The sequence below is a fragment of the Neolamprologus brichardi genome, chromosome 3, assembly GCF_056152115.1.
Source record: "Neolamprologus brichardi isolate AB-2024 chromosome 3, ASM5615211v1, whole genome shotgun sequence".
In the NCBI taxonomy this organism is placed as follows: domain Eukaryota; kingdom Metazoa; phylum Chordata; class Actinopteri; order Cichliformes; family Cichlidae; genus Neolamprologus; species Neolamprologus brichardi.
Genome location: NC_142106.1, coordinates 21,528,205 through 21,670,425, shown reverse-complemented (window position 1 = coordinate 21,670,425; position 142,221 = coordinate 21,528,205). Strand labels below are relative to the sequence as shown.

Genomic DNA, 142,221 nt, shown 5'->3' with positions numbered 1-142,221 from the left:
AAGAACACATGAAAGAGCACACTGAGCTAACAAAGCGAGGATGTAAAACAACACCACAACCAGTAAACCAAGAACTAACTGAGAACATCTTTACAAAGAACCACAACAACAGATGACCTAAAATACAAAACTCCAGAATCACATTTACAGAGGACACAAAAAAACTATAAAAAATAACAAATAACAAAAAGTATTTAAAAGTAAAAATTTAAATGCCAGGATACACTTGATAAACTTTTTGTTTCAATCATCAGTTGAAGCTGGTAGTTCGTGTAGTTTTGTGTGATCAGTGAAATAATCATCATTTAATGATTAACACCCACACAGCAACAGGCTAACAGTCCAGTTTAACATTTATAGACCTGCTGCTTTTGGTCATACTGACAGTTTGATCTATATGTCAGACTGTTTTTACTGATTATGAAAGATGAACAATAAAGTTAAAGACCCAAAACAACACTGATGAGCTGCAGACTGTCTTACAGACCATCCACCTCACTTCACCCATATTTAGACACTAAACCTTGACTTGGCCCATCCTGTCTCACCACGTGTTCCTGGGATCTGTACTATGAAGATACCCAGGACATCTTTGTGCTTTGTGCCTTTACTTCTCGAGCACTGACGACAACATTTGTTCTAATTTTGTCCCGGTTGCCACCAAAATCAAATCAGCTGCAACTGTGTTTTTTATGCACCATCACGCAAAGTTTAAAAACAACATCTTTCAAAAATGTGGAACCAGAGGATCCAGCATGTAAAGCACAAAAGTGACTGCACTGAAGATTTTCCACACTCAGTTTTATTTTTAAATTCAGCACACAGCGAAAGCGCTCCCTCAGCAGGGTCATAGCGAAACAACACCTGGGAAGGTGAGTGTTGGGTGTGTCTTATATAACCTAACAGCACTCTTCTCTCCAGCTCAGTGAGTGAAATCTGTCCGTGGATGTTGATGTGTGTGGAATGTGAGTGGAAAGAAGAGCAGACAGCAACAGTAAGTATTTTATCTGTAACTCTGTTTTTATGTCAAACGTCTCTGAGAGTGTTTAAAGTGAAATATCTGCTCTCATTATCATTAAATATAATGTTATTATTTTACCAGCTGATGTTACAGTGAAATAGAGACGCTGTCTCTGTCTGATGTCATTTCTGATTTTTTTTTCTGCCTCGAGGGATTTAAGAGGAAACCCTCTAAAATCAGGTTTGTCTGTATTCTCAAAACTGAAAAATTCCATTTTTTTCTCAAGTTCCCAGAGTCCAGATGAATATCTCACACCCCATGTCAGCTCTTTATGCATTTTTTCCTGATTTGTTTTCTTTTTAAGGACTTTTACTTCTTTTGTTCTCCATGTATCCAGTTTCTTCTTTTAAGGACACACTACACACCAACGTTCTAGCCAATAGCTCTTTGTGAAACCTTCTTGCTGTCGGTCAGAATATTTAAGCTTTTGGCAAATTAAACTACAGAAATAAGACGGGTTGACAAGGTTCTAAAAACAAAGTACCTAAAGATAGATTTTAAAACTGGTTCCTTGACAAGTTTCAGTCAGGTGCGTTTGTTTGAATTATTGAAAAAATTCTCCTTCCGTCAAAGATAAATTTAAAGAAGTAAGAGCTGGCTCAAGACTTTTGCACACTACTGTAGCTACCAACAAACATCCATCCATCCATCCATTCGCTTCCACTTATCCTTTTTAGGGTCGCGGGGGACGCTGGAGCCTATCCCAGCTGTCATAGGGCGAGAGGCGGGGTACACCCTGGACAGGTCGCCAGTCTGTCGCAGGGCCAACACACAGGGACAGACAACCATTCGCACTCACTTTCATTCGCACATTCACACCTAGTGACAATTTGATTATCCAATTAACCTATCCCCACAAGCTGCATGTCTTTGGACGGTGGGAGGAAGCCGGAGTACCCGGAGGGAACCCACGCAAACACGGGGAGAACATGGAAACTCCTCACAGAAAGACCCCGGCCTGATGTTGGAATTGAACTCAGGACCTTCTTGCTGTGCGGCAACAGTGCTAACCACCGTGCCACCGTGCTGCCTTACCAACAAACATGTGTTGGATAATATTTGATATATTCTAAAACACAGAACACAAAGTTTTTATACTTTCTTTTAAAGAGCTGTTTGATCAGCTTAAAGCTGAGAGCACATCCAAAACCTGATTTTTTTTTGTCTGTCTACTGATGGTGAAGATGCCAGTGAGATTATAGAGAGATAAATCAGTTATAGCAAAAAACAAAAAACAATTGTGATCCCCAAATGTGGGGGCTTATCTCCCCACCACCACACTCCCTGCCATTGGCTGATGCCCTCTGACGTCAGTGCGTAGGTGGTTCTCGGTGTCCGAGGCTGGGTGCTCAGGTACGTACTGACACACTCCCAGTGGCTGCTCGGTGGGGCCTGGCTCCCATGGCACGGCCAGGCCCCTTGCAGAGAGTCGAGGGTCCCCGGCTCTCAGGTCTCTGAATCCGGGGAGTCAGTCTGTTCTGGCCGGCTGCTGGTGGAGCCTGTGGGCATGTCTCCCCAGCCCCCTGTGGATTCTGCACCATGGCTGGGTGCCCCCCCCCACTCCCCACGCTGTCAGGGGCTCTCCTCAGCTCTTTTCTAGGAGGGTGGTGAGGCTGCCTCTCCAGTGCTCCTCCTTTGGCTCTCATCATTTCTGATTTCACTGTAATGTGAGAACTCCCAGAAGCACATTTTATGACCTACTCTTTTGCTGTCACCTTGGATAAACCTCTGCACACTTCATCCACAATAGAAAATGCTGCTCTACAGTAGAGGATATATTGAACACTGTAGATTTTCCTTCTTCTAGCTGTGCTGACTGACCTATGACCTCATGTGTTGAGGACTCTTCACCTCTGTCTCCTCTCTCATGGAGAAGATGATCTGCAGGATCCTGCTGCTCATCATCCTCACCTCATGTGTCTCTGGTTAGTTTACAGCTTCACCTTATGAACTCCAAATAAAGCTGAACAACACATTTGTTCCAGTTCTCAGTGTGTCTGCTCCTCTCTTTCCCTCTCTGTCTCCTCAACAGGATCATTTGTAGTCAATGTGACACAGACCTCCTATCAGGCAGAGGAGAACCACAACATCACACTGGAGTGGACGTTCACCACCAAACATGACAGATCCAACAAAACTCTCAACATCCTCTGTGAACTTTTTATCAGTCGTATATCCTCAGTCCTGTATCAGGTTCATGAAGGTGTTGAGGTGTCAGAGTCTCAAGATGAAGAGTTTTCAGGACGAGTCCAGAGTGACAAAGACGCCCTCAGAGAAGGACGAATCAGACTTCAACTGTCCAGACTCAGGACTGATGACTCGGGTCTGTACCTGTGTGAGGTGAACACTGATGATGGCTTCGGCTCTGCCAGCTGTCGACTCAACGTCACTGGTATGTTGATTTAGCTGAAGTTAATCTAGTTTCTTTTATTACGATGGTGTTCAATGTTCGATCCACTGAGCTGTTAAAACAGACCATAGACTGTGTATGAAAGATGTCCATACCTTCTGGGTCTGAACAATGAAGTCAACGTCAAAAGACTTCAATTCTTTTTTTAGTGAATAGCAGGGTGTGGTTGCAAAAGCACCACCATTAATCTGTGATCTCAGTAACCACTCTCCCCTTTCATTTTTCTTTTTTTTCCCTTTTTAACTGAAATGAGACCAAAACTGAGGCCATGATACTTAAACCCAGTAGTTCTAATGGTTTTCCAAAATGGGACCTGTGTCCACTGGTTCCTTGTGTCAAAAACCTCAACATGATACGATGGACTTTAACTTAAAATTGGATAAAAAGATTAATTTTGTTATAAAATTGGGTTTTTACTAACCAATACTTCTTAGTAAGGTCAATTCCTTCTTATGTTTTACTCATTATATATAGAGTTCTACATGTTTTTATTACGTTATGACTTGACTGTCATACTGCCGTATATTTTGGTGTGAATCATCTTTCCCTTTCATGCCATCAGTTGGTCCAAAATTTGAAAGCTGGCCTTGAAACTGGAGCCTTCTGTCTCCTGTTTCCTGGCCTCCATTCACTGGCTTTCTGTGACTTTTAGGACTGATTTTAAAATGTTTTCTCTTTTTAAAAATCCGTTAATCTCCTAACATCACGTGTTCCTTCAAGCTCTCTGATATCTGCTCACCAGTTACTCCTCAGTGTCCTATTTGTCAACCATTTAGTTATATTTATTGATGTGAGGCTCAGCTTACACAAACTAAAAGCAAAGAAGAACATTAGTATAAAAGGCAGCACAGAAAACACAATTCCAATGATTAAAGTGTGATTGAGTGGACAGGCTACAGCCCACCTCCACAGTGTCCCACTGCCCACAGTCTTCATGTGATCAGAGGTGCAATCACTAAAAGGAAGAAACAGACAGCTGTTTCTCTCAGAGTTCAAATATCTTCAAGACACCTAAAAGCCCCGAAACCTTTTGTTAAATATTTGATCCATAGTTGAGTTGTTTATGTTTATTTATATCTGGGATAATGAGAACAGTCGTCTCAAAGATGTCAACATCTGATCAGGGACTCAAACCAGAAACCTGCAGACTATCAGTTGGCTGCTCTAACCTCAGACTTCTCACCAGTTAAACACAATTTTTTATCTGTTAGTCTAAACACAGCAGCAACTGAATAAAACAAGAGGTTCATTTCATTCATGTTCAGGTTTCCTCAGTTTCTCACTCAGATTCACCTCCTGCTCATCACGTGCAAACATCAAGATGACCATAACAAAACAATACTAATCATGGCTTCATTAAACAATGTAGGACGTTATGGTGACTGGCTCCATCTTTTATATACAGTCTATGAAGTAGCCCTGATGTAGTTTACCTGCTAAGAGTCATGTTGATCTATACGTAAAATTATGACCTGAGTAACTCTGTGTAACCAACATTTTACTTCAATCAATCAATCAATGATACATATTTTCATATCATTTACAGCAGCTGATCAGCTCCACCCTCAGAGACCGACAACAGCAGAAAGTGGAGGCATGACCAGTCTCTATAGTTTAATGGGAGTGCTGGCAGCTCTGCTGGGACTGCTTGTAATATTTTTAGTTGTTTTCAGAAATAAAGCCAGGAGACAAAACCCTGTAGCAGAAATATGATGAGCTTCAGAAAGACTCATCACGAAACATAAAGCTAAAGCCGCAAAGTTACTCTGCTGTAAACTCATTATCACCAGATGACAGTGTTGGATTACATTCATCCATGTGGTGATGTAACAGCTGTGGAGTTAGGAGTTGGTTTAACACAGAAATTAGTTAAATAGTTTCAACAGATTGTTTTATAAACCCACATAATCTTTAACATTAATGTAAAAGTTGTTTATTGTTGTTTATTTTTTCACACACAGCATACAAAGTGTGTAAAACCTGAGGCTACAGTTCATTCCTGTGCTGTGTGAATACCTGCAGTATGTAAAGCAATGATTGGACTCATCTGATCGACTGCTGTGTGTCCTCAGAGTAGTCACTGCTCAGCATAATCCCAACTTCAGCTCCATCAGCTCACAGAAATAGTCCAACCACAGTAAAGAGGACTTGTTGTTTACCGTGTTTAATAAATGTCAACACCAGATTCAGTGTCTGCAGCTTTATTTTCATGCTGCTCTGAAAGTCTGAAGGAAAGTTTACAGTCTAGATCTCCATGATGTAACAGGACTGTTTAACCTGAGTTGCTCATCGTTCTTCAAAGCTCTCTGAGCTTCTACAAGATGGCAGGAAAAATAAACAGTAACTATGTTGATGAAGCAATGAGGGGCTGAAACCACACACTCAGGAACTGATGCTGAAAATAAAGTCTGACTACAGAAAGTAAAAACATGTTTGTCTTTTTAATAAAGGTGGAATAAACCCAGACAGGACTGAGCCCTGGTGTTAATAAAGTTGTTTTGTGTGTTGATTATAAACTCTTTTTTGTTTTTCCACTTGTTTAAAAATAAATAAATGAAAACACAAAAATAAGAACTTCTCTAATACAAATGATTTTATTCGTAAACATGTAAACATTATTACAGCAGTGATATGTCTGCATAAACATTTTCCTTGTACTCATCACATATCTTACTTATTTTAATGATAAAAAGTTAAACGGCAACCCTCTCAATCAGCTGTTACAGTCTTTAGTATTCATGGAGGTGAGAGATGAAGCTGAAACTTGTAATGCAGCAACAGGATGGGACACAGAAGACAAAGTCTGTTCAAAGATTTCTCATTTTTTAGTAAAACAAGAATCATTGTTTACACTAATGTTATTTATCACTCCTGTAAAAGCTTCAATAAATAGGAACTTAATTAATACAGATTATATTTTTTTCATAATTTGCTTTCTGGAACTTAAACACATGTTGAAGAGTTTGTGGGTTAAATTTGTGACTCGGGTCTTTATTTAAAGCTCAAATAATTTGGGCTCAAATTGATCCTCCAAAAAAAGTCCTCTAAGTGGTGATTGGTTTAATTTCTGAAACACTCGTCAATGTTTGTTTCCTTTTTTTTTTTATGCCAACTAAACAGAGCAGAGCGCAGATGACCACTAGAGCTAGTAGTGGTAATACCAGTGACAGTCCGACACCACGCTGGCTTTCTGTGCTCTCTGGTTGTGGACTCACAGTCTGAAGGTTGGACGAATGAAAAACTGCTAAAAACAAACAGACCAAGCCCAAAATAGAAGGTTTTGTTTTAACTTGAATTGAATAATGTTTGCAAAGTGTTAAAAAAATATCTCACCAGTGACGTTGAGTTGACATCTTCCAACACTGAAGCCATAATCAGTGTTCACCTCACACAGGTACAGACCCGAGTCATCAGTCCTGAGTCTGGACAGTTGAAGTCTGATTCGTCCTTCTCTGAGGGCGTCTTTGTCACTCTGGACTCGTCCTGAAAACTTTTCATCCTGAGACTCTGACACCTCAACACCTTCATGAACCTGATACAGGACTGAGAGTTTATCACTGATGAAGAGTTCACAGAGGATGTTGAGAGTTTGGGTGGATCTGTCAGGTTTGGTGGTGAACGTCCACTCCAGTGTGATGTTGTGGTTCTCCTCTGCCTGATAGCAGCTCTGTGTCACATTGACTACAAATGATCCTGTTGAGGAGACAGAGAGGGAAAGAGAGGAGCAGACACACTGAGAACTGGAACAAATCTGTTGTTGAGCTTTATTTGGAGTTCATAAAGTGAAGCTGTAAACTAACCAGAGACACATGAGGTGAGGATGATGAGCAGCAGGATCCTGCAGATCATCTTCTCCATGTGAGAGGAGACAGAGGTGAAGAGTCATCAACACATGAGGTCACAGGTCAGTCAATACAGCTAGAAGAAGGAAAATCTACAGTCTGACTTCATTCATTCATCACAACATCTGACCAAAACAACTAGAACTACAAACACTCCAATGGAAGCAAAAAGAAAAAAAAACCTGCACTTTGATTTCTATATTAAGGTTTTCAGAGCTGCAGAATTTGTTTTCTGTCAGAAGGTGGCGCCATGCTACAACTGAAATAAATAATTAAAATCATTTTCTCAGAAGTTCTCTCAAAACTTCCAGCCCACCCAGAATAAATATAATAAATGATTCATGAGTATCACTGATACAAAAGCATTTAATTTACTATTTACACAGAATGTTTCTGTTTATACCTCCAGTTTAGTCTTAACTTTTCTACGATTGATACAAACAAAGTGTCCATAAAATAATAAAATAATGTTTTATTTTAATACTTAAAACAAACAAACATCAAATAAGACAGCTTCCTGTTACGAGAAAATAAAACTTTAACTGCAGTTTAATGGTTGGTGTCAGTGTTTGAGCTCTTCTAAAACCAAATGCAATCTACTGACCTATAAATAAACTGCATCAACACCACTATTTTACCACAAAGATGACCTCACACCTGACTCCGATGCTAATAATAACAATAGAACATTATTACATTAACAGCCTTCAGCGCAGCGTATATTTTATGCACACAGAGTGTCTATAAGAAAAGCACAAACTGAGTTCTCACACAGTTACAATAAAGTGAAAGTGTGCTACAGGTTATCACTCATGAACAGTTGTAATCACATATTATTTTACTCTAACACAGAAACGTTTCCATATTAAATTCAGTCATTATATTACTTTTATGATGTAGTTACATTGTTACAATAAAACACAGATCATATTGGTTCTGTCATCCTCATAGAGATTTGTGTCTCTGTGTGAGAGTGCAGTCTAATGCTCATATTGTTAACTGTTAATCAATGCACAAGTAGTCAAGTGTATGTATGGATGAGCCCAGTGCTTTTAAATGCACTGAATGTTAACAGACAGCAAACTGCTGGTGAACCACAGGTCAAAGTGTGCTGCAGAGACCTGAGTCTGGGTCCATCTCAGGCCTGCTCATTCCTCTTCACTCTGTCCCTGCTTTCCTGTCTTATTTGTGCACTGTTCAATGAAATAAAGGCTAAAATGTTTAAAAAAAAATCAATATTTAACAGACAAAATAAAAATAAATGATGCCCAGAAACACGGTAAAGTTTAACAAAGATAAAGTACATGCTAACGTTGTCTCCTCTTCTTTCAGCTGGGCTCTGTTTCTTACCTTCAACCACTTGATTTATCTCTGAAGTGCACAATGACTCCGTCCTGCTGCAGTTGTGTGGTTCAGCTTAAGTGTATATATGCGAGCACGTCTCTGTCTTTGGGACTGAGTATGAGTATGAGTAATAGCTGCCGCTATTTAAATGCTGACCTAAAATTAAAAATATATTTTGGTCATCATTATTTCCTGTTCCTCAGTGCATTACTGTGTGCATGTTTACCAGAAAGACAGTGACCTCTTTACACACTGACTACAGGTGTTCTGTCAAATATAAAGGGCTACATCTCACTCTGGTGTATGTAAAGGACCAGTTCATCAAATTTACCAAAGATAAAGTTAGATTGGATGCTAATTGGTTTTGAAAAAAAGTGGAGATGTCATGAGCTAACGTTGAATGAGACAATCCAAGTTGATGAGCACTTAATATTAAGATTGAATCAAATCCAGGAAAAACTGTATAAAAACAGAAAACAGGATCTGAGTAAAGGACAGAACCGCGACTTGCTTTCACTGTTTCTCTGCCTGACGTCATCACTTTGGCCGCACAGGGACTGGTCTCTTGGTGCCACTCGCTCGTGTATGAAGCTCGAGGAGATCGATGAACAAACTTCCGATCGCTCGTTTATGTTCTCCAGGGTGAGACGTCTGGGTTTCTTTGAGGGGAAACGTGCACCAACTGGGCAGATCTCTGTGTATTTCCTTGAGCATAACGAGACACCAAAGCTGCACTCGCTCACGTCTACCAACTAACAAACTTCATATGATCGGTGTCACAGAAGCTGCAGACGATCACTGCTCGGCACAACGGCCACGATGCGGAGCCGTTTCCCAGAAAAAAATACTCAGCGTGCACAGCTTACCTGTCCCCACTTGCAGCAGGTAGCGAGCTGCCGTGTACCTGTGACTTTTCCACTCAGCACCCTGAAAATGTCTGTGTGAAAAATGAGAATCCAGCTGCTCACTGAGCCTGTTAACTGCTGTGTGTTTCTACTTTAGTGTTATACACACTGAACTTATTTTCACGTCTTTTTCTAAATCTATTTTTCTTTTCTGTGCTGCTGTTTCTTTCACACTCTCAGTCTTTAAAATCCGTTTGGCTCAAACACAACAATAAACTGACGACTCCAGTTTCTCTGCACTGACTGTGGAGGAAACGTGAGAAGTTTCCATTTTTTTCATCAGCTAAAACATGGCGCCACCGTGTGTCAGAAAAACACTTCTGCAGCTGGAAAGACTTAACGTTAACTAGTGATGAATTCTTGTACTTCTTCATGAATAAAATTTTAACCATTAGAGAAAAAATTACCAATAATCATCTCACAGATGCAATATTATCTACAGCTACTCTTAGTACCATTGATATTAATTTAGACTCTTTTTCTCCAATTGATCTTTCTGAGTTAACTTCAATAATTACTTCCTCCAAACCATCAACGTGTCTTTTAGACCCCATTAAACTGCTCAAAGAAGTCCTACCACTAATTAATGCTTCAATCTCTGATAACCTATCTTTAATAATCGGCTACGTACCACAGGCCTTCAAGCTGGCTGTAGTTAAACCATTAAGCATTTTTTCTTTCTCAGATAATAATTCTGATTGCTACACTGCCAGACAGGACAAGCAAAAAAAAAAAAAAAGAATCATTGAAGTGCGAATAGCTTGGTCCCTAATTTATAAACATAAATTTAGTCCACATAAATGTTTTATATGAAATAACAGCTTTACTATTTTTTTCCAGAATTGATTTTATAATAACATTCTTACAATAAGCCAACTATTTAATAAAGACATATGTTTACTTATGCTGAATTTTTACACTTTAAAACTCTGGTTTTTGACTCTATTTCCTCAGGACTGTTTTCACTTCTTGGACATGTGACAGGAAATAGAGCCCAGCTTGTGCCTCCTCAGGTCTCTGGAACTGAAACCAGCAAAGCTTGTTTTCTTACAGCCATTAAAAAGAAGGATAGGACAACTTGGGTCCCATTTCTTCAAGACTGGACATGCCCCCCTTCTTCTCCATCATACTGGTCCAGCTTGGTTGGAAATATGTGTTGGGACAAAGTCTGGCTGTTACCACCAATTTTTTTGACCAACAAAGTAAAGGAAGTTTCCTTTAAAATGCTTCATAGGTTCTACCCAGCTAACCACTTGCAGAGTGTCAAAGGTGATATTAATTATAAACTGCACTTTTTCGGTGTTTCTCGTTTACAAACCAACTCTGGAGAAACCTGCTACTTACGCTGTCCAAATTCTAAATTCATTAATCCACTTTTGCATATATAGATTTATATTTTATCAATAATCGACAGTAAGAATAAAAACGCCTTAGAGACGTGTCACTATTTAAACATTTAGCTTTAAACATAAAGCTAAATGAAAAAAAAACAAACAAAAATAGGATTTCTCTAGGAGCACAGAGAGCTGCCCACGGGAGGGTACAACTGCAGCAGATGCAAACAATTTCTCACGTCTTCTGAGTTTACATGTGAGGAAGGTTACTGCTCCTGTGAAATGAAATTTGCTCAGATCATGTTTTACTCGCACATTTGTTATGATATAAAATAAGTCCATAGGAGACTTTCATTTAAGTACCATGTAAAAGAAGTAAACACAAGCTGCATCCTGCAGCATGTTTGGTGATGATGAAATGATGAATAAACCCTCGTCCTTCCTTTGATGCACCTTGTGGAGTCATAGTATCAATACAGTTTATTAGATTACACTTGGTGTTGCTCTCATAGATTGTCTAGCTCTCTGATAAAGACGCACACACAGAAGAGTCATAACTTCTATCATATAAATAAAGATTTATTTACAATATGTACGCTTTATAAACAATAAAATTAGAAAAAGCAGAACAATGCACATTGTAACTATGAGCATCCACAGTTCTTTGCTTTTACTCAGTGTGATGAGCAGAGCTGCAGCAGCTGCTGTTAGTATGAGTGCAGCATAGAGGCCGATCTGTCGGGTAGCAAATTTTGAAGCCAACATGATAACTTTATCCCATGATGTGGAGATGTAGCTTTTTCAGATCCACTTACTCACTCAAAAAGATCCTCTGGAACAAAGTAGAATTCTTGGAACAGAGTTTAATACACTGAGTCATATGAACAGCAAGAAAGTACATACACAGAACAGCAAGACAACTCATAGCCCCGGGGTGTAGAGCTGTAAGCACAGACAGCAGAGCCACACAGAGACAGACAGAAAGAGAAGAGCCCTGGTCTCCTCTGACCCCTCTTTATAGGGGACAACAACCCCTCCCCCTGCTGCTGGGTAACCTCCTACTTGTCCTCCAGCCATAAACAGCAGGTGCAGGGTCAGGCACCGGCCAAGGACTGGCCAGGGGCCAGTCAGGACTCTGGCTGAGGGCCATCTGTAGATGGGCAACCTTTGATTAACCCTTTGCTTTGCCTCATCACAAAAGGTGACAACACAGCCAAACGTCGTACATTAATCCTAATTATTAAATTTTAAAACAAGCAGTACACATCAACAGGTGCTCATAGAGTATGTGGCATTATCTTATGATATACATGTGAATAATACTTGACCTAACTACATAGGTTACACGCTTAACATGGGGATTCTCATATATAAAAAACATTTCAGTGTAGGTTTATAGTGTATGGTAAATGGACTGATTCTTATATAGCGCTTTTCTACTCTCTCGGAGTACTCAAAGCGCTCTATACAACACGCCACATTCACCCAATCACACCCATTCTCACAAGCACTTTATCTATATTTAGTGCTATCTAACTACATTCACACACATTCATACTCCGATGGATGCATCGGAGAGCAACTTGGGGTTAGTATCTTGCCCAAGGATACTTGACATGCAGACTGGAGGAGCCAAGGATCGAACCACCAACCTTCCGATCAGTAGGTTACCTGCTCTACCTCCTGAGCTACAGCCACCCCAGCCAGCCAGTATGTGTGTATATATGATTATATAGTATTTTAATGATACTTAAGGTGATTTTATTGTGATGTGTTCACTTTTCTGTTGCAGTGTTACTGTTTTTAAATAAACATGTTTTTGTTGTTCTACATGAAAGTTGTTGAGTGTGTACTGTGGGGGAGTTAGTTAACGGAGCAAGAGAGTGAGTTATTCAGGAGAACTCTCCCCTTACATTAACTGCCCTGTTACTGTACCACCTTAATAAACCATGTGCTTAAGACTCTACGTGAGAGTTAAAATATATATGTTCAGTGCAGATAGATATATATAGTGCATGTAGTTATATATGTATACATGCAGTGTTGGGGAGTAACGGAATACATGTACCGCCGTTACGTATTTCAAATACAAAATATGAGTAACTGTATTCCGTTACAGTTACCGTTTAAAAAGGTGGTATTTAGAATACAGTTACTTTGTTGAAATAAATGGATTACACGGCGGTACTTCCCTGTTTCATATTGTGGCGGGTCAGGACTGTTTGGGTTTTGTTTGACAGCTACGTTCTGTTGTTCCAGACGGCAGCGTTACGGTTGCCATGGTTACAGGGTGCCGCTCTCTCTCTGCATGTTTCCTGGGTGAGAGAGCGCCTGTTGTTGTTGTGCTAAGCTAATAGGCAGAATGCTACAGGTATAGCTCTAAAGAATGTAGCATCATAGACAGTGTAGTCCGTGTTGCAGGGAGAATGGACTGCCATACCCGTTATGTGTCTGTGAGCGAGGGAGGGAGAAAAAGGAAAAGTACGAGCTGTCATCGAGCAAAAACGGGAGCTGGAAGCATGTAAATATAATAATAACCACTGCAGCCAAGAAGAGTGCCTGACGAGCTCAGTTGTAAGTAAGCTATTAAGACTCGACTGTACACCGTGTTCGTGTTTTCCTCCAAAAACAATAAGTCCCGTTGGAGCAGCCTTTCAACGCCTCTCTCTGTCTCTGCTAGCAAAGTTGACCCAGACAACAAAGTAAAGCTAGTTTTCAGCTATGAGCCTGACACAGAACCCACCGTATTAGTCAGAGGTCCCTTTACTACGGTTCGGAGCCGCGGACCTTCAGTAACAGTAATAAATCACAGCAATAGTACATTCATGTAGTTGTAAACAGCATGATAATATATTAAGTAATCCAAAGTATTCAGAATACGTTACTCTCATTGAGTAACGTAACGGAATACGTTACAGAATACATTTTGGGGCATGTATTCTGTAATCTGTAATGGAATACATTTGAAAAGTAACCTTCCCAACACTGTATACATGTCACCCAAAAATCCACAACAGGTGCTTCCTCGACTCTCTGTCTATGGGTTCACTGTTGGAGTTTGATGTTTGGGCTCATCAGCAGCTGCTGGAAGGACAGAAAATATTATTTTGTCCTGAAAGTTCATAAAATGTATTCACCAAAGTTTATTATCCTAAAGTTCCACTAAAATATGACACTCATTTTTACTAACTTTACAAGTTTCACTAAATCATCTTACCAGTGACGTTTAGTCGACATCTTCCAACACCGAAGCCATAATCAGTGTTGACCTCACACAGGTACAGACCCGAGTCATCAGTCCTGAGTCTGGACAGTTGAAGTCTGATTCGTCCTTCTCTGAGGGTGTCTTTGTCACTCTGGACTCGTCCTGAAAACTTTTCATCCTGAGACTCTGACACCTCAACACCTTCATGAACCTGATACAGGACTGACGATTTATCACTGATGAAGAGTTCACAGAGTATAAAAAGTGTTTCTGAGGATCTGTCAGGTTTGGTGGTGAACGTCCACTCCAGTGTGATGTTGTGGTTCTCCTCTGCCTGATAGCAGGTCTGTGTCACATTGACTACAAATGATCCTGTTGAGGAGACAGAGAGGGAAAGAGAGGAGCAGACACACTGAGAACTGGAACAAATCTGTTGTTGAGCTTTATTTGGAGTTCATAAGGTGAAGCTGTAAACTAACCAGAGACACATGAGGTGAGGATGATGAGCAGCAGGATCCTGCAGATCATCTTCTCCCTGTGAGAGGAGACAGAGGTGAAGAGTCATCAACACATGAGGTCAAAGGTCAGTCAGTACAGCTAGAAGAAGGAAAATCTACAGTCTGACTTCATTCATTCATTACAACATTTGATCCTGTTCATGGTCCTGATTATTACACTGACTGACCAAAACTACATGGGTATCTGTTACCTTCTATGTATCTAAAGGTGTCGTGGTACTCCGTCTATGACCCAATGTTTTTGTTTCTCATGTTCTCATTTGGTATTGTTTAGTTTTCTTGTTCTTCTTCTTGTTAAATTATTTGTTGTTTTTTGTTTTTTCACCTGATAAGAATCTGTTTTACTGTTTTATCTTAAAACATTATTGATGTAAACGCCACAACAGAACAAAATAAGCGTCAGTTTCTGTGCTAAGTAAAAATGATGTAATCTGTGAAAACGAAAGCAAACATAAGTAAAATGCAGAGGCGTCACTAGGTTTTAAGGACGGGGGGGCTTAGCCCCCAAGAGATGCACATGATATGAACGAATGTAGTGAATGAGCACAACATTTTACAAACAGAAAACAAAGACTGAGAAATTGTTTTCCTACTTTTTTGGACAGATAAAACATCCTAGGCCACTTTCAATAGACATGACTGCAAGACTGTGAATCTTTTCTGACCCATTGTTTGACGCAGCCAGGAGTACAGCCAATGCAGTGCACTAAAGGACCTTTCGCACGAGCAGCTGCTGACAGGCACTGTTAGGGCAACTTGGATGGTTGCCTTCAGAGAGGGAAACATGTCTGAATTAGGGCTGGGACAACACGTCGACATAATCGATTACGTCGACGCGTAAAATACGTCGACGTAAAAAAATCTGCGTCGATGCGTCGTCACTTTCAAAAAAAGACATGGCGGCAGCGAGTAGCGGCAACATGAGTGAGGCAATCGCAGTCGACTTAAACCACTCCACCCGAACACGCAGTTTTACAGTATGGGGATATTTTAACCGAAAAAGAAGTGATTCAGTCGTTTGCCGGCTTTGTGAGGTGGAAATGGCCAATCATGGAAGCACGACGGCATCCAGGAGCAGCTTCTGCAAAGGACAAACCACGTAAGTTTTCAACTTTTTTACTAACGCTAGTTTTTACCCGTTAATTCATGCAAAATGAGTCGGAATGCGCGCAGGCTGATTATCAGAATCGGCGAAAGACGAAAATGTGAGACAGCGAATTGGCCGCAGGAAAAATGTTAACAAAGATAACGCACCACCTGCTAAACGTAGCCGTGGTGGACACTGTTACAACATTGTTAAAGTGCTTGCAAAAGCAAAATGACAACGAACTCTTGATTTGTCAAATTTAATGTGTTTCATCCTACTTGAACGCTGTTTTTATACGTAATGCTTCTCCAGCTTGATCTTATAGGACAAAGTTATGCCATCTAATGACTAGAAAGCAGTGCACCAGTAAAGGTGCCACCAGCTATGGCTGTTTAAACGTTATTTTTTGCAGCCATCACGATTACTGCATATCATATGTTCAACATTGGGGATTATCATTAACCTTTTACTGTTATGCTATGAAAGCACATGGCATAACTCATCTCATCTCAACTCATCTCAACCAGATCCTTATCAAATTATTTTGATATTATGCTTTCCATATAATTATTTTGTAATTATTCGACTTCATCTGTGTGCTGTGTGTGATTTATGATTTCAGGAACAAACAGTCTGGAGGACTACTGTCAGAGAAGAAGTACACCATGCACCCCCCAGGAGGTGGCTGTACTTACCGAGAGCGTCTTATCTATGATTTTAAAAGACAAGAGACCACTTGCTGTGGGTGAGGGATTCACCACTTTCCAACAGGTTACACTCTGCTGTCTAGGCATCATTTTACAAGCATGATGGAGAGAAAGTATGAAACTTCAGTGGAGAAACTAAGAAATGAACTAAAAAAAAGCCACATCCAAAATCTCCCTTACCACTGATGCTTGGACGGGTCACAGAGTCCTACTTAGGGGTAACTTGTCATTTCATTATTTGTTCAAAGACGCCATTGCTGCTGTTTGTATATTATTAATTTTTTGCTATGATTTCCTTTGTTATATTTGTTTTGCAAAACATTAAATTTTTTGTTAAAAACAGAAGATTGTACTACAATGTTATTGTGGATTTTGTTTTGTGAATGAAGAGCACTTTTTGGCAGAATGCAAAGTGAATGTTACATTTTGTTTGTTTAAAGACACCATTGTTGCTGTTTATTTGAAATGTTTTGTTAACTTTTCCTTTTATATATATTTGCACATTTCATTTCTTGTTAAATGCTATCTCTATTGTATTGATTGTACGACCTCTACAACTTTATTTTGCAATTTTTTTTATTAAAAGGTCTTCAAATGAATACATTTGTGTTTTTCATTTATATACATAAATTAGTAAATGTGAAATTGCTATACAAGTCAAATAATGGGAAAAAAATCGTTAATCGAATCGAATCGAAATCGAATCGGATTAAAAAATGAATCGTTAGATTAATCGATGCATCGAAAAATTAATCGCTAGATTCATCGATTAGGAAAATAATCGTTTTGCCCAGCCCTAGTCTGAATCAAGGAGGTTGTACACAGACAACATATTTTTGGGTGGACATCCAGCCTCTGTTTTCCGGGTAAGAAAGTTTCTGTTCACCAGAACCTCCTCTTTTTTCAGGTCATGTCTGTAGTGCTTTGCAAGTTCATTCAAGTGTGGTTCACTCAAGAAGTTCTCAGATTTAGGACTGCATGCCTGGATGCCTTTTAGCAACCCTGCATCTACACTGCAAAATCTTTGATCAAGCTCGCCAACCATCCGATCCACACAAGGGAAAAGTAACTCTCTTTTCAATGTGTCTGAGTTGTTCAATTCAGTGCGTGAACCCACAGTTGCCTCCAGGACAAAATCCTCCATTTTCCTCTGTTTGTGCCTTGTCTTGGCACCTGGTTCAGGGATACTGTGGGTGTTACACAGGGCCTTGGTTTTCTCATACAACTCTGTAGCAAATGCATCTGAGTGTTTACCCTTAAGTGTGTCATACACAGCTTGTTTGCAGATAAAAGCTTCTGCCAGGTCTAAAGTCTCTTTCTGTAGGAATTTGTGGAGTCCTTCGGTTACAGACAGAATCGACTGAAACATCAGTAGTGCATAGACTGCTGAGAATTTGTAGAGCTTTGCTCTGAGACCAACAGCTATGGGGGATCCAATTGCAGATAGGCACTCCAAAATGGCAGGCAATGTCTCAAGAACTGCACTGATTGATCGCAACTGACATGCCCAGCGAGTGTTTGAAAATTGCACAATCTCAGTTTTTGTCAATCCAAGCTTTGCCTGAGTCTCCATGAACTTATGATGATTGCCTAGGGAGGTGCTGAAGAAAGAATACACACACTCCAACAAGCTGAAAAGCTCCACAGCCTCTGGGACAGCCTTGCAAGTATTGCACAAAACCAGGTTGAGTTGATGAGCATAACAATGCACATAGATAGCCTCAGGATGGAGCCTTCTCAAATGTGCTTGTACACCTCCGGTGGAGCCACTCATAACGGCTGCACCATCACATGTTTGTGCTACACACTTAAGCTCTGCAAGACCATTGTTTTGGATCTGCTGCTGAATCTCATTTGCAATGGACGGGGCATCAAATGATTTTATCTCTGCAAGTGCAAGGAAACCTTCACTGCCCCCTCTGACACGTACCTGACACAAACAGCTAACTGCTCTGCCTTTTCATCCCTTGCCTCATCTGCCATGATGGCATAGACTGTGTCATTTCAGATACAATGACACTAGTAACTTCCTGGGCACAACAGTCAATCATGTCATTCTGGGATGTTGGTGAGATATACTGTGCATTTGATGGGGGATTATGTTTTAAACTTTGGAAATTTAGAGGAAATGTTTTTTGGACAACAAATGAGTCACGTTTTAAAAACAGTTTGAATAATCTGCGCTGCCAAACAGACATTTATGAAGCGCTGGCTATAACACACATGCTTACTGTGTGAAAGGACCCGCGATGTCTTGGAGCAGAGAACCGCTTTGTATTGTGGCTTTTCTCTTACGCATAAGCAACGCCAGCCTGTCAGAAATGCTCTGTGTGGGTAGAAAATAGTCTGCACCGGCGCTGGTCCTGACGTGAAATGGTGAGGGTCTCACGCTCTGAGGAACGCTTCATATAGGACCGGGTGCTTCCAAAAACAATAGATGGGGGGCCGATAAGTCTGGGGGCGATACACCTGCTGGGCATGTTGCTGGCTACTTCAGAAAATAGGCGAGACCCTGCTCGACTGGTACATCTGCGGGGCTTTTACCTTCTCGAGGAATTACAAAAAGAGCTGATACCGGCCACTTTAAACAATAGGTTGGGCCCTTGTTCGCATGGTACTCTCAACAACTAAGTGATACACCTATCTTTTGTCTTCCTATGGAATCACAACAGTTAAATGATACCCGCGGTGGGCTTTTGCAATCCTGAACAATTTCAAACAATTAACCAGCTGTTGAAAAGACGGAGCGGGTCTGTGCGACTGGTTTTAGAAGTATCACTGCAGCGTTTATTTTCTAAAGGGTTGAATGTTATTTGCGACCATCTGTTGTGTTAAAAACTACTCTACAACTATGAAACCCCTTACGGAAGAAATTCCCGTTTGATCCATTTTTAAATAAATAAAATGTTTGCATCACTGCATGCTGTGACATCAGAATCACAAAATGAGTGTGATTAAAACACTATTAGTTTGAAAGAGCGATACTGGCTGCTTTGGGGGAAAAGGTGACATCGTGTGCAACGTGTTTTAGAAGTAGCCCAATAGCGTTTATTTTCTAAAGGGCTGAATGTTATTTGTGACCATTTACTGTGTTAAAAAACTAGCTGGCTCTGTCTCCCTCTTAGTTCAACATTCCGAAATCCCGATTTTTAAATAAAATGATCGCATCAACCCGTGAAAGAAACCCCAGTAGATGCGTAAAAAGTAGTTAGATTAAAAATTAGGGGTTTGATTAAATTAAACGCTTGTGAACAGGCTGACATTGCCCATTTAGAAGAAATTCCCATTTGTGCCGTTTTTAAAATAAAATGCTTGCATCGCTGCATGCTGAGATATTGTCAGAATCACAAAATTAGTGTGATTAAAACACTGTTACCAACACTTTTGACTAGATGTAAATAAAAAGCATTCCAGCTTTGTTGATGCGCACTGTGAAGCAAAACGGCTTCCACCCCTCCACGCAAAAACAAAGAATTGCTCTTAAGAACACATATGTCTGCATAACTGAATGTTGAGACATGCCAAAGCGATAAAATAGTTTAATTAAAAACCCTATGGTTTGTTTAAATTAAAACCCAGTTAAAAACACATAAACTCATAAAATCTCTCTGACGCCCTGTGTGTTTCCACACATGAACTCGCATACCCCGAGCACACCTGAACGCGCATGCACACACGAACGAAACCTGTCAAACAGGTTGTCAATCGGGTATTGTGCCAAAAACTGATTTCCGGTATTTGCCAAAAACTGATTGCTCGTATTTAAACTGCTATAACTTGTTGGGCTATAATATGTGAAACATGTCAAATGCATCCCTCATGGATGACATAAAGTCATCTTGAACCACAAACAACATTCGTGTAACAAGGTAGAAGCTGCAATCAGTTTTTGGCAGGGACTTTTATATAACCTTTATTTATGCAGTTAAAAAAATCTCATTAACATGAAAAATGTCTTTTGTAAGAGTAAGTTGGCCAAGAGGACAGCAGAAATGGCAGCAAATATTACAATAGTTCTGTAAAAATATTTTAAGTGGGGATAAAGGACCGGATTGGTTATAATTTAAGTACAATAACACAGAGTTATAAAGATACTTTAAAAACAGATAATTTTTTAATTCTCTATATAACCCCTTTGTAAACCCTGTTCACCGAAGTCTATTTACGAACATACGTAAAGATATTACGCATAAAAAATACACAGAAACATTGGAAATCAGTTTTTGGCAGACTATCACTTTTTGGCATAACACCGGTTTGGTTGGCCGCCATATTGGACTAGTGCCATCGTATTACTACTCATATGTGTGACTAATCGCATCCGGTGGGAAAAAAAATTATGTTTTCTCCCTTAGAGGGAGGGGGGTCTGTGGAGGGAGAAGAATAAAAACAGAGGGGCCGGCACACACTTTTCTATGCACAGACAAGATGGAACCTTTCACTCTGCAACCCTGCGTTCCTCTGTACTTGGACGGGGAAGAGATCTGCTCTCCCGACGCCACAAGCATGGGAGGCAGCGGCGACTGGTCCTCATCGGTGATCAGCGACACCCCCGTCACTGTCTACGGTAACAGATGCAATGTGGCCGATGCTCCGCGGAGAGAAGAGAAAAATAAGAGCTTGCGTGTTTTTGCCACTGCCACTTTGTAAATAAACGCCACACACTTCATCAGTCTGCTGCCTGCATTTTGGGTCCTCATTCTCACAACACCTCACGGCTCGCCCCGGCAGCCGTGACATTCATCTTCATTTTTAATGAAATTCACACAGTTGGATGTATTATTTTGACTTCATACCCATTTTTTCAATAAAATGAAAATTGTGAGTCATTAAACAATCCAAGATATTTTTATTTGTTCATGGTGGAAGCAGGTGTTGCAAGTATTTTCCATATTCTCTTCTTAAATCAAATAGTTTTTCACTGTTTCCAGTTAAAGTTGTGGAACAATGAAATCGGCCAGTGGTCTCTGCAAGGCAGAGTCAGCAGATGTGAGCCAGCAGTTCATCATGAGAGGAGAGGCAATGCTATAGTCATTGGCATCGCCGCTACAAAAGAAAGGGAGGGGAAAATTTCATTTATGTTTACATAATAAAATATGGTAAATATCATAAACAACAACAAAAAACAATATGTACCTAGTAACATTGATCTCCTGGTTTTTAATCTTTAGTTTTGTAGCCGCAACTTGTTGTACCTCCTCATAAACTGCTGACTTTAGAGCTGGAAAAAGAACGTGAGAACAAACAAACATTGAATATCCACACAACAAAGTCTTTTTACAGAAAGCACCACCTTTGGGTGCAAACTTTTGTAATAATAATATGATGCAAGCAAATGCTGCACACACTTCACAAGTAATGGTATGCAACATTTGAAAAAGAAATGAACTTTTCACTCACCTAAAAGTCCATCAGTGTTGTTGGCTGAAGGATGCTGTCTTAAAACTGGCCAAAGGAATTTAATGCTGTTCTTCTTATGAACTAAAATAACCAGGCGCATGTCTCCTGCTGCAATGTCTATTTCATTGTTGCGCATAATCATTGTGGCACTGGAAAAATATATAAATATTTGACTTATATACACACACATATATATATATACACACACACACACACACACCTACACACACACACACACACACACACACCTACACACACACACACACACACATATACACACACACACACATATATATATTAAAAGTTTCAAGTATATTTTGGCAGATTTTAGCCCTGCTGATGTTGCCCTGTATTAGAAAGGTAAGTATAACATACAGTAGGAAATATGTTAATCAAATTCCAATATTCTAATACTATGATTCGTGAGTTGAGTCACTGAAAGTAATTCAAGCCATTAAATACCATGCAAGTCTCATTTAACCACATGTGAATACGGACACACATCTGTACACAATGCTGAGAGTATTGTAGTATTGAGTAGCCTTGATCATTATACTGTAAAATCACCTTCCAGCAGTGACCAGATCCTGTCCAGTGTGATGTGTTTCTGTCTGTCCATCTCGTACAGTGACCCCTTTGGTGTCAATCTCAAAATGCTTGTTAGTTTGGAAGTGTATGAAAATTCTCTTGAAACCTCCGGTTGCAACTGAATCAAGCTCACCATTCACAAACAGCTCTAGCACAAAAGAGAAGTGCAACTCAAAACCACACCACAAGTTGGAGGATTGTTATAACAACGGAGATGAGGTAGAACCAATAATGAAATTTTATTTCACAGGAAATACAGCTGAGCTAATTAACAAGAGTTCATTAGCTCAGCGAAACTGAAGACTACTGACCCCTGCTGGGATGATGAAGAAGTTTAAGGCTGAGAGCACCACTGACATCAAAGCACAGCGGAACAGTCTGATTCTCTGCTTTTAACAAAAACCTGTGGAGAAGAGGAGCTAGAGATACATAGATACAGAGTTAGAATGGAGATATAAATTTGACTTTTCTCTTAGCCAAAAATCAAGCACTTGCATACTCGTTTTTAGTTTCATTAACATGTACAATTTTGAAGGTTTTTGAAAGAGGGATTTGTTATTACATATAAAATATAGAGCCTGACTTATGGAGTATTTCATTCCTAAAAAATTGTTTGTTTTTTCCTAGCTGTTTTTCTCATGTATTATGTGATTGTTAAAACAAAACAAAAACAACAAAGTAATTGAAAATATTTTTTTACTCTAATATGTCAAAGAAAACTAAATAAATGAATTAAATATGAGTTTTGAGCCTGGCACATCAGATGTTATTGTAGGTTCAGATTTCTGTTAAAGTGGGTAATGCCTAATGCGGATGTTTAAAAATTTCAGAAAATTATTATTAAAAATAATTATATATATATATTTAACTCCAACTATATGTATTTAATACAGTACCATCAGTTGGTTGCAGAGGATTGCCATGAGGTGAATAATGATGTATGAATATATCAAGTAAGGTTTCTGTAAACAGATTTACAAAATTCTAGTTACATACATTAATATTGCAAAGCCAAAAGAAAAAAAAGTTAAAGTTTATTGTATGGCTGTGGAATATATTTGTGTAGTAAACATCAACATTTTCTGATGCATTACAGCAAAATACTCAACAGATATGTTAAGTTTTAACTGTTACCCAACCTACGATGTAAATGTAGATAATTCAATTATTAGAATGACTGAAGAGGCTTATCCAGTTCCTTATTAGTTGAACACTGGTTGGTGTTACATATATAGAAATAGAAAATAACAGCTGTGAACTACAGTACACTACAAAAAAAGACATTTACCTCTTAAATTAGGTTGTTTTTTGTGGGATTGAGATCCAGAGGGCGAGGCTGAATGTTAGAATTAAATACATTAGTTTCTTTAAAAAAATACCATAGAAAATCTTTAAAGAAACAACTCTAAAATATAGCATTTAATACTCTTTTTTCCAGCAAAAAACTGAAGCAGAGACACATCCACACAATTTCATAAACCTGATTTCAATGGAAAACCAAATAGTATTATGAAAACGGGTGAGGTAGAAGAACAATTAATAAGCAATTTTTCAGTTATGTAATTTAAACTTATCCACCTTCACTACATCTGTTCCTGGCAGCTTCACTGTTACACCTCTTTACCTTTCATTTATACAAATGTATTCTGTTGTTTACTGAATTTTCTCCAGAGAATACCTCCACTGCTCTCGGTTCTCTTCCTCCTTTCCCTATTGTCACTACATACTACTTTTGAATTCATATGACTTTTTTTTCATGTTACTTTGGAATATTCTGGGGTTTTTTTTAGTCTAAGCATTTGATATTTTACCGGTGTAATAAATTTAAGCAGGAAATCTCTTAATGGTAGTGTAGTATTTGAATTACAAGGATCACTATTCCCTATTATTACTATACTCACTAAAAAAAAAACTCTCTAAAATAAACCACAACAATCCTTTAAATGTTGTGTCAAATAAGGATTTATATCATCTTGCCACAAAAAAACTAAACTTACTTTTTATGCATTTTCAAATGATAGAAACATGTTTTACTCAAAAACGCAAAGTAAAAACAAATCAAAACAAAATGTAGCAAAAACATGCAGCACAATGTTTAAGTGACACAAAATACATAATTTAAATCTGGATTAAAAAAGAAAATAAAGTCAGATAAATTTTAAATTAAAAAAAAAATATGTAACTCCATACTGTCAACAATAGATTGCAAAGGTATGAGAGTTTTCTTATAAGGTTATTTTTTTAAAATCACAAAAGACTGAAAAGCATATAAATCCCAAATACTCACAAAAGTAAAATCCTCTATCTGAAAAAAGATTAAACAAACAGCGATTAATTTACTTTGCAATTTCAAATTAGTCGTAGTAATTTAAAAAAAAAGAAAAACTCACATTAGACTAATACTAAAATTCTGCAAAAATGTTTAGCATTTCTGTGATGTATAAAAAAATTAACTGACATTTACAGTGTTTTTTCCGGTCTTACTGGCCACATTCATGTAGTACTTTATCTGCTTCCCACTATAGAATCACACTGTAGAATTACCAGTTAACAAGTGTGTTAACTCCTATCTCCACGAATTACTGCTGCACTGAAATATTGTGACACACACAGACACACACACACACACACACACACACACACACACTACCAGCTCCATTAAAAAAAATGTTTTTCACTTCATTTAGTTACTTTCCTAGCTGTACTTGCTCATTTCAGTGTAGCTTTAGTTCAAATGTTTATTTGTACTTCAGTTAGTTTAATATTCAGTATAAATCTTTTCAGTAGTTACATCAGAATATAGTATGCAGCATGTGTCATATCATACCTCCATTAACAAATTGTAAAATATCTATCATTTCTCCTGTAACAAGAACAGCAAAAAGATCACATGAAAGTAAGAAATAAGCATCACATTTACATTTATAGTCAAATCAATTTAATTTAATGTATTTAACACCAAATCACATCAACATCTGGGCACTTTGTATTGTAAGGTGAAGACACTGCAATAATTCATAGAAAACCTGAACAATCAGATAACCAGCTATGTATATAATAATGAACTACTCAAATGGCCTAACGGTTTCATGAATGAATCAAGTCATAAACTAAATGTCTTCCTCTTATAAATCCAAACATTTTTTTTGAAAAACAAATTAAAGCAGGAATTGCTTCTATGGAGCAAACTGACGATGATGATAGAAGCTATCATTATTATTATTATTATTATTATTATTATTATTATTATTTGAAGAAATTTGGATTGGAAAATTTAAAATAAATGAAAATTAAAAATTAAACTAATGTAGCTCCAAGAAATACTTTCAACAAAGGCAGGCATAAGAGAGGGTTTGCATGGAAGGTTTGAACACAAAAAATTGTAAGGCTTACAAAACCCTACAGAAATCATGTTACATATACATGGTCACTGCCAGTACAAGTAATAATCATAGTCATAGTCATAATATTATATCTGTATTTATAAATGGCATACTAAGGAGGAGTAATGCTGCAAACTACGAAACATTTTTGTAATATTTATTGAGAAGGTTCAGATAAATTTATGGGAAACGTTTGAAATTTAACTGATGAGTCAGATAATGAAAATGTGTTTAATCCTATTTGAATTAATTAAGCATTAAGTATTAACTGTAGGGTATTGCTGTTTAATGCTATACCATCAAATTGTGTAATATATTCAGTAGTACAAGATGGTAGCTATGTATCCATTTTTTTCCCATTGCTTTAAAAAATGTACTTAAAACTAAGTTAAGGGTTCTCATATTATACTAAACTACATTTTTAGGGAAATAAAATGTCTTAATATTTAAATTAGAAAACACCATATTAAAAAGTAGAGGTTGAAAATGTGCATGTAGGTACAGTATGTAAGAGTCAGTTGTTAAACTGTTGTATTCTGTCAAAGTGAATACTTAACTATGGTAATGTGTTGTGGTTTTTTTTTTGACATTTTTATCTCCATAAAAAGAAAAATGCATTTTATTTAATTCTATCCTAACAGAGTACCTGGATCAAGTGAGGAGAACCAGCCCTCAAAGGCTCTCTCAACAGCAGTTGTTGCTGAAAAGAAAAAAAGAATTAATTGATGTGGAAAAAAACATGACAGTATTTCAATCAAATGTAAAACAATTTTACAAATGCGCACTAACCTAAATACCAAACCTGAATAAATATTGATCATTTACATATATTTTTTTAACTGTTAACTTTTTAACTATTCTGATCATTTTCTCTTATTAGAAAAACCTTCCTGTGCACAAAATGTCTAAAAGTACACGTACAATCGCTTTTACTCACTTAAACCTTAACAGCAGGCTGACATTATTGTTAGCTTACAGAACTATCCTGAATATTTCTGCTCTCAGCTAATATCACATTAGATAACCCTTGAGATGGTCAAAAGTGCTTAGACTGACAAAAAAAACGTAAGAATTTAAGTGCAATAAAATTATGCTTTTATAATTATAAAAAATTGAATAATCAGAATAACTTGACTTCTTGCTACTGGTGGACTTGGTCTGTAGCTTGCCTCTTGTGCAGCTAAAAAGTTGAAGGGAAAGAGGCTGGCTGACAAAGTTGAAGTGAGATGGCTCATAAACAAATGGGCATCTTCTTTAATAGGCCACGATGTACTGTATCTGAGATAGCAGCTGCTCTGTATCTAATGCAATTGCTCCGAGTGGTCGTAATAATTTCTGACATCCAAATTTGTGTCATCAAAGTGTAGTCACCCTCACTGTTTCTTTATCTTGATGTAGTAAAGCTGTCCCTGTGCAGTATGGAATCATTTTATACAGGACAATGTTTATAGTTTTCTGAGACTATAAGGAGAAATTTTTTTTTGTTTGTGTGTGTCAATGTGTCACACACAATATAGACAAAGAAAATGTCATTGTGTTTATGCTTGTGGATCATATTATACACATTTGTAACACTTTGAGACGTATTTCTGTGCATAAACAAAAATATGAAATATAGAAAAAAAAAGTCTTAAACAGTTAAAGTGTTTTTGTTAAACCTCTAGAATTAAAGCTAAAACTTTCGGTGGTGTACAGAGTCATAATTACCAAAAAAGCAAACTCATACTATATTTAATGTCATTTTGGTGTAAAGTTCTTTTAAGTATTTAATTTTTTCAGTGAGAAATGTAAATATCTGCATTTAGGAAGAGAAAATAATGAAATAATAATGAAAATAATTTTTAACAATTAAAAGAAAACGTCATGATGAATACTACTCTTTTGCATTGTCTTTGTTTGTGCTGCTCACCAACATTATCACTCCTGTGACCAGTAGAAGTACCACGGTGTCTTGAAATGGATTGACGTCCAGGGGGCTTCCTTCTCTGTGGTGCTTCACTTTCCTTGGGTTTATGAAGCACATGTATGGTCTCTCCCAGAGGCTTTGTGACAACCATAGATGTGAGCGGCGTCACAAAGCTGTACTTCAGTGAGAGACTCAAAGCCTCCTTCTTCACTTGCTCTTTCTCAGGTCCAGATAACTGGAGCCTGTGTCATAAAGCATTAAGTAAATATAATGATTGATTTAGTAGTAATATATGATAAAGTAATTTACACATATTTACGTATCTTTAATTCTTCCATGTCCCCAGGTATTCCCTGGCAATTTAAAATTACAGTTTGAGTCCCAACTTTGGAAAATTAAAGAACATTTTAGTGGAATCTAATATGGACATAGAAACATGGGAAAAAATAGATAAACTCATTGTTATGTAAACATCCTTCCTTCTTTTTATTTGACATATTTGTGGGAGAGTTGACTTTAGAGCCAAGATGCTGAATTTTAACTGTATTCTGCTGCTGTAGTAAACATAATTTCCTGTCTTTGTTGTAGCTGTAGATTTTTAACTTGTTTTGTAAATTGCAGCTTAGTTGTTGAGACCGTGGGATGCCATCTATGTCATGAATAAGCACACAACTTCGGAAGCTGATTCAAAACTCTATAGTGGACAAATTGTTTCTTGCCAGGGAAAACATTTTAAAATGGTCGCTGAGTTCTTCAAACATGATCAATCTTGGATGGAAAGAAAGGAAACTATGACTCTCCTTCTCCTTGCCCATAAATTCATGCTACATTGTAACTATTAATGTTACTTTTGACCAAACGAACTTTTGCCTTTTGGACTGCAAGTCACATTAAATGATCTAAAGACGTTACCTTGGGTTTCAGGGAAATATATGATGGGCCTTATCCAATATCACAGATTAGTTATGCACTCGACAGTTAATGAAGAGAAAAATTTGTGTTCCTGCCCTTTAAAAAGTAGCTGATTAGGAAATAACACAAGAAGTGGGACAGCAGCCGTGTGATGTGTGGAAACGGAGGACTCGAATGCAGCACTTACTTGGGATGCAGGGTGATTTATTTACAGAAAACAGAACACAAAGTGGGGATGGCAAAACAGAACTAAGGATAAACTAAACCTGATTAACCTGACGAGACAGGGGAACACTAACACCAGGGACCAACAGAGGGAGCACAAACCCAGAAACCCAGTATCCAAAACACAAACCATCCCAAAACAGCCCACAAATAATAATAATAATAACATCAATAAATACACTAAACACAAAATCACTGAGTCACGGACTCAGGACCATGACAAAAGATGGCATATATGGTACTTACTCTTTGTCCAGAAGCTGTTTAACTGTGAGGTAGGCCCAAACTCTTTGGATAAGGTCATCAGACACACTTCCACCAGATTCCACAATGGCATTTGGGTCAGAAAATACTAACCTTCTATTACTCTGTCATAATTAAAATATATTGTAATGTCAATATGCAGGGAAAAAAACTTTCACAAGATTACAGCTGATAAATATCTTAGATCAAACATTACCGAAATAGCCACAACTTGAGGTGTGAAGGTTTCAATGCCATTGTCTGTGATCTGTCCGGCCACCACAATCTCAGAACCATTATAATACTGACTGAAGTTAGTCTGGGTTAGATTGGTCCCACCCACATAGATCATTGTCACATCTGTCAGCAGAGGAGTTGCCACCTCTTCATAGAAACCCTGTTGACATACAGTGTGGACATGATACAAATCATGCTAATTTCTTCCTAAATTTGTAGTGATTTCAAATCATGTGGTAGGAAGAATACAAAATACCTTCAGCTGTAAATCAGCATCAGAGTCTACATAAATCCGTCGTGCCACACCGTTATTTTGCAGCGACATTTTCTTAAGGAACTCAAAATCAACATCAAAACCAAAACCCAGACAGTAAACTGGGAATTTGCCTGCAACAGCCTCTCTGACATTTGACTGTATTTTCTCCAGATTTGTCACCCCTGAAAATACATAAGACGCAGTCAGTTCAGCTCAAAAACAATGGAATCCCACACTTGATAAAACAAAAAGCTAAAACGAAAAATATTGAATAACTGATCTGTACTCATTAATCTCCCTGCATTCTTGAGTGTTGTGCTGCAAATTCTTTACATCACACATGCTGTCCAAACTCCATGCTGTCATCATCACTCCAGCCTTGCCTGCCTTCTACAAGTGCTAAAGCTCTCAGTGCTCTTCTATCAGCCTGCCTTTCAGACTCATTTGTTGTACCTCCTCATTTGTACCTAGTTGGAGATCCTACACCTCTACCTCTGCATCTAGACTCTGAGAAGTCCTGTCCTACCGTTACTAGACTCCACTCTGCCATGTTGATTTGTCAAAGTCTTATCGCCAACTCTCAAACTGTTCTTCATTAAACCATGTTCAAGTCTTTCAAATGAGCTCTCCTTATTGAAATCACAATAAAATCATTGACTAAAATCATTAAGTCCGGAAGTATTTGTGCACATTTTTGTACAGGTGTTATCTGTTACAACCTTTGGTTGGCTGTCCATCTGTGAGGAGTATAAGGATTGATGCTGAACCTTCTCTGTCATGTGTGTTCAGCATATTTGCTCCTTGCAGCAGTGCTTGATTGATGTCTGTGTCTGAAAGTCAACAACAGAGTTTCAGTACTATAATTCTTCTGTTAACTGTTTGATATTAAAAGATATATACTGATTTCTGCAACTCCTCACATCCTCCAGCTTGAATGTTGCATGCAAAGTTTTTGGCGCTTTCCACATTTTTACTGTTGGCCTGAACAAGTTCCAATTTCCAGGGAAAAATGTTGCCATCAAAAGTGATCAAACCAAAATGGTCATCTTCTGCCAGGTCATTCAAAATATGGATTAACGCAATCCTAGTCTGGGCAAAAACAGCATTTACACCTTACAGACTTTTATAAAAGATTTAAAAAAGACATTAAAAGAAATAGTGTTTTCGTAAATGATAGACATATCAGACCCTTTAAACCATTTACCTGCTCTATTTTTCTGCCTTGCATTGAGCCACTTTTGTCAATAACAAAGACGACATTTTTGGAAATTCGGGGAAGATTGGATGGAGCAAAGTGATGAACAAAGTACCCAGCAGATTTCTAAAGAGCAGGAAAAAAGATTGCTTTAGTCAAATTTTTATTTAATAGCCAGACAAAGGATATGGTACTTATTTGCAAAACCTTTTCTGGCCCATGCAGTTTTATGTTGTGTGCAAATTGCTAATTGATCAGGGTTTACCTTGATGTCTCCCAATCCATTGTTCCTGTTGACATCATAAACAATAACCAGATCTCCATTCATACCCTGCTCTCCACAGTTGTCACACATTGTCTGTTGATCCACTGTTGGATAGAAATACACCCATGCCTAGAAACAGAAAGAATTGCATTCTTTAGACTCTTCATCGAGTGAGAGGTCAGTGATTTTAATTTCTGTCAAAACACTGTCCTGTACTTCTCATTGCTTTGGCTTGATAAATCTAAAAGGTGCATATACAAGTCATTGTTACCAAAAGGTTTGGACACTGTAGATTAGAAATAAAGAGAAAATGCTGTGATTTTTAAACAATTTAAACTCCCCATTGAAAAAAAAAAACAACTCGGGAGTTTTTTGTTTGAGGTTCAATAAAAGTCTCGTAATGCGTTTAATGCATAAAATATTAAAGGAAATTTAGAATTCATTATTATGAGTAAAAGTGGGGAATTGCTCAACATTCTGACATATATAGCGCAGGAAGACTTCAATAGTTCCAGCCTAACATGACCCAAAACAACAATGCAAATACTGTAGGATTCGATTACATTATGTCACTTAATCCCAGAGATATGATACAGCACACAGGGACAGTTGAAGTCAGTATATAACAGATGTGATCATTGGGCATTCAGTTGGTACTGCATTAACAAAATTTGTAGTTGTAATCAATTTGTGGGCGGCTGTGGCTCAGGGGGTTGGGAAGCATATCTGTAACCGGAAGGTCGCCGGTTTGATCCCTGGCCTCTCTGTCCTGGTCGTTGTGTCCTTGGGCAAGACACTTTACTACTTTACCACTTTACTGGCGCAATATGGCAGCCTCGCTTCTGTCAGTCTGCCCCAGGGCAGCCGTGGCTACAAATGTAGCTTGCCTCCACCAGTGTGTGAATGTGAGAGTGAATGAATAGTGGCATTGTAAAGCGCTTTGGGTGTCTTGAAAAGCGCTATATAAATCCAATCCATTATTATTATTATTAATCACTATCTTCTTCTATCTCTCATTCACACACATGCATTCTGTCATGTTTCTTGTTTCTACCGACGTTCATTCCTCTTCTCTCTAGAGCATACCTCCACCTTTCCTCACTACAAATCTGTCACTTCAGCGACACACATCACCACTGTTTCTCATGCAGTCCCACAGTTCTACTTGGCAATCTATCATACGTCATGTAAATCAACTGACTTTTTACTCTTTATCCTCTTCGTAGCTGCCCTAACTTCCTCCTTAATAATCCTCTGCACTTCATGATTCACTGTCATTCCTCCATCTGTCCTCCTTTCTGTCTCATTTTCTTCAGTTCCTCAAATTATTTATTCAATTTTTCAACAAACTCTCTTCATTTGTTAATACATTACCATTACCTATTACGCTAACCTGCTGCATATTCTCTCCAGTTTGATCTCTCAATCTCAAAGTCCTTTTCTCCTTTCTTAGTGTCCAGCCTCACATACAACCCACTAAGAGCCTTTTCCTTTGCCACATCTCTTTGCTGTATGCATAGATTTTTTTCTAGGCTTCCTCTTATTGCAAACTGCTGTGACTCTTAGTGTTTATAAAACTGACTTTTGTGTTATAACTGTACCTGTTTATTAACATGTGTTTTGGTGATGGCATTAGCGAGGGCTTTGGTGCTCAGGCCTCCTTTCACATCGATGAAATTGATGCCGGCTTCCTCGTGAATGTACACATCCACCTGGGAACAAGTATAATAAAATAAAACAGAAGATCTAATCATGTGTGGTCTTATCTCAGCATTGTTTTCCTAAACAATCACTGAACAGATACCAAGATGGAAGTCACCTTGAAGTCTCTGACAGGCTGCATGGGTCGAGCATGAATTTGCAGCTCATACTTGCCATGTTTGCGTTTCATCAGTTCCTCATATGTGAGTTCAAAAGTGACCTTTTTGTGAGCAGCCACAGTTACAGAGGTCTTAAATTCCTCCAGAGTCCTCCCTACAGAACTGTAGCAGAAACAATAATTACTTCATATAAATGCATTTAAAAATCAGTTATTCCTGAAGAACAAACTTGATTTTTGAGTAAACTGACTAAAAGGCAAGGATTAAAGTGATATTTGGCAGGTGGGAGGACCCCTAAGATCAGGTAGTATGCAGTGTAGTGTGGGGAAAAGAATTACTTTGTAATAAGTCACATACTAATCCCTTTTGTGAGCTTTTTTTAATTTTATTTTTCTTTGTGTAAAGAGTGTGCTCAGCTAACCTGCTAACCTCCAGTTTTCACTGCTCTTTGTGGATTTGGACAACTGCATTCAAAAGTGTACAAACTTATGTAAGCTATAGCCTGTGGCTAATTTAGTACACTTAAATTGTTTTGTACACTCCTTCAGAAAAACAGAATTCAGCAAAACATCATGAATTGGTTCAATATCTGATTTAAAATATCTACAATAAATGAGGATATGACATGTAAGATTTAACTTTCTAATCTAACCTACTGAGCTGTGCAACCCGGGATGTCATTGTTTCACTTTAATCCCTGCTAAAAGGTTTTTTCCTCCTCACACAGTTAAACAAAATTAATTTTAGAGAACTGAAGATACAGAAGAAGACATTAAAAAAATGTTACTGAGAATTTTTTCACATAAACCTTTAAGTTAATTAATGAATTTAAATACCTGACAAGCCCAGCACTTTCACCACGGGACACAGCTTCAGTGTACTGCTGCTGAGCTTGCTCCTTAGCTTTCACAACACCATCATAAACTTGGCCATCGATAAACCTGAAGAGGACCAAGAAAGCCCTTGTTTACACACTACTAAATATCAGGCAATTTGTTCTTCAGTGTAGAATTTACAAATGTCTCTGGATGGTTACAGATCACTTTAACTTCACACACATTTGGAATTTACTGATGAAGGCATTCTTGGGAATCCGAACATGGAATTCAATTTCCTTTGACTCATCCATACGATTGGCCACATGGCTTGTGATGACAGTGGTGGCATAACGACTGGTCACTGTGGAGTTGATGTGAAAGCTGTAGACGTCCCAGTCATCCTGAGAAAAAACGACAGGGTTAACCGATCTCATTGGCTGGTTTCAGTGGAATTTTATTGGTCTCCCTGCAAAAACCCTAAAATTAGTTTTCATCTAGTGTTCAGTGCACACACTCAAAAGAACATGACACTCACTTACATTTATACTTTTACTTTTTATGCATCACAATGGGAGTTGTTAGAAATATCCAACACATGTTTCCATAGTTCAAACAACTAAACAAGCCAAATTTACCTTAACCAATCAACACCATCATCAAATAACAAGCTCAAACAATTAAAATGAGATCTGTGATTGTGGATGCACAGAAAGGATAAGGTAGACATACAAACACATACAGTTAGAATTCTTTCACTTCATGGGACATTACATGATGTTATATTGCTTAGCAGAACACTTCATCTTACCCAAATCCTTCTTTTTGTCTCCAAAGTAATGCGCAACTGCCAGTGTTAATGTGTCAGCTGACTTGTACACACACACAGCACATGAACAAAAATGAATGAAAAAATCCTGAGGATTGTCACAAGAACCTTCAACCCACCGAGTTTGGTGTTGAACTGACAGAAAGATGCTGAGACACAAAATATTCAATCGCACACCTCAGATATCTCATTATCTGTGAAATATTAATTGCAGAGGTACATAAAAAGTTTGTTTTCTTTAGCTTTTGGTTTTTAAACTATTTATTTAACCGTGTATATTTAATTTTAAATTTATGGATCTTTAAAGTGGTGCTATGGCCGTTTATGTATTTTGACCCTACCTTGTTTAGCAGTGTGGAAGTCAAAGCCAGCTGCAGCCCAATGAGGGTGAGCTGCACCACAGTTCTCTCCATGATGCCTCCTAGCAGAGCACAAACACAGCTGAAACTGTCTTTTTAAGTCAAACATGGACAACATTATTGTGTACATATATTTTTTTAAAAGGGCAAACTTCACTTTCTCTCCCTCCTCTTTCACCTTCCACCCACACAAAATACTCCCCCAAAGCAGTAATTTACCAGAAATCCGGCAGTTTCTGTAAACTTTAATGTTGACATTGAGGGTCAAACCAGTGCACATCACAAGGACTTTGTCACAACAAGAATCTTTTCTGTGATAGGTAATACTGTTTTGGTCAATTTAAATGAAAGAGACAAATTGACTCCACTCTATTGATGAAACAAGTATGTGAATAATATTGTTTGGTGTCAAGCAAAAATGTATATACTTCAAGTATTTCTAACTTTTTAAAGAAGAAAAAAATCTTTCAAGGTGAGGAAAGTGCTGAGAAAACTCAAGACAGTGATAGCAAATTTAGAAGTCACATGGCAGTTAGTCCAGAATTACATTTATTTGTGTATGTATTTACTTATTTTTCCAGAGTGGATTTCATATGATTGGATTTGTAATATTCTGACTTTCAAACCAGCAAGTCCTTTTTTAAAAATAAAATACTGACAAGACTGACTAGCCTGTGCACTGCCTGGATTGATTACAAGAAGGCCTATGACTCAATGATCCACATATGGATCCTGGAATGCCTAGAACTGAGGGGATTGAACTACCAGAAGGCAACATTGCAGACATAGAGGACAGCTACAAGTACCTGGGCATCCCACAGGCAAATGGAAACAATGAAGACACTGCTAGGCAAGCAGCAACCACCAATTACCTTCAGAGGGTCAGGCAAGTCCTGAGGAGTCAACCAGATCCAGGCTATCAACACCTACGCCCTGCCTGTGATCAGGTACCTGGCTGGGATAGTAAGCTGGCCAAAGCAGGAGATAGAAGCCACTGACATCAAGACAAGAAAGCTCCTGACCATGCATGGAGGGTTTCAACCCAAGTCCAGCACCCTGAGGCTGTACGCTAAGCAGAAGGAAGGAGGCCAAGGTGAGTGTCAGCACCACAGTCCAGGATGAGACAATGTACATCAACGAAAACCCTAATAACAATTAGAGGGGTTGTTGACTCCTTCTTGATGTGCGTAAAACAAGACCGTTTTCTTTTAGGGTTTCTGTTTTTCTGTCTATTGAGCGTTTCTGCTAATGCTCTCCTGTTGTAAAAGAGATGCTAAAAAAAGAAAACTCTTTCCCACACAATACCTGTTCCGAGGGTGTTTTAATAAAATTATTTAGGCCTGATTTCTGAATATGGGCGCACTAAGGGTTATTTTTACACATACGAGGTGGACAGCCTGTAGGTTACAAGCAGATAGAAACTTCTTCTTTTCATTACAAGCGCTGGTGTAGCTTGCCTCCACCCAGCACTATATAAATGCATTCCGTTACTAGTCGGATAATCTTAAAGGTTTTTATTTTATTGCGTCTGTAATAAGATTAAAATAAGAAAGCAAAATAAAACTGCTGTTGGAAAAAATAAATAGATCTTTACCGAGAAAATGGTTATCACGATCATTGTTATGATACTGGAACATTTGAACGGAATTCAAACTATGAGTTTGTCTGTGGAAAAATTAATATAAATATATATATATATATATATATATACACATACATTGGGTGAATGTGCAGTAGTAGCAGCAAGCAGGTGAATTCTGTACATTAATATGAATAGACATCTGACTATTTTACAGAATACACAATATAAACATATTTAAAATAATAATAATATTTAAAGGAATTTGGAATGTACATTGTGCCTGGGTTAAGAGTGTTTGGAAGAGTACTCACATACCAGTATTTAGCCACGTCCCTGCTCAAGATGATTGAAGAAGTTGTGATCATCTCCACCACAATAACAGAAAAAAAACTTTTAAAGAAGGATCAGAGTTTCTTTTTATTATTTCTGACAAACATTTATCACATTTTTGTGGAGCTGAATGTGTTTGAAAAACCTTCAATTTGTTTACTGCCTCATATACCAACTACTACACCTGTTGCACCCTCTCACCTTTGATGGTGTTTGAGGGACAGAAACAATTGAAATGAACACAAACTTAAATGCAACATAAGCATCATGTAAGTGGCTGCCTTATCTCTATGTTTAGGATCATTGTCCTCCTGTTGAGACTGAAACTGAAGGACTGTTTGTTAACTTCAGCTCTGACATTTCTAAACTGAAGTTTATTTATATAGAAGAAAGTGTTAACAAGCTTAAAAGTTGATGTGAGCAGTAAATAAAAGGGTTAAACACACAGTATCGCTCTCAAACTGCTCCTCCTCCTGGAGTGAAGCACAGCCTGATAACCCTCCCTCTTCTTCCTGCTCTTAAACACAGCACCTCCTCTCTGCCCACGTGTTTCCTCGTTCCCTCCCCTTCAGATCTGAACTTTGAAGATGGGTGTAACCAACATGTGGTGACGTGTAAGAGCTGACAGGCTCCATTCACTGCAGAAACATGTTGTTGAGATCAGAGCTCAGACTAGTTTCAGTTTTAAGGAAGAGAAACTCACACAGTCACTGACACTGAGAGGAGAAATGGCACAGAAAGGAGTTCAGCTGGACCGAGAAACCTTCTCTTGTTCCATCTGTTTGGATCTACTGAAAGATCCGGTGACTACAAACTGTGGACACAGCTACTGCATGAACTGTATTAAAAGTTTCTGGGATGAAGAGGACAGGAAGGGAATCCACAGCTGCCCTCAGTGCAGGAAGACTTTCATACCGAGGCCTGTCCTGGAGAAAAACACCATGTTAGCAGCTTTAGTGGAGCAGCTGAAGAAGACTGGACTCCAAGCTGCTCCAGCTGATCACTGCTATGCTGGACCTGAAGATGTGGCCTGTGATGTCTGCACTGGGAGGAAACTGAAAGCCATCAAGTCCTGTTTAGTCTGTCTGGCCTCTTACTGTGAGAAACACCTCCAACCTCACTATGATGTAGCGCCATTAAAGAAACACAAGCTGGTGGCCCCCTCCAAGAAGCTCCAGGAGAACATCTGCTCTCGTCATGATGAGGTGATGAAGATTTTCTGTCGTACTGATCAGCAGAGTATCTGTTACCTCTGCTTGATGGATGAACATAAAGGACATGAAACAGTCCCAGCTGCAGCAGAAAGGACTGAGAAGCAGAAGAAGCTCGAGGTAAGACGACTAAACATCCAGCAGAGAATACAGGAGCGAGAGAAAGATGTGAAGCTGCTTCAACAGGAGGTGGAGGCCATCAATGGCTCTGCTGATAAAGCAGTGGAGGACAGTGAGAAGATGTTCACTGAGCTGATCCGTCTCATCCAGAAAAGAAGCTCTGATGTGAAGCAGCAGGTCAGATCCCAGCAGGAAACTGAAGTGAGTCGAATCAAAGAGCTTCAGGAGAAGCTGGAGCAGGAGATCGCTGAGCTGAAGAGGAAAGACGGCGAGCTGGAGCAGCTCTCACACACAGAGGATCACAACCAGTTTCTACACAACTACCCCTCACTGTCAGCACTCAGTGAGTCTACACACTCATCCAGCATCAATATTCGTCCTCTGAGGTACTTTGAGGATGTGACAGCAGCTGTGTCAGAGACCAGAGATAAACTACAGGACATTCTGAAAGAGGAATGGACAAACATCTCACTGACAGTCACTGAAGAGGATGTTTTACTGTCACCACCAGAGCCAAAGACCAGAGCTGGATTCTTAAAATATTCACATGAAATCACACTGGATCCAAACACAGCAAACACACATTTGTTATTATCTGAGGGGAACAGAAAAGTAACATTTATGGAACAACAACAGTCTTATTCTGATCATCCAGACAGATTCACCGTATGGCCTCAGGTCCTGAGTAGAGAGAGTCTGACTGGACGTTGTTACTGGGAGGTGGAGTGGAGAGGTGAAAGAGTCTGTGTAGCAGTCGCATACAAGAATATCAGCAGAGCAGGGAAGGGCGGTGAATGTTTATTTGGAAAAAATGACAAATCTTGGGCATTATATTGTAACACAAACAGATGTACATTTTGGCACAACAAAGTCCAAACTGTCCTCTCAGGTCCTCGGTCCTCCAGAGTAGGAGTGTACCTGGATCACAGAGCAGGTATTCTGTCTTTCTACAGCGTCTCTCAAACCATGACTCTCCTCCACAGAGTCCAGACCACATTCACTCAGCCGCTCTGTGCTGGACTTTTGCTTTATTACTCTGGTGGAGACACTGCAGAGTTGATTAAAGTCAAATAGAGAAGACAGGTTCATGTTGATCCCTGACCATTATATGTACTTGTGTAGTTTCTAAATGAGGCTTTACATTTTAGAAGCTGAGAAGTTCAGTGGTCCATTGATGTGTGAAAATAATATTGCACTGATTCAAACTGTACTTACATTTATATACCTTACATCAATATAAATCTGAATTTGTTCTTATGGCTGATAATCATGTGAGTTTAAATGATACTACTCTTCATATTCAGCATGTTTGAAATCTGTCATCAGTCTGGTTAGTGGTTTTATTCTGTAGTTGCTGTAGTGGGTTGTCAAATGCAACAATATATTGGAGCTGCAGTGATTCATCAGTTAGTCAATGATTAGAGAACTGATTGTTTTATCATTATTTTAGTCACATTTAAAGCTGGTTCCAGTTTCTGAGATGTGAAGATTGTTGATTTTCTTGATCATATATGACTGTAAACTTAATGTGTTTGAGGTTTGAACTTTTAAAATGTAACAAAAATTAAACACTTAATGTTTGACATTTAATATTATTTTTCATATGAAAAGTTTGATCACACTTGATCATTTATACATTTAAATACAGACACTAAATGATACAGGCCTGTATATTGTGGAGGATAGACATGTTTAATCGCCCTGAGCTGTGTCTGGCAGGCAGAACGTCTCCACAAATCTGATGCTTCTGATTTTGAGAAAATGAACTGAGGGAGACACCTGGAATCTCAGCCTGGACACAAAGGGAATAAAATCAGCAGAGTTATACACAAGTGGTGATGTTGAATGATCAGTGTCTGACCTCACATATATGTGTCTGGAAGAATGTCCAAAAAGTCCCATAAACTCTCCTAAACCTTGTGGAAAGCCGTCCCAGAAGAGTTAGCTACAAAGGGTGGACTGACATCATATTAAACCTTGTGGATTAAGAATGGGATGTCCCTCAGTTTTATATGTGTGTGAAGACAGTTGAGCAAATACGTTTGGTAATATAGAGTATGTATCAACATACACAGTTTAAGTGCTGACTCATGTCAGGTTAGTATGACTGTAGTACTCTAACTTGCATTACTCATCAAAATTACACCTGATAATAATTACACATGTGATCAAGCACTTGTCACACACAGTTTGAATAAGACTGATGACTCAGGTTTGATTTGGTAGAAGCTGAACTGAACGGGTGTTCAAAAGGACCTATTTTGTGAACTATAGGGTTGTTTTGATTGCACGAGGAAACTCTGTGACTACTTTCTGGAAGTCTGAGAAAAGTCACTTGGATAGAAAGAGTTCCACCTGAAAGGGTCCAAGAGGAAGCCGTGATCTACAAGAAAACATAGAAAATGTTTTTTTCCACTTGCAAAAGTTCAGGGTCAGGTGAAATTAATGGCTGATTCATTTTTGTTGAAAGCAAGCATTAAATAAACTATTTAATTTGTAATTAAAGTGAAAGTAAAGCGTTTCATAGGTATTTGTACTGTTGGTGAAGTGCTCATGAGAGCAGAGAAGGTTTGGGGAAAAGATACTCAGAAACTCCTTTGACTCGGCCTTTTGTGAACTGATTAGAAGTTTTCACTGTTCACAAATCAGCCAAGTCAGTCACACCACTTTAAAGTGAGATTGTCTGAAGGAAAAAAATAAAAAAATAAAAAAAAAATAAAAAAAATAAAGTGAGATTGTCTGTTGGGTTGTGACGTTGTCTCATTCAAAATTAAACTGTGAGGTGAAAGTAGGTTTAAACACTTCCTGTGTTCATCTCAGAGGAAGTCCCACACAGTACCGAGAGCTTTGTAATCAGAAACAACTTCACATTCAACTAACGAACCACTAAGAGCATCGTGGTGCTTATATGGAAGAAGGTGATGTGTTTGTACCTTTTGGTTTTTGTGTTCCTGTTTCTACAATGAAAGTTTGCTGGTATTTGCTGATATACGCAGGGTCTTACAATATTCTGCACACGATGAAGAGATTTTAGGAGAATACAAAAAGCTGCCATTGCTTAGTTTTTACTGAGTTTATTTAAACCAACTAGTGAGGACCAACAAATTTCAGTCAGTTTGTGTTGTTTGTGTTGACTGAGGTTTGTGTAGCTGTTGTGACATTGATGTCTTGGAAGGAAACTACTTAGTTTTTGTGGTCTGGAGTCTATGGGGAATATTTTCAGTAGACTGTCTTCTTGGAGATGACTTAATATGTCCTGTGACTTATTAAAATGGAACCAGTTTCAGCACCAACACAAACACAGAAATCTGAATCTCTTATTTGATCTAGAAGAACTTACAATACTGTTTTTTAAACTTGCTGTGAGTCTAAAAACTCTTAAACAATGCAGGAAACAGTTTATATGAAGAAATTAATCCCTGAATTTTTAAACCCAGCTTCCCCATGTTTTAACAAAACCACATTACTCCATCTTCATTACACAACACTAGCCCTCTGTGAGATACGCAGTCAGTTTAAAACTTTCATTGATTAGATTTGAAGCCTCGCTCGGTCTCCTACTTTAGGACCCTAACTCAAGGGTTCAGGTCATGAGTTTGAGGGTCTGAACTAACCTGGATAAAGTCAGTCACTTTGTTTAAGTCATGTCTTAAAAAATAAATTCATGTGACTGTTCTCCCCAAGTTTATTTGAAGTTTGTTTCCTATAAAGCATGCCACACCAACAATCCCACACCAGCCATCTGAACTCAAAAATCGGTGTCTCAGGTTGAAGTAGATGTGCAAAGAAAAAAGAAATAAAACCACAGACACTTGTATGTTCAAAGTTTAATCGAGAACAGTTCACTGAATCCAGAGTAGTATTTGCAGTAGTATAAAGAAATGTCACAAGGTGGCGCTATTTTAACAAATGAAAAGGGAAACACTAAAGTCTGTTAACTCTCAGACTCTTCCGCTGACCTTCAGTCAGTAAATACAAAAACCCATCTTTGAGTAAGAGCTGACAATGTTAATACTATAAACATGTTGTGTATATCACAGTGTAAGTTTTAAACATCATAAGTCAGCAGGTTATTATAATATAAAAAAAAGCAACATTATAAATGAGTTCACTTCAAGTTCACAGCCATCATTCAGTAGTTGCTTAAATTAAATTAAATTTCTTATTCTGTTTTTATGCAGACTTTGCCATCAGTCTATATAATAAACAGCTCAGAGCTCCAAATTATACAAGAACAACTCAAGAGCGTTATCCATTTGAACTTGTTATTATTACCATTATCACCTTGGCGTCTTTTGAACCAGTGAGTCGTTCCCATCCCACAGGACAGCTCAAATATGTTTGGTGGGAGGAGTCTCTTGTTTGCTGCACGAGTCTCAACCACTTCACAAGCTTTTTCATCTCTTTCCTGATGTAACTGGTGCGTCTCCTCCAGCCCCATGCCGTGCAGCCAATTATTTTTGTTTACGTCATTATTTCCTGCATCTACACCTGTGATGAATATTCAAGAGTTTGGAGAGCTCTGCTATGCAAATTAACCCCATGCAAAATGGAGGTGAGTGCAGTCACCTCCATTTATTTTATCTGTTTTAAATGTTTTTATATTTCACATTCACTGGGCATTTTATTATAACTCAGAGTTCCAAGTTTCTGTATTAAAATTCCTCAGAGATTTTGATCCATATTGACATGACAGTGTCACACAGATGCTGCATATTTGTCAGGTGCACATCCATGATGGGAGTCTCTATTCCACCACATCTGAAAGCTGCTCAGTGAATAAACAATGGAGAGAAAACTGAAACTGTGTGAAAATGTCTACAATCAGCTTCCCGGCTTGTTTTGATTGCTTCATTTAACTCAGTCACTACTTGTTGAAAACCGGTTATGTAAATTCAGGTTGTCCTACACTGAAACATCAGTAACTGCTCATGGCAACTGTCAGCAAACCAGTAAGCCCGTTCCTGATTATATCATTAACCTGGATCACACCCTCTGACTCATCATCTAAACAGATTTATTTGTTGATTGTGTTAAATTTCACTGTCAGTAAGGAATTTTATAATTATATCTAATTAAAATGAATAATTCACAGAAATCATTGAAATAAATATTTGAAATTATGTTGTTTTCTCCCAAACAGCATTAAACTTTAGCTTAGGCTGTCCTAAAGAGACACCACACAATCCAGACTGCTACATTGTGTAATATATGATGCATGCTATATTTTCGGTAAATGTCTTTTATTTATTGGGTTGCTAATGCAATGATTTATTTATTATTTATTTTGAATTCCTTCCCTGTTACTCTTATGGAAATCCCGCTCACTGTTCCTCTAACACAGGGGTGGGGAACCCCAGGCCTCAGGGCCGCCGTCCTGCAGGTTTGAGATGTGTCCTTGATCCAACACAGCTCATTTAAATAGCTTACCTAATTCCTCTATGTGCCTTGAAGTTCTCCAGAGGTGTGTTGAACAAGGGTGAGATCTAAAACCTGCAGGACACCAGCCCTTCAGGCCTGGAGTTTCCCACTCCTGCTCTAATTTAGATCCAAAATCAACATGTAAAATCAATGCAGAGCAGAAAGACTGAATATAACCATGCTGAGAGTGGCAAACTTCAATTAACTAGACTGTTGTCTTGTTTTTAGTTACTGTATATGATTAACTGAGTGATCAGACTTTCTGTCCTGAACCATTTGTGTGAGATTATAAAAGTAACTCTCCTGTCACGTGAGCCATGCTTTGAATTTAATTAAAAGTGACCCTGAATGTAAAAATGTCATGAATATCATACCACCTGAGATCATACACTACAGCTGTTGTTTCTACTGGAATAAGCTAATAAATGCACAGCACGGTGCACCTATGTGACACACATTCAGTTCAGTTCTATTTTATTTCTACAGCAACATAACATAAAAACAGTCTGCTCAAGATGCTTTAGATTGTAAGACAAAGAACCTACAATAACATAGAGAATGCACCAACAATCACATGACCAGGTAACAGTGGGGAGGAAAAATTCCTTTTTAAGTTTCTGCTGCAACTTGTTGGGGAAGAGAGCCAGAGATTAATCATCTCTAATGATTAAATGCATAGAAGTGTGCAAACACATAGTGAGGGAAAAATTCAAGTAAAGAAGAAACACTTCATGCATCATGGGAAGCCCCCAGCAGTCTAGACCTATGGCAGCATAATTAAAAAGGATTCAGGGTCACCTGATCACAGCAAGGAAAAACTTAAGCTTAGAACCTTCCTCTTTTTCCACCTTCAAGCACCTGGAGTAATTACGCACCTATTCCCGATGTCCTCGTTTGTGGATGCTTAAGATAGTGGCAGACTTTTAGTATGTGTGGGACTGAGGACCCTGTCCTACTTGCCTTTGTGAGAAATACTTAGCTCCAGTTTCCCTGTATGCTGATTCTGTTGGGGAGACTGGAAAGCAATGAGCTGATTGTGTTTTTGGGAGAGAAGTTCTGGATCTGAGTTGATTTGTCAAATTGTGTGGAGGCCCAGGACCTTCACTTGTTGATCTGTTTGAATTGTGTGTCACTGTAAATAAATACACTGAACTCTTTGAGCAAGTCTTGCATTTGAGTCCTTTGTGACCTGTAATCCATGACAAAAAGAGTGAAAGCAAATCCTGTCTGCTGCTACCAGTATTGAGGCCCAATGCCATCTTAGCTTTGGACTTTATGCTCTCTCATCAGCACTTTGGACTTGAGTGAAGGTATTTTTAAGGTAGGATTCACAGTGGTTTCCTCGTCCTATGTGTTACTGAGACTGCTCCCCTGAGCTACTGTGCTGTCACTCTGTCTCCAGTTCCTGTAGTCCCTGCTGTCACTGTTTTAGTCAAAAACCAGTTTACTGTTGGTGTCTCTGACCTTAAAGCTGAGTACACAGGTATCTTAGAACCCAGTCGTTGCTTGGCTGTGGTCTGTGGCTCCACTGCAGAGAACTGTGGTGAATGAAACCACAACAGTTATAGAGCAAGATATTGTTTCTCCACCTCACCCACTCTCTGACTATTTAAAAAGATGTTGGCTTGGCACTGTCACCGCAGCTATAAAACTGTCATACTGTGGAGGGAGCAGGTTAGGAGCCAAATGCAAATCTGCAGAGTTCACAAAGAAAGCACGAGCCATGTCTTTGGTTGATAAAAATCTAAATCAGAGTCCAAATTATAAAATTAACAAAAATGCAGGAAGTAAAGCAAGCATACAGGCAGGTAAACAGTACAACACAACAAAGAACACATGAAAGAGCACACTGAACTAACAAAGCGAGGATGTGAAACAATCCCACAACCAGTAAACCAAGAACTGAGAACATCTTTACAAAGAACCACAACAACAGATGACCTAAAATACAAAACTCCAGAATCACATCTACAGAGGACACAAAAAAAACAACTATGAAAAATGTCAAATAACAAAAAGTATTTAAAAATAAAAATTAAAATGCCAGGATACACTTAATAAACTTTTTTCTTTTTAATTATCAGTTGAAGCTGGTAGTTCATGTAGTTTTGTGTAGTCAGTGTAATAATCAGCATTTAATGATTAACACCCACACAGCAACAGGCTAACAGTCCAGTTTAACATCTACAGACCTGCTGCTTTTGGTCACACTGCACCTGCTTTGGATGTTATCAGTCCATACAACGGCCTTTATAAGTCAGACTGTTTTCACTGATGACGAGAGACGAACAAGAAAGTTAAAGATCCAGAACAACAACGATGAGCTGCAGTTTAGTTTGTATCAGTGTCACAGTCTCCATTTGGTGATTAATTACTTGGTTATTATTGTGATATGTAGGCTGACAGGCAGAGACAAATGCAGACGAGTCAGTGGTGTAAAATAACACGGATGCATATTTTATTAGACTTTAAACACAGTTATACAGAGTGTCTCCACCTCACTTCACTCTTATTTAGACACAATAACAAAACCTTGACTTGGATCATCATGTCTCATCACGTGTTCCTGGGATCTGTACTATGAAGCTCGTTCCTCATACCTGGGACATCTTTCTGCTTTGTGCCTTCACTTCTCCAGCACTGACGACAACATTTGTTCCAATTTTGCCCCAATTTCCACCACAGTTAATTCAGCTCCAGCTTTGCTTTTTATCCACCAAACTTTGACATCTTTCAAAAATGTGGACACAACAGGATGCAGCATGTAAAGAACAAAAGTGACAGAAGCTTTTTCACGCTCAGTTTCACTTTTGTTTGGTATTATTTCTTTAAATGTCTTAAAGCTACATCAGAGTTTAATATGGAACAAGTGGTTGATGAAACAGAGATATGAAAAAGTTAAGGATGTGGATCTTAGTGCAAGCAGAGAAACAGAGCAGCTGACTTTGGGAGTCTATGTTGTCAGACATGAAGGAGCAGACTCTGCAGATTCACCTGAAGACAAAGGTGTCATCACTGAAGAATGCACTGTGCTACAAGCTCCTAGTGATGTGGCAAAGGGGTGTGCCCTCCTGCTGATGGAGGTGAATGGGGACAGCCTATCAGTGAAGGTGTAGTTTCTGAAAAACAAACTGAGTGGCACAACCTGCAATGAACTATAGAGGAACTGGTTTCAAGGCTCTTGAACTCTTCTCCTTGCACTTTAGAAACGGTTCAATTTGAACTTCCACACAAACTTCAGCAAAGATTTTCACTTTTCTGCCTTCTTTGTTCCTGTTGAACTTTTACCACCATCCAGCTACACTGAACAAGACTGCTCCTAACTTTGGACTTTAAGTTTTGAAGAAAATGTTTCCTCTAAATATGGACAAAAATTGCCAGACCGTGATTTCTACCTGTTGTTTATAGGGCTGGATTGTGAGCTTTTCATTGTAACCCAAGCAAGTCTACATTACTTAAGCCAAGTTAATGTTAAAAATGTTGGAATTACAACACTTTCCAGTTTTAATAATTTCAGTTTAACATTAAATTCTGTATCTTAATTGTCCTCCTGCACTTAAAATGCACTTGCATACATGTAAAGGCATTGATCTAGAAGCATTTGAACAGCTCAAAGTTTGCTTCAACATGTTTTACACTAAGTGTTATTAAAGTTAGGTTAACTAAACAAACTGGATTTATTTAATTTACAAACTTATATACAGTAAGTTGCAATTCTGTTAAAATGATTTGATCCTACAGTTTCAGTAGAGCTTGTTTTGGTTGAGTAGGTTTATCAGATCTACTTAAAATTTATTGTTCAAATTAAAAGTATCATACATTTTATATTTCACTAGCCCAGTTGTGTGGAACCAGTTGACATAACTGGGGGGAGTAAATACAACATTTTATTTCTTAGAAAGTATTTAAAAGTGACTGTTTGGATTCATTTAACCAAAATCATTAAAAATTGGTAAATAAATGAAAAAATGCATCTTTGAAAATGAGAGTAGGATAAAAAAATAATCTGAAATGTTAAGAATTGAAGAAAGAGGAAAGTACACAGGAGTATTTTAATCTGTTTGATTTGGTCCAGTGAGCTCACAGCGCCTCCAGCAGGTGGATTCCAGTACTGTTTGTTTTCTCTGCTGTCAGTGTTACTAAAGAGGTCTTTTATTTGAGCCAGTTTAAATGGTTTAAATTTGATATATCTGTTTGTCTCCTAATTAACGGGACATAAAATACAACTCAGCTGAGAAGAAAACACAAAAGAGCACCACCTGGTGGCCAGAGGTGGAAACACAAATGAAAGCAAAACACACATACATAGCTCCTTCAAGTTTGGTGAAGTGTGCCGCTCTCTGAACACATGAGGCAGAGTTCATGTCACAGCCACTGCTGCAGCAACAAAGTGAGCCACAAAAGACAAGAGCTGTTACTCAATATCAAGTACTCCAAGTTTGTTTCTTCCTGTTTCTTCCTTAGTTGCTAATTCAAACTTGGCAAATTAACTTAACCGCCCAGACTTCTAAGCATGGGAGGACACACACACACTTTCACTGTGATTAATATATAAAACGGAAATTATTAGAGGCCACATAAATAAAAACATATATTACTGATTTATATATTTTTTTGAAGTGGAAATGTGGAGTTAACAATTGTTTGTAGACAAAACTCTTATGGCTTATATACAGTCTACTAAATGACTTGTGTAGATGAGTTAGTGAAATTCTACTTCAGAATTGGTATTTATTAAAATTATTTCTCTTTTAGCACATAAACAGTGTGGTGAGAGTTATAAGACCAATGTGGTGGTGCAGAAAGCTGCATCAGATCAGAAGGGAACAAACACACAAAGTTGTTGGATGGATTAATAAAAACTGTATAAACTGAAATGTCTGGCAATGGACAGAAGCAAGGATATTGATTTTTATACCCTTGTGCAATGAAGAGGATGCATGTTGTATCACAAGACACGGTAAGCCAGCTGATTGATTTGTTTCTCTGTGAGGGTATAGCTGCTGTGGCATTTGTCTGGCTGGAAACAACAACTGTAATCTCCACATTTCGACTTCTCTCAAAATACTATTTTGAGGTAAATCTCCTTCCTTTCATTAATGTGACCTTAGTACTCTACTGTACCACTAATTACCCAAATTGTTTTGGAATATTTCTCCAAAACATGTATTGATCGAAGATATTGATAGTCTGATATAATAAGTGGTTTTGTTTGAAGTTGTGCAGAACTTGTCTGTGTCACTGTTTCAAAGAATATGATCAAGACGTGACAATAGCCAAATTGTCCAGCAGGTGCCACTGTGGAGATGGTTTCAGATTGTTTGGAATCATCAATACAAGCACAAAGACTTCAAATGTTTCACGAAGTCTCGCTTTGCTCATCACTAGTATGGTGACAACTTCACAGGAGGTCCGTATCTCAGCACTGTCATAGTTAAAGGTGACCTTCATAAACCGAGAAACTGACATTCATGTTTGCCACAGGAAATCCACATTTACTCCTAACTAAGGGTTTAAATGCACAAAGGGCAAAAATAAGACAGGAAACAGACACTGAGGCAGAGACTAAGATGCATAAACTTGACAGGGACAAAAGGAAAACAAACATGAAAATGAAACATTTGAGACACAGGGTTCATAAGAACAACAGGCACATTTTTACTCAAAGTCCCCAGATACATTCATTAGACACTATTATGTCTAACATTTTGTCAGGTTGAAGAAACCTTGTTGTATTTTCCATCAATTTCAGTGCAAAGTGTTTCACATGTAAAACCCAACATGGGAAATAGACTATGTGCACGTTAGCATATGCTACTTCCAGTGTGGAAACTCCTGCGGGGAGCTTTGTTTCCGGTGTCCTATTCGCACCTTGTTTACGTCCAAAACAAGTTAAGCAAATGAATGAATCAAGCGGCGATTTACATTTCTATAGATGTCTTGGGCATTTACCCAATATATCTGTAAATGATGTTCATCGACTTGTTGATATTTTTTCCCCTGCGCCTCAGAGCAAAAGAGAAAAGGGATTCAAATGTTATATTTCTCAGCTGTCCCTCGTTTATTGCAGGTGTTATGTTCTAAAAATAACCAGCGATAGGTGAAATCAAGTAGCCAATTTTATTGTTTGACGGTGCAAAATGTTTTGTGGACATCGTGGACATACAGCACTGCACTTCAGAGTCACACTGCTAGTGATCGATGCAGCGATTCTGTACTGTACAGGAGAGACGTCACAGAGGAGATCGTCTGCAGCGATCAAGATGCAGGACACAATGTGACATAAAAAAAAATACATTTTTGTGTGGCTTTTTTTCACAGTTTGTTAACATGCTGTGTAGGTGTGTACTTGACTAGCTGATATCAACAAAATGGGGGAAACATCTGGTTTGACTATTCTTCACCTTTAGTTTGAATGCTGAACATTTGCCTGTTTAAATCATAAGACCAGTCACTATACAGAGAGGCAGCACGGTGGCACGGTGGTTAGCACTGTTGCCGCACAGCAAGAAGGTCCTGAGTTCAATTCCAACATCAGGCCGGGGTCTTTCTGTGTGGAGTTTGCATGTTCTCCCCGTGTTTGCGTGGGTTCCCTCCGGGTACTCCGGCTTCCTCCCACCGTCCAAAGACATGCAGCTTGTGGGGATAGGTTAATTGGATAATCCAAATTGTCACTAGGTGTGAATGTGCGAATGAATGTGAGTGCGAATGGTTGTCTGTCCCTGTGTGTTGGCCCTGCGACAGACTGGCGACCTGTCCAGGGTGTACCCCGCCTCTCGCCCTATGACAGCTGGGATAGGCTCCAGCGCCCCCCGCGACCCTGAAAAGGATAAGCGGAAGCGAATGGATGGATGGACTATACAGAGATGTGCTTCTGAATGTGGACGATGTGTCTTCTGCTGCAGTAATGCAGTTCTGCTTGTGCTGAGTGATGTAAACAACTGATCGATCTAAACTCTTTAAACGTCAAAGTTGATCATTAGATTTTTATGACACAACAGTGGTGAGAGACTTCTCCTCTTTGTAACTTAACGCAATCTTTCCGTTTTCGAGTTTTGGACATGATTTTGGAGTATATCTTTGCAGTAGCGATTGACTGCAAAGTAAAGCAACCGGAAATGTACAACCTCACATCCGGTCTCAAACCAGGAAGTTAGCATTTTCTCATACACAGGGTCTATTCTGTAATTCTCCAGTCGAGGTGCTTGATCAGATTACTGGAATGCAAAACAAACAACAAACAACACAAACAAACAACAAATCTCAAGAAGCAAAGTTAGATAATTATCTGCTAGCAGATATTTATCACAGATGACTGGTGTTTGACTCTGACCACACTGGAAGATGTTATTGTTATTCAACAAAGCATTTAGACATCCCTTAATCAGGCTTCTGGTGCAAGTATCGATTGTATTTCTACTGTTTGTTTTATTGTTTCTTGTTTTCCTGAACAGCACAGACTCATTATTGTAGAACACTCTGTATTTGTCTAATTTATTTAAGGAACCATCACACCATTTTGCATCGTCAACACCTGTTTAATTTTGTTGTATCTTGTAATAAACACCGGTAATTTCAAATATATGGCATAAGTAAGCACATAGATGTATAAATCGTACAGTAGACAACAATGAATGAAATAAAACCAAATGTTTACAACATTTTTCAGTTACAGTTGGGAAATAGCAATCGATTTGTGAAATCTCAAATCTCAAAATTCATTTTTACTTGTTAGATTTTGGTCTTTAATAATGAAGAGTGGGTTTTGTCCTGTTGCTTTTGGACTCTATGTGTTTGATGGTTGGATCCCAGTTCTCATGTGTTACAGATAACTGAAAATGAAAAAAAAGACAATAACCTCATGCAACATCACAGTTTAATGCAAATTGAACTTTAAAAAAAACAGAAGCACAAAGTTTATTCCAGCAAAACAAACAAACCAAAAAAAGTAACATTATAAATATCATAAGAAGTTAAACAGGTTTGCTTCAGAGCAGCATACATGTACTACAGTGTCAGGAAACAGAACTAAAGGGGCTTTCACACTTTTAGATTTGACATCCTGAAATTATGATGCTGTGGAATAACCTCAAAGGACCAAAAAAAATATGTTGTATGTAACTTCTGTTAACATATATCTGTCCCACTGCGCAAGTGTCCAATGAAGGGGGGCATGGCTATGCGCAGGCGGAAAGGGGGACTAGAAGTTTTGGAGGGTCGGTTTTTGTTGTGTGGTTGAACGAAAGAAGGCGACCATCAAAGTTGGCGTTAAAATACCAGTTGTGTGATTATTGGAATAACACTACAAGGATATTATTGAAGAAACCGTAATAACAGGTAACATCACCTCTTTTCACTAGATTTCACTGAGAAAGTCCCACTGATAGCATGAATCAACAACACTCACTGAAACCTGCAACAACAGACAGAAAACAAGTGACACAAACTCACCTCCATATTTGTGTCATTTTCTCTGGTGTTCAGTCCAAAGTCCCTCCTTGTCTTACTAATGTAGAAGAGCATGAGGAAAACAGCCATCAGCAAAACACCATCCAAGGACGCACGCACAACCAGAAGCCAGGAGGAGTCAGGACAATGTGTAGAGACTCCTGGAGTGACACTTTCACTCTGTGTTGTTGCTGTCTGCTCAGTGGAAGCAGGTGGGTTTGAATCTGTGAACAACAAACACAAAAAATATAAATACTAAATCAATAACGATACAGACAAATGCAGTAAAACTAATCATATTATCATACAGGTAAATACAAACATGTAGTGTGGGACTCATGTAATGGGTGGACACAGATGGAAGTATTGTAATAGATATTGCCCCCCCCCCTCCATAATTTCATGCATTCTTATCATTGTTACATTATGCGTTCAGTTCTTTATTACTATTTCTGACACATACTGTGATAACTGGCAATCCAGCTAGGATATTCTGATCAATGATGATTCCCAAGTGTGGCGCTCACGCAGGCACTGAATCGGGCAGCTTTGGGGTCCTGTGTGTTCTACTGCACAGATAGCCTGCAGAGTGCAGCTACGCTGAACTGAAGTGCTTGTGTTTTGTATTTGCAGGTGAGCACAAGTAATGTGTTGATAAACAGAATGATGTTGACGTATGAGAAATGTATTAGAGTAAGGTACTGTCATTAATGGAACACAACGCTAATGTGGGAGTTTGTGATTTACATGATGTACCTGAACTGGTGTTAAACGGGATGTCACATCGCAAATGATTAATATGGGGATCGAGAGGGTAGTCTCCATGCGCAACAATACTAGTTGGAGGAGCATACGAGTGTGCAGAATATTGTAATATGAACATTGGTAGGAAAATACTGAGTAAATGAGTACTTTGTTAACACGTGTTCAGTAGTTATGTGTAAAAGGGGTCCTGTGTGTTCTACTGCACAGATAGCCTGCAGAGTGCAGCTACGCTGAACTGAAGTGCTTGTGTTTTGTATTTGCAGTCGCAAATGAGCAAGTAAAGAGAACGATTCTGAACTCATGCACGCCTGGAAGTGTCATTTGTCCAAGTGTGCAACAAATATTGGAGGCACCGCTGGGATTATTAACGTCGTGTCCCGCGTGATGAAAATAAGGAAGGGGTGTGGCTACAGCAACCACGATGGACCTCGAGGAGCTGGCAGAGACTGTGTCCCAGACACTCTGGAACCTACAACTCGACCAACTCAAAGGGGTATGTGCTGAAGCTAAAATCCCTAGTGGAAATGTCACAACAAGACGAGCGTTAATAAAATTAATTACAGAATCTATGGACAAGGTTATTAATGATGAAGAGCAGGATGTTGCACTCTACTATCTAAAGAAAATGTTAGAAAGTGTCGACCCAGCGATAGGGAGCTCCAGAAACACAGAAAGTGGAGGAGATACAACGAGCTCGCCACAGGGAACTCAGGAAACAAGGGAAGAAGTTGATTTAGCAGAGAGATACGCACAGCTCCAGAGAAACAGCGAAGCACTGCAGGAAGAAATTAGGAGGCTGAGTGAAAGGGTGGAGAGGACACCACCAAGTCATCCAACCACTCCCCAAAATGTGTTTCCTGTCGCAGCCAACCGCCTTTCGGAAGTGACGATAAGGAGGGAATTCAAGATCTGTGGTCAAATTGGGGAGAAGGGCCAAAAGGACAGACTCTCATACACCAACCTGATGCATCAGATTGACAGAGGTCTGAACAAAGGACACAGTGAAGCAGAGGATATAGAGGCTGTGGTGAAGTCTGTCAGCCCAGGTTTGAGTCTTAGAGACATGCTTGAGATAAAACGTGACCTCACCCTCCCCCAATTGAAGGCCATATTAAAGGGGAATTTTAAAGAAGACAGCACCACAGATTTGTATCACAGACTAGTGAACGTCACACAAGACAGCCGTGAGTCTCCCCAAAACTTCCTCTTCAGAGCAATTGAGTTAAAAGAGAGGCTGCTGCTCGCATCGGAAGACACGGGGTCCGATGAACAATACAGCCCTGAGCTCATCCAGAAGAAATTCTTGAGGTCGGTTAGTACTGGGCTACTGAGTGACCCTATCAAGTTTCAGCTCAAGCCCTATCTGGATGACCCTCGGGTGACAGATGAAACCCTCATTGATAAGATGAATGAAGCAGCTAGTGTAGAATCAGAAAGGCAATTGAAGCAAAAGAAAACTACAGGCAGCAAATCTGTAAAAGTAAATGAACTCCAGACAGAAAGGCAAACCAGTCAATTGGGTCTGGGTGTAGCCGAAACTAGGTTGGGGACTCAAGAGCAATCAGCTGAAGTGGTGAAACCCAAGAGCCGCAGAACACCTGTTGTAGCTGCTTCCCGAGAGTCAGAGCTGCATGAAGCGGTCAGGCTGCTGAGAGAGGAGATGGCTGAATTAAGGAGGAGCATCACCACCCCTCAAGGCCCCACTCACCCACTAAGAACCAGTGGGAGGAGGGGATGTAAGGCATGCCAGGAGCAGGGAACCAATGATGGGTGTGAACACTGCTTCAAGTGTGGCCAGCCAGGACACCTTTCCAGAGGCTGTAGAGGGCGAAGGGGGGCAACAGAAAGATCGGAGGGCACTCAAGCGGCAATCCAGACCATTGCCCCTCCTAAATCATTAGTTCCCATCCATGCTGAAGCAGATGACAAGTTGCATGAACTGCTTTGGAATCGAATAAGACAGCTGGAGGCAGAATTAGAGCAGAGTGGCAAGGCTAAAGAGACTGTGGGTGCCACGTATGCCAGTCATCTCTCACTACGCTGTCAGGCTAAGCTAAGAGCCCTGATCGGGAAGAAGTGTATGGTGGATTGTTTCTTTGAAGGGGTAGAAACACAAGCATTGTGGGATACAGGTTCACAGGTGACTATCATTAATGAGAACTGGAGGAAGTCCTGCTTTCCACATATCCAACTGAGAAGCACAAGTGAACTCCTAGGTGAGGATGAGGCTCTGGTGGGTAAAGCAGCGAACCAAACACCCATACCCTTCGCAGGTTGGGTTGAGCTAAAATTTAGACTGGGGTCAACTAGAGATCCACAGCCAGAGTTAGTTGTCCCCGTTCTTGTCTCAAAAGAGCCAGGAGTAGCAGAGCCACCTATCATTGGCTATAATGTGATTGAGCATTTTGTAAAGGATGGAATGGAGCAGCATCCAGACGTTACACCTGCTGTGGTAAAGGAAGCCTTCTCGATTGATTGTAAGAAAGCGGAAGTGCTAATTAACATCGTGCAGCGCTGCTACAAAAATGATGAGGAGGGTGTGGTGAAAGTTGGGAGACAAAAGATAGTAATTCCAGCTGGACAAAGCAGGGAGGTTAAGTGCAGTGTGAATACAGGTCCCCTCCCCCTGAAACAGGAGGTTCTTTTTCAACCAGAGGACATTTCAAAACTACCAGAGGGGGTTAACCTGAATAAAACTGTCATTGGCCTGCAGAGGGGAACCCGGTCCAGGGCGGTTATTCCAGTCACGAATGGTGGCAGCCATGACATCACCCTCCTCCCTCATGTAGTGTTGGGACAACTACAGCAAGTGAAGGCTATTTACCCAGTAGACGTAAGACCAGTAAGTGCTGAAAACATGGGCAAGTTGACGCGTGCTAGTGAAAACACAGGGAGCACCGTCAGCGCCCCAGAACAGCACAAAGGGGAGTATAAAGAGGTGGGCAGTTGCAGCCAAGATTTATGGGACCCACCTGTGTCAGTTGATCACCTGACCCCAGATCAGCAGGAGCAGGTGAGAAAAGTCCTGCGTGAAGAGTGTGCTGCATTTTCAAAAGATGAGAGCGATGTGGGATGCATCCCCTCCCTGAAGTTAAAGATCAGATTGAATGACACAACCCCAGTAAGACGCACATACATCTCAGTCCCCAAGCCACTCCACAAGGAGGTGAAGGAGTATTTAGAGGACCTGTTGAACAGAGGATGGATTCAGAAATCCCGATCCCCCTACTCATCACCCATCGTCTGCGTGCGCAAGAAGGATGGAAGTCTGCGTCTCTGCGTGGATTACCGTGAGTTAAACCGGAAATCCATCCCTGACCGTCACCCCATCCCTCGTGTTCAAGACATGTTAAACAGCCTGACTGGGAGTGCATGGTTCTCAGTGTTGGACCAGGGCAAGGCGTACCACCAGGGTTTCCTGGAGGAAAGTAGCAGACCCCTCACAGCCTTTATCACACCTTGGGGCTTATATGAGTGGGTAAGGATTCCCTTTGGTTTGTCCTCGGCTCCAGCAGAGTTCCAGCGCAGCATGGAAGAGTGCCTTGCAGGCTTGAGGGATGAAATATCTCAGCCATATCTGGATGACAATTTGGTCCACAGCAGATCATTTGAGGACCACCTGCATGATCTGAGGGAGGTCCTGCGCCGCTATCAAGAGCACGGGGTGAAGCTAACCCCCAAAAAGTGTGAAGTGTTCAAGGACAAGGTGAAATTCTTGGGAAAGATTGTATCCAAAGATGGCTACTGCATGGACCCTGCTGAATTGGCACCAGTGCAAGCACTAAAAAACCGCAAACCTGAGACTGTGGGAGACCTAAGGAAAATGCTAGGTTTCCTGTCATACTACCGCCCCTACATTCCAAACTTCTCACGCACTGCCAAGCCACTATACCAGCTGCTATCGACCGGAAAGATTCAAGTGATTACTGACAGAAGATCAACGGTAATCAGGCACAAAGGACAGCGGAAAAAATCAGACCAACTCCACTCAAGCCAGCCAATCACATGGACGGAACAACACCAGGCAGTGCTATGCCAGCTTATAGAACACCTGCTGAGTCCACCACTCCTGGCATACCCTGACTTCGAAAGGCCATTTGTGCTGCACTGCGATGCCTCTCAAGAAGGACTTGGTGCAGTCCTGTACCAGAGACAGCAGGGCCAACTGGTTGTTATTGGGTATGGGTCGAGAACTCTAACAGCTCCAGAAACCAACTACCACCTCCACTCTGGAAAGCTAGAGTTTCTAGCAATGAAGTGGGCAATCTGTGAGAGGTTTCGGGAGTATCTGTATTACGCACCTTCTTTCACAGTGTATACAGATAACAATCCGTTGACCTACGTCCTGACTACAGCGAAGCTAAATGCTACAACACACCGGTGGGTTGCTGAGCTAGCCGATTTTAACTTCTCAATCAAGAATCGGCCGGGAAGGGCTAATGGCGATGCTGATGGTTTATCACGGATGCCACTAGACATGGAGGAGTACATGCGCACATGCTCGCAGGAAATGAAACCAGAGGTAATCACACCTGCGACACAGGTGCTTCAGCTGAAACTCCATGAACATGAGCCATGGATGTGTCCAGCTACCATAACCACAGCATGTGCTGATGTAGAGCATGAACGAGTAATGGCCCCAGTGACACACATCTCCAAAGAGACACTAAAGAAAGCACAGGAGGATGATCCAGTCATTGGCAGGGTGCGAGAATATGTTATGACAGGACAATGGCCTCCTTGGAGAGGAAGAGACAGGGGTGAAGACACTTCAGTTCTAAGCCGGGAAAAGAGTAAGCTGTACCTCGACAAAGACGACATCCTGTACAGGAAATCAGCTGCTCGAGCTCAGCTAGTGTTACCCACAAAATTCCATCAGCTGGTGTACAAGGAGCTCCATGAGGAAATGGGACATCTCGGAGTGGAGCGGACACTCGCCTTGGTCCGTGATCGATTCTATTGGCCACATATGCAAAGACATGTGGAACATTATGTGACTAAGGTGTGCAGTTGCTTGAAACGGAAACGTCCAGGCAAACCAACCAGAGCACCGTTGGTCAACATTGTCACCACATACCCTTTTGAGATGGTCTCAATAGACTTCCTGCATCTGGAGAGTTGTAAAGGAGGATATGAGTACATTCTAGTCGTGATGGATCATTTCACCCGGTTTGCACAGGCATATGCATGCACCAACAAGTCAGCAAGAACAGGAGCAGAAAAGATCTTTGGAGATTTTGTGCTCAAATTTGGATTCCCTGCCCAGTTACATCATGATCAGGGAAGGGAGTTTGAGAACCAGCTGTTTGCCACCCTGGAAAGGTACTGTGGAATCCAGGGGTCACGCACAACACCTTACCATGCAGCGGGGAACGGTCAGGTGGAGAGATTTAATCGGACACTCCTTTCCATGCTGAGGAGCCTGGCAGAGGAAGCCAAGGCAGACTGGAAAAACTCCTTGAGCAAAGTGGTGCATGCGTATAACTGCACACGCAGTGAAGCAACAGGATATGCCCCATATTATCTTCTCTATGGCAGAAACCCCCGCCTACCAGTGGACATCATGTTTGGCCTGGTTCCAGGTGACCAGAGTACTTCTCACAGTGATTATGTCCGTAAGTGGAGAAGTAGGATGCAAGAGGCATACAGATTGGCATCAGAAACAGCTCAGAAAGAGAGGAACAGAGCGAAAAGGCAGTACGATCGGAAGGCTCATGGAGTGGAACTGCAACCGGGATGTCGAGTGCTAGTACGGAACTTCAGAGACCGGGGTGGGCCCGGAAAGCTAAGGTCTTACTGGGAGGAGCGAGTACATGTTGTGTTAGAAAGAAAGCACAACGATAGCCCTGTCTATGCCGTACAGCCAGAGAGAGGACCAGGGAAAGTGAGAGTTCTGCACAGGAACCTCCTACTGCCCTGTGACTTTCTCCCCATTCAGGAGGAGAAGCTGGAGAAAAACAAGAATGGGAAGGAGGATGCCAAACAACAAAGAAAAGGAAAGACCCAAGAAAAGCAGCAGGAGAGTGACCACGACAGCAGTTCAGAGGATGAGGGTGACTGGGGAATTATCACCACACCAGCTGCGGAATCAACCACCCAGATTAGGAGCCAGCTTGGGGCAGAGGCAGAGGAGTTCCAGCCAGAAGAAGCTAACGGAGAACTGTCAAGTGGTGGTGTCAGCAGCGAGTGCCTAGACGAGGGTGGAAAAGGTGGACTGGAGTCAAGTGCATAGGAGGAGGAGGCAGGGCGAAGTGAGCTGTCTGGGGAGGAGGACAGAAGAAGTCAAGAACAGGTGTCGTCATCTGATGAAGAAGACGAGGGAGAGCCCAACTCACAGCCAGTTCCCACAAGAAAGTATCCTTTTCGATGCAGAAATCCACCCAAGACACTCACATATGACACCTTAGGTCAGCCATCAGTCATAAACAGACACAAATGATGTCCACAGCTAAGAAAAAAAACTAAGTTCATTGTCACATGTTGAGTTTACTGTGGTGACAGTTTAAACAGAAGGGAAGTGTTCACAGTAGCAAATGTTAAAAAGAGCAAATTTGACAGAGCAACAACTACATGTATTAGTTTAATAGTTCACATGAGTTAAACAGGGAGTACCAGAACCAGACTAGCTACACATAGAGAGATACTGGCTTGTATGTGAGATATACAACAGTAAATGTGTGTCTGTGTAAAAGGTTACATGGTAGAGTGATAGGTCTACACCTTCAGTCTGATACAGAACACGCCTGAGTGGCGGAGAGACTTTACAGACATTGCCTGGCCAGTAGTGTCTGTTGCTGGTACATGACATAAAGGGGGAGATGTATGTCATGCCAAAGACTGTTACCGGACAGAAAGTATCTTTAGAGGCTGACTCCCAGGGAAGCTAATGCTGTAACCTTCTGTTGAAGACGTGTATTCTGGGAAATCTCTAATGTCGGGATGACATTCATTTTTGGAGGGGAGAGTGTGGGACTCATGTAATGGGTGGACACAGATGGAAGTTTTGTAATAGATATTGCCCCCCCCCCTCCATAATTTCATGCATTCTTATCATTGTTACATTATGCGTTCAGTTCTTTATTACTATTTCTGACACATACTGTGATAACTGGCAATCCAGCTAGGATATTCTGATCAATGATGATTCCCACGGGTGGCGCTCACGCAGGCACTGAATCGGGCAGCTTTGGGGTCCTGTGTGTTCTACTGCACAGATAGCCTGCAGAGTGCAGCTACGCTGAACTGAAGTGCTTGTGTTTTGTATTTGCAGGTGAGCACAAGTAATGTGTTGATAAACAGAATGATGTTGACGTATGAGAAATGTATTAGAGTAAGGTACTGTCATTAATGGAACACAACGCTAATGTGGGAGTTTGTGATTTACATGATGTACCTGAACTGGTGTTAAACGGGATGTCACATCGCAAATGATTAATATGGGGATCGAGAGGGTAGTCTCCATGCGCAACAATACTAGTTGGAGGAGCATACGAGTGTGCAGAATATTGTAATATGAACATTGGTAGGAAAATACTGAGTAAATGAGTACCTTGTTAACACGTGTTCAGTAGTTATGTGTAAAAGGGTCCTGTGTGTTCTACTGCACAGATAGCCTGCAGAGTGCAGCTACGCTGAACTGAAGTGCTTGTGTTTTGTATTTGCAGTCGCAAATGAGCAAGTAAAGAGAACGATTCTGAACTCATGCACGCCTGGAAGTGTCATTTGTCCAAGTGTGCAACAGTATGAAGCACTAAATGCAGCATTAACATGAAGCTTATGTGTAAGTTCAATAGGGAAGATCTGTAATCACTCAGCTGCCTGCTTTCCTGTTCTTTACATCATTATTACTTTTTCAGATAAACCACAAAGTCACGTTCAGTGTCAGTCTCATCACATCAGCTGATGAGACTGACACTGAACGTTGATACTCTTTTACACATTAGACTAGGAAATCTCATATAAAGCGCACTACATATGTTTTCACCTGCATGAGTAGAAACACTCAGCTTTAGTGAAAGATGATGATGATAATGATGATGATGATGATGATGATGATGTTTTCCCCTCAATTTTAGCTCCACCATCACAACTTTAAAAAAATGGTTCACACTTCTTAAACACACATAACCTTAGATTTCAAATAGTTAAAAAACTTTTAATAATATAAAAATGATGTTTTGTATATAATATGTGCTCTGATTAAAAATTATCAGTGCACATTAGGACTGTGAAACTTACTATATTTAAATATCTGCATGTTTTTTAAAGCTTCATAAGAAATATGGTTTATATTTGTGAATGAACAGAGGAATAAATTTATCAGCACAACAGGAAATTAATACTCTGAGATTGGACATCCAGACTTAAACAAAAAACATGGACATTATTTGTCCTGTATTTGATGTTAGAAAGGTATAATGATGTCTCAACCATCAGCTGATCTCTGGCAGTAACAACAATCTCACCTCAAAATCACCAAAAGTTAAAAGTTTTTTTACTATTTTGAAAAGAAACTTACCATCAATGACAAGAACATATTCATTCTCATATGAATCTGGAGACAGAGGGTTTCCATAACCACAGATGTACTTTCCGGTGTCTGACTTGGACGACTGTGTGATGGTTGCATACAGTCCGTACACAGATCCTGGTCTGTGTTCAATGCTGTATCTGCCACTCTCAGATTTGTTATTAGTTGTGTCAATGAGGATCTCCCCTTCATTCTTACAGTCATTCTTACAAAAGAACTTCCTGTGTCCATATGTGTTGTTGGAACAGACCAATGTCATCTTTTCTCCCTCAGTTTGTGTGCGATAAAAACCAACGTTTTTATCCAGATCTGTGAAAAAGAAGAACATTAATTAGTCTGAACTGAACCAGTTTGTGGGGGATGTGTGGCCCCTGGCTCAGCTGCAGGGGAGGAGTGGGGCAGTGAGCTCAAGGGGGCAGTGCCAAGAAGGCTGGAGGGACAGGTGGTGGTGATTTAACCATTGAGGTTTCTCCCTATATATATATTGAAGGCGGAGACCTGAGAGAGAGAGTTTGTGTGCTTATGACTTAATGAGAAGTTGGTGAACTATGTGCCGAAACGCACAGCCACATGTGTGTGGCACTTCTATAAACACCCCACAAGCATACAAGTATGTTGGGTCATTTTTTACACTGTTATATTATGATTATATTTCATGGATCAAATAAGCACAGTAATCATTTCATAATAAATCAGAAAAGTCTGAAAAACACATTCTTACCTGATCCTCTGAGAATCAAAACTTTTTGTTGCATATTTAATGAAGCCATGCAAAATGTTACCTTCATACTATGAACTTAAAGGGCAGCGTTATAGACACTTGAAGTTCACCGGTGTGACTGCAAATGTTTTTTTTGTTTTTTTTCATTTGTCTTATTTTTTGAGGCATTTCTCAGGACTCACAGCTAGAAGATGAGCCTGTATATAAAAAAAGGTGACTAACTTATTTTTAGCATGATGACACTCTTGGAAGATCATCAACTTTTTAGGTCAAACATTTCTTCTGTTGCTCTCCATCATAGGAATTAAATGAGTAGATTTTATCTATTTAAATCATGATATAAACCATGATACTGATGCTCAAAATCAGTTATAGAGAAAAGAAAATCTGAACAAAAGCAATATTTTGCTTTAGACTTTGCGTGTCATTAAAAATCATCGTTTGATCGGTCCAGCTTCCTCCTGTGAAACCTGTACTAGTGAGCTGCTGCTACAGACCACCAAGTTCTAATATCCAGTATCTCCAGGTCACATGTACAAAGCTGCAGTCAGTCACTGGAGACCTTAATATTGACTGGTTCTCACATACCTGTATTTAGCCACGTCCCTGCTCAAGAAGATTTTGTGTGATCAACTCGACAATAATAATGATGAATGTGATGTGTTTGAAAACTCTTTCATTTGTTTACTGCCTCATATACCAACTGCTACACCTGCTGCACCCTCTCACCTCTGGTGGTGTTTGAGGGAGAGAAAAAATTGAAATGAACATAAACTTAAATGCAACATAAGCATCATGTCAGTGGCTGCCTTATCTGTATGTTTAGGATCATTGTCCTCCTGCATTGACTGAAACTGAAGGACTGTTTGTTAACTTCAGTGAGAACTCTGACATTTCTAAACTGAAGTTTATTTATATAGAAGAAAGTGTTAACAAGCTCAAAAGTTGATGTGAGCAGTAAATAAAAAGGGTTAAACACACAGTATCGCTCTCAAACTGCTCCTCTTCCTGGAGTGAAGCACAGCCTGATAACCCTCCCTCTTCTTCCTGCTCTTAAACACAGCACCTCCTCTCTGTCCACGTGTTTCCTCATTCCCTCCCCTTCAGATCTGCACTTTGAAGATGGGTGTAACCAAAATGTGGTGACGTGTAAGAGCTGACAGGCTCCATTCACTGCAGAAACATATTGTTGAGATCAGAGATCACAATAGTTTCAGTTATAAGGAAGAGAAACTCACACAGTCACTGACACTGAGAGGAGAAATGGCGCAGAAAGGAGTTCAGCTGGACCGAGAAACCTTCTCTTGTTCCATCTGTTTGGATCTACTGAAGGATCCGGTGACTACAGCCTGTGGACACAGCTACTGCAGGAACTGTATTAAAAGTTTCTGGGATGAAGAGGACAGGAAGGGAATCCACAGCTGCCCTCAGTGCAGGAAGACTTTCATACTGAGGCCTGTCCTGGAGGAAAACACCATGTTAGCAGCTTTAGTGGAGCAGCTGAAGAAGACTGGACTCCAAGCTGCTCCAGCTGATCACTGCTATGCTGGACCTGAAGATGTGGCCTGTGATGTCTGCACTGGGAGGAAGCTGAAAGCCATCAAGTCCTGTTTAATCTGTCTGGCCTCTTACTGTGAGAAACACCTCCAACCTCACTATGATGCAGCTCCATTAAAGAAACACAAGCTGGTGGCCCCCTCCAAGAAGCTCCAGGAGAACATCTGCTCTCGTCATGATGAGGTGATGAAGATTTTCTGTCGTACTGATCAGCAGAGTATCTGTTATCTCTGCTTGATGGATGAACATAAAGGCCATGAAACAGTCCCAGCTGCAGCAGAAAGGACTGAGAAGCAGAAGGAGCTCGAGGTGAGACGACTAAACATCCAGCAGAGAATCCAGGAGCGAGAGAAAGATGTGAAGCTGCTTCAACAGGAGGTGGAGGCCATCAATGGCTCTGCTGATAAAGCAGTGGAGGACAGTGAGAAGATGTTCACTGAGCTGATCCGTCTCATGCAGAAAAGAAGCTCTGATGTGAAGCAGCAGGTCAGATCCCAGCAGGAAACTGAAGTGAGTCGAGTCAAAGAGCTTCAGGAGAAGCTGGAGCAGGAGATCGCTGAGCTGAAGAGGAAAGACGGCGAGCTGGAGCAGCTCTCACACACAGAGGATCACAACCAGTTTCTACACAACTACCCCTCACTGTCAGCACTCAGTGAGTCTACACACTCATCCAGCATCAATATTCGTCCTCTGAGGTACTTTGAGGATGTGACAGCAGCTGTGTCAGAGACCAGAGATAAACTACAGGACATTCTGAGAGAGGAATGGACAAACATCTCACTGACAGTCACTGAAGAGGATGTTTTACTGTCACCACCAGAGCCAAAGACCAGAGCTGAATTCTTAAAATATTCACGTGAAATCACACTGGATCCAAACACAGCAAACAGATATCTGTTATTATCTGAGGGGAACAGAAAAGCAACTTTAATGGAACAACAACAGTCTTATTCTGATCATCCAGACAGATTCACTGAATATTGTCAGGTCTTGAGTAGAGAGAGTCTGACTGGACGTTGTTACTGGGAGGTGGAGTTTAGAGGGGGAACAGTTTCAGTAGCAGTCGCATACAAGAATATCAGCAGAGCAGGGGGGGGTATTAAATGTAGATTTGGAAACAATGACAAATCTTGGGAATTACATTGTGAAACAAGCAGTTTTCAATTTTGGCACAATAGTTTCCTCAATGTCCTCTCAGATCCTCGGTCCTCCAGAGTAGGAGTGTACCTGGATCACAGAGCAGGTATTCTGTCTTTCTACAGCGTCTCTGAAACCATGACTCTCCTCCACAGAGTCCAGACCACATTCACTCAGCCGCTCTATGCTGGATTTTGTGTTTGGGATGATGGAGACACTGCAGAGTTGATCAAAGTCAAATAGAGAAGACAGGTTCATGTTGATCCCTGACCATTATATGTACTTGTGTAGTTTCTAAATGAGGCTTTACATTTTAGAAGCTGAGAAGTTCAGTGGTCCATTGATGTGTGAAAATAATATTGCACTGATTCAAACTGTACTTACATTTATATACCTTACATCAATATAAATCTGAATTTGTTCTTATGGCTGATAATCATGTGAGTTTAAATGATACTACTCTTCATATTCAGCATGTTTGAAATCTGTCATCAGTCTGGTTAGTGGTTTTATTCTGTAGTTGCTGTAGTGGGTTGTCAAATGCAACAATATATCGGAGCTGCAGTGATTCATCATTTAGTCAGTGATTAGAGAATTGATTGTTTTATCATTGTTTTAGTCACATTTAAAGCTGGTTCCAGTTTCTGAAATGTGAAGATTGTTGATTTTCTTGATCATATATGACTGTAAACTTAATGTCTTTGAGGTTTGAACTTTTAAAATGTAACAAAAATTTAATACTTAATGTTTGACATTTAATATTATTTTTCATATGAAAAGATTGATCACACTCGATCATTTATACATTTAAATACAGACACTAAATAACACAGGCCTGTATATTGTGGAGGTCAAACTTTTGTCTTTGCCCTGAGCTGTGTCTGGCAGGCAGAGCGTCTCCACAAATCTGACGCTTCTGATTTGGAGAAAATGAGCTGAGGGAGACACCTGGTGGACAAACACAGACATGACAGGAAGAAAGACTAAAGTGCAGAGTGGAGACAAACAGCTAGAAATACTTGTTGGAAAGGATTGTCATGCTTCAGAAAAACACACAGCACACACTCTAACAGTCCTTTATTTGCACTGAAGGAGACACGTGAAGAAACCAAATCACACAATAATGACGTGAACACATTTATAGTCAGTGTTCAAGATTATGGATAGAAATGAAAATCATGGAGCATTTATGCATTGTTACGTCTGTGTCACAGAAACTGTTCAGCTATTCTCTGTTTATTAGTCTATTTATCAGGAACCTCTGTTGATTTTATATGTAAAGGATTTTTCTTCTATCACTGAACCTTTTAAGGGTTTTCTCATAGTAGTTTTGGGGAGTTTTTAATTAGATTTACAGCTTCAGAATAACTTTGTGATGTCAGATTAGAAAGTCTGTGTCCAACCCAGGTGTTTGATCAGATGTTTGATCCCTGCAAGGTTGGATTTTTTTCTATGAATGTTGAATTTGTTGTATTTGATTTGAGTTAGATTTTTACTGATGAATGATTCGTTGTAAAAAGTTGATCTACCAACAGCTTATTTCCTTGTTATTGTGATTAAAATGTCAAACAAATATATTTTCCACTTTTTGTGTGACAGATGCAGGAATTTCTCTGTCCTGCATGTGGAGAAATCTGCTGTTAAATCAGAACATTAACAGGTTTCAGGTTGTATTCAAACACATATTACTGTGTATCATGTGTCAGCAGGCATGTGTTAACAGGGACTATAAGACACTTTAGTGGCTTTAATGCATATTTATATGTTTAACACAGTAAGGTGCACAGGTTCATTATACTAAAAAGAGGGAGGAGATGTGCTTCCAAGATTTATTATCCAGACAGGGAAAGCAACTTCACATTCAACCATACAGGAAAGAGGAGTTCAGGACTGAGGCTTACCAGCAGGTGAGAATGGACAACACAAGGGGAAAGCGGATTCATCAAATAAATAAATAAATAAATAAGTAAAAATAGATCAACAGTAACACTGTTTCGTCTTCCGTGGACTCTGTATCGCCTGAATCAGATAACTCCGCTACTGTGTGTTTGAACTCTAAAGACATTATTCAGAGTGACACCTCGGTGTCAAGTTGAAACTGTCTTTGGCACCATTAACCTAGTTTGCCCAGTGACTGTTCCTGCTCCTGAGCTCCGCTCTGCACTTCCAGTTCCTGTTTCCAGGGCAGCTCGGGCCCAGCTTCCCCTTGCACCTTTACCGGTTCCTCGGGTGGGGGTGGCTGAGGTCCAGCTGGTCCCTGCTTCAGTTGCCAGGCTAACTGAGGCTGTATTCATCCCTGCACCCGTACCTGCTCCTTGGGTGAGGATGGCGGACACCCAGTTATTGCCAATGCCTGTCCAGGTCCTCGAGTGAAGGCAACTGTGACCCGTTTCAGTTCCCTGGGTGGGAGCAGAAGAGGTCCAGCTAGCTGCTGCGCCTACACGGGCTCCCAGGGTAAAGACAGGAAGAATCCAGCTCGTCCCTGCGCCCGTATCTGTTCCTCGGGTGGGGATGGCTGGTGTTCGGCCAGGCCCAGTGCTTTTTGACAAAGCTCAGACAGACTGTTGTGCAGCTACAGTTAGCTTCGCCTCAGCTGGACTTTTCTGCACCTGCTGGCTCTGCATTCGACTCTGCTGGGGGTTCAGGAGAACTGCTCCGGCACCTCCTCGTCTCTCCGCTGGCGGCTCTGGTGAACTGGTTCATCCGCCACCTGCTCCATCATCTGTGGCTGCCACGTTACCATCTGGTCCAGTCTCGTCGGCTGTGGTTACCACACCATCGTCTGGTTCTGCACCCACCAAGCCTCCACCAGTACGCCCGGTGCCCGAGAATCATCGGCCACGCCCACTTCCAGAAAACAACATGGATGTGCAGTTTTTCACTAAAACATGTTTTTATCTCAGATGTAAATTTATCCAGTGAATCGTTGAAACTGTGAAAAATTAGCTTGTTTGTGTTTTGTGACATAAAACACTCAGTGTTCACAACACTCATGTGTGGAAATGTTCTGATAATGTGTGTTTGGAGCTGATAACGAGTTAAGACAGCCAGCAAATGTGTGCCCTCGATAATTGTTCTTTTAACAATGCTGGTTAATTCTGTCGTGTTCATGTTGATTCTTAGTAGCAGTGTGTGGTCAGTGTGGTTTGTGCTCGGCTGCAGGGGAGGAGTGGAGCAGTGGGCTCAGGGTGTGGTGTCAGGGGATACTGGTTGTTACAACCAGCAAGCATCATCTAAACACACCTTCCCTACTTTAAACAGCGAAATAAATGAGATTCATGGTACGATCCAGAGGATTTCTGAAACAGGTTTCCAGCCTTACATTTCCAGTTTGAATTAACGACACATTAGTGAATGCTCTTTATCAGCTTCCAGGCTCAAGCTGAATAAAGTGCACTTTGTTCTGCGTAACGCAAATGATGATGTGGTGCACAATTCCCTGGATCACAGCAAGTCTGTTGCACAAGAGGAGAAACTGTTGATGTGGGAAGCATAAAACAGGCGTGCACTGCTGAGTGTTTTTGTGTGATGGGGATGAAATAAGATGTGTTAACACTCACAGTCTGACCACTTGTGTCTCATAGCGATCATGGAAAACACATGACATAAATGATATCATGACCCTGCTCACTTGGTGGGTTTGGGCAGTGTGAATAACCCTCTCAAATCTGCAGGGGAATTAGCAGGTGTAACGTTGTCACTACTGGAGGTGAAACATTGTCATTGTTTAAAGAGGGAGGATACTTACACACTTCATAAACCAGCGAGAAGACCTTTTCCCAGAAATAGAGTTTTGATTAGTGGAACTGACAAACAGTTTGAGGCTGATTTGGCTGATATGGGTGAATATTGTGCAGATAATGATAATGTGAGACACTTACTGACATGTACAGATGGATTTTCTAAGTATGCATGCAGGTGTCTTCAAACCAAGGCAGGAGCATCTGTTGCATCTGCTTTTGAGGATGAGTGAGGGACGTGTACCTGTTAAACTTCCAACAGATGAAGGCGAGGAGTTTAATAATAAACATTTCCATCAACTGATGGTTCAGTTTAACATCACACATTTCTCTGCATAAAGCCAGATTGAACCAAGTGTTGTGGAGCATTTTAACAAAAGTTTTAAGGGCCGTATGTGAAAATACTTCACATCTGTTAACTTATGAAGACATGTAAATGTGGTCCAGGACCTTGTGCTGTCAAGGCCAAGCGGTACAGAGAGGGGGTTTCTCCAGGTGTGTGGTGGAGTGAGGAGAAGAACAACATGTTTAACCTTTCCTTTCCTTTTTCAGAGCAGAGGTGCAGACAGGAGGGCAGGCGGGTGAGTTTTCAGACTTACTCCGGGAAGCTGAGAGGAAGAGCAGCGGCAGCAAGCAGGTAAGTTTCCAGCAGGCAGTGAACAGACAAAGAGGACCAGCATCAAAATTTCCCCTCAGAGGTGAAACAAGATCAAGATAAAGAAGACTTTAACACATTGTAAAGGCGGCACCACAGAAGAGGGAGACTTTAATGTGGCTGATACGCAGAGGTGGCAAAAGTACACACATGTTGTACTTAAGTAGAAGTACAGATACCTGTGTTAAAAAATGCTCCAGTAAAAGTTAAAGTACTGATTCAATGTCTTTACTTAAGTAAAAGTGAAAAAGTACAGGCTCTGAAATGTACTCAGAGTAAGAAAGTAAAAAGTAGCTGAGCTCTGCCTCATGAGCAGAGAAAAAGAAGGAAAATAAAAAGTGGCTCTATTTTCTGTTGCCTACATTGTAGAGGGGACTTTGTCTCTAAACAGGAAAATGAGGAGTCAGGGGTTAAAGTGGATTCAGCAGGTGGAGGAACCCTAAAATCAGTTGCAATGGCTCAGTGTTGGAAAACATTCACGACTCAGTATAATTACTGCTGAGAGCTTCAGTAGATTTTCTGAATGTACAGGCTGTGATCAGCTGACCTGCTGCTCTTTGTGGATTTACACAAGTGAATTCAACCAGATGTCAGCAGATGTTTCATTAGTTGAACTGATTTCCATCCTCTACACTGACAGTAAATTATTTATGCTGTCTTTATATTAGACACTATTCAGCTGGTATGAAGGTGGAATTCAGTGAATCTAAGCATCATCAGCTTAACTTCAAATTCATCTCTGCTACACTTGATGTAACCAAACTCCGAGCATGAAACCACAGCCACTGTGCAGCAGTCACACACTGTTCTGTACTTAAATCCATCACAGTGCAGCAAACTAACCTGTTTATCCTGCACTAACCTGCAACTTTCAAATAAACCAGTGAGTCTGAAAGGAACTTTTAAAGAACACCGATCACATGACCTGTTTAGTTTTGCCTCATTTATTTTCTGATGAGAAACGCCCCCTGTTGGCTAATGCTCAACTTATCTGTGAGGTCTGATGAAATGAAAATCTATTACACTGATATTTAGTTTTTATCTTGCAGGTCAGTGAGTGAAATGCACCCGGTAAAATCAACAGAAAAAACTTCACATGTTCTTCCACGTTCGTAGAGAGGAGCTCATGGTTCGTAGAGACAGCTGCCAGAGACGGAGAAACGCAAGGACAGGTACAGATAAACTCAGCCTGAAAACATCTAAACATGTTACTGGAGTAACAAAACAACACACTTCACTCTGATGTCAACAGACAATTTTACATCTTGTAGCTGAAAGTGTGCACAGAATAATGATCATGATTTGGATCACAGACGACCATTATCTCTTCATGTGCTGGTGAGCTGCACTGAAACTGTGGCTGGGTAGACTCTGTCAAGGGTCAAGTGTCTGTTATTGTCATTACCATGTGCAGTCGTACAGTACAGAGTGAAATGACAGCTTTCCTCCAAGGGCCTGGTGCTACATATGACATATAATAGAAAAACATGGGACTACGTAAAGTGCAATGTGCAAAAAATTGGAAAGAAAACAAGACAAGACAGTGCAACACTAGAAAGAACAGGACACAGACACAAGACAGTGCGTGTGTGTGTGTGTGTGTGTGTGTGTGTGTCAGTCCAGTCACTGAGTGTTCAGGAGTCTGACGGCTTGGGGGAAGAAACTGTTCCATAGTCTGGCAGTGAGGGCCCGAATGCTCCGGTACCTCTTTCCAGAAGGCAGCAGGGTGAAAAGTGTGTGTGAGGTCCTCCATAGTGCTGGTGGCGTTGCAGATGGAGCGGGTGCTGAAAGTGTCCTTGGTGGAGGGAAGAGAGGCTCCAATGATCTTCTCAGCTGCTCTCACTATCCATTGTAGGGTATTGCAATCCGATATGGTGCAGTTACCACACCAGGCAGTGATGCAGCTGCTCAGGATGCTCTCGACAGTCCCTCTGTAGAAGATGGTAAGAATGGAGGATGGCAGATGGGCCTTCCTCTTCTTCTGCAGGAAGTAGACACGCTGCTGGGCTTTTTGGTTATGGAGCTGGTGTTGAGGAACCAGGAGAGGTTCTCCACCAGATAGAGACCAAGGAATCTGGTGCTCTTGACAACCTCCACAGAGGATCTATTGATGTTAAGTGGGCAGTGATCTCTCTGTGCTCTCCTGAAGTCAACAATCATCTCTTTTGTTTTGTCCACATTCAGAGACAGGTTGTCAGCTCTGAGATGAGTTTGAATCCCTGTGATCTTGACCTCAAGTTCAGAGTCAACTTTTCTGAGATCACCTGTGATTTTCACATTTACCAGAAGTGCAGCTGCTGAGAGGCTGAGGGGTAGCCGCCAAAATGTTTCAGAAGATGAAAAAGTTCATGTGAGACTAAATTCAGCTCTGTTAATTTTTTTATACTTTTATTTAAAACATATACATGTGTGTGAAAAGGTTCTTCCTCAAATCAAATTTTATCGTCACAGGGAGAAGATGATCTGCAGGATCCTGCTGCTCAACATCCTCTGTGAACTCTTCATCAGTAATAACGTCTCGGTCTTGTATCAGGTTCATGAAGGTGTTGAGGTGTCAGAGTCTCAGGATGAAAAGTTTTCAGGACGAGTCCAGAGTGACAAAGACGCCCTCAGAGAAGGACAAATCAGACTTCAACTGTCCAGACTCAGGACTGATGACTCGGGTCTGTACCTGTGTGAGGTGGAGACAGGTCATTGGTCCAGATCTGCCAGCTGTCCACTCAACATCACTGGTATAATATGATGCTATGATAACTATTTTAAAAATATAGTTATTCGTGTTACTGAATGAATTATCAAAATAGAATTATCTGCTAAGAACTCAGTTAGTATTTACTGTGATTATGTACAAATGCATGATGTGCTGTGGAAATCAAACATCCAGATTGTCCTCATTTTAATGCCTAACGTGAGCAAGTGTCAACAAACCTTTTTTCATCCTTTCCAGCAGCTGCTGATCAGCACCAACCTCAGAAACTAAAGAAAAAAAACAGAAGAAGAGAAGTGCAGGATGAAAGGTTTCTACATTTCACTTGTGCTATCAGTAGTTATAAGACTGGTGTGTGCTTTACTTTGTTGTGTTTTCAGATAGAAACCAAAAAGACAAAGCGCTTTAGAAGCAGAAAAGACATTTAGCTTCTTAAATAAAATAAATGAAGATCCATCCATTCATCCCTGCTTTTTTAGTTCAGGGTCACAGGAGGGCTGGAGCCAATCCCACCTAAATGGGCAAGAAACGGGATCCACAGGGAACAGCTAGCATAGACTTATAGAAACAACTCACTGTGAATAATGATGTTATAATGTTTCACTTACTTCACTTACTTCTTTTTCAGTCACGCCAAATGACTTAATTACAGTAACAGGTAAAATGAAATCCTTGTCATGCTCCTTCGATATTACCTCCCTCTTTCCTGTCTGGGACTTTCACAGCATTGGTCCCACATTGATTGGATACTATGGAGATTTTTGACTCTTTTCAGTCTGGCATTCAAAGCAGCACTCCACTGAGACCGCTCTCTTAAGGGTCTATATTATAGACCCTTAAGAGAGCGGTCTTCTCTGTGTCAGAAGCCATTAAAAGATCATTATAGACTCTATAATGATCTTTTAATGGCTTCTGACACAGAGAATTGTTCTAAAAGCTTTTTGCTTGATCTCAGCACAGCTTTCGATACCATTGACCACAAAATCCTATGTAATGTGCTATTTGGCTGGTACATCTGGCTCTGCCTTAGACGGGTATTCTTCCTATTTTTTAGATAGGACCTTCTCTGTTAGGACAGACAGGTTCTCCTCTGACATTGCCCCCCTAAACTACGGGATCCCACAAGGTTCAGTTTTGGGTCCACTAAAATTTTCCTTTAGCTGGCATTATTCAGTCTTTTAGTGACCTTTCTTCCTTTAGGCCCCATCAGCTGGATAGGTTGTCCACCCTAATCCAGTGCTCAACTCAGGTTTCTGATTAGCTCTCTAGCAATGACCTTGTTTTAAACATGAACACGACTGAGGCCGTGATCATAGCACCTCTTTAACTACATTCTAAAATCAGTCAGGTTCTTGCTTATAAGATAAGATAAGATAAGACTTTATTGATCCCACGACGGGGAAATTTTTGCTTTACCTCAGCTCAGGTACAGATATCAGAAGGAAAACACAAAAAATACAAATAAGTACAAACAATAAAAATAAGGAAGATAATACACTATATATAACGGTAGCATACACAGCATGTGATTGTGGATATGGTTGTGGAAATGTGCAATACATAAACTATCTAGCTTAAAATAACTATTGTACCACTACTATTCCTATGTATAGGCATGTACACACACACATGTACACACTAAATATACATATGTATACATATACATACAATTATACCTGCACACGTCCATACACATAGAAGGTCCATTATGCATGAAGTGGTGACCGTGGATGTTCTCAGTGTCCAGTGACTTATGACATCGTGATTGAGGAGTTATAGAGTCTAACTGTTGTTGGGATGAATGGTCTGCGAAAGCGCTCCTTCCTGCAGCGATGGTGTTTCAGTCTCTGACTAAAGGAGCTGCTCAGCACACTCACAGACTCATGCAGTTGGTGATGTGGGTTGTTCATGATGGATGTCAGCTTTACTAACATCATCCTTTGAGGCCTTCTGGTAAGTCAAAGAGTAATGTTTGATTCTTCTCTGGGCCTTGACTCACATGTAAAATCTTTGTCTAGTTCCTGATTCTTTGCTTTAAGGAATATTTCTAAACTGCATTCATTGTAACAGGATTTAAAGCTTTAAAAGATTTGAGAGCAGTTTTAGAAAAAAAGCATTTACCTCCCACTATTGCATCAAATATCTTTGCTCTAGTTTTGGGAGTGAAATTCAAATTTTGTTTTTATTAGTCTGTTATTTAGCATTGATCAACAAGTATAAAATTACAGTTCTTCACGATTTTAGCTCAATACGCCCTTTTTCTCATTACTCTCTTTGGACATCAGCTTGTCTCCTCACCTTTGTCCTGTCCTGATGTATGAAATTACACGTGTGTCAAAGCCCCGAGCAGATCGTGTCATTTTATGGGCACAGGTTTTCTTTGCCCTGTAAGAAGTCAGCTGATTCATGCAAATTGTAGCTTTAAGAGCACATTTGCCTGTGAGATTGTGAATCTGCTGCAGCACTCGCCAAACTGACTCTTGTGAGCATGGTAGCTGCTTTGTGTGATTCACTTCTGGGTTCTGTGAGCATGGGTTGTTCAACTTATTCCTGAGGAACTGAATTTCATGAGTGGGCATTGAACACCTGCACCCATAAAAGTACAGTACATCATTTCATCGTTATGATGTTTTAAGTTGCAGGGGAATGTTGACATAAATATAATTTCATGTTAGTCCCTCCTACAAAAGAGCCCAGCTCCTGCAGCCTCCTCTCTTCTCCATGTGAGCTCCTGGAGCATGTTAGGGAAGGAGTAATCGTTCACTATTTATTTAATTATCAACTCAGTTTAATTTCTGGCACAAAGGCAGGAAGATGGAGGACAGTGGACACTTCTGGTCCAAAAACCTTACACAATGGCAGCATGAAGCTAAAACTGAGGATTCACAAACTACTGTGTGACATTATGTTGGCTACAGTCATATTTTACATAGACACCCCCCCCCCCCCCCCCCCACACACACACACACACACACACACACACACTCTGAGATGTTATCTGAACATGGACATAAATAGCGATTTTAGTGAATATGTGCTTGTTTGTTGTTGTTTTTCATGAAGCACAATGTAACAATATCCATGACTGTAAAGAAACATACTTATTGGGTACAATCCATTTATTGAGTCTTAATCACTGATTACTACTAAGATATTGCAGTGCATAACGACAGAGGAGCCAGTGATTTGTTTTACTAGTAACGGTGACATCACATTCTTGAGAGCTACTTTTTGCTGTAAACGATGCACCGATATTTACCCGTGTCGCTGACCCTCAGATCAGTTAGGAGACATTTGAGTCGTCCTTTCGTGGCGAGCTGTGGATCACACTGCAGTCGTCCCCTGTAGATCTCATGTACATAAGGTTCAGTGTCAAATCCAATTCTGTAAGAGTAAATGCTAGTCTTGCCTCGTGGCAAGAAGGTTTTGGATTTAAACCCAAACAAAGACGCCATCAACATAAAATAGATGCTAAATAGACGATCTTAGCATGCAGCCTTCTCAAGAGTTTGACTTGCTGGTTAAATAAAGATTAAAACACAGCTCTAAACTATGAGTGCTTCCTCCATGTGGACAGAGGAAGCACACAATAAGAAGAACTACCAGCCTGAGATACAACATCAAGGCCAGAAGAAGATAAATAAAGATCATTTCTAAGAGTGAATTATGCAAAACTACTCTAGTCCAATAATAGTCAAAGGGAGCTGGAAATGAGCCAAATATGTGCACATGAACCAATCAGCGACTCTTATTCAGAAACACTACACAGAAACTTACTGTGCAACACTGAACAAGGAATAATTCTCTGTTCATGAATAAATCATTGTATCAAGTATTAGTTGACCAGAAATGTAATTTCAATCCAGATATTTACTTAATATCTCATATAACATGTCAAATGAATTAAAATATTTTAAATTATTGAATGTTTCAATTATTCCAATATTTTCTGTTTATGTTTCTGTGCTTTCTGAATGAGAGCTTCAATCATGGGGAACTCTTCATACCACACAAACTTGGTGGTAAAGTGGTAAAACATTGTAAAACAGGCTTATTAAGTTTTATTAATTAATGCAATACTTTGTTTTGATATTAAAACACGAGAATGATTCTGAGCTTAATAAAGCAGCTGCTCACCCAATGCAGGACAGAAGAGAGGCGCACTGAATATTGAAATAAAGAGAGCTGTGCAGCCGACATTCTTCATAAGACCTAAAGTGTGAAACCACAGAACAACACCCTTTAACTACAGCATTATTTAAATAATTCTGTTCAGAGGAATGGTGGAGAGATGGTGAGTCAGACAAAACCACACAGAGAATATCAACTCAAACTAGGCTTTTATTACTTAAAAAGGCAAAATGTGGTTTGTGTCATTAAGGAGTTTGTTTTATAATGATGGTAAAACTGAATAAAGACAAATAAATGACATTAGTACAAATAAAATAGCAATTCAGCGATATGACTTCCCACTGGGCAGCTTGGCTACTGAGGGAAAGAAGGTCAAAGAGAATGAACTCACACTTGGATGTGACCCTCAGACACACATATACGGCTACTTTGTGCCCTCAACTTCACAACGAAAAGAGAGAGAGAGAGAAAATATGGTTTAGATCACAAACACATAAAAAAAACAAACCTTTACTGCAGTTAATCTGAAAACTGAGACACGCTGATGACGCTGTAATAAGAGCCTCCTGCCAGCGATGTAACAAAAAGAAAATTACCAACACCAAAAACAGGTCATCACAAACACAAAATATGCATAACATGAGTGAGTTTCAATAGAAAAAACAAAACACAACTACTGGTAGAAGTGGTTTACACATTTTACCGTAAAGGAAAAACAAACATGCCACTATTTGGAATACCACAGCACACAAGTGCTATCCTTTGTAACAGGATAGAAACAATTCAGTGTAAAAGGAAGAACAAAAATAAAACAACAAGCCTATCAGGCAAAGCTTATGAGCAAAAAAGTCCAACATTCTTGAGGGAAATTTACTAACCTGTTGCGCAAAGCGGGCAAACAGAGTTTTTTATCCTTTGAAATTAGGAAGGAGAAAATGGAGACGTCTTCTCTAACTTTCGGTTTCATTCTGGGGCTTCAAGACTTATTTTTTCACTCAAAAAACCTCTCGATAGGTCCGGTTTAACTTTAAGTTTACTAATCTGAGCTCTGATATGAATCACATGACCTCATGAATGTTTTAAGTTTGTGCTTTTTATGCAGCTCCGCATGCAAATGACGCTTTCTGCACATACAAATTTATTTCTGATCTGAAGAGCAGATGTAGAATCATATTTCGATTCTATTTTCTAGATTAAGTAATTATGACACTTTCAAACACAAAGTCACAGACGGTATGTGCAGGCAGGCGTGTCTGCAAGTTGGAAAAAGAACAAACAGCAAAGTCAGCAAAATACTGACAAACTGTGAATCTGCTTCGTGATTTTCTCCTCTTCACTCCAACAACAAGTCCAACTTCTTGTACATTCACAACTTTCAAAGTCGCAGCAAGTCCAAAGTCACAAAAACAAATGGCGAGTACAGCCTGCTGAAGCCTTCACGTCACGTGCCGATTACGTCACCACAGACAGACGTACATGACTCTTTCAAACAGCCGATGAACTTAATCCAACAAGATTCATCTCAACGATTTAACATTAATATTTTTCACTTTTTTATTTCAAAATTACAAAAAAAAAGAATTTCACTGTTATTACAGTAGATGGAGGTGCGCGCGATAATAAAAAGAAAAAAAAAGGATAATTTCTAATCCTCCAATCAGAGACTTGGTTATTATTGCGACTGTGCACTATGTTCACTTTATAAACAGCAACATTAGGAAAAGTATAACACTGCACATAGTAACTATGAGCATCCACAGTTAAATTATCAGGACTTCATTATGACACAGTTATGTTGACTTGTTGCGTACTGGCACATTTTAAACAGCCATTATTGATAAGAGCTGATTGGAGAACAACACAGAGATCAATCACTCTGCAAACGTAAAGATTAAAGATTCTTGTGAAAATGTGACTCAAACAAATGAAAGAAAGTGAAGACAGAAGAAAAGTTCTTCTTTCACATGTGTGATAAGAACTTTGAATTTTTGCATCAGTGTTTGTGATGATGGCTGCAAACTGCAGAGAGTGTTTGTCAGCTCACACTGAGGCTGATGCTCACACAAAGCTTCCACTGCAAACCCAGCTGTTAAATTGTGGCTCTTTGGAGTTTAGGGAGGTGAGGTCCTCAGTCAGATGACGCTCCTGGAAGAAGTGCAGCTGACCACACTGCTCAGACTGTGACTGTTTACATGTAGTTGTTTTCTCTTTTCTCTGCTTTTAAACTCAGTGTGATGAGCAGAGCTGCAGCAGCTGCTGTCAGTATGAGTGCAGCATAGAGGCTGATCCTTCCTCGACTCTCTGTCTGTGGGTTCATTGTTGGAGTTTGATGTTTGGGCTCATCAGCAGCTGCTGGAAGGACAGAAAATGTTCTTTTATCCTGAACGTTCATCAAATATATTCACCAACGTTTATTATCCTAAAGTTCAACTAAAATATGACACTGATATTTAAAATTTCACTAAATGAAATTACCAGTGACGCTGAGTTTAGACCCGAGTCATCAGTCCTGAGTCTGGACAGTTGAAGTCTGATTTGTCCTTCTCTGAGGGCGTCTTTGTCACTCTGGACTCGTCCTGAAAACTTTTCATCCTGAGACTCTGACACCTCAACAAATTCATGAACCTGATACAGGACTGAGAGTTTATCACTGATGAAGAGTTCACAGAGGATGTTGAGAGTTTTGTTGTATCTGTCAGGTTTGGTGGTGAACGTCCACTCCAGTGTGATGTTGTGGTTCTCCTCTGCCTGATAGCAGGTCTGTGTCACATTGACTACAAATGATCCTGTTGAGGAGACAGAGAGGGAAAGAGAGGAGCAGACACACTGAGAACTGGAACAAATCTGTTGTTGAGCTTTATTTGGAGTTCATAAAGTGAAGCTGTAAACTAACCAGAGACACATGAGGTGAGGATGATGAGCAGCAGGATCCTGCAGATCATCTTCTCCCTGTGAGAGGAGACAGAGGTGAAGAGTCATCAACACATGAGGTCAAAGGTCAGTCAGTACAGCTAGAAGAAGGAAAATCTAAAGTCTTCATTCACTCATCACAACATCTGATCCTGTTCCTGGAAGGAATAACAATGACTGATAGAAAGTGCTGAAAGAAGTTTTACACAGCAGAAAAAAATAAACTACATACAGCAACATTATTAATTAAGCAGACTAATACACATTATCTTGTATTAGTATTATATACTGTCTTAATTATTCATGGCAATCTTGCGGGTATACACTCCTCTCACCACCACACACATATAAGTCAAACAGCTCTTGGAAAGGAACAAATCAGGTGAAGCACAAAATCAACACGACTCAAAATATCAATGCTTACCCAGCCCAGTGTCATAAACTCACAATAAAAGTAGTTTGTTCAAATGTTGTGGTTTGTTTTGCTTTTACTGACACTCGTGAATTTTTAAGGCGCATGTTTTAATGTGATGTTTGCAGCACCAGCCTGGTGTCTGACAGCGAGCTCTGATTCAGTCTGGGATGAAGTGACCGTTTGCATGTTATGATGGCTAGTAGTCAGCAGGGGGCTCTACAGGTTTATTTAAACACATATAAAGCAGGATAGACTCAACCCCCTTACCTGACATTTTCGCACCATGCCTCTGTAACGCTCCCACACTTATGGACACATGCCAGGTGCAAAGTGTACAACTGCCATGTCAAGTCATGTTGCACACCTTCCATCTACACAAGCTGTTTGCTTTCCTTTTTCTTTAATGAGGCATACGGTTATTACTGGCTGGAAACAGAGAGTGTGGTTTGGGCTAAATATATCAAATTAAAGTTCTGTCTCCTGTGCTTTGAAGCTGAGTGTCTAAAGACAACACAGCACTTGGCCTCTTAGCTTTAGCTTCTAGCAGCAGTTCATCCAAACAGTTCAGATACGGTCATTATCTGAGGCGGAGCACGGCATTCTTGAACATCGTGAGTCTTAGCCATTGTGCAGCTAATGTTGTTGTCAGCTTTAGCCATGTAGTCACAGCACAGAGCTGCATAATAATGCTGTAATGCTGAGGGACATTCAGAAATGTAGGAAATTGTAAACACATTTGAAGGTCTGGGTGTTTGTTTCAGTGTTTTTATATCGTCTCATGTGGTTTCTGTGTAATGCAAACTGATATGGATTATTTTATGCATTTCCTCATGGTCCACATGAAAAATTAATGGTCATGATGGAAGTTATAGCTAAAAGGGAAAACTCGTTGGATTGTGTAAACTTTGTGTGTTAAAGTAGCGCCCAGTTGCTAACATGTCGATATCATAAGCTTTGATATTTTCATGTTGAGTCTGGTTCAGACGTTTATGTCTTTATGGCACCGAGAGGAAAGCTATCAAAGAGGATGAGACCTCTAAACTGGGGCTGGGGGGTGTCCAACTAGTTTATAGCTACATTTGGTTTGATGTGCTGTCTCTCTTCTTGTAACATGGATGTAAAAGGATTTAATTCACAAGAAATGTGTCCAAGTGTGTAAATATTCAAAAATAAATTTTCTGGAATTGGGATTATTTGGGGCTCGTAAACCTCTAAATTACCTGTTAGTGTGTAATGTAACGTTTTCAAACTTTGACTTTTGCTTTCATTAATGATATCAGACACATTTGCTTTTTGCTACTATTGTGGATGACAGCTGAGGCCAACCTAAGTGTCTTGATTGCTGGAAGAAACACTTTGAAGTTTGGATGAAGAGAACACTGACAGGATCAGCTCTGTATTCCTGCATGTCTTTCTCGGGCTGCTGTCCCTCCTCCTGCACTTCTCCAGCAGCCGCCTGCTGTGGCTGTGTTGGCTTGTTACTACTTGTTGCTGCTGTGGTGCAGCTGCTAACATGCCATTCAGGTAGACTCATTGTGCTATTTCTAGTTTCTTTTTCTTTCTTAGCTTTTCAGCTCCACCTTTTCACCACTTCTTCCACTAAACTGAATCACTGGTGCTGTCAGTGGTTTGAGGGACGGTTCAGCGGCCCTTACATCAAACCGTGGGTCAAAAGTGTGTCAGCTTACCTGGACACGTGCCCAGGAGCCCATGCACAGTTGGAAGAACATCCAGGAGTCAAATGAGTAAAGGATCAGAATTGCATTGTCTCAGATATTACAAACCATATATCATTAATATTAGTGTTATATGGTTTGTAATATGTTAGATATGGGGATATGTATTTTTATGGTAACAATTACACAGTTTGGTTGTATTTAGCCTGGCCCTTTCTCCCCTACACTGCTGAGTCTAGTGGTCTCTCCCAAAGTCAGCTACCTTAGTGGGTATGGTACTTCCAAAACAAATAAAACAAACATGACAGGAAAACATGTTTGGTTTTTGAAAGTATGGTATGGTCTCTCCATTTCACAGTATTCTGTGTACATGTATGCACACATGCTTGTATGATATTTCTGATTACTGCAAAAAGAAAAGAAAAAGTCTGATCCTCAAAACAAGCTGGCTAGGACCCATCAAACATTTGTAATCAGGGGTCTGTAACCCGATGAGCCGAGCATACCCAGCAGGCAAATGGCCGATACATCAGATTACCAGACCAGCCTTGCTCGTGTGAAAGTTACATTCCCATGGCAACGTTACAGCACGATTTTTATGGATAACTTTGAGGTCACAGTGAACAATGAAAGGTTGCTAGGAGGAATAGCTCCAAGAGAAGAGGGTGTGTTTTAGCTTCTTGAAGTGCATCGGTCCTTATTATCAGGCTTGCTTTCACGATTGTGTGTCACAGTTTAACACTGAACATGTTATTTACTGATAGTTGTTTATGATTGGAAGTGTGTGAATGAATGTTATATTTTACTTCATCAGACTCGCTCACTGCAGCATCTGCAGCAGCTTTCTGCTTCAGGAAACTGAAGCTTGTGTGCAGCTGGACTGCAGGATTGATTCTGTGCAACATCTGAAAGGTTTTCACTTTTCTCCTGAGCGCTCTGTGCCATCTAGTGACATCTTTCAGTATTGCACTGGCATGATAGCAGGTACACTACAACACAAGAAACACAACAAAATAAAATAAAACACTGCATAAGTGAATAAATCTTTATTTATATGCAGAAAATCAGAGTTTGTCCTGACTCTGAGTTTCATGGGATGCCTGATCTCCTTTTCTGTTCCTCTTTGCTGACTTCATGAAAGCCCATTTAGTATAACCACATGTTTTAAGAGCTTCCTTTACATGTGTGTGTTCCCTCTTTTTTTTTCTGCCCGGTTATGTAGTGTCCTGATTACTGCAGGTTTGTGTTCCAGAGGGTGGTGGGAGTCAAAGAGGAGGTACTGGTCTGTGTGTGGGAGCTTCAGTAAACTTCAGTGTTGAGGTTTCCATTCTCTTCAGTGTGCACAGCACAGTCCAGGAAAGGCAAAAAGTTATCCTTTGTGTCTTCCCTGAACTTTGTTTTTATCCATAAATTTCATGTGAGTGTGCTTTGGACACGCTTTAAAAAGTTTCATTAATTTATTTTATTAAAAGGAACAGTGAGTATTAATGAATACATCAATGTAAAGATTAATGTGAGAAAATCACATGGATGAAGCCCTCTCAAAAACTATAAAATACAAACAGCTGCAAACTCTTGGTGTGCTGAGCTGGAGCAACAACAATGTAGACAATATGAAACAGAAGAAACTGCAGAAAACACTGGAAACATTTATGACACATTTACTGACACTTGAACATTACAAATTACAATTATATTATTATATTATACTACAAAAGACACATGAGGTGAGGATATCGAGCAGCAGGATCCTGCAGATCATCTTCTCCCTGTGAGAGGAGACAGAGGGGAAGAGTCATCAACACATGAGCTCAAAGGTCAGTCAGTACAGGTAGAAGAAGGAAAATCTACAGTCTGACTTCATTCACTCATCACAACATCTTATCCTGTTCATGGTCCTAATTATTACACTGTTTAACAAGGACCCAGACTGACAGTGCCTTAGCGGCAGCTTATTCAGCAACTTTTTTTGCTTTCATTAATGTGACCTTAGTACTCTACCGTACCACTAACTACTCAACTTCTAAAAAAGTACTTTAACAACATATTTAGTTATAAAACGACCATCAACAGGAAAGAATTAAATAACATCAATAGGAAAAGTCATTTGCTCCCCCCCTCTCTTCTGCACCTTCCTCTTCGCCCTCACTTTTACTATCCAATAGAAGACAAGGTGCCTTGTTTGTTTGAGGATTTCTCCAAAACATGTGATGATCAAAGTTATTGATGGTCTGGTTTAATAAGTGGTTTTGTTTGAAGTTGTGCAGAACTTGTCTGTGTCACCATTTCACAGAATATGATCAAGACGTGACAATAGCCAAATTGTCCAGCAGGTGCCACTGTGGAGATGGTTTCAGATTGTTTGGAATCATCAATACAAGCACAAAGACTTCAAATGTTTCACGAAGTCTCGCTTTGCTCATCACTAGTATGGTGACAACTTCACAGTAGGTCCGTATCTCAGCACTGTCATAGTTAAAGGTGACCTTCATAAACCGAGAAACTGACATTCATGTTTGCTACAGAAAATCCACATTTACTCCTAACTAAGGGTTTAAATGCACAAAGAGACAGACACTGAGACAGAGACGAAGATAAAATCAAACCTTTTTTTTTTGTTTGTTGAAAACACACTCAACTATCTGGCTCTGTCCTCAATGCCTCCAGCTCCTCTGTTGTTGGATGGCTTGAATCCAGTGGTTGTCTTCATGCCACAACTCTCTCATGCTGATCTTGGCCTTCAGTAACACCTGAACCATTCTAGCCTCCTCTCTATCGCCCCCTCTGAACGCCCTCTTCTTGTTATTGAGGAGAGCTTTGATGTCCTTAGTCACCCACGGCTTGTTATTTAGGTAACAAATAATGTCCGTGCTGGGACAATGGAGCTGGTGCAGAAGGTTATGTAGTGAGTGACACACTCAGTAAGCCCACTGGTGTCCTCACCGTGAGGCTCACAGAGTGTCTCCCAGTCTGTCACCTCAACACAACCCTGTAGTTCCACTAAAGCCTCCTCCGACCACCTACTACTATACTTCTAGTGGTCACAGCTTCCCTCTTCACAATAGGCACATAGCAGGGGGTGAAACAGGGGTTTATATAAAAGCTAAAATACTAAAGCTACAACCTTTAATATAAAGCTGCTGCTGAGCAAACATGGCTTATACTCCTACTCTTTCTGTTAACTAGACATAAAAACACTTGAGGTCACCCTCTGATGTATTTACCACCCCGTCGTAGATCAATCACAGTATCCTGAACTCTCATTGGTAGACGCTTGAATTGTTGTCGTGAAGTTCAGCCTGGATATCTTAAAAAGAAGGAAACTGAACTTCTTTTCAGGCACTTAGACTAACATGACCTGGACCCTTTTAGCGCCCTCTGTAGTTGAACTGTGGAAGTGAAACAGAGCCACAGCCTGCACACACACAGTTTAACACATCAGTAACTGCACAACATGCAGAGCAGGAGTGAACATGCTGCAACACCTCAAACTGATCATAACTGTGTCAATAAAACCATGAATGCTGCCAAACTGCTCAGTGTATGACTCAGACTGATAGCTGCTCCCTTCTCTCTGACACACTGTTGAGTATTTCATATATTTAACCACTTTAACAACTCTGACCTTTGACCTATTCTGGTATTAGTTACAGTTGTTATGGCGATCCTTGGTGACCTGGTTTGACCTCTGATGTTAAAAACAGTATGAGGGTGTGAGCAGGTTAAAAGGCTCATATCTTCTTCTTGATGTAGAGGTCTTTGTGTGTGTGTGTTTGTGTGTGTGTGTGTGTGTGTGTGTGTGTGTGTGTGTGGACAGTGAGCAAGAAGACGATGAAGAGGATGATGAAGGTAAAGAGAGCAAAGAAAATGAAGGTCACCCTGAGGGTGGTGGGAAGGATGAGGAGAGGACAGATTTCTTAGATTTCAATTCTTTACATTTTTTGTCCTTCGTGCTTTTGAACCATCAAACTGTAGGTCAGGAAAGCTGATTCTTTTTGTCTGTTTCTGATAATAAAACATGTTTCTGGGGACGTCGTGTTCAGCTGTCTTTATCATGCAGTGTAGTAAACATGTTTCAGTGTGACTGTTACAAAGATGAGATTTTACTGTGAAGCTTTTTTATACCAGGGGAATCATAAATACTTCAGTGATGTAAATAATGCTCTCAGAAGCTGGAAACTCCAAGCAAAACTCACTGAACCATAAATAACTGTAGATTACAATATGATGAGAAATGAGGGCTGAAATGTGAGGAGGTTTCAGACTGTGCAGACTTATGGACGTGTCATAGATTTGTATTAAATGTGGTTTATGAAAAGTTCATTACTGCTTTGTAGATTTCCCCTCATTAACATACTGTCTGACCTGCTGACTTACACAGGTCAGCTTCACTGTTTGATTCTGATAGCTGAGCTGACACAGGCTCTGTGATCTGCTGTAGTTTGTTAGAAATACTTTGAATCACAGAAAAAGCTGCTCAGCGCTTGTTCTGGACACATTTGGGAGAGAACCTGCCTCTGTGTGTAACAGCGCCCCCTGCTGCTCTTGATGATAAATGTGCAGATGCTGATTCTTGCTGTGACTGTTGATCCAACTGGAAGTTCTGTGGTTACAGGTCCAGCTTCCTCCTGTGAAACCTGTACTAGTTAGCTGCTGTTACAGACCACCAAGTTCTAATATCCAGTATCTCCAGGTCACATGTACAAAGCTGCAGTCAGTCACTGGAGACCTTAATATTGACTGGTTCTCACATACCTGTATTTAGCCACGTCCCTGCTCAAGAAGATTTTGTGTGATCAACTCGACCATAATAACAGAAAAATACTTTTAAAGAAGGATCAGAGTTTCTTTTTATTCCTGTCAAACATTTATCACATTTTTGTGGAGATGAATGTGTTTGAAAAACCTTTAATTTGTTTACTGACTCATATACCAACTACTACACCTGCTGCACCCTCTCACCTCTGATGGTGTTTGAGGGACAGAAACAATTGAAATGAACATAAACTTAAATGCAACATAAGCATCATGTCAGTGGCTGCCTTATCTGTATGTTTAGGATCATTATCCTCCTGCATTGACTGAAACTGAAGGACTGTTTGTTAACTTCAGTGAGAACTCTGACATTTCTAAACTGAAGTTTATTTATATAGAAGAAAGTGTTAACAAGCTTAAAAGTTGATGTGAGCAGTAAATAAAAAGGGTTAAACACACATTATGGGTCTCAAACTGCTCCTCTTCCTGGAGTGAAGCACAGCCTGATAACCCTCCCTCTTCTTCCTGCTCTTAAACACAGCACCTCCTCTCTGTCCACGTGTTTCCTCGTTCCCTCCCCTTCAGATCTGCACTTTGAAGATGGGTGTAACCAACATGTGGTGACGTGTAAGAGCTGACAGGCTCCATTCACTGCAGAAACATGTTGTTGAGATCAGAGCTCAGACTAGTTTCAGTTATAAGGAAGAGAAACTCACACAGTCACTGACACTGAGAGGAGAAATGGCGCAGAAAGGAGTTCAGCTGGACCGAGAAACCTTCTCTTGTTCCATCTGTTTGGATCTACTGAAGGATCCGGTGGCTACAGCTTGTGGACACAGCTACTGCAGGAACTGTATTAAAGGTTTCTGGGATGAAGAGGACAGGAAGGGAATCCACAGCTGCCCTCAGTGCAGGAAGACTTTCACACCGAGGCCTGTCCTGGAGAAAAACACCATGTTAGCAGCTTTAGTGGAGCAGCTGAAGAAGACTGGACTCCAAGCTGCTCCAGCTGATCACTGCTATGCTGGACCTGAAGATGTGATCTGTGATGTCTGCACTGGGAGGAAGCTGAAAGCCATCAAGTCCTGTTTATTCTGTTTAATTTCTTACTGTGAGAAACACCTCCAACCTCACTATGATGTAGTTCAGTTTAAGAAACACAAGCTGGTGGCCCCCTCCAAGAAGCTCCAGGAGAACATCTGCTCTCGTCATGATGAGGTGATGAAGATTTTCTGTCGTACTGATCAGCAGAGTATCTGTTATCTCTGCACAATGGATGAACATAAAGGCCATGAAACAGTCCCAGCTGCAGCAGAAAGGACTGAGAAGCAGAAGGAGCTCGAGGTGAGACGACTAAACATCCAGCAGAGAATCCAGGAGCGAGAGAAAGATGTGAAGCTGCTTCAACAGGAGGTGGAGGCCATCAATGGCTCTGCTGATAAAGCATTGGAGGACAGTGAGAAGATGTTCACTGAGCTGATCTGTCTCCTCCAGAAAAGAAGCTCTGATGTGAAGCAGCAGGTCAGATCCCAGCAGGAAACTGAAGTGAGTCGAGTCAAAGAGCTTCAGGAGAAGCTGGAGCAGGAGATCGCTGAGCTGAAGAGGAAAGACGGCGAGCTGGAGCAGCTCTCACACACAGAGGATCACAACCAGTTTCTACACAACTACCCCTCACTGTCAGCACTCAGTGAGTCTACACACTCATCCAGCATCAATATTCGTCCTCTGAGCTACTTTGAGGATGTGACAGCAGCTGTGTCAGAGACCAGAGATAAACTACAGGACATTCTGAGAGAGGAATGGACAAACATCTCACTGACAGTCACTGAAGAGGATGTTTTACTGTCACCAGCAGAGCCAAAGACCAGAGCTGGATTCTTAAAATATTCACATGAAATCACACTGGATCCAAACACAGCACACACACATCTGTTATTATCTGAGGGGAACAGAAAAGCAACATTTATGGAACAACAACAGTCTTATTCTGATCATCCAGACAGATTCACTAAAAATCATCAGGTCCTGAGTAGAGAAAGTCTGAGTGGACGTTGTTACTGGGAGGTGGAGTGGAGAGGGAGAGTTTGTGTAGCAGTCGCATACAAGAATATCAGCAGAGCAGGCAATGACTGTGGATTTGGAAACAATAACAAATCTTGGGCATTATATTGGTACCGAGGAAGTTTTGAATTTCGACACAACAATGTCGAAACTGCCCTCTCAGGTCCTGTGTCCTCCAGAGTAGGAGTGTACCTGGATTACAGAGCAGGTATTCTGTCTTTCTACAGCGTCTCTGAAACCATGACTCTCCTCCACAGAGTCCAGACCACATTCACTCAGCCGCTCTATGCTGGACTTTGGCTTTGGAAAAATGGAGACACTGCAGAGTTGATTAAAGTCAAATACAGAAGACAGGTTCATGTTGATCTCTGACCATTATATGTACTTGTGTAGTTTCTAAATGAGGCTTTACATTTTAGAAGCTGAGAAGTTCAGTGGTCCATTGATGTGTGAAAATAATATTGCACTGATTCAAACTGTACTTACATTAATATACCTTACATCAATATAAATCTGAATTTGTTCTTATGGCTGATAATCATGTGAGTTTAAATGATACTACTCTTCATATTCAGCATGTTTGAAATCTGTCATCAGTCTGGTTAGTGGTTTTATTCTGTAGTTGCTGTAGTGGGTTGTCAAATGCAACAATATATTGGAGCTGCAGTGATTCATCAGTTAGTCAATGATTAGAGAATTGATTGTTTTATCATTATTTTAGTCACATTTAAAGCTGGTTCCAGTTTCTGAAATGTGAAGATTGTTGATTTTCTTGATCATATATGACTGTAAACTTAATGTGTTTGAGGTTTGAACTTTTAAAATGCAAAAAAAATTTAATACTTAATGTTTGATATTTATAATTATTTTTCATATGAAAAGTTTGATCACACTCGATCATTTATACATTTAAAAACATACACTAAATAACACAGGTCTGTATATTGTGGAGGTCAAACTTGTGTCTTTGCCCTGAGCTGTGTCTTGGAGCTTCTGATTTGGAGAAAATGAGCTGAGGGAGACACCTGCTGGACAAACACAGACATGACAGGAAGAAAGACTAAAGTGCAGAGTGGAGACAAACAGCTGGAAATACTTGTTGGAAAGGATTGTCATGCTTCAGAAAAACACACAGCACACACTCTAATAGTCCTTTATTTGCACTGAAGGAGACACGTGAAGAAACCAAATCACACAATAATGACGTGAACACATTTATAGTCAGTGTTCAAGATGATGGATAGAAATGAAAATCATGGAGCATTTATGCATTTTTACGTCTGTGTCACAGAAACTGTTCAGCTATTCTGTTTATTAGTCTATTTATCAGGAACCTCTGTTGATTTTATATGTAAAGGATTTTTCTTCAATCACTGAACCTTTTAAGGGTTTTCTCATAGTAGTTTTGGGGAGTTTTTAATTACATTTACAGCTTCAGAATAACTTTGTGATGTCAGATTAGAAAGTCTGTGTCCAACCCTGGTGTTTGATCAGATGTTTGATCCCTGCAAGGTTGGATTTTTTTCTATGAATGTTGAATTTGTTGTATTTGATTTGAGTTAGATTTTTACTGATGAATGATTCATTGTAAAAAGTTGATCTACCAACAGTTTATTTCTTTGTTATTGTGATTAAAATGTCAAACAAATATATTTTCCACTTTTTGTGTGACAGATGCAGGAATTTCTCTGTCCTGCATGTGGAGAAATCTGCTGTTAAATCAGAACATTAACAGGTTTCAGGTTGTATTCAAACATATATTACTGTGTATCATGTGTCAGCAGGCATGTGTTAACAGGGACTATAAGACACTTTAGTGGCTTTAATGCATATTTATATGTTTAACACAGTAAGGTGCACAGGTTCTTTATACTAAAAAGAGGGAGGAGATGTGCTTCCAAGATTTATTATCCAGACAGGGAAAGCAACTTCACATTCAACCATACAGGGAAGAGGAGTTCAGGACTGAGGCTTACCAGCAGGTGAGAATGGTCGAGACAAGGGGAAGGCGGATCCATCAGATAAATAAAAAATAAAAAAATAGATCAACTCAGGCACTTTTGAATGGGCACTCAATCGTGAAGGGAATCCGGTCCTGGATCAGTCCGGGGTGCTACTGAAACAGGGAAGAATGATTAGATAATGTTTGCCGGCTGACAAAAGCAGCATTCACTGACACCACAACCCTGAACCCGCTGCTCCTCCCCTGCAGCCACAAACCACACCCCGCCACAAATACCTCAAACTTTACATGAGCAAAATCGTGCAACAACTTTTCAAGACACACAAAATTAAACAATGCTTCATCAAATAAAAGCAATACACAATTAACCCCACCTCAAACAGCTACACACACACTCACTTTAAATTATTAAGGCTCCATTTAAGACATCGAACATGGTCACTGCTCAAGTGACAGAATTGCACAAAACCACACTGAATGCAGAGGACACAAACCAATGCACACAGCAGCAAAAAGAACTACAGCAACACAACCGAGAACAAACGAGAAGCACAAAACAGGAAAACAAACTGAGAACAAAACAGCAGGATATACAAAGAAGCAAAAATTATACTAGCTTTACGTTACATTTTGGAAAGTCAACAATAGCACAACAGCTTCTGAGCTAATGGAAAAGATAAAAAGGAAGATAAATAAAAAGGTTGTTAGATATTTTGATATATCCCTCAGCAGCAGCTACAATATCTTCAGACTGACAAACTGCATTTAGCAGAACAACAATTTAAATTCAAAGAACAGGAAACTGCAGTTTATACAAACCGGGTCCACTAAACTACTCCACCCGAACAGGAGAGGAGCGCTTCCTGAATCGGTGCTTGTCAAAACATCAGACATTGTCAGATTGGCCGAAAACGGCGTTCACGCCGCCGTCGCTCCAGTACAGCTGAGCAGACTGCAACCGTGGGAGAGAGCGACTGTGTTTCACACGCTCAGCTCGAGCTTTCTGATCCTGGACTTCATGACAGATCTACCACTGTGAGTAACACTGTTTCGTCTGCCGTGGACTCTGTATCTCCTAAATCAGATAACTCTGTTACTGTGTGTTTGAACTCTACAGACATTATTCAGAGTGACCCCTCGGTGTCAAGTTGTTCACCGGTTGTCCTCGTTAGTGATCTTTGTGTTCCTGAGCCGTCAGACTCTGGTAATGCTCGCAGTGTTTTCTCTGAGTTAGCCAATAAGGATTTTCCAGCTGTTGAGCTGAACAAAGGACTGTTATTCCACCCCAGACTCACCTACACGCTGTTACTGGCACTGTATCCCCGCTGGACTGTTTTACTCCTCAGCCTGTTAATTCTGAGGTTTCCCAGCCTGAGCCCAGCCACACACCATCAACAGTTGTAAATAAAACAGTGTGTGCTGAGGAGCACAAACAGTCGAAGACTTTGTGTTCTGCAGCCGATGCTCCTTCTAGTGACTGGTTTGTGTTCCAACCTGTTTTGTCTTTTCACATTTCCGGTGTTGCCCAGCCAGCCCTGGACACAGTAAAACTTCTGCATCTGAGACTTCCTGTGTTGGTCCGATAGTTTCCCAGTCTGTGATCTTTTCTGCGCCTCAGCTGGTAAACGTAAATGGTAACAGAGTGCAACCTGCCACAGTTAAACTGGCTAAAATGCTTGAACTTAGCACAAACTTTGTTGGTTCCTGTTTACACCTCAGCTTCTTCTTATTTTATATCTATGGCCTGGTCATGGGGAATGAGACAGAACACAGAAAATATTCGTTTTTGTTTTTTGGCTTTTTTTTAATTTCTCCAAATGATCTTGGAAAAGCACAGTTTTAAGCACAGTGTTTTAGTTTTTGTGGTTTTGAGTGAAAACATCTAAGTTTAACATTAAGCCCAGGAAGAGTTCCCACTTTGGGTTCCAGTTTAAGCAGATTATTAAAGCAGATCTAATTTTAACAACTTCACAGGCACCTGTTGAACTGTCACTAACCCAAAACCAGCGACAGCTCTAATCCTGCTCCACAGGCTCAGCCTAAAACACCTGTAACTTTCAAGGTCTGAGATAACAATAAATATCAAAATATCACAGTGTATTAATAATTAATATTCATAATATATGTGTAATAATATTTTTATTATTATTTGATTTGATTTTCCTGTTTGCAGCAAACAACAAAAAAAACAAGCAGAGCTGCTGTCAGTCCACAGTAGAGGCCGATCCTTCCTCGTCTCTCTACTGCAGAGACACAAACACATCTGGGTTTCTCACATTCATTAAAATCAATTACACTAACAACACATCAGAATAAGAGAAAAAAAAACTGTTAGGAGCAGGTTATGTTCAGAGTTTTACTTTTCAAGTCACGTTTTCTCTCTGAGTCTCTGAGTTTTAGAACAAAACCATTTGATTTGAAACATCAAACTAAAAATGTCCGAATAAACTTTCAAACAGAAAGTGTCCGACTGTTTTCTTTGGTCTGTTTTACTGTGAAAATTCACATTTATATGAAACATTTCTGCTGATCTACACAGACCAACAGTCAGCAGAGTCAGTATCAAATATCAGAAAATGATTATTACCAGTCTACTTTCATAAGTCACCAGTATCCTCTAAACGTCATGTTGCCTCCTGTCATTCAGAGGTGTGTGCTGAGCTGGAGCAGCAATAATGTAGAAACTATGAAACAGAAGAAACTGCAGCGCACAGGAAAAATTTATGACACGTTGAGTTATGATTACAAGTGTGTGAGTCAGTGTTGTGTTTCACTTCTTAAGACTCAAACACTGCTGTGTTTTGCTTTTAAATTGTACATTTATAAATCCATAAACAATGTTTACACATACTATTATTAATTATTTTTTTTAAATAGATAAATAGAAAAATAACATTTGTTCATGACACAATTTCAACTTATCAATCAAAAGATTAAAGCTTCAAGTACAAAGTTTAAGTCTCTAAATGAATCCTGAGGGTCTGAACTCACAGCTACACTCTGAGAGTTTGTATGAGATCAGACAATAAAGCAGCAGATCACTGTGGATCGAAGAACACAAACACCACTGATTCTGCAAGAAAAGAAAAGCATGACCTCCTGTTCTACGCTATAGCTTAATCAGAGCTTATCATACATAATCATCATTATAAATCAACGTGAATACTTCATTACAAACTGCCATTCAGTAAAAACCTGAATCACAGGAAATGAAATAAAGCTAAACATCTCAAATCAGCTTCACGTTGCTGTGAGGTCGATGGTTTCATTTTGTTTCATTATCAGCGACAGTCTGTTTACCTTCAAAATGATGTAAACTTGAAAAACTGTTTCCTTCATCGAGTTTATGATTATAGCTCATGAATGAACAGACTTGCATGAAGTTCATGATTTCTTGGATCATGTCTCATTATTTTGTCCATCATGTGTTGTCCTCGGGATTCCCATATACTTGTTTAACATTCACCTAGAGACCATTTGTGGCCCGAAGACAACACAAGGGTTACAGTGAACTCCAAAAGTCTCGTTCACATTGTTGATCAAACGGTTTCCACTGACTGATCTGAGGAAGTTTTCTGACATCCATTATTATATGAGTTAAGTTGCATTAGTAATGAAGGCACTGAAATAAATCTATTAAATCCAAGTTTAAAGCTTTACTGTTTCTGACATCACCATGAATAACATCCTATCCTGTTAGGACCTGACCATCATAATGAGAACAAAGAGAATCCTGTAAACTGAGAAAACTGATTATTGGTTCTTTTGATCAACACTGCATGTAGAGGAATATTAACATTAGAGTCCTGAGATCTGCTTCCTTAACACAAGATATTTTTGCTTGAAAGTGGAAACCAGAAATAGTGTGTTTAGCCGCTCCAGTGTCAGAGGACTTGGGGGCGTGACGATGAGTTTTGTGTTTGTACCATATTCGGCACAATAGCAATCAGGCTGTCACAAGTGGACTGGGAGGAGTGAAGGTGCAGTGAAATGTGCTTTCACAGCAGCATGGATTTAATTCTTAAACTGTCTCTGTTGAGGTTTTGTAGACATGTGACTGCTTATCATGTGACATTAACTTGTCAGCCATTTTGAACGTGGAGTAATCCTGATACATCAAGTGAGTGAAAAACCTGGAAATATTGGCCCCATCTCAATATGCGTACTTGTGTTCTCGTGTACTCGTAATACGTCATCAATCGGAGACCAAGTACTGTTCCAATTCAAAGCACGCATCAAGCTGAGAACGCAAAAAAATTCCCGGGCAGTGTTGGGTGTAACGCGTTACTGTATTTAAATTACTTTTCCACTGAAAAAGTAGAGTAACTAATTACTGTTCATTTTTAGGTATTTTAAATACAGTTACTTACAATGTACTTGTGTTACATTGTAAAATAACTAAACTCGCTGAAAATCATTATTTAATTTCAATAATTTATCTTCTAAAGGTAAAAATAAACTCTGCCGCTTTAACATCGTTGTAGTGCAGCTGTACGTCATTTCGCGCCAGTTTGCCGCATAGTCGTATTCTACAGCGGAAGATGTCGGACTCGGCTGAAGCGAGGGCCTGTTTTATGAAATGGAAATATTCCCGTCACTTCACTTTTCTAAAACAAGCAGACAAGAACATTACGCTAATATGTAAGCTATGTCCTGGGGAGAAAAAATTATCGGCCGCTGTCAATAGCACGAGTAATCTGCTGAAGCACCTGACACGGCAGCACAGACAAAGCCTTCTGAGTGAGCCATCTTCATCATCCATGGATAACACCGCAGTAACTCCTGCTAAGCAGACGAAACTTGATTTCACTTCAGCAACACAGAAAGTGTCTGAAGGTGAGCTTAAGAAAATGATTGCAGGCTACGTTGTGGAAGAAATGCTACCGCTGCGTACTGTAGAGTCTCCGTCTTTTAGGTGCATATTAAACAAAATACCTGTGTGTGGCAAAAAAGCAGCACTGCATGATTGAAAAACGTTTTCTACTTACTTAGATAAGTGTTATGCTGACATGGAAATACAGCTTAAAGAGACATTCGAGAGTTTGGAATATATTTCCACGACTGCTGACATTTGGACCACCCATAACAAAAGTTTTCTCGGAATGACGGCACACTGGATTGATCCTTCTACTTTTGTACGAGGACATGCAGCGCTAGCATGTAAAAGAGTTCGAGGGAGACACACATATGATGTCATCGGCAATGAAATCGAGCAAGTACATTCGGCTTATGGACTGAACTCTAAAGTGACAGACAACGGGTCCAATTTTATCAAAGCTTTTAGAATGTTCCAAAAATCAAACTCTGATGAGGAATCGGAAGAAGATGAAGATGTGACATTTACTCATGTTGAGAAGACCCTCTCCACAGAATCTGAAGGACAGTTTTCTCTCCGTCCGCACTTAAGGTGTGCATCACACACACTGAACTTAATTTTTCATGATGTTGAGAAATGGCTTCAAGCAAATGAGGCAAAATTCATCTACAGAAGTGCAACTTCAAAGTGTTCTGCAATGTGGACAAAAGCAAACCGTTCTTCTGTTGCTTCAGAGTTGGTAGATAATTTTTTCAAGAAATAACTCATAGTACCTGTTTCAACACGATGGATTTTGTTTCACGACGCTCTGTCCAGGATCACTGACATTCCCCTTGCTGAATTAAATACTGTCTGCACTCAGTTTGGAATCAAATGCTTCACTGATCAGGAGTATCTGTTCCTAAAGGAGTATTGTATTGTGTTGAAGCCACTCACTGTTGCACTAGACATATTGCAAGGAGAAGAGAAGTGCTATTTTGGAATCCTTCTTCCAACTCTGGAGATTCTAATGTCCAGGATGCTGGCACTGCAGGACGAGCTTAAGTAATTTTTTGTTTTATTTATCATGCTCTTATGTGAAGTGTCTGATGTATTTTTTTCTCATAGGCGATCAAGGTGCGCTTTTCCTCAATGATGGACAATAAAGAAGCTCTCCTGGCTGCAGTCACTTTGCCTAAATTTAAGTTACGCTGGATCAGAGAAGAAGAGAAAAAAGACATGGTTAGGGCAATGCTTACTACAGAGTGGCGTGGGTTGTCTCTTGAAGACCAACAACCTGCTCAAGATCACAAGAACCCTGCTGACTCCACTGATAACTTTTTTTCATTTGAGGAGGACGACTGTACCTACTCTGCTGAAACAGAGGTGATGGAATATTTGAAATCTGCTGGGTCTGAGCTGGGTGTTCTTAGCCAGTTTCCCAGGATTAAGGCCATTTCACTGAGGTACAACACAGCCACACCATCAAGCGCACCAGTCGAAAGGCTTTTTAGCCTTGGGAATCTTGTGCTTACACCCAGAAGGAACAGATTGTCAAGTGAACGCTTTGAGAGACTTACATTAATGAGATACAACAACTTTTTCAAAAACAACACAGCTAAGTAGTACAAAAAATGTTTTGGAAAACATGCGTGCATACAGCATGCAGGAAATATGGTGCTCATTGGTTTGAGGAAATTTCAGAGGAATTCTGTTTGTTAACCAAAGTTCAGAGTTAACTTCACTTTGTTGAATCACATGACATGATTACGTACATTATGTATGAATATGTTACTCATTGCTTTGAAAATGTAAAAATTTTAATGTTTACTGCGTGAAATATGTCATGTTTAACATTTCTTAAGTTAAGCTTTTTTGTTATTCAGATATGTTGCAGAAAAATATATTTGTTATTCTGGAATTGTGTTTCTTAGCTAAAGAAAGTTACATTCCTTACTAAAAAATGTAATTATTAAAGAACTTTTTTTTAATAGAATGTTATAAAGATGATTCAGGAACCAAAAAGGCTAAACTATTTCATGTTGACTTGTATTTTTAAAAAAAATTATTTATTATTTAAAGAGTTTAATTTCTATTGTTTGTCCACTCAAGGTTTATGGGGATTTTAACTACTTACTTTTCAGACACAGTAATTAGATAAGTATTTTAAATACAATATTGATTTAGAAATTAGTAATAGTAATTAATTACTTTTTTAAAGTAACTTACCCAACACTGGCTTTGACCCCCATCGCTATCAGAAACAAATCCCCTCTATGACCCGCAATGAATCCTGGGATATAGTAGGACACGAAGGATACATCGGACCCATCCTTAAAATTTGGGTAACAGTAGGACACATTTGTCGTCACATTTTGAGCACTCTTTGAATTCTGACAGCCTTCGTCGCGTCGCTGTGACGTCATTGCCTCCAAATATGGCGTTGAAGCATCCTTCCTTTGAATTCGGACACAACTAACCCTCAAATTCGCGGAAAAGAAGGACGCATTTGTCACCACATTTTGAGCACTCTTTGGATTCAGACAGCCCTCGTTGCATCGCTGTGACGTCATCGCTGTGACGTCATTGTGACGTCATCAAAGGAGCAGCCTTCATATCACTAGAGGATACCACCAGGATCATGATACTGCACTAGGATACTGCATTAGCATTATCCTTTCACTATTATTATTATTATTATTATTATTATTATTATTATTATTATTATTATTATTATTATTATTATTATTATTATTATTATTATTATTATTATTATTATTATCGAACTAATTTTTACAGATTTGTTTTGCAACTTTGCACAAGCATACATACTCACGTCTCTTTAACACATTTCAATGTTTGTACATTCATTACTTGTACTTTGTAAATTTCTTGGATACTTATTTTATTTGTCTTTATGTTATTAAAATGTGTGTTATTTATTGTAATACTTTTTAATGGTTGAATATATTATTTGAATGTCTCAATACAGTCTCATAGTGTTACTGTTTTATTTTAAGTATGTTATGTCATCTTAAAATCTGTAGTAATTCTACATTTTTTCTACATGTGTCTCATCCACATGTCCCCATTACAGAATTCAGAAAAAGAAAAATACATTTAAAACATAATTAAACACAATCACAGCATTTACAATCTTTAGTACTCAAGTCTCTTTAATCAGTGCGTATGTGTTCTATTTGAATATTATATTTGTACAATAACATCCCACAATTATTTACACCCATTAGGATACAAAGTTAATCATATGTCTTCATTGCATAATTGAATCAACACACTATCTCTTTAAACTCCTTTAATCTATTTCCTCTTTTATCTTCATCTCAGTTTAACAAAAAACATCCTTTATCCTTTTAACATCCTTAAAACTTTTTCAGTGTTTATTTTGCCTCATTTCCACTTATGAAAAAGTAGACAGGGTAATGATCTGTCTTTAAAAGCTCATCATGATCAGTGCTCAAACAATAGATGAGTTCTTCAGTTTTGCTGATGACTAGATCCAGAGTGTTACCCTTTTCATGTGTTTTCACCTTCACATGCTGTTTGAGGCATTGTTCTTTCAACAATTTTTTAAAATTTGAAGAATTGGGAAGATTGAAATCTCCAGTCAGAATGGCTTCTCCACCACATTTGAAAGCGTTTTGCAAGAACGTCTTGAACTCTTTCAGGAACTGTTTGAAGGCCCCCGGTCGGCGATACAAATTGATGATTAGAACATGTTTATTCCAGTTATTATGTTTTAGCTTTGCGGCCACATACTGAAATGTGTTGCTGGTTGGAAGGCCTTCAGCTGGTTTAATTTCCAAATCTTTTGAGACTATAATAGCGACCCCTCTCCTTTTTTCAGCATCCTCTGACTCATGGTAGAACTCATAGTAGTTTGATGGAAAAACTTTTTTCAGCTCTGCATCTGCTGTTTCTTTTGTTAACCATGTCTCTGTCAGTAAAAATACATTTTCTTTATTACCTCTTAAAAGCCCAGGGACATCTGTATATTGTGCTTCATTTTTCAATGATCGAACATTGAGCAACACCACCTTTAGATCATTTTGTTTCTGGATACCACTGGAACTGTCCACTGAATCCTGTAGTTGAGCTCCGGGTTTCTGGTATTTCTCTTGTTTTTGTTGACCACTGACATCATCCTCTGAGGCTATATCACAGCTAAAAGCAGTGAAGTTTTAGTCAAGATAAGTTAAGCAATAACAGGTCACAGCTCTTTAACATTTACTTGTGTGAGTGCTGAGTGGAGGTAACTATTGTTTCTGCTTGAAAAATTATAATCACAATATTGTCCAAATTTTCATGATGCTAAGAACAATTCACTTTTGTTAAAAGGGTTGACAAAAAAAACCAAAAAAAACACAGAATGTGTCTTTACACTACTCAGTAACAGAAAATCAATTTTCAGAAATATGTAGTGATACCTTTGCAGCACATCTATAAGTTTTTCCAGCTCAATTAGCAAGGTTTCTTGATCCATGTTTTTTTTTTCCATTCTGAGAGCAGAAATCTGTCACAGTGAAATCAGTAGGAGCCTGAAAGAAGGACAAAGGACACTTCTGAATTAATTATTCAGGATCTTTAAGTGTATATGTGTCTACAGCTAGAGACACATACTTTTGGGTTGAAGGCCTTCTTTGTGGCAAGAGAGTAGCCAAAAGTTGCATTGTGGATATTTAAGACTGACTGGGCTAAGAATCTGCAGGGCTAATTGTTCAAAAAGAAACCTAACAAGATTAATCCAGTTTGACAGGATTAACAGAGTGACGAGAATGTTAAGGTCAGGTGCAGTGGAGGCATAAAGACAACAGCGTAGAAATAAACAGTGCTGCACAAATACAAAGAGAAATGCTTTTGTTCTTATTCTGGTCAAACAAGATTTACTAGCTTTTAGTTTGGTGACGAAACCTTTTCCCACCAATTTTCCTGCTGAAAGATCCACTGCCAGTTTTATCAGTTTGTGTGTTTGTGTTTTTTTCTTTATGTCTACATCTAACATTTCTCCATACACTTCAGCAATCTACAGTCAAGATTAATCTAGAAAATTAGCACCTCAGCCTCACAGAGATAAGACAAAAGCTAAATACTTCATGAAAGTGTTCATAAATACTTTCATGAAGTATTTATGAACAATATTTGTTAAATGGTCAAAATAACTCTCTGAGGTAAGTTATCATGGTTACAAGCCTAATGCTAACCTTTGGTAACCGAAATATGTAGTTCGTGAAGAAAATTTGTTATCTTACCTACTGTGGAGAGTTCCCTGAGGTTATCTGTGTTGAGAGATGGTTAGTCTGAATTAGCATTTACAGATTTACCAGGTTTATATTAGGGTAGGTGAGGAGGAGGAGGAAATACCATGCATTGCTTCTTTTTCGATTGGTTGCTTCAGAATCTGATGTTACAAAGACTTCCAGAGAGGTTGTGGTTAAAAAGAAATTATTTTTTGTGTTTTTTTGTGTCGTTTACAACACTTTGTGACTATGAGTTGATCTTTAAAAAAAAACAAAAAAAAAAACAAACTCTAACTCCGTTCAGAAATTTGAACCCCTGGCTTTGAGTCAACAGTGCCAACCCCTGATCCACCATTCTGCCAAGTAAAAGGCCAAAAAATGAATTGTGTCAAACTAACAGACACACATCTGTAAAACATTACATTGCCATCAGCTGATTTTACACCACAGCAGATGAAAAATGGCAGGTTTAGTCCACCACAAAGGTGTTCATCAACTTAGAGGTCAATGTTCATTATTAGTCAGTGCAAATCAGATTTATTTAAGTCAGAGTCTGGATGTTTTTACAGTTTAACACCTCTTTTTGTGGTTCATCTAATATCTTGTGACATGACCTCATAAAAGTAAGCTGATAGTTTTACTGCCCAAATGTTTAACTATGAATTAATTCTGCTCTACCACTCTAACTCCAGCCAGACTTGTTGATCCTGTTTTGGTGTTTTTTCACTGATCAGAGTGTATTGTGTGTGGATAATTAAAGGATGATGTGGGTGAGACGCAAAGAACATTTGACATGATAGTTTCACTGCAACATTACTTTCATAATTGGTCACTAGTAATAAGTAGTCACACCTTTGCTTTTAGCACAGAAGACTTTAACCGTTTCCCAGCTCTAGACTTTCTAAGTTTAATTTTGTAAGTTTTCATAATTATCATAGTGAGCAAGTAATGCATCATTATCATTATTATTAGTATGTTTTCAGTGCTGTTTGTCAGTAATACTTTCCAAAAGTCTGCCTACTCATAAAATTTACTAAACTATGTATTGTTCTATTTAAAACTGAGAACCAGATCATTGCCCTTGGTGGAGGATACTCTCTCGGAGAGCCATCGTTTTTTATTATTGTTGTTTTATAACACTGATACAGTATAACAATAATAATAAAAGACAGAATTATGAGAGGACATTTTCATTTTATTTGTTTCAGCCAAACACAGAGATAAGACAAAAGCTGATGTTTTTGTGACATCACCACCATTTATTATTCAGTAGTGGATTAAGATTTTTAGTTATTACTCTGATTTTCAATTGATCATGTTTTAATTTTCTAATAAAAATCAATGACTAAAACTGATCTGATATATTCTCTCTCACCGTCTTCTTGTCTTCTTTCTGAGGAACTCTGTCGTCAGAAAATATCCACTCATTTGGATATATCTGTGCAATCTGCTCATCAGAGCTTAGAGCAGAACTTCATTATTTGCCAGTAAAAGTTGATTTATTTTATTCCAAGTAAGGATTTGTTCACAGTTTAATGTCTTTTATGTGTTTCATGAAGTTATTTTATGAAATAAACAGACATGCAGAAAACCTGCAACAAAAGACACTCAGAGCTGCATGACTGACAGATGCAGAAATGTCCACTGTGTTAGAACAAGAAACATCCTTCTGTTATCACAGCGATGAGTTCCAAACACACAAACTTTCTCTGGAGGACTCGCTGCAGCTTTCAGGAGATCCTTCTAATGTTTATGTACTGTATGTGAGAAATGGCAGCTAAGATACAGATGTTTTATCATGTTTGTTATTATTATGTAATTTTAGTCTAAATCAATGAAAAATAATCAAATGGTGAAATTAAGTCTAATTTCTCTCCATATTAACATATTCTATTAAACAAATATGTTTTTGGTTCATATATAGAAAAAGCAAAACTGTTATTAATTCCTTACATCTTTTTTGTGTGAGCTACAGCCAGTCAGGACAAAGGTCTTCAACGAATGATGGCTATAATGGCAGCGGGAACTAAAAATATTTTTTTCACACTAAGGGGAAGCCCAAAGGCACAGTCAAATATAAATAAGAATGTTTTGTGCTGTAAAGATAAGAAGAAGAAGAAGATAAAGAACTTTATTGTCATTGTAGTTATACAACAAAATTTGTTTGTTAGCTCACAGAGGCCAGCAGCAATAAACAACAAGCAGCATGGTAACATAATAACCATATTAAATGTAGTAAAAGTATAAAATATAAAGTAAGAAGAAGGCACTTAGCACAATAAATAAAAAAAAAATAATAGTATTTACAATATGGTAGTTGAGTGCAAACATGAATGTCCCATAATTCCGAGTTACTCTTGCAGACTCACAGAATAAAACACAGAGCTGGAAATGATCGGAATATTTTCATTTTATGTTCCCATGTGTCAAGGTCAGAGTGAGTGGCTTTTGTTTATCCGTCTCCTCTTGTGTTTTCCGTGATCCGCCCCAGGGTAGAGTCCTGGCCACGCTCACTCACCTGCTTCTCATTCAGCAACAATCAGCGTGGGACTCAAGAGGCGGTAGGAGGAGCAGGGTGGAAGCAGCACGTGGAGGTTTTTTGGATTATTGGGAGACTGTTGGAGTGAATTGTTTTTTTTGGCTTTGGATACAGATTTGGATCACGGGCTTTGGTGATTCACTTAAGCTGATGTGCGACTGGACTGGAATGGCAACGCAAATAGCGGACGATGATGACATGGATTTAGGAGTGTGGACGCCGGTTTATAGTGGGAGAGGGTTGGGGACAGGGAGAAGAGGAAGATGGAGTGGAAGTTTGTTAGGAACTCAGAGCAGCAAACAAAGTTTAGAGGGGAATAGTTCGGGTGATGGGAGTGCAATTCGGAAAAAGATTGTCAGAGAAGAGTTTAAAATAATAGGGAAATTTAGGCCAGAGGATGAGGGAATGCAATTAAGCCTAACAGTTTGTTTGAGATAGATGGAAAAACAAGTTTGGAGATGTAACGCTAGCTAAAGTACTCAGAGAAGTTTGTTGATAGCTGTTAAAATGGAAGGGCAGAAAAATAAAATCTTAAGTACTGAGACTATCAGCAAAGAGTGTGTGAGAGGAAAATATTGGGGGACATTAAAGCGGTGCAGAGTGTAACTGGTAACTGGTATCCCAGTGGAGGAACATGTAGAAAAAAATTAGACAAAGTATTTCTGGCAGTGAGGTCAGCAGGATTAAACATTGACTGTTGAGGACAGTCAAAGAGGAAAGAGTTGATAGTGTGTCTATAATGCTGGATTTCCAAGAACTGTTTTTTCCAGGTAGAGTTAAGATAGGATGCATGAGTTTTTTCAGTAAGGCCGTATATTCCTCCTCTCCAGTGTTATGAATGCCACAGGTATGAGCACATTGCTGAGGTGTGCAAGAGGAAAGAAAGGTGCCCAAAGTGTGGGGGCGAACACAGGTATGATGAATATGACAGTATACAGGATATACTAAGTGACATACAGGGGTTGTGCGGTTAGGAGGGCAGCTGTGGAAGTAGAGCAAGTCAAAGCAGTACAAAACATAAGTAATGCAGAAGCGTTTAAGAAAGCGAAAAAGGCAAAAGATGGGAAGGGACAGGTTAAACAATTTTCAACAACTAACCAATGACAGACTGAAGAAACCTGTCCAGCAGTGGAGAGAATGATTTTGTTCATTGAGTATGCAATAAACTGTACAGACCAAGTGAGACAAGTGAGACAAGACAGAGAAAATTAAAACAATTGTGAAAGGGGCAGAGATTTTTTTTGGAATAAAGGATATATCCTGGGAGCAGGTTCATAAGAGACTGAGTGGAGATGAGTAGGCAAAAGGACCAGGAGTGTCACAGTCTGCCTGAAGCAGAGTGTGGGGAGTGAGGAGGTGGACCCCAGTACAGACACTTTAAACTAAACTTGATTTTAAGTACAGTACATCACCCAACATCAGATCAAAGATAGACAGGCAAGTTCAGCGGCTCCTTTCACATGACATCTTTGAGGATAATTGTAGCCCTTTGTTTTCCCCTGTCATTCTCGTGAGGAAAAACGATGGCACCTAGATTCTGTATTGATTACAGGACAGTAAATGCAGCCCCCATTTAAGTCTCCACGCCCAGCAGATGCTTTGATAGTCTCTCATGCACTTGTACTTGTTAGTGTCAAAGGTGCTGGCGGCAGACCTTGCATTTCTTTTAACAGACGAAAATGCCAACACTCAAGACAGGGGCAGGGTTTAAAGAAAAAGTGAGCCATTTATTAGGCTGGAAAAATAACAAAGAAGTAGGAAAATGAAAAGGGAAAACTTAACTAGAGCAACACTGGGGAAAAACTAAATTCTAGTGATGGCCCGCTTGACGCTGACGCTCCGATGCGTGTGTCAAAAAAATCACTGCTTCAGAAGCACTGTGTCAAGGCTTGATTCGTTTGGCCAGAGTTACATGATCAGTGACGTCAGAAGCTTCATTTAGAACCTAACTGCTTTGATATCTGATTCAATGGTTTATAAGGAAGTGAATCATTCGCGGGATTGGTGGAGTGTTTTAATGGTGAGAGATAGCAAACCACTGATATTTCTACTGAGAGATATGGAGCCAGCGAGGAAGAGGGCCGGTTCTGTCGTTTGGGAGTATTTTGAGTTGATTTTGGTCAGTTTTGGTTGGTTTGCCAGCTTTGTGTTCTGGCTGTTTATTTTTCTTTTGTGTGTGTTTATTTTATATGAAAACATAAAAAACTTAAAATGTCAAAAATCTGCTTTTCATAATATAAATATCATGAAATAACTTTAGAAAGACTTCCATTTGACTCTTTACATTTAATGCAAAATATATATATATATTTTTTTTTAAATAATCTTAAAATGTTATTCTGCAAAATGTGCAGCAATTTAATGTGTTTATTCTTTTTAGCTGTGGGACCCAGGAAGACTTTGTAGCTGCTTTCTGCCAGTTTCTCTGCACTCCAGCCTCTTCTGTTTTAATGTCAGAGGATTTTGTTTAAGGCAGGAGAAATTATCTCCTTGAAAACAAGAAGACTCGGCAATCATACAGTGGAACAAATACTCTTCTTAAATAAAAATGAAAAAGGGTTACCTTAAATGCATCATGTTTTTGATTTTTTTCCCTTTTCAGTTCTCAATCAATTCTACCCACAGATCAAAAATATGTATAGGACAATTGGCCTAATATAATATTATTAAGAAATATACCTGTTCAGCTGTCCAGTGATTAATTGCATAAGTACATGGAGGCAAGAGCTCACAGCAGAAGCATACTCTATAATGTGTTGTACATTATAATGTGTATATTAGATGTATTTTTCAAATGTTGTAATTACCAACATCAAGAAGTCACAAACAAAGATAGACCGCACTGTGGTCTAAGTAAAGTTTATTGATCAAAATGATTTGTTAAACAAATAAACAACTATTTTTTCACCCCAAAAAATACATGTTCAAAGTAAACACAGCGGCGGCCCAATATCAGACAGAAATGTGAACTCCACTCTATAGAGTGGGAAGTCATAATGAAGCAGTTTGTTTCAGTTTGTTGTAGATTCAAGCTGCTCTTCATATTTTTGGCCACCAGATGTCACCAGAGAGGACTGTGTTGAAAAGCTTCGAGTAATGAACCGTTTTTCAATACAAGCTTCAGTGCTTCAGAAAGCTTCATTTGGCCATCACTACTGTGTACCATCCATCCGCTGCTTCCTCATTCCCACAAATCCTCCTGGGGAAACACACACAAAGGTAGCCTTCAGAAAACTCCATAATTGCGGCAGGCTAGCTTGCTGGAAAACTAACAGGTAGTCACACATAACAATCTTGCGTCGTAAAGCTCTCAGCCACACTACTATGTAGCTCCCCGACAACGTTTGATTAGCAACAGGTGTGTGTGATAATCCAGCTGGCAGGGCCACACCCACCAGGCCTGAAGGTGCCTGTTACAGCCGCACCCCCACAGATGCATACACGCTCTCTCACACACACACACAAGCCTATACATAGAAACAAGGGACAGCAGCACAATACCAATACCAATATATTTTATATGTCCATAACTGCTGCTCGGTGTCAGGGCCCTGGGTCTGGGCAACCCAGGGCCCTGACACCCACAGAGAAACTGTTTACATCAAAGTGACTGCCAGGGTTAATCTATATTCGGTGCAGCCATACATGAACTTATTGTTTTACAGTATACGTGTGACTATGAGTATGGTTTTCTGAAAACAGAAACAGGCCAATCTATAATAATTAGAGTCATAGGAAAACAATCAGAATAATATCATCTACTTGACACAAGCAATATCTCAAAATGTCCACAAGGGACCAAAATTTGCTTCATAGCGCATCTTTCAATTTGGTTATAGTAAAAACAATAGAAAAGTAATTTAATTTAAGTCCTAATATAGCTGGATGTAATCAGTGCTAAATAATCTTACGAACATAGCATAAAAAGTACTGAGACATATAATCATCTCAGTCCTACGAAACTGTTCCTTTGGGAATATCCACTAGGAATAGGCACTGATGCAAAATTATTCTTGTTCCTAGACATCCCGAGGCAGAGTCAGAGCAGGGAAATCTGAACAAAGTGAAAGTGGGAACACTGGACTTTATTGTGCTGGTTACCTGATCGCTCACAACATTTAAACTTGAAAACACAGAGTGGTCTCATGTGACCAAACAACAACAAATCACAGCAGAGCTGAGAGGAGACAGGGCAAGATGTGTGGGTAATACCTGTAAATGATTTTCTCACCTCATAAACACGAGAAAGACCCCGAACAGAATATAAACAGAGCATCTGCTTCTCTTTACAGCTCCTCACTCCACCAGGGCTGTTTGGCACTTTCTGATAGTGTGCAAATGTGATGTATGTACTGCAGCAGTCATACAGATAACTAGATGGTCCAAAAGTTGGCCTACCTATTATTGAGGTTTCAGTAGAGTTGTGGCTGAACTAAATTGCATAATTTTAATCTCCCCAATCCATTATAATATTATGTTGGAATGTTGTTAAAGAGGGTCAAAAATGTTTCAACCCAGTTTGTTTAGCAGATTCTGTATAGCAGCTTTAATATAGGGAGGACACAACTTCCAGATTGTGTGAGAAAAATCAGATTGTTTTGTCTTTGCCAGTTTAACAGTTTTTGTTTTGCCTGTCCCTATTCCCTGTCTGTTTTCTTACCTGGTTCTTCCTGACCTTGTACTTTCTCCTCACATTCCCCTCTTTCCTCTCTCCCTCTTTGGACTGACAATCATACACAAATAGATTGTATTGAATTAGATGAAAAAATTACACTAATATGAAAAAAAAATATTATTAAGATCACTAACAAAAACATTCTCTCTTAGTGTACTTTCAACCAAAAGGCAAATAACCAAACCACACGAACATCTAATAAAAGATATAAATATTGAAACACTGATCCAACATTATTCTTGATTGATGGATCATTTGATCTTACACTTTTACCTGAATGTGGCTCCTTTTTTTGAAAAAAATCTCCTTATATCCAGTGGCAGTCCTAGCCTGTTTGGCGCCCTGGGCAAACATTCTCTCTGCCGCCCCCCACCCCCGGTACCCCCCTCACACATAAAACATACTAAGGATTGCACATTAAAATATTTTAGTGTAAAAACGGTTGTCAGAACCATACTGAATTTGACCAGATAAACACACACACACACATATATATGAAGAGATTGAGAGTATGCATAGTATGCAAACAGCTAACAAACACCCATCATAATTCATCATACAATGAGAACAGGACAAATCAAGAATTGACAATGACTAATTAATATTGTGCTGAACACAGTCCAAAAGATTCAATAAGCTACATCAGTGTCTACTGTTTACTATCATAGCCAAGTGACTAACAAACGTAAACAGAAGTTTTCACTATCCCTACTAATTAATGTTATCTTGTTGTATCTCTGTTGTGGTCAGTGCTATCCTCTAAGCTGTTGCATGCTGGGGCAGCAGGTTGAGGGTCACAGACACCAACAGACTAAATAAACAGATCCACAAGGCCAGTAATGTTGTGGGTATGGAGCTGGACTCCGTTAGGGTGGTGTCTGAGAGGCAGATGTTGTCCAAGAAAAGGACAATCATGGATAATACCTCCCACCCACTCCATGACATGCTGGCTAGTCACAGGAGCACGTTCAGTGAGAGACTGAGATTACCAAAAAGCACCACTGAACGACAAAGGAAGTCATTCCTGCCTGTGGCCAGCTCCCTGTACAACTCATCCACTTAACACACTGTAAACACTGCAATAGTTACACACTTTTTACACGCTCTTTTCTGTTCTGGAATGTTCTTGTCAATTTTCTTGTTATTTATTTATAATCACCTCTGTTAATCCTGGATATTTATAATTGAGTGATCTGTATATATTAGTGTTATTTCTTAAATGTGTAAAATCTGTAACATAATGTATTATTTGGAGTTTAGTCTGTTACTGTTACTGTTTTTACCATTCCTTTTTGGAGCAACTGTAACCCACATTATTTCCTTAGGGATTAATAAAGTATTCTGATTATGATTCTGATTGTTTGAGGAAGACCTGCCATTATCCAATGACACATCTGCTTACCTGTATCTTTTGCTCGTTTTTCCTCCTATTCTTTTCTCTTTTTTTCTAAACTGAGCACCTGATGGTTTTGAAATTTTCTTGTCCATCTTCCATTGTTTTTAATTTTGCACTCCAGTATGAACACCCATCCACCAACCCGAGAATCACCACAACATAACCTAATACAGAGGTTCCCAAAGTGTGGGGCCCAGAAAAAAAAATTAAGAATGCTTGGACACTGCTAGCATAATGGAAAGGTTTTTGACAGGGCTTCCACACAAACACAAAGCAGGAGATGAAGCATCATATCAAATTTGGCTCTTTTTTTCTGAATTCTTTTGCCGACAGAGAAAGACTGGACTCAGTGTGGTCAAGCTCAAAAAATCATCTTTATTGTACATTTCTGGAAATGGAGAACTGTAGACACGAGCACACACCCACAGTTCTAAAAGCATTGTACGCCAAAAGGCGTATATATAGTTCTGCTATACGTCACACACAGTTTCGATCTGGAGTGCACTCTGCTTAGTTTCAATTTCTGTCTGCCACGCTTCCTGTTCCCTGCATAAAGCATGCAGTTTCCTGTCAGCCTCCGAACTAGTTTATACTCAAAGTTGGCCCTCTCTTAAACTAGAAGCAAACTATATTAAAACAAGTAACAATAAGCCCTAAATTAAAGCTGCAAGCAGCGTTATGAGGGCCCTCGCACCCTGGCGCGTCGAGCCACGCCCAACACCTACAACCAGCACGTCCGATCTCATGTCACATTGATGGAATTCATGCATTTAACCACCAGCTAACATTTCATCTCATTCAGTCATGATTATAATCGTCCTACTAGGTGGCGCTCTAACCATTAATGACAAATGGCATAACAAACATTTCCGAGCTCGAGTCTAATCATGCCTGCGACCTTTGGGAGAGATTGGACATTGTGTTTTTGAGTGACAGCAGATTACTGCTTTTTGGCGAGTGATTCAAACTCTAACTCAACCAAGACCACCCTGTTTCCCTCAATGTAAAAAGCTTTGCAATTTAACATCACAAAGGTCTTTAGATTCTATGCACCGGAGATCGTGTCTATCTGATGAAAATCCTTGGAGGAGTTTGTCAAAGTATGAGGCCTGAAAAGAGGGGAAAATGTCGCCAAAATTACACATTGATTTTAAAATGGCTGACTTCCTGTTTGATTTGGGATATTGCTCCAAGAGACGTTTTTGTACATCTTGACATCTTCTATAAGCTTACCAGGTTTCAGACTCATACATAAAACACAGAGCAGGGGCTGATGATTTTAAATTTTGTAGGAGGCGCTGTGGAGCCATTTTGCGCTATTCAAGGAAAATGATCACATAACAACAAAGCCTTCATCACATTGGAGGTATGGGCCAAATTTCAAGACTTTTTAAACTTTCCAAGCCCCTCAAAAGCCACTTTATTTTTCATGGTGATCCGCGTTGCCACCAGGGTGCGTCGTTCAGTTTAAAGTCACAATTTTCGCACTGAAGCATCATGAAAGACTGATGGTGATATTCACCGCTTTTGAGGTGGCCACGATGAACCTCTGAAAATCAGTACAACAAAATGAAAGACATAACATTTCCTATTCCCACTAGGTGGCGCTCTTCGTATTCCTGAGAATGGGCATGTTAATCTGTTCAGGGCAGGTCTGAAATCATGCCTGTAAAGTCTGGTACTGATCAGACTGGATTTCATTGAGTTATACTAATTTGTTTCTTCATGGCGAGACATCAAAGTTCTCCATGATTTCGGGGTCACACCCTTTCGCGAAAACTCACAGTTTTCACTGTAACCCAAAACCAACTCCTTAAGGCTTTCCTGGAGAAATTTGAGGTTGCAGATGTCACCCATCACTATACTGTACCCCAAAGTGTAAAACATGACATTTCCTGTTCCCACTAGGTGGCGCTCTCCCTGATGTCAAATATGGCAGTTGAAAAATGTTCAGGGGTGGAGCCTTATCATATGTGTGCTCTTTGGTCCAGATTGGACAATGTATGACAGAATGAGGGGCAATAAGATTTTCATGGCGAGTCATCAAAATTCGCCATGGCGCCATGGCCTCACCTTATTGTGAAAACTCAAAAGCTCCGCAATTTAACATGGCCCAGGTGTGTAGTTGAAACTGACCAAAGATGAAGCTTATACGACCAAATCCCAAGGAGGAGTTCGAAAAAGTTCAAGGCATGGAAATGGCAAAATTAGAGCCAAAATGTCACCTTCACCTCCAAATGGCGGACTTCCTGTTGGGTTTGCGTCAATGGGCCCACAGACTTTTTTGTTCGTCTTGGCATGGTACACATGTGTGCCAGATTTCATACATGTAGCTCAAACTATGTGGTCGTAGGGCTGCATTTAACAAGGCATAGGTGGCGCTCTAGAGCCATTTCCCAGTGCTCATATGTAAAACCATTAAAATACAAAATTTTTCAACAGACCTGGCATGTGTGCAAAATTTCATGAGTTTTTGAGCATGTTAAAGCCTTCAAAAAGGCAATTCATTTCAATGAAAAATAATAATAATAATTAAAGCTGCAAGCAGCGTTATGAGGGCCCTCGCACCCCGGCCCGTCGAGCCACGCCCAACACCTAAAACCAGCACGTCCGATCTGATGTCACATTGATGGAATTCATGCATTTAACCACCAGCTAACATTTCATCTCATTCAATCATGATTATATTCGTCCCACTAGGTGGCGCTCTAACCATTACTGACAAATGGCATAACAAACATTTCCAAGCTCGAGTCTCATCATGCCTGCAATGTTTGGGAGAGATTGGACATTGTGTTTTTGAGTGACAGCAGATTACTGCTTTTTGGCGAGTGATTGAAACTCCACGTGCCGCCATAACCACCCCGTTGCCCTGAACGTAAAAAGCTTCGCAATTTAACATCACAAAGGTGTTTGGATGCCACGCACTGGAGAATGGTTCAATATGATGAAATCCCTTGGAGGAGTTCGTCAAAGTACGGTGCCTGAAAAGAGGGTAAAATATCACCAAATTTACACATTCATTCTAAAATGGCTGACTTCCTGTTGGATTTGGGATATTGCTCCAAAAGACTTTTTTGTACATCTTGATATCTCTTATAAGCTTCCCAGGTTTCAGACTCATATATGAAACACAGAGCAGGGGCTGTTGTTTTGAAAAATTGTAGGGGGCGCTGTGGAGCCATTTCGCGCTATTCAATAAAAATGATCACATAACAACAAAGCATTCAGCACATTGGAGGTGTTCGCCAAATTTCAAGACTTTTTAAACTTTCCAAGCCCCTCAAAAGCAACTTCATTTTTCATGGTGAACCGTGTTGCCACCAGGGTGCGCCGTTCAGTTTAAAGTCACAATTTTCTCACTGAAGCATCATGAAGGACTGATGGTGATATTCACCGCTTTTGAGGTGGCCATGATGAAGCTGTGAAAATCAGTACAACAAAGTGTAAGACATGACATTTCCTGTTCCCATTAGGTGGCGCTCTGCGTATTCCTGACAATGGGCACATCAATCTGTTCAGGGTGGGTCTGGCATCATGCCTGAAAAGTCTGGTACTGATCAGACTGGATTTCATTGAGTTATACTAATTTGTTTCTTCATGGCGAGACATCAAAGTTCGCCATGCTGATGGGGTCACACCCTTTCGCGAAAACTCACAGTTTTCACTGTAACCCAAGACCAACTCCTTAAGGCTTTCCTGGAGAAATTTGAGGTTTCAGATGTCACCCATCACAATACTGTACCCCAAAGTGTAAAACATGACATTTCCTGTTCCCACTAAGTGGCGCTCTCCCTGATGTCAAATATGACAGTTGAAATATGTTCAGGGGTGGAGTCTTATCATATGTGTGCTCTTTGGTCCAGATCGGACAATGTATGACAGAATGAGAGGCAATAAGATTTTCATGGCGAGTCATCGAAATTCGCCATGGCGCCACGGCCTCACTGTATTGTGAAAACTCAAAAGCTCCGCAATTTAACATGGCCCAGGTGTGTAGTTGACACTGACCAAAGATGAAGCTTATACATTCAAACCCCAAGGAGGAGTTCGCAAAAGTTCGAGGCATGGAAATGGCAAAATTAGAGCCAAAATGTCACCTTCACTTCTAAATTGCGGACTTCCTGTTGGGTTTGCGTCAATGGGCCAATTGACTTTTTTGTTCGACTCGTCATGGTACACATGTGTGCCAGATTTCATACATGTAGCTCAAAAAATGTGGTCGTAGGGCTGCATTTAACAACACATAGGTGGCGCTCTAGAGCCATTTCCCAGTGCTCATATGTAAAACCATTAAAATACAAAATTTTTCACCAGACCTGGCATGTGTGCAAAATTTCATGAGTTTTTGAGCATGTTAAAGCCCTCAAAAAGGCAATTCATTTCGGTGAAAAATAATAATAATAATAATAATAATAATAAACGGAGCAGATACAATAGGGCCTTCGCACTTTTAGTGCTCGGGCCCTAATTAAAGCTGCAAGCAGCGTTATGAGGGCCCTCGCACCCCAGCGTGTCGAGCCACGCCCAACACCTGAAACCAGCACGTCCGATCTGATGTCACATTGATGGAATTCATGCATTTAACCTCCAGCTAACATTTCATCTCTTTCAATCATGATTATAGTTGTCCCACTAGGTGGCGCTCTAACCATTATTGACAAATGGCATAACAAACATTTCCGAGCTCGAGTCTCATCATGCCTGCGACCTTTCGGAGAGATTGGACATTGTGTTTTTGAGTGACAGCAGTTTACTGCTTTTTGGCAAGTGATTAAAACTCCACGTGCCGCCATGACCACCCCGTTTCCCTCAATGTAAAAAGCTTCGCAATTTAACATCACAAAGGTCTTTAGATTCTATGCACCAGAGATCGTGTCTATCTGATGAATACACTAGGAGGAGTTCGTCAAAGAAAGAGCCTGAAAAGAGGGGAAAATGGCACAAAAATTATACATTAATTTTAAAATGGCTGACTTCCTGTTGGATTTGGGATATTGCTCCAAGAGACTTTTTTGTACATCTTGATATCTCCTATAAGCTTACCAGGTTTCAGACTCATAAATAAAACACAGAGCAGGGGCTGATGTTTTGAAATTTGTAGGGGGCGCTGCGGAGCCATTTTGCGATATTCAAGGAAAATGATCACATAACAACAAAGCCTTCATCACATTGGAGGTGTGTGCCATATTTCAAGACTCTATAAACTTTCCAAGCCCCTCAAAAGCCACTTCATCTTTCAATGTGAACTGCGCTACCACCAGGGTGCGCCGTTCAGTTTAAAGTCACAATTTTCTCATTGAAGCATCATGAAGGACTGATGGTGATATTCACCACTTTTGAGGTTGCCACGATGAACCTGTAAAAATCAGTACAACAAAGTGTAAGACATGACATTTCCTGTTCCCACTAGGTGGCGCTCTGCGTATTCCTGACAATGGGCACATCAATCTGTTCAGGGCCGGTCTGACATCATGCCTGTAAAGTCTGGTTTTCATGAGACTGGATTTCATTGAGTTATACTAATTTGTTTCGTCATGGCGAGACATCAAAGTTCGCCATGCTTTCGGGGTCACACCTTTTCACAAAAAGTCACAGTTTTCACTGTAACCCAAGACCAACTCCTTAAGGCTTTCCTGGAGAAATTTGAGGCTGCAGATGTCACCCATCACAATACAGTACCCCAAAGTGTAAAACCTGACATTTCCTGTTCCCTCTAGGTGACGCTCTCCCTTATGTCAAATATGGCAGTTGAAATATGTTCAGAAGTCGAGCCTTATCATATGTGTGCTCTTTGGTCCAGATCGGACAATGTATGACAGAATGAGAGGCAATAAGATTTTCATGGCGAGTCATCGAAATTCGCCGTGACGACACCCCTTCACCGTATCACGAAAACTCAAAAGCTCCGCAATTTAACATGGCCCAGGTGTGTAGTTGACACTGACCAAAGATGAAGCTTATACGACCAAATCCCAAGGAGGAGTTCGAAAAAGTTCGAGGCATGGAAATGGCAAAATTAGAGCCAAAATGTCACCTTCACCTCCAAATGGCGGACTTCCTGTTGGGTTTGCGTCAATGGGCCCACAGACTTTTTTGTTCGTCTTGGCATGGTACACATGTGTGCCAGATTTCATACATGTAGCTGAAACTATGTGGTCGTAGGGCTGCATTTAACAAGGCATAGGTGGCGCTCTAGAGCAATTTCCCAGTGCTCATATGTAAAACCATTAAAATACAAAATTTTTCACCAGACCTGGCATGTGTGCAATATTTCATGAGTTTTTGAGCATGTTTAGGCCCTCAAAAAGGCCCTTGTTTTGCCTGAATAATAATAATAATAATTAAAGCTGCAAGCAGCGTTATGAGGGCCCTCGCACCCTGGCACGTCGAGCCACGCCCAACACCTAAAACCAGCACGTCCGATCTGATGTCACATTGATGGAATTCATGCATTTAACCACCAGCTATCATTTCATCTCATTCAATCATGGTTAATGTCGTCCCACTAGGTGCTACTTTAACCATTTCTGATAAATGGCATAACAAACATTTCGGAGCTCGAGTCTCATCACACCTGCGACGTTTGGGAGAGATTGGACATTGTGTTTTTGAGTGACAGCAGATTACTGCTTTTTGGCGAGTGATTGAAACTCCACGTGCTGCCATGACCACCCCGTTTCCCTGAACGTAAAAAGCTTCAAAACTTAACATCACAATGGACTTTAGATTCCAAGCACTGGAGATCACGTCAATCTTATGAAATCCCTTGGAGGAGTTCGTCAAAGTACGGTGCCTGATGAGAGGGGAAAATGTCGCCAAAATTACACATTAATTTTAAAATGGCTGACTTCCTGTTGGATTTGGGATATTGCTCCAAGAGACTTTTTTGTACATCGTGATATCTCCTATAAGCTTACTAGGTTTCAGACTGATAAATAAAACACAGAGCAGGGGCTGATGTTTTGAAATTTTGTAGGGGGCGCTGTGGAGCCATTTTGCGCTATTCAATGAAAATGATCACATAAAGGGATAGCCCTCATAACATTGAAGGTGTGCGCCAAATTTCAAGACTTTTTAAACTTTCCAAGCCCCTGAAAAGCCATTCCATCTTTTATGGTGAACTGCGTTGCCACCAGGGTGCGCTGTTCAGTTTAAAGTCACAATTTTCTCACTGAAGCATCATGAGGGACAGATGGTGATATTCATCGCTTTTGAGGTGTCCACGATGAACCTGTGAAAATCAGTACAACAAAGTGAAAGCCATGACATTCCCTGTTGCCACTAGGTGGCGCTCTGCATATTCCTGACAATGGGCACATCAATCTGTTCAGGGCGGGTCTTACATCATACCTGTAAAGTCTGGTTCTGATCAGACTGGATTTCATTGAGTTATACTAATTTGTTTCTCCATGGCGAGACATCAAAGTTCGCCATTCTGCTGGGGTCACACCCTTTTGCGAAAAGTCACAGTTTTCACTGTAACCCAAGACCAACTCCTTAAGGCTTTCCTGGAGAAATTTGAGGTTTCAGATGTCACCCATCACTATACTGTACCCCAAAGTGTAAAACATGACATTTCCTGTTCCCACTAGGTGGCGCTCTCCGTGATGTCAAATATGACAGTTGAAATATGTTCAGGGTTGGAGTCTTATCATATGTGTGCTGTTTGGTCCAGATCGGACAATGTATGACAGAATGAGAGGCAATAAGATTTTAATGGCGAGTCATCGAAATTCGCCGCGTCGCCACGGCCTCACCATATTGTCAAAACTCAAAAGCTCCGCAATTTAACATGGCCAAGGTGTGTAGTTGGCACTGGGCAAAGATGAAGTTTATACGACCAAATCCCGAGGAGGAGTTCGCGAAAGTACAAGGCATGGAAATGGCAAAATCAGAGCCAAAATGTGACCTTCAATCCAAAATGGTGGACTTCCTGTTAGGTTTAGGACATTGCCATAATAGACTTTTTTGTTCGACTCTGAACGTTAGATATGTGTACTGACTTTCAAACATGTAGGTCATACTCATATTGGGGGCTCGCGTTTTTCATTTTTCTAGGTGGCGCTACTGAGGCAATTTTCCCTGGCCATGTCTGAGAACATTAAAATACGTAAATTTTCACCAGACCTGACGCGTGTGCAAAATTTCATGAGTTTTTGAGCATGTTTAGGCCCTCAAAAGGCCGATTCATTTGCCGAAATAATAATAATAATAATAATAATAATAATAATAATAATAATAATAATAAACGGAGCAGATACAATAGGGCCTTCGCACTGTCAGTGCTCGGGCCCTAATAATAATAAGAAGAAGAAGAAGAAGAAGAAGAAGAAACGGAGCAGATACAATAGGGCCTTCGCACTCTCAGTGCTCGGGCCCTAATAATAATAATTAAAGCTGCAAGCAGCGTTATGAGGGCCCCCGCACCCCCGGCGCGTCGAGCAACGCCCAACACCTACACACTGATGGAATTCATGCATTTAACCACCAGAAAACATTACATCTCATTCAATTATGATTATATTCGTTCCACTAGGTGGCGCCATAACCATTATTGACAAAGGGCATAACAAACATTTCCGAGGTCGAGTCTCATCACGCCTGCGAACTTTGGGAGAGATTGGATTTTGTGTTTTTGAGTGACAGCAGATTACTGCTTTTTGGCGAGTGATTGACATTCATGTGCCGCCATGACAACCCTGTTTCCCTGAACGTAAAAAGCTTCGCAATTTAACATCACAAAGGTCTTTAGATTCCAGACACTGGAGAATGGTTCGATATGATGAAATCCCTTGGAGGAGTTCGTCAAACTATGAGGCCTGAAAGGAGGGGAAAATATCGTCAAAATTTTATTCAATGACAATGATCACATAACAACAAAGCCTTGATCACGTTGGAGGTGTGCGTCCTATAAGCGTCATCTTTGGTCAGTGTCAACTACACACCTGGGCTATGTTAAATTGCGGAGCTTTTGAGTTTTCGTGATACGGTGAGGCGGTGGCGCCACGGCGAATTTCGATGACTCGCCATGAAAATCTTATTGCCTATCATTCTGTCATACATTGTCCAATCTGGACCAAAGAGCACACATATGATAAGGCTCCACCCCTGAACATTTTTCAACTGCCATATCTTACATCAAGGACAGCGCCACCTAGTGGGAACAGGAAATGTCATGTTTTACACTTTGGGGTACAGTATTGTGATGGGTGACATCTGCAGCCTCAAATTTCTCCAGGAAAGCCTTAAGGAGTTGGTCTTGGGTTACAGTGAAAACTGTGAGTTAATAAGCTTACCAGGTTTCAGACTCATAGATGAAACACAGAGCAGGGGCTGATGTTTTAAAATTTTGTAGGGGGCGCTGTGGAGCCATTTCGCACTATTCAATGAAAATGATCACATAACAATAAAGCCTTCATCACATTGGAGGTGTGCGCCAAATTTCAAGAATTTTTAAACGTTCGAAGCCCCTCAAAAGCCACTTCATTTTTCATGGTGAATCGCGTTGCCACCAGGGTGCGCCGTTCAGTTTAAAGTCACAATTTTCTCATTGAAGCATCATGAAGGACTGATATTCACCGCTTTTAAGGTTGCCACGATGAACCTGTGAAAATCAGTACAACAAAGAGTAAGACATGACATTCCATGTTGCCACTAGGTGGCGCTCTTCGCATTCCTCACAATGGGCACATCAATCTGTTCAGGGTGGGTCTGACATCATGCCTGTAAAGTCTGGTACTGATGAGACTGGATTTCATTGAGTTATACTAATTTGTTTCTTCATGGCGAGACATCAAAGTTCGCCATGCTTTCGGGGTCACACCCTTTCGCGAAAAGTCACAGTTTTCACTGTAACCCAAGACCAACTCCTTAAGGCTTTCCTGGAGAAATTTGAGGCTGCAGATGTCACCCATCACTATACTGTACCCCAAAGTGTAAAACATGACATTTCCTGTTCCCACTAGGTGGCGCTCACCCTTATGTCAAATATGGCAGTTGAAATCTGTTCAGAAGTGGAGCCTTATCATATGTGTGCTCTTTGGTCCACATCGGACAATGTATGACAGAATGAGAGGCAATAAGATTTTCATGGCGAGTAATCGAAATTCGCCGTGACATCACCCCCTCACCGTATCACGAAAACTCAAAAGCTCCGCAATTTAACATGGCCCAGGTGTGTAGTTGACACTGACCAAAGATGAAGCTTATACAACCAAATCCCAAGGAGGAGTTCGAAAAAGTTCGAGGCATGGAAATGGCAAAATTAGAGCCAAAATGTCACCTTCACGTCCAAATGGCGGACTTCCTGTTGGGTTTGCGTCAATGGGCCCACAGACTTTTTTGTTCGTCTTGGCATGGTACACATGTGTGCCAAATTTCATACATGTAGCTAAAACGATGTGGTCGTAGGGCTGCATTCAAGAAGGCATAGGTGGCGCTCTAGAGCCATTTCCATGTGCTCATATGTAAAACCATTAAAATACAAAATTTTTCACCAGACCTGGTGTTTTTGATGAGTTTTTGAGCATGTTTAAGCCCTCAAAAAGGCAATTCATTTCGGTGAAAAATAATAATAATAATAATAATAATAAACAGAGCAGATACAATAGGGCCTTCGCACTGTCAGTGCTCGGGCCCTAATAATAATAATAATAATAATAATAACAATAATAATAATAATAAACAGAGCAGATACAATAGGGCCTTCGCACTTTTAGTGCTCGGGCCCTAATTAAAGCTGCAAGCAGCGTTATGAGGGCCCTCGCACCCCGGCGCGTCGAGCCACGCCCATCACCTAAAACCAGCACGTCCGATCTGATGTCACATCAATGGAATTCATGCATTTAAGCAATAGCTAACATTTCATCTCATTCAATTATGATTATAGTCGTCCCATTAGGTGGCGCCATAACCATTGACAAATGGCATAACAAACATTTCCGAGGTCGAGTCTCATCACGCCTGCGACCTTTGGGAGAGATTGGACATTGTGTTTTTGAGTGACAGCAGATTACTGCTTTTTGGCGACTGATTGACATTTATGTGCCGCCATGACCACCCTGTTTCCCTGAACGTAAAAAGCTTCGCAATTTAACATCACAAAGGCCTTTAGATTCCACACACAGGAGAATGGTTCAATATGATGAAATCCCTTGGAGGAGTTTGTCAAAGTATGAGGCCTGAAAGGAGGGGAAAATGTCGCCAAAATTACACATTAATTTTAAAATAGCTGACTTCCTGTTGGATTTGGGATATTGCTCCAAGAGACTTTTTTGTACATCTTGATCATTATCTTCCATAAGCTTACCAGGTTTCAGACTCATTGATGAAACACAGAGCAGGGGCTGTTGTTTTGAAATTTTGTAGGGTGCGCTGCGGAGCCATTTTGCGCTATTCAATGAAAATGATCACATAACAACAAGGCGTTCATCACATTGGAGGTTTGGGCCAAATTTCAAGACTTTTTAAACTTTCCAAGCCCCTCAAAAGCCATTTAATTTTTCATGGTGAACCGCATTGCCACTAGGGTGCGCCGTTCAGTTTTAAGTCAAAAAAGTGGCAAAATTAGAGCCAAAATGTCACCTTCACTTCCAAATGGCGGACTTCCTGTTGGGTTTGCGTCAATGGACCCACAGACTTTTTTGTTCGTCTTTGCATGATACACATGTGTGCTAGATTTCATATTTCATAGCTCAAACGATGTGTTAATAAGGCTGCATTTAACAAGGCATAGGTGGCGCTCTAGAGCCATTTCCCAGTGCTCATATGTAAAACCATTAAAATACAAAATTTCTCACCAGACCTGGCATGTGTGCAAAATTTCATGAGTTTTTGAGCATGTTTAGGCCCTCAAAAAGGCCCTTGTTTTGCCTGAATAGGCCTAATAATAATAAGAAGAAGATGAAACGGAGCAGATACAATAGGGCCTTCGCACTTTTAGTGCGCGGGCCCTAATAATAATAATAATAATAATAATCAACAAAGCAGATACAATAGGGCCTTCGCACTCTCAGTGCTCGGGCCCTAATAAGCACTAACAATATATTTATTTCGTAACAATCACCAATTATGTTTCCAAACCAACCTAATTCTAAGCCAAAGACTACTGTTGGATTATAATATTATTTTATGCCATGTTAGACCCCTAATTAAAGATTATGAATTATTATGTAGTTTTAGTTTGCATTATTCTCCTGAATTAGAAGAAGGTGATAACTATTACATTTGTTAAACTGATTTGCATAACATTAGACTGCTGATTTATTGTGAATGAATGATATTGTTTTATGATGCATTATACTGCTGAGTTATAAGAAATACTGTTCGCAGAAAGTCATTGCCTTATTTGTCTGATTAGAAGAGAACAGAACATACTGGAGAGGTTTTCTGCCCCATCTCAGCAGGAGCAGATAAACAGGGAGCCAAGGTCGTAGCTTGGGCACCGTGTGAGAGAAAGAATGTGAATGTTTAGGCTTTTATGATTAGGTGGGGGCCACTAGAGGCTATAAGAGTTTGATCAATGCTCCACCATTTTGAGATCTGATGCTGTCTGCATACGGCGTCCATTTCCGACGCGTGTGATCATTAAAATCATCGTTTGACTCAACCCGGCTGGACCAGTGTTGTTATTTTGGTTTTTCCTCTTGTATCCATCCCCAATATTTGAATCCGTGACACTTGTCAAAACCTGCATCTCCCATCTGTGTCACACAGGGAATGACCTTTTGATCTAGGACAATGTAGAAACTTTGGGTAGAAACTCTGGATGATGTTCTTTCTTTCTCCAACACACAGGACGAATGGCTGAGTGGGGCCAGCCTTAAGAAAAGCCACCGTGCTACCTCCCACCTGAGGGAGAGAAAGAAACCAAGTGATTCACATTAAACAAAATTGATAATCTGATGTTGAGGCATTGCTGCCTGAAATTATGACAATGTTAAAATGTTTCACTCCGCGCGCACAATTATTTTTGTTTCAATGTGTACATTTAGTTTTAATAGAAACAATGACATGTCAGTCCTGCAACACCAAGCCTGTCTGGGATAGATACATCTGCTGCAGGTTGGATCACCTTGCCATCTTAAAATATCAGCCCTTGATCATTTACATCTGTTCTCATCAAAAGAGAAATATACAATTCTAAAAAGCATACCTTGATGAATTTCATCAGGTGGTGAGCAGCATCTGATGTGCTAATCTTTGAAGACGTCCTTCTCTTAGATGTTGGAGGTAACAAGTGAAGCAGCAAAAGATGGCAGCCGCCTCGCAGTCCCAAACTAAAGAATAGAAATTAAGATCATCACAATTACTGTCATTTAAAGGACCACAGCAGCCATTTTTTCCACTTAATGTAATACCATGATGACATTTTAGACACCTGATAATTTTTCAAATAAGGCAGTTTTCCAGCGCCTTGGTATAAAAATTCATTTCTAGAGACTTAAAATCTTCTGGCCATCAAGTGAAGTACATATCGAGTCATAACAATAGTAAGATTATGTAACTTTTTTTGTGTTCAAACTACATTAAATGTCATTTAAGGTTTAACATGTTTGTAAACTTGTTTTCATACCATACAGAAATGAACAGAAACCCAATGTGATATAGAAAATGGACAGCTGTATTCCAATTTGTACTAAAGGTTTACCAGTATGGTCCAGTGATATATTGTGTTGTGGGAATTAAGCAATATTCACTCATTTTTTAAATAATGTGCAGCTATGAATGAATTCAAATGTTTCCTGTTTGCTCTGCATCTTTTTAAACAAACATTTTAGTTTTTTCTTCATTTGTGTTTCCACCTTCAGCCTCTTTGTTCTTTCTTCCAGCTGAGATGGATTTAAGGTGGAAATGAGACAATCGGTTCATGAGCTGCCAGGATGTCAAATATCAGTGTCCTGCTGTGCAGTTTATTTATTGTGTTTGACTTTATCGCCTCCATGTGGACATTTATGGGAATCAGTCAAGTGAAGAAGTTGAATGATTGTTAAATAAATGGCAGCTTTAATAATGGACAGCAGGGGTGATTGCCAGTCAGCTGCCAGTCATACATGCAGAGCCTTGTAATTAATATCAATGCAATATGTAAATGTAATCAACCCTTTTCACATTTGCAAACCTCATTCCAACTGGATAACCAGACAATGTTACCGTCCAAAGCAACTTAAATAGTCAGTTGACCCATTGTAGTGTCTAAGAATATTGGAGCCTTCAGGTATCAAACCTGAGGCTCAGTCATTAAAGATGTTAAAGAACCATTTGTGACCAAGCAGAAAAGATGAAACATTATTTCACTCTGTTAATCACACAGAGGCAGTCCATCAAATCCTCCAGCACTTAAAGGATTTTATTCAGCACAGATGCTGGAAAATCACCCTCCACTCCATCAACCTGTACACGAAGCCACTGGTAACAGAAATGTTTTATATTAAAGTTTCTAATTCATACAAACCCTCCTTTATTATGCAGACTCAGCACAGAGTCATGAGTGGAGAATAGATTTGTAGTTTGTCACATCAATGGAGTGTCACCATCCTGTTTAACCATGTTTACAATGAATCCTGTAAAATGCTGCCATTCATATCAGTGCGCTCTGTTTAGCCACTGGTGGGCCCATTTTACATGCGCTCTTTAAATGACTGTAACTCTGTCATTGTGTGTGTTAGAAATATAATATGAAAGGTTTTGAAAAGAAGAAAAGCTGCACTTTACGGAGATATTTGGTGTATTATGGTAGCACAAACTGTTCACAAGCTACTGCTGTCTGAAAACAGAAAAGTCAGTTCCTCTTAGGTGTTACCATGGGTGATTTGCACCACTGTAGCTCCTCGACCAGTTGGGCAAGAGAGACAATTCAGACAGTTACTGGAAGAGGAGAAGATATGCTTTACGAAACTTTACGGTGCATCATTAGAAAGCACGAGTAACAATGATCCAATCACAAGTAAGAATTGATGATGCACGGAGCAGAGACGCAGGTGTGGAGAAGTGGCAATGCCTCCCAAAAAGGCCTGGAGATTTAAAAACCTGAGTGGCCCAGGCTAAAAAACGTTTTTGTAAGTATTTATTATAATTCATATTTAACGTTGATGTCGTGTTACATTTTGTTCCTGCTGAATATCAGTTTCTACTTAACTAAATATCTGAAAAAAACAGAGTCCGTTTATTTCCACTTTAAGCTGTTGTTCCATTGTAATAACAATACAATAATGTAAAATGACTGACAGATATTGAAAGTGGAGTTTATACTGAGAAAAGGAGTAAAAACATTCACTTATAGTATGATTTCTGACCCTTTTACAGCCAAAATTACCAAATAAGGCAGTCTGTATAATACTTGGTCAGTAAAGAGTTAATATTGACTGGTTCTCACATACCAGTATTTAGCCACGTCCCTGCTCAAGATGATTGTAGAAGTTGTGATCATCTCGACCGCAATAACAGAAAAAAACTTTTAAAGAAGGATCAGAGTTTCTTTTTATTATTTCTGTCAAACATTTATCACATTTTTGTGGAGCTGAATGTGTTTGAAAACCCTTTAATTTGTTTACTGCCTCATATACCAACTACGACACCTGCTGCACCCTCTCACCTCTGATGGTGTTTGAGGGAGAGAAACAATTGAAATGAACATAACCTTAAATGCAACATAAGCATCATGTCAGTGGCTGCCTTATCTGTATGTTTAGGATCATTATCCTCCTGCATTGACTGAAACTGAAGGACTGTTTGATAATTTCAGTGAGAACTCTGACATTTCTAAAGTGAAGTTTATTTATATAGAAGAAAGTGTTAACAAGCTTAAAAGTTTATGTGAGCAGTAAATAAAAAAGGGTGAAACACACAGTATCGCTCTCAAACTGCTCCTCTTCCTGGAATGAGACATAGCCTGATAAACAAGACAGGCTCCATTCACTGCAGAAACATGTTGTTGAGATCAGAGCTCAGACTAGTTTCAGTTTTAAGGAAGAGAAACTCACACAGTCACTGACACTGAGAGGAGAAATGGCGCAGAAAGGAGTTCAGCTGGACCGAGAAACCTTCTCTTGTTCCATCTGTTTGGATCTACTGAAGCATCCGGTGACTACAGCCTGTGGACACAGCTACTGCAGGAACTGTATTAAAAGTTTCTGGGATGAAGAGGACAGGAAGGGAATCCACAGCTGCCCTCAGTGCAGGAAGACTTTCATACCGAGGCCTGTCCTGGAGAAAAACGTCATGTTTGCAGCTTTAGTGGAGCAGCTGAAGAAGACTGGACTCCAAGCTGCTCCAGCTGATCACTGCTATGCTGGACCTGAAGATGTGGCCTGTGATTTCTGCACTGGGAGGAAGCTGAAAGCCATCAAGTCCTGTTTAGTCTGTCTGGCCTCTTACTGTGAGAAACACCTCCAACCTCACTATGAATCTCAAACTTTTAAAAAGCATACGCTGGTTAAAACCTCTGTGAAGCTCCAGGAGAACATCTGCTCTCGTCATGATGAGGTGATGAAGATTTTCTGTCGTACTGATCAGCAGAGTATCTGTTATCTCTGCACAATGGATGAACATAAAGGCCATGAAACAGTCCCAGCTGCAGCAGAAAGGACTGAGAAGCAGAAGGAGCTCGAGGTGAGACGACTAAACATCCAGCAGAGAATCCAGGAGCGAGAGAAAGATGTGAAGCTACTTCAACAGGAGGTGGAGGCCATCAATGGCTCTGCTGATAAAGCAGTGGAGGACAGTGAGAAGATGTTCACTGAGCTGATCCGTCTCATCCAGAAAAGAAGCTCTGATGTGAAGCAGCAGGTCAGATCCCAGCAGGAAACTGAAGTGAGTCGAGTCAAAGAGCTTCAGGAGAAGCTGGAGCAGGAGATCGCTGAGCTGAAGAGGAAAGACGGCGAGCTGGAGCAGCTCTCACACACAGAGGATCACAACCAGTTTCTACACAACTACCCCTCACTGTCAGCACTCAGTGAGTCTACACACTCATCCAGCATCAATATTCGTCCTCTGAGCTACTTTGAGGATGTGACAGCAGCTGTGTCAGAGACCAGAGATAAACTACAGGACATTCTGAGAGAGGAATGGACAAACATCTCACTGACAGTCACTGAAGTGGATGTTTTACTGTCACCACCAGAGCCAAAGACCAGAGCTGGATTCTTAAAATGTTCACATGAAATCACACTGGATCCAAACACAGCACACACACGTCTGTTATTATCTGAGGGGAACAGAAAAGTAACATTTATGTTCCAACAGTCTTATTCTGATCATCCAGACAGATTCACTGCATGTTCTCAGGTCCTGAGTAGAGAGAGTCTGACTGGACATTGTTACTGGGAGGTGGAGTGGAGAGGGGGAGCAGTTCGTGTAGCAGTCGCATACAAGAATATCAGCAGAGCAGGGGGGGCGATGAATGTTTATTTGGAAACAATGACAAATCTTGGGCATTATATTGTGACACAAACAGTTATATATTTTTTCACAACAATGTCCAAACTGTCCTCTCAGGTCCTCGGTCCTCCAGAGTAGGAGTGTACCTGGATCACAGAGCAGGTATTCTGTCTTTCTACAGCGTCTCTGAAACCATGACTCTCCTCCACAGAGTCCAGACCACATTCACCCAGCCGCTCTATGCTGGACTTCGGTTATGTGGAGTAATCAGATCTGGGTTTTTGGTTTATGGAGTCACTGCAAAGTTGATTAAAGTCAAATAGAGAAGTCAGGTTCATGTTGATCCCTGACCATTATATGTACTTGTGTAGTTTCTGAATGAGGCTTTACATTTTAGAAGCTGAGAAGTTCAGTGGTCCATTGATGTGTGAAAATAATATTGCACTGATTCAAACTGCACTTACATTTATATACCTTACATCAATATAAATCTGAATTTGTTCTTATGGCTGATAATCATGTGAGTTTAAATGATACTACTCTTCATATTCAGCATGTTTGAAATCTGTCATCAGTCTGGTTAGTGGTTTTATTCTGTAGCTGCTGTAGTGGGTTGTCAAATGCAACAATATATTGGAGCTGCAGTGATTCATCAGTTAGTCAATGATTAGAGAATTGATTGTTTTATCATTGTTTTAGTCACATTTAAAGCTGGTTCCAGTTTCTGAAATGTGAAGATTGTTGATCTTTCTTGATCATATATGACTGTAAACTTAATGTCTTCGAGGTTTGAACTTTTAAAATGTAACAAAAATTAAATACTTAATGTTTGACATTTAATATTATTTTTCAGATTCAAGTTTGATCACACTCGATCATTTTTACAGAAAACTGTTTCTTTTGTGTTTGTTTGTTTTTTCCACTTGCAAAAGTTCAGGGTCAGGTGAAATTAATGGTTGATTCATTTTTGTTGAATCCAAGCATTAAATAAACTATTTAATTTGTAATTAAAGTGAAAACAAAGTGTTTCATAGGTATTTGTACTGTTGGTGAAGTGTCATGAGAGCAGAGAAGGTTTGGGAAAAAGAGACTCAGAAACTCCTTTGACTCGGCCTTTTGTGAACTGATTAGAAGTTTTCACTGTTCACTAATCAGCCAAGTCAGTCACACCACTTTAAAGTGAGATCGTCTGTTGGGTTGTGACGTTGTCTCATTCAAAATTAAATTGTGAGGTGAAAGTAGGTTTAAACACTTCCTGTGTTCGTCTCAGAGGAAGTCCCACACAGTACCAAGAGCTTTGTAATCAGAAACAACTTCACATTCAACTAACAAACCACTAAGAGCATCGTGGTGCTTATATGGAAGAAGGTGATGTGTTTGTACCTTTAGGTTTTTGTGTTCCTGTTTCTACAATGAAAGTTTGCTGGTATTTGCTGATATACGTAGGGTCTTACAATATTCTGCACACGATGAAGAGATTTTAGGAGAATACAAAAAGCTGCCATTACTTAGTTTTTACTGAGTTTATTTAAACCAACTAGTGAGGACCAACGAAATTCAGTCAGTTTGTGTTGTTTGTGTTGACTGAGGTTTGTGTAGCTGTTGTGACATTGATGTCTTGGAAGGAAACTACTTAGTTTTTGTGGTCTGGAGTCTTTGGGGAATATTTCCTGTAGACTGTCTTCTTGGAGATGACTTAATATGTCCTGTGACTTATTAAAATTGAAGTTTCAGCTTCAGTTTCAGCGCCAACACAAACACAGAAATCTGAATCACTTATTTGATCTAGAAGAACTTACAATACTGTTTTTTAAATTTGCTGTGAGTCTAAAAACTCTTAAACAATGCAGGAAACAGTTTGTATGAAGAAATTAATCCCTGAATTTTTAAACCCAGCTTCCCATGTTTTAACAAAACCACATTACTCCATCTTCATTACACAACACTAGCCCTCTGTGAGATACGCAGTCAGTTTAAAACTTTCATTGATTAGATTTGAAGCCTCGCTCGGTCTCCTACTTTAGGACCCTAACTCAAGGGTTCAGGTAATGAGTTTGAAGGTCTGAACTAACCTGGATAAAGTCAGTCACTTTGTTTAAGTCATGTCTTAAAAATAAATTAATGGGACTGCTCTCCCCAAGTTTATTTGAAGTTTGTTTCCTATAAAGCATCCCACACCAACAATCCCACACCAGCCATCTGAACTCAAAAGTTGGTGTCTCAGGTTGGAGTAGATGTGCAAAGAAAATAGAAATAAAAACACAGACACTTGTATGTTCAAAGTTTAATCAAGAACATCCAGTCCACTGAATCCAGAGTAGTTTTAACAAATGAAAAGGGAAACACTAAAATCTGTTAACTCTCAGACTGCTCTGCTGACTGTCAGTCAGTAAATACAAAAACCCATCTTTGAGTAAGAGCTGACAATGTTAATACTATAAACATGTTGTGTATATCACAGTGTAAGTTTTAAGCATCATAAGTCAGCAGGTTATTATAATATACAAAAAGCAATATTATAAATGAGTTCACTTCAAGTACACAGCCATCATTCAGTAGGTGCTTGAATTAAATCAAATTTCTTATTCTGTTTTTATGCAGACTTTGCCATCAGTCTATATAATAAACAGCTCAGAGCTCCAAATTATACAAGAACAACAGAAGAGCGTTATCCATTTGAACTTGTTATTATTACCATTATCACCTCGGCGTCTTTTGAACCAGTGAGTTGGGCCCATCCTGCAGGACAGCTCAAATATGTTTGGTGGGAGGAGTCTCTTGTTTGCTGCACGAGTTTCAACCACTTCACAAGCTTTTTCATCTCCTTCCTGATGTAACTGGTGCGTCTCCTCCAGCCCCATGCCGTGCAGCCAATTGTTTTTGTTTACGTCATTATTTCCTGCATCTATACCTGTGATGAATATTCAAGAGTTTGGAGATCTCTGCTATGCAAATTAACCCCATGCAAAATGGAGGTGAGTGCAGTCGCCTCCACACTGTAAACCCGAATGTTCAAAGTAATTAAATAGATTAAGTAGTGTATACTCAAAGTCTTTAAAAAGTTCTGTTAACTTAAATATGTCAAGTTCGTGTAACATGTTCTTCTTTTTGAGCAAATGAAACTAATAATTTTTGATTGAATTGAACTATTTCTATATTAAGTAAGCATCACTTAAAATCATAACTTAAGCACAACGTAACACAGTTAAGTTAGGACATATAAGAATGGTAAAGTTCTGTTATTTTTGTTGTTTCAAGTAGGTAGGATTTAATAATAAACTTAATTTATGTAGCACATGCTAAAATACAATAAAATCTCAAAGTGTTTCACCAAATAAGTAAAATCAAATAGTCTTAAATGCATTAGTGGAAGACAAAATGTATTTATTGTAATATTCATTGTTTATCAATGTATCCTATATATATATATATATATATATATATATATATATATATATATATATATATATATATATATATATATATATTTTAATTTTTTCCGTAAGTGTTGAGCAGCTGCAGGAATCAATTTTTATTCCGAGTTAATTTCTGATTCACCCTCCGAAGCGGAAGGCGGCGCTAATGAGCATTATACACTGATCGTTTGCCGCTATTTGGAAAAAAATACGAAACACAGAAGTAGTAAAGGTATATGGGCGGGAAACAGCACCAAAGAGGCAACACGGACGACTGGAGAAAGTTGGACCTAACGGCAGCAACTAGCATCACTGGACTTACAGTAAGTTTTCAAGGTTGATATTACTTTATTGTTAAAATACGAATATTTAGTTGTATTTTGGGTGCGTGTCGAAAAGAATAGCAGAAATGTCCGGTCGGTGTTTTTTATGTGCTTTGCTGTTCTCCCCGAAGGAAACTTTGCGCTTGCAGAGCTAGCATTAAGTTATTGTAATGAGGGTCGCAGGCTGTTTAAAAAGTTAGATACTACTTGTTCTAGAGGTGGCGCCCGGTGGCCTATGAAACAAAGTGTTTTAATCTCTCTAAATTTTTAAACCCCCTCTCATGACTCAGAATAGTTGGGTCCAAACAAGCCGGTTGTCCCTGCAGTTACACAGCGGAGATACCTGTCTGCAGTGAGAGTGCTTTCAAGCCACTATATTTTAAACTATATGTGCGAATAAGTGGTGCAGGTGTATTAGGCGTTTGAGCGACGGTCTCGATAGGTGTTTTTTTACATATATATCAGTCACTTTACGCAGTAGAATGAAACTCATCCTTCTAATACACCTGCTCTGACGAGCCACATTGTTCACAAGCCAGAGTTAGAGGGCCAATGAAAGAGCACTGCACACGCATCGTCTCCTCTCACTTTGCCTAATTAGTGGAATCACTTGTCAATCAACTTCTGCCAACCAATTGGCACTCTTGGATCACTAAGGTCCTAAAAAACAAACCTGTCAATCAAAACAACCAGAATCGTTCGGAGAGAGAAGCAGTGATGAGGAGCCTGACATTTTTGACATTAACTGTGTATGCACATTAAATAATTTCAAATAACATATGTTTGGGGGAACCTCTCATCAGTAAGGCTTTAGTTTGTAGAAATGGCGTTGTTGTTAATTTAACCATGCCGTTAAAGTTCAAGTGCTGCTGCTTGTCTTCAGTATTGTAATATTTGCTCGATGGCTTTAGTATCTTGACTAGAGATGCATTCACACTTTGGGGATTAAATGAAAAGATCATTAACAGGGAAAAATTATAAATGTATAATTACAATAAGTATTTATAATTTGTCACCGTTTGGATGCTTTTTAATTGTTCATCAGTTTATGCCTTTGGATCTCTCTGTTCCAGCTTCAAGAATTAAGACCGAGTCAAGGAAGAGAACTGGGGATGTGATAAAGATACCAGGTAATTCATTTTGTTTGTGAATTCTTCTACCAATCACCGCTCTCGCTCTCTCTCGAGTTGTCTTAAAAACCCCTAAAAAACCAAACTTTCCCCAAGGAAAGGATCCTTCAAGCCTTGACCAGTTGAGGCAAGCAATTGTTGAAGAAGTCAAGAAGGCTGAGAAGAACCTGCCCCTCATTAGAAAGTTGATGGAGACCACATTTCCCCTGCGCAGACAAACCATAGTGATGTCCTGCCCGCCACTGAAGGAGCTCTTGGACCTCTGGCCTGCTCTAAAAATGGAGTCTGAGGTAATATGGATCAGCTCTCTTTAAAATGAAAATTGTAATTCTTACTCATGTGGCAGCTTTTTGCTGCTTTATAAAGGTGTGCGAGATTCTTCAAATTGAACTGTATTGTCCTTCTGCTGTAGTTGTATGCAGAGTTTCAGCGGGTTACAAATCAGAACCTGCCCAATACATTCTACGCTGGACTTGACCGCCATCTTCCTCGACTGATGACCTTATTCAGACAGAATGCATCAAAAACTGGGAAGACAGCAGATGCCCTGGCTGAAATTCTAAGAATTCACGATGAACAGGTAATAATAGATTGTTACACATTTCATAGGTTGAACCAGTGGAACATTGGACAGGTTTAATGATTTAAATGAGCGTTTTGAATTTTGCTATTAGTCCACTTTGTGTTTGCTATTTGTCTGACTTTGTGGACATATGTTCTGATTTGACTGTTGTTGTTGTTGTTGTTGAGTAAACTCACCAGTATATACAATTCTGTTTTTATCTGGCAATAGGAAATCCATGATATCCACACCAAGCACACTACTGTTCTCCACGCCCTTCCTGTCTATCTGCGTGAGGATGTCTCTGGATTTTTCAGAACCTGCACTGTGAGTGTCCTTAAGTATTTAACAGATACTACTGTGTATATAAACAGTGCATCAAAGTACAAACATGTATTTGGATGCACTGTTTGGACTTACCTTTGTTTAGTCTACCCATACGGTTTCCATGTATGGTCTTTTCTGTCTCCTCACTACGAATGAACTGAATTGGTGTTTTGTTGAAAGTGATAAGATGTTTAGTAAAACATTTTCCTGTGTATTTCCTTTAGCTTAGTTTCAGTCTATCTCACACCACTTGATTCTCTGGTGAATTAGCTGATTTATGTGTGCAGAACATGGATCTTCTGTTTTTCACCTCTTACAGTGAGACCCAGGTCTCCCTTGTAAAAGAGGTATTGGATCTCAACGGGAGTTGGTAAAATGAGAAATTATATGTCGTTTGTTGTATTTCTTGGGTTAGATTGTGATTAGTATCTCTTTTTCATTCATTCAGGACGAATCTGATGAGTTGGAGCTTGATGGTGTTGAAGTGGCCCTCTTCACTGTCATCAGTGACCATGACACGACAAGTCCAGTTCACTACCAACCTGTGAAAATCTCTGTCGTCATTGAAAGTGATGCCATGGTCAGTCTCCCCAGATTTGGTGAAGCCTTCCTGGTAATGTTTGGACTGATCTATGCACTTCACCTCAGCTACCTCAAAGCCCTGACCAACACTTTAGAATTTACTCAAAAGATTTTACTTGGTCTAGAAAGTGGTAAACTGTCACCCAGGTTACAGACCCTCAAGAATGACTTGGTTATGTAGGAACTCATCTGAAAGAAGGATGCAGGGTGAAGCATTATAAAAGGCTAGTTCAAAGTGCTCTCCTTTTATCTAAATAATGCCTCAAAACGTTATTGCATTACTCTACAGGTGTTCAGCCAATAGGTCCAAACTATACAACGTGCCTTTGTTCTCATTAACATAATGCAAAGCAACACTAATGTTTTGTATTTGTATGTTTTAATGTTTTTCGTAATACTATTTCTAAAACATTGTGGGCTGCACAAGATGACCTAAATTTCACTGTTTGATACTGGTTAATGTAAAACAAATAGCATTGTAATTCACTCAAATTGCTGCCCTGTTGCCTTATTCAGATATTAGCCAGAGAGCCAAAAGCACATTTTGATATTATTTATTATTATTTGGCATTATTTTTTATTACTGACAGTTTTCCTGACTAAACAATTTTTGGTCTACTTATTTTAATTTATAAATGTTTTTGTTAATTATTTTTAATTTATTTAATATTTTTTTTAAAAATGTATTTAATTTCAACATAATGTGCTAAAAGGGAGCAGGCAAGATACTGTTCAATGGCAGATGTTTATGACTTTTGCATATTAAGTTACCGATACTCAGTGTAATTGAGGCAATCAATTGCCTCAAAAATTTTAAGTTTTGGGTCACATGTTTTTAAGTATCAAGTAATCAACATATTTGACTAACGTGTACTTAAAATAATGACAACACAAACTAATAAACATTTGAGTGTTGTTAACATAAAAAATGTTGTGGTTGTGTACTTATTTTTTATAAGTTCTGTGAACTTATTCCTTTGAATTTGTAAACTTGAAACTTTCAGTCATATTAACTGCAAATATTTGAGTTGATAATTCTCAAAAGATACAAGTACCATGTAATCCAAACTTTTGTGTTCTGGAAAAATTTGACTTTTGAGTTGATCAACTTTAAAAAATTGAGGCAATCGATTGCCTCAATTTTTTTGAGTTCTGGTAACTTATTCGGGTTTACAGTGCATTTATTTTATCTGTTTAAAATGTTTTTATATTTCACACTCACTGGGCATTTTATTATAACTCAGAGTTCCAAGTTTCTGTATTAATATTCCTCAGAGATTTTGATCCATATTGACATGACAGTGTCACACAGATGCTGCATATTTGTTGGGTGCACATCCATGATGGGAGTCTCTATTCCACCACATCTGAAAGCTGCTCAGTGAATAAACAATGGAGAGAAAACTGAAACTGTGTGAAAATGTCTACAATCAGCTTCCCGGCTTGTTTTGATTGCTTCATTTAACTCAGTCACTACTTGTTGAAAACCGGTTATGTAAATTCAGGTTGTCCTACACTGAAACATCAGTAACTGCTCATGGCAACTGTCAGCAAACCAGTAAGCCCGTTCCTGATTATATCATTAACCTGGATCACACCCTCTGACTCATCATCTAAACAGATTTATTTGTTGATTGTGTTAAATTTCACTGTCAGTAAGGAATTTTATAATTATATCTAATTAAAATGAATAATTCACAGAAATCATTGAAATAAATATTTGAAATTATGTTGTTTTCTCCCAAACAGCATTAAACTTTAGCTTAGGCTGTCCTAAAGAGACACCACACAATCCAGACTGCTACATTGTGTAATATATGATGCATGCTATATTTTCGGTAAATGTCTTTTATTTATTGGGTTGCTAATGCAAGATTCTGATTTATTTATTATTTATTTTGAATTCCTTCCCTGTTACTCTTATGGAAATCCCGCTCACTGTTCCTCTAACACAGGGGTGGGGAACCCCAGGCCTCAGGGCCGCTGTCCTGCAGGTTTGAGATGTGTCCTTGATCCAACACAGCTCATTTAAATAGCTTACCTAATTCCTCTATGTGCCTTGAAGTTCTCCAGAGGTGTGTTGAACAAGGGTGAGATCTAAAACCTGCAGGACACCAGCCCTTCAGGCCTGGAGTTTCCCACTCCTGCTCTAATTTAGATCCAAAATCAACATGTAAAATCAATGCAGAGCAGAAAGACTGAATATAACCATGCTGAGAGTGGCAAACTTCAATTAACTAGACTGTTGTCTTGTTTTTAGTTACTGTATATGATTAACTGAGTGATCAGACTTTCTGTCCTGAACCATTTGTGTGAGATTATAAAAGTAACTCTCCTGTCACGTGAGCCATGCTTTGAATTTAATTAAAAGTGACCCTGAATGTAAAAATGTCATGAATATCATACCACCTGAGATCACACACTGCAGCTGTTGTTTCTACTGGAATAAGCTAATAAATGCACAGCACAGTGCACCTATGTGACACACATTCAGTTCAGTTCTATTTTATTTCTACAGCAACATAACATAAAAACAGTCTGCTCAACATGCTTTAGATTGTAAGACAAAGAACCTACAATAACATAGAGAATGCACCAACAATCACATGACCAGGTAACAGTGGGGAGGAAAAATTCCTTTTTAAGTTTCTGCTGCAACTTGTTGGGGAAGAGAGCCAGAGATTAATCATCTCTAATGATTAAATGCATAGGGGTGTGTAAACACATAGTGAGGGAAAAATTCAAGTAAAGAAGAAACACTTAGTGCATCATGGGAAGCCCCAGCAGTCTAGACCTATGGCAGCATAATTAAAAAGGATTGAGGGTCACCTGATCACAGCAAGGAAAAACTTAAGCTTAGAACCTTCCTCTTTTTCCACCTTCAAGCACCTGGAGTAATTACGCACCTATTCCCGATGTCCTCGTTTGTGGATGCTTGAGATAGTGGCAGACTTTTAGTATGTGTGGGACTGATGACCCTGTCCTACTTGCCTTTGTGAGAAAGACTTAGCTCCAGTTTCCCTGTATGCTGATTCTGTTGGGGAGACTGGAAAGCAATGAGCTGATTGTGTTTTTGGGACAGAAGCTCTGGATCTGAGTTGATTTGTCAAATTGTGTGGAGGCCCAGGACCTTCACTTGTTAATCTGTTTGAATTGTGCGTCACTGTAAATAAATACACTGAACTGTTTGAGCAAGTCTTGCATTTGAGTCCTTTGTGACCTGTAATCCATGACAAAAAGAGTGAAAGCAAATCCTGTCTGCTGCTACCAGTATTGAGGCCCAATGTCATCGTAGCTTTGGACTTTATGCTCTCTCATCAGCACTTTGGAATTGAGTGAAGGTATTTTTAAGGTAGGATTCACAGTGGTTTCCTCGTCCTATGTGTTACTGAGACTGCTCCCCTGAGTTACTGTGCTGTCACTCTGTCTCCAGATCCTGTAGTCCCTGCTGTCACTGTTTTAGTCAAGAACCAGTTTACTGTTGGTGTCTCTGACCATAAAGCTGAGTACACAAGTATCTTAGAACCCAGTCGTTGCTTGGCTGTGGTCTGTGGCTCCGCTGCAGAGAACTGTGGTGAATGAAACCACAATAGTTATAGAGCAAGATATTGTTTCTCCACCTCACCACTCTGACTATTTAAGAAGATGTTGGCTTGGCACTGTCACCGCAGCAGTAAAACTGTCATACTGTGGAGGGAGCAGGTTAGGAGCCAAATGCAAAGCTGCAGAGTTCACAAAGAAAGCACGAGCCATGTCTTTGGTTGATAAAAATCTAAATCAGAGTCCAAATTATAAAATAAACAAAAATCCAGGAAGTAAAGGAAGCCAAGCATACAGGCAGGTAAACAGTACAACACAACAAAGAACACATGAAAGAGCACACTGAGCTAACAAAGCGAGGATGTGAAACAATTTCACAACCAGTAAAGCAAGAACTAACTGAGAACATCTTTACAAAGACCCACAACAACAGATGACCTAAAATACAAAACTCCAGAATCACATTTACAGAGGACACAAAAAGAAACTATAAAAAATATCAAACAACAAAAAGTATTTAAAAGTAAAAATTAAAATGCCAGGATACACTTAATAAACTTTTTTTTAATTATCAGTTGAAGCTGGTAGTTCATGTAGTTTTGTGTAGTCAGTGTAATAATCAGCATTTAATGATTAACACCCACACAGCAACAGGCTAACAGTCCAGTTTAACATCTACAGACCTGCTGCTTTTGGTCACACTGCACCTGCTTTGGATGTTATCAGTCCATACAACGGCCTTTATAAGTCAGACTGTTTTCACTGATGATGAGAGACGAACAAGAAAGTTAAAGATCCAGAACAACAACGATGAGCTGCAGTTTAGTTTGTATCACTGTCACAGTCTCCATTTAGTGATTAATTACTTGGTTATTATTGTGATATGTAGGCTGACAGGCAGAGACAAATGCAGACGAGTCAGTGGTGTAAAATAACACGGATCCATATTTTATTAGACTTTAAACACAGTTATACAGAGTGTCTCCACCTCACTTCACTCTTATTTAGACACAATAACAAAACCTTGACTTGGATCATCATGTCTCATCACGTGTTCCTGGGATCTGTACTATGAAGCTCGTTCCTCATACCTGGGACATCTTTCTGCTTTGTGCCTTCACTTCTCCAGCACTGACGACAACATTTGTTCCAATTTTGCCCCAATTTCCACCAAAGTTAATTCAGCTCCAGCTTTGCTTTTTATCCACCAAACTTTGACATCTTTCAAAAATGTGGACACAACAGGATGCAGCATGTAAAGAACAAAAGTGACAGAAGCTTTTTCACACTCAGTTTCACTTTTGTTTGGTATTATTTCTTTAAATGTCTTAAAGCTACATCAGAGTTTAATATGGAACAAGTGGTTGATGAGACAGAGATATGAAAAAGTTAAGGATGTGGATCTTAGTGCAAGCAGAGAAACGGAGCAGCTGACTTTGGGAGTCTATGTTGTCAGACATGAAGGAGCAGACTCTGCAGATTCACCTGAAGACAAAGGTGTCATCACTGAAGAATGCACTGTGCTACAAGCTCCTAGTGATGTGGCAAAGGGGTGTGCCCTCCTGCTGATGGAGGTGAAATGATTTGATCCTACAGTTTCAGTAGAGCTTGTTTTGGTTGAGTAGATTTATCAGATGTACTTAAAATTTATTGTTCAAATTAAAAGTATCATACATTTTATATTTCACTAACCCAGTTGTGTGGAACCAGTTGACATAACTGGATGAAGTAAATACAACATTTTATTTCTTAGAAAGTATTTAAAAGTGACCGTTTGGATTCATTTAACCAAAATCATTAAAAATCGGTAAATAAATGAAAAAATGCATCTTTGAAAATGAGAGTAGGATAAAAAAAATAATCTAAAGTGTTAAGGATTGAAGAAAGAGGAAAGTACACAGGAGTATTTTAATCTGTTTGATTGGGTCCAGTGAGCTCACAGCGCTTCCAGCAGGTGGATTCCAGTACTGTTTGTTTTTGAAGCTGTGAACAGTTTTCTTCTCTGCTGTCAGTGTCTGTTTGGAGCCAATTTACTAAAGAGGTCTTGTATTTGAGCCAGTTTAAATGGTTTAAATTGGAAATATCTGTTTGTCTCCTCACTGACGGGACCTAAAATACAACTCAGTTGAAAAGAAAACACAAAAGAGCACCACCTGGTGGCCAGAGGTGGAAACACATATGAAAGCAAAGCACACATACATAGCTCCTTCAGGTTTGGTGAAGTGTGCAGCTCTCTGAACACATGAGGCAGACTTCATGTCACAGCCACTGCTGCAGCAGCAACAAAGTGAGCCACAAAAGACAAGAGCTGTTTCTCAACATCAAGTACTCCAAGTTTGTTCTTCCTTAGTTGCTAATTCAAACTTGGCAAATTAACTTAAGCGCCCAGACTTCTAAGCATGGGAGGACACACACACACTTTCACTGTGATTAATATATAAAATATAAATTAGTAGAGGCCACATAAATGCCTCTTTCTGCATCGGGTCAGAAGGGGAAAAAAAGACACAAACTTGTTGGCTGGATTTGTATAAAATGAAATGTCTGGCAATGGACAGAAGCAAGGATAATGATGTTTACACCCTTGTGCAATGAAGAGGATGCATGTTGTATCACAAGACACGATAAGCCAGCTGATTGATTTGTTTCTCTGAGGCATTTTGTGAGGGTATAGCTGCTGTGGCATTTGTCTGGCTTGAAACAACAACTGTAATCTCCACATTTCGACTTTTCTCAAAACACTATTTCAAGTTTAATCTCAAAATGGACTCATTTTTTTCCTTTCATTAATGTGACCTTAGTACTCTACCGTACCACTAATTACCCAACTTCTAAAAAAAATACTTTAACAACATATTTAGTTATAAAAAGACCATCAACAGAAAATAATTAAATAACATCAATAGGAAAGGACATCCCCCCCCCCTCCTGCACTTTCCTCTTCGCCCTCACTTTCACTATCCAATAGAAGACAAGGTGCCTTGTTTGTTTGAGGATTTCTCCAAAACATGTGATGATCACAGTTATTGATGGTCTAGTTTAATAAGTGGTTTTGTTTGAAGTTGTGCAGAACTTGTCTGTGTCACCATTTCACAGAATATGATCAGGACGTGACAATAGCCAAATTGTCCAGCAGGTGACACTGTGGAGATGGTTTCAGATTGTTTGGAATCATCAATACAAGCACAAAGACTTCAAATGTTTCACGAAGTCTCGCTTTGCTCATCACTAGTATGGTGACAAATTCACAGGAGGTCCGTATCTCAGCACTGTCATAGTTAAAGGTGACCTTCATAAACCGAGAAACTGACATTCATGTTTGCCACAGAAAATCCACATTTACTCCTAACTAAGGGTTTAAATGCACAAAGAGACAGACACTGAGACAGAGACTAAGATAAAATCAAAACTTTTTTGTTGCATATTTAATAAAGCCATGCAAAACGTTACCTTCATAGTATGAACTTAAAGGGCAGCGTTATAGACCCTTGAAGTTCACCGGTATGAGTGCAAATGTTTTTGTTTTTTTCATTTGTCTTATTTTTGGGGGCATTTCTCAGGACTCACAGCTAGAAGATGAGCCTGTATATAAAAAAGGTGACTAACTTCTTTTTAGCATGATGACACTCTTGGAAGATCATCAACTTTTTAGGTCAAACATTTCTTCTGTTGCTCTCCATCATACGAATTAAATTAGTAGATTTTATCTATTTAAATCATGATATAAACCATGATACTGATGCTCAAAATCAGTTATAGAGAAAAGAAAATCTGAACAAAAGCAAGATTTTGCTTTAGACTTTGATAGTTGGAGGTGGTGTAAAACTCAGTTTTAGCAGAGTCTAAATTTGAATCAATAAATCATTGAATATTATTGTAGGCTTCACACTGAGGTGCTAAAACGTTATCTTAGTACAGTTGTCACATGCCATATAACATGGACACTTAAGTGGAATAACAGGTAAATCGTGCTTGTATTTATTGATTAAACAGGTTGATCTAAAAGTGGTCCACATTACTAAATTAGACCTGGGGGGTCTCCACAAAACAAGATCTTCCCAAACCACACCTGTACATTCCTGAGTCAGACTTGATCATTTGTGAGAAGCTTAAAAACACAATTCTTCTTCTTGGAGATCCATCTTTATACTTCATGCTGTATCTGCCACTCTGAGCTGTGCTTCCATGTGTTTTAATGAGGATATCTTCTGCTCGCTCACATTTTTCCTCACAGAAGAACTTTGTGCTTCCAGACAAAGATAAGTTGCAGTTAAACGTGCCATTAAATCCTTCAGCTGCAGACCAAATATTATGTTTTGCCTTGACGAGCCCAGCTGGACCTGTCAGATGAAAAATAATATTAATACATTTAAAACAAGATGGATAATCACAACATTATTTAGTGTATGTAAATATTAGACTTGTAGTCAAGATTGAACCAAGACCAAGACAAAAAGTCTTTAAACTGCAGCCAGATGCTGCTTCGTTTACGGGTTTCAGGCATATTTTTGTGTTCTTGCTTTCACACAGCCCTCCTCACTGCTGTCTACTGTCTCACTCACTTACTGAGAGGACAGACGCATGCTCCACTTGACTGTCACGTATCTCACCCTCTCTGTTTTTCACACATTGATATTATCCTATATCCTCGCATGTGATTGGCCACAATATGGAGGGATTGGAGCACAGCTGAGCCACTGTGTGAGAGCTGAGCAGCAAAAGGAAATTAAGTGAGGAGCCGGCTCTCGCTCAGTGGGAGTCTACTCTCCTGATTCACTACAAAGCACTCTCTAAGCACGGCTCTTAGAGCTGATGCTTTTGCGGATGACACATTATCGAATGTTATGTTGTGTGTCATGGATACTGTTGACTCCAAATCTCCCGACCACTATGTCGAGCTGAGACAGCGAGACTGAGACAGCGAGACCACGTAAAAGTGGTCTCGAGACCAAGACCGGTCTAAAGATATCCAGCTCTAGTAAATATATGTATTTCATGAGGTGTTTTATAAAGTTAAGTATGTTTTTAGTTAAAATTAAAGTTAAAGAGCAACATTAAGATCATCAGTCCTCACCTGACAAGAAGCAAAAGAAGAGAAAATAGAGGATTTTCATTCTGACTTTAATCCTGATGCAGAAAAGTTGTTAAACTTCAGTTGTCGGACCATGACACACTGATACATCCAACCACTGCAGAGTCATCATAAAACTTCTGAATATGGCAAACTCAACATGAACAATTTATAAAAGACTCCACAAAGCTGGGTGGGACAGGCCTTGAGGACACAGGACTCATCTGGTCTGGTCCAGCAGACGTGCTTGACTGGAGTCTTCTCCTTTGTCTTTGAATCTGGTCACGAGTAGAAGTGAATGGTGGAGGAGAGGCAGCAATGGTGCAATGTGTCCGTGCTGGGACAATGGAGCTGGTGCAGAAGGTTATGTAGTGAGTGACACACTCAGTAAGCCCACTGGTGTCCTCAGCGTGAGGCTCACAGAGTGTCTCCCAGTCTGTCACCTCAAAACAACCCTGTAGTTCCACTAAAGCCTCCTCCGACCACCTACTACAATACTTCTAGTGGTCACAGCTTCCCTCTTCACAATAGGCACATAGCAGGGGGTGAAACAGGGGTTTATATAAAAGCTAAAATACTAAAGCTACAACCTTTAATATAAAGCTGCTGCTGAGCAAACATGGCTTATACTCCTACTCTTTCTGTTAACTAGACATAAAAACACTTGAGGTCACCCTCTGATGTATTTACCACCCCGTCGTAGATCAATCACAGTATCCTGAACTCTCATTGGTAGACGCTTGAATTGTTGTCGTGAAGTTCAGCCTGGATATCTTAAAAAGAAGGAAACTGAACTTCTTTTCAGGCACTTAGACTAACATGACCTGGACCCTTTTAGCGTCCTCTGTAGTTGAACTGTGGAAGTGAAACAGAGCCACAGCCTGCACACACACAGTTTAACACATCAGTAACTGCACAACATGCAGAGCAGGAGTGAACATGCTGCAACACCTCAAACTGATCATAACTGTGTCAATAAAACCATGAATGCTGCCAAACTGCTCAGTGTATGACTCAGACTGATAGCTGCTCCCTTCTCTCTGACACACTGTTGAGTATTTCATATATTTAACCACTTTAACAACTCTGACCTTTGACCTATTCTGGTATTAGTTACAGTTGTTATGGCGATCCTTGGTGACCTCTGATGTTAAAAACAGTATGAGGCTTTGAGCAGGTGAAGAGGCTCATATCTGTGCTGTTTCCTTCATTCATGTGGAGGTGTGTGTCTGTGTGTGCGTGTGTGTGTGTGTGTGTGTGCGTGCGTGTGTGTGTGTGTGTGTGTGTGCGTGTGTGTGTGTGTGTGTGTGCGTGTGTGTGTGTGTGTGCGTGTGTGTGTGTGTGTGTGCGTGCGTGTGTCTGTGTGTGCGTGTGTGTGTGTGCGTGTGTGTGTGTGCGTGTGTGCGTGCGTGCGTGTGTGTGTGTGTGTGTGTGTGTGTGTGTGCGTGTGTGTGTGTGTGCGTGCGTGTGTCTGTGTGTGCGTGTGTGTGTGTGCGTGTGTGTGTGTGCGTGCGTGCGTGCGTGTGTGTGTGTGTGTGTGTGTGTGTGTGTGTGCGTGTGTGTGTGCGTGTGTGCGTGCGTGTGTGT

General features: G+C 39.8%; 7 protein-coding genes and 2 pseudogenes across 14 annotated transcripts; 6 read left to right on the top strand and 3 right to left on the bottom strand.

Moving 5' to 3' along the window:
- Window positions 1–17,169: 17,169 nt before the first annotated feature.
- On the bottom strand, window positions 17,170–18,162 carry LOC148103874 (zinc finger MYM-type protein 1-like). Its single transcript, XM_087838230.1, has one exon. The coding sequence runs from the start codon at window positions 18,145–18,147 to the stop codon at window positions 17,170–17,172; it is 978 nt and encodes a 325-aa protein (XP_087694356.1). The 5' UTR covers window positions 18,148–18,162.
- Window positions 18,163–21,202: 3,040 nt separating this feature from the next.
- On the bottom strand, window positions 21,203–34,911 carry LOC102791504 (inter-alpha-trypsin inhibitor heavy chain H3-like). Of its 2 annotated transcripts, none has more exons than XM_087834007.1 (23): window positions 34,789–34,911; window positions 33,862–34,022; window positions 33,640–33,744; window positions 32,803–32,965; window positions 32,585–32,695; window positions 30,984–31,112; window positions 30,728–30,844; window positions 30,444–30,612; window positions 30,243–30,353; window positions 29,524–29,705; window positions 29,248–29,427; window positions 29,034–29,155; window positions 27,654–27,892; window positions 26,391–26,444; window positions 25,189–25,224; window positions 24,649–24,666; window positions 23,650–23,697; window positions 23,258–23,323; window positions 22,673–22,780; window positions 22,341–22,509; window positions 21,774–21,922; window positions 21,510–21,594; window positions 21,203–21,419 (listed from the first exon to the last, which is right to left on the bottom strand). In XM_087834007.1, the coding sequence occupies exons 1-23, from the start codon at window positions 34,858–34,860 to the stop codon at window positions 21,305–21,307; spliced, it is 2,709 nt and encodes a 902-aa protein (XP_087690133.1). In that variant the 5' UTR covers window positions 34,861–34,911; the 3' UTR covers window positions 21,203–21,304. The 2 variants fall into 2 exon arrangements, with proteins under 2 accessions (XP_087690133.1, XP_087690136.1); XM_087834010.1 differs by lacking the exon at window positions 34,789–34,911 and adding an exon at window positions 34,430–34,514.
- A 2,520-nt stretch (window positions 34,912–37,431) lies between these two features.
- LOC148103873 (tripartite motif-containing protein 16-like) lies at window positions 37,432–39,123 on the top strand. 5 transcript variants are annotated; one of them, XM_087834069.1, is made up of 3 exons: window positions 37,447–37,481; window positions 37,617–37,915; window positions 37,988–39,123. In XM_087834069.1, exons 1-3 carry the CDS (start codon window positions 37,447–37,449, stop codon window positions 39,121–39,123), a joined length of 1,470 nt encoding a protein of 489 aa, XP_087690195.1. The 5 variants fall into 5 exon arrangements, with proteins under 5 accessions (XP_087690183.1, XP_087690195.1, XP_087690193.1 ...); XM_087834067.1 differs by having other exon boundaries at window positions 37,617–39,123; XM_087834064.1 differs by having other exon boundaries at window positions 37,447–37,743; window positions 37,822–39,123.
- A 12,092-nt stretch (window positions 39,124–51,215) lies between these two features.
- Window positions 51,216–140,677, bottom strand: LOC148103868 (polymeric immunoglobulin receptor-like). Its single transcript, XM_087838229.1, has 7 exons — window positions 140,638–140,677; window positions 139,613–139,903; window positions 81,488–81,512; window positions 76,266–76,285; window positions 61,202–61,522; window positions 51,922–52,109; window positions 51,216–51,302 (listed from the first exon to the last, which is right to left on the bottom strand). Exons 1-7 carry the CDS (start codon window positions 140,675–140,677, stop codon window positions 51,216–51,218), a joined length of 972 nt encoding a protein of 323 aa, XP_087694355.1.
- LOC118455941 (tripartite motif-containing protein 16-like) lies at window positions 63,198–65,042 on the top strand. Of its 2 annotated transcripts, none has more exons than XM_087834129.1 (2): window positions 63,198–63,232; window positions 63,368–65,042. In XM_087834129.1, exons 1-2 carry the CDS (start codon window positions 63,198–63,200, stop codon window positions 64,869–64,871), a joined length of 1,539 nt encoding a protein of 512 aa, XP_087690255.1. In that variant the 3' UTR covers window positions 64,872–65,042. The 2 variants fall into 2 exon arrangements, with proteins under 2 accessions (XP_087690255.1, XP_087690253.1); XM_087834127.1 differs by having other exon boundaries at window positions 63,198–63,666; window positions 63,739–65,042.
- On the top strand, window positions 86,359–88,050 carry LOC148103872 (tripartite motif-containing protein 16-like protein). The gene is made up of 2 exons (XM_087830481.1): window positions 86,359–86,655; window positions 86,734–88,050. Exons 1-2 carry the CDS (start codon window positions 86,359–86,361, stop codon window positions 88,048–88,050), a joined length of 1,614 nt encoding a protein of 537 aa, XP_087686607.1.
- Window positions 94,278–96,062, top strand: LOC148103871 (uncharacterized; annotated as a pseudogene).
- Window positions 123,966–126,006, top strand: LOC148103870 (tripartite motif-containing protein 16-like; annotated as a pseudogene).
- Window positions 129,337–132,902, top strand: LOC148103869 (uncharacterized). Of its 2 annotated transcripts, XM_087834478.1 has the most exons (6): window positions 129,337–129,422; window positions 130,496–130,552; window positions 130,649–130,842; window positions 130,965–131,132; window positions 131,346–131,441; window positions 131,890–132,902. In XM_087834478.1, exons 3-6 carry the CDS (start codon window positions 130,741–130,743, stop codon window positions 132,202–132,204), a joined length of 681 nt encoding a protein of 226 aa, XP_087690604.1. In that variant the 5' UTR covers window positions 129,337–129,422; window positions 130,496–130,552; window positions 130,649–130,740; the 3' UTR covers window positions 132,205–132,902. The 2 variants fall into 2 exon arrangements, with proteins under 2 accessions (XP_087690604.1, XP_087690599.1); XM_087834473.1 differs by lacking the exon at window positions 129,337–129,422 and having other exon boundaries at window positions 130,072–130,552.
- Window positions 140,678–142,221: the final 1,544 nt, after the last annotated feature.

What these genes read in the sequence shown, in the direction of transcription:
- LOC148103873 (XM_087834057.1), top strand. Translation starts at nt 37,447, where the DNA reads ATGGCACAGAAAGGAGTTCAGCTGGACCGAGAAACCTTCTCTTGTTCC.
- LOC102791504 (XM_087834007.1), bottom strand. Translation starts at nt 34,860, where the DNA reads ATGGAGAGAACTGTGGTGCAGCTCACCCTCATTGGGCTGCAGCTGGCT. An exon ending in ATGGATTGGGAGACATCAAG is followed by an intron (nt 30,845 to 30,983) that starts GTAAACCCTGAT and finishes CCTGCTCTTTAG; the next exon opens with AAATCTGCTGGGTACTTTGT. An exon ending in CAACATTCAAGCTGGAGGAT is followed by an intron (nt 30,354 to 30,443) that starts GTGAGGAGTTGC and finishes GTTGACTTTCAG; the next exon opens with ACACAGACATCAATCAAGCA.
- LOC118455941 (XM_087834127.1), top strand. Translation starts at nt 63,198, where the DNA reads ATGGCGCAGAAAGGAGTTCAGCTGGACCGAGAAACCTTCTCTTGTTCC. An exon ending in GGAGAACATCTGCTCTCGTC is followed by an intron (nt 63,667 to 63,738) that starts ATGATGAGGTGA and finishes TGATGGATGAAC; the next exon opens with ATAAAGGCCATGAAACAGTC.
- LOC148103869 (XM_087834473.1), top strand. Translation starts at nt 130,372, where the DNA reads ATGAAAAGATCATTAACAGGGAAAAATTATAAATGTATAATTACAATA. An exon ending in GGATGTGATAAAGATACCAG is followed by an intron (nt 130,553 to 130,648) that starts GTAATTCATTTT and finishes ACTTTCCCCAAG; the next exon opens with GAAAGGATCCTTCAAGCCTT. An exon ending in TAAGAATTCACGATGAACAG is followed by an intron (nt 131,133 to 131,345) that starts GTAATAATAGAT and finishes ATCTGGCAATAG; the next exon opens with GAAATCCATGATATCCACAC.
- LOC148103872 (XM_087830481.1), top strand. Translation starts at nt 86,359, where the DNA reads ATGGCGCAGAAAGGAGTTCAGCTGGACCGAGAAACCTTCTCTTGTTCC. An exon ending in GCTATGCTGGACCTGAAGAT is followed by an intron (nt 86,656 to 86,733) that starts GTGATCTGTGAT and finishes TCTTACTGTGAG; the next exon opens with AAACACCTCCAACCTCACTA.
- LOC148103868 (XM_087838229.1), bottom strand. Translation starts at nt 140,677, where the DNA reads ATGAAAATCCTCTATTTTCTCTTCTTTTGCTTCTTGTCAG. An exon ending in GTGTGGTTTGGGAAGATCTT is followed by an intron (nt 81,513 to 139,612) that starts GTTTTGTGGAGA and finishes CTTCTCTTGGAG; the next exon opens with CTATTCCTCCTAGCAACCTT. An exon ending in CCTCCTAGCAACCTTTCATT is followed by an intron (nt 76,286 to 81,487) that starts GTTCACTGTGAC and finishes GGCACAAAGTAG; the next exon opens with CCGTATATGTGTGTCTGAGG.
- LOC148103874 (XM_087838230.1), bottom strand. Translation starts at nt 18,147, where the DNA reads ATGAGTGGCTCCACCGGAGGTGTACAAGCACATTTGAGAAGGCTCCAT.